Source organism: Centrocercus urophasianus, unplaced genomic scaffold (genome assembly GCF_019232065.1).
Source record: "Centrocercus urophasianus isolate 14NV4802_14NV808 unplaced genomic scaffold, USGS_Curo_1.0 seq_18, whole genome shotgun sequence".
Classification (NCBI taxonomy): domain Eukaryota; kingdom Metazoa; phylum Chordata; class Aves; order Galliformes; family Phasianidae; genus Centrocercus; species Centrocercus urophasianus.
In genome coordinates this window covers 4,236,362-4,375,885 of record NW_024884733.1, presented here as the reverse complement: position 1 = coordinate 4,375,885, position 139,524 = coordinate 4,236,362, and the positions used below count along the sequence as shown (strand labels likewise).

At 46.6% G+C, this 139,524-nt stretch overlaps 9 protein-coding genes across 21 annotated transcripts in view; 3 read left to right on the top strand and 6 right to left on the bottom strand.

Annotated features, from left to right (window-relative positions):
* CEP350 (centrosomal protein 350) overlaps positions 1-9,140 on the bottom strand; it is a 70,811-nt gene extending 61,671 nt beyond the window's left edge. For 7 of the 8 annotated variants that reach the window (XM_042819090.1, XM_042819094.1, XM_042819095.1 and 4 more), the window contains exons 1-2: positions 9,061-9,140; positions 1,255-1,340 (exon numbers count right to left, since the gene is read on the bottom strand). In XM_042819090.1, the coding sequence (XP_042675024.1) occupies positions 1,255-1,330 (76 nt within the window). In that variant the 5' untranslated portion in view covers positions 1,331-1,340; positions 9,061-9,140. Of the gene's footprint in view, positions 1-1,254; positions 1,341-8,243; positions 8,418-9,060 lie in introns of those variants that run through there. The other variant, XM_042819092.1, reaches the window with a different exon arrangement.
* A 4,559-nt stretch (positions 9,141-13,699) lies between these two features.
* LOC122161027 (torsin-1A-interacting protein 1-like) lies at positions 13,700-20,432 on the bottom strand. 2 transcript variants are annotated; one of them, XM_042820096.1, is made up of 6 exons: positions 20,269-20,432; positions 20,058-20,126; positions 19,235-19,354; positions 18,669-18,725; positions 17,241-17,300; positions 13,700-16,205 (listed from the first exon to the last, which is right to left on the bottom strand). In XM_042820096.1, exons 1-6 carry the CDS (start codon positions 20,381-20,383, stop codon positions 15,406-15,408), a joined length of 1,221 nt encoding a protein of 406 aa, XP_042676030.1. In that variant the 5' UTR covers positions 20,384-20,432; the 3' UTR covers positions 13,700-15,405. The 2 variants fall into 2 exon arrangements, with proteins under 2 accessions (XP_042676030.1, XP_042676032.1); XM_042820098.1 differs by lacking the exon at positions 20,058-20,126 and having other exon boundaries at positions 20,269-20,430.
* Positions 20,433-20,597: 165 nt separating this feature from the next.
* Positions 20,598-29,902, top strand: LOC122160953 (torsin-1A-interacting protein 2-like). 2 transcript variants are annotated; one of them, XM_042819980.1, is made up of 6 exons: positions 20,598-22,276; positions 22,704-22,898; positions 24,700-25,014; positions 25,162-25,482; positions 25,864-26,028; positions 26,707-29,902. In XM_042819980.1, the coding sequence occupies exons 2-6, from the start codon at positions 22,865-22,867 to the stop codon at positions 27,465-27,467; spliced, it is 1,596 nt and encodes a 531-aa protein (XP_042675914.1). In that variant the 5' UTR covers positions 20,598-22,276; positions 22,704-22,864; the 3' UTR covers positions 27,468-29,902. The 2 variants fall into 2 exon arrangements, with proteins under 2 accessions (XP_042675914.1, XP_042675915.1); XM_042819981.1 differs by having other exon boundaries at positions 20,600-22,276; positions 25,864-25,962.
* A 2,652-nt stretch (positions 29,903-32,554) lies between these two features.
* LOC122160948 (ADAMTS-like protein 2) lies at positions 32,555-50,268 on the top strand. Its single transcript, XM_042819974.1, has 18 exons — positions 32,555-32,618; positions 36,420-36,562; positions 37,801-37,876; positions 38,355-38,457; positions 39,355-39,500; positions 40,148-40,271; positions 41,544-41,624; positions 41,806-41,981; positions 42,233-42,662; positions 43,140-43,560; positions 44,211-44,317; positions 44,846-44,975; positions 45,324-45,537; positions 45,775-45,930; positions 46,883-47,053; positions 48,675-48,851; positions 49,469-49,613; positions 49,733-50,268. Exons 1-18 carry the CDS (start codon positions 32,616-32,618, stop codon positions 49,849-49,851), a joined length of 2,922 nt encoding a protein of 973 aa, XP_042675908.1. The 5' UTR covers positions 32,555-32,615; the 3' UTR covers positions 49,852-50,268.
* A 2,400-nt stretch (positions 50,269-52,668) lies between these two features.
* On the bottom strand, positions 52,669-53,909 carry FAM163A (family with sequence similarity 163 member A). The gene is made up of 2 exons (XM_042820156.1): positions 53,817-53,909; positions 52,669-53,055 (listed from the first exon to the last, which is right to left on the bottom strand). The coding sequence occupies exons 1-2, from the start codon at positions 53,907-53,909 to the stop codon at positions 52,669-52,671; spliced, it is 480 nt and encodes a 159-aa protein (XP_042676090.1).
* Positions 53,910-65,041: 11,132 nt separating this feature from the next.
* On the bottom strand, positions 65,042-78,986 carry TDRD5 (tudor domain containing 5). The gene is made up of 13 exons (XM_042819424.1): positions 78,915-78,986; positions 78,134-78,374; positions 76,539-76,940; positions 75,719-75,843; positions 72,787-72,834; positions 72,414-72,634; positions 71,173-71,379; positions 70,639-70,705; positions 69,544-69,744; positions 68,906-69,066; positions 68,074-68,221; positions 66,037-66,250; positions 65,042-65,244 (listed from the first exon to the last, which is right to left on the bottom strand). Exons 1-13 carry the CDS (start codon positions 78,984-78,986, stop codon positions 65,042-65,044), a joined length of 2,310 nt encoding a protein of 769 aa, XP_042675358.1.
* An 880-nt stretch (positions 78,987-79,866) lies between these two features.
* Positions 79,867-85,962, top strand: NPHS2 (NPHS2 stomatin family member, podocin). The gene is made up of 8 exons (XM_042819858.1): positions 79,867-80,143; positions 81,013-81,116; positions 81,752-81,824; positions 82,117-82,199; positions 83,145-83,348; positions 84,031-84,086; positions 84,908-84,986; positions 85,684-85,962. The coding sequence occupies exons 1-8, from the start codon at positions 79,867-79,869 to the stop codon at positions 85,960-85,962; spliced, it is 1,155 nt and encodes a 384-aa protein (XP_042675792.1).
* Positions 85,963-89,196: 3,234 nt separating this feature from the next.
* AXDND1 (axonemal dynein light chain domain containing 1) lies at positions 89,197-107,549 on the bottom strand. The gene is made up of 24 exons (XM_042819423.1): positions 107,397-107,549; positions 106,924-107,024; positions 106,204-106,318; positions 105,697-105,782; positions 104,780-104,836; positions 104,538-104,643; positions 103,748-103,869; positions 103,067-103,207; positions 102,560-102,664; positions 101,810-101,930; positions 101,125-101,226; positions 100,414-100,577; positions 99,550-99,613; positions 98,908-99,142; positions 96,370-96,583; positions 95,689-95,782; positions 94,827-95,035; positions 94,177-94,273; positions 93,078-93,188; positions 92,118-92,255; positions 91,838-91,969; positions 90,567-90,658; positions 90,010-90,161; positions 89,197-89,303 (listed from the first exon to the last, which is right to left on the bottom strand). Exons 1-24 carry the CDS (start codon positions 107,547-107,549, stop codon positions 89,203-89,205), a joined length of 3,012 nt encoding a protein of 1,003 aa, XP_042675357.1. The 3' UTR covers positions 89,197-89,202.
* A 942-nt stretch (positions 107,550-108,491) lies between these two features.
* SOAT1 (sterol O-acyltransferase 1) lies at positions 108,492-137,277 on the bottom strand. Of its 4 annotated transcripts, none has more exons than XM_042819618.1 (16): positions 137,218-137,277; positions 134,814-134,947; positions 128,961-129,019; positions 122,170-122,318; positions 122,021-122,080; positions 121,745-121,852; positions 119,763-120,045; positions 119,139-119,217; positions 118,368-118,449; positions 117,660-117,705; positions 116,459-116,588; positions 116,030-116,127; positions 115,417-115,515; positions 114,994-115,129; positions 114,206-114,351; positions 108,492-113,353 (listed from the first exon to the last, which is right to left on the bottom strand). In XM_042819618.1, exons 2-16 carry the CDS (start codon positions 134,935-134,937, stop codon positions 113,297-113,299), a joined length of 1,656 nt encoding a protein of 551 aa, XP_042675552.1. In that variant the 5' UTR covers positions 134,938-134,947; positions 137,218-137,277; the 3' UTR covers positions 108,492-113,296. The 4 variants fall into 4 exon arrangements, with proteins under 4 accessions (XP_042675552.1, XP_042675554.1, XP_042675551.1 ...); XM_042819620.1 differs by having other exon boundaries at positions 134,814-134,943; positions 137,218-137,255; XM_042819617.1 differs by having other exon boundaries at positions 137,133-137,220.
* Between the last annotated feature and the right edge of the window lie 2,247 nt (positions 137,278-139,524).

The following is a 139,524-nucleotide window of genomic DNA, read 5'->3' as shown; positions in this document are numbered from 1 at the left end:
AAATTTAATGAGTTCACTAAGTTACGCTGAATGCATTACAAGACTTGAAACCAGATCTACCACACATTACAGAAGATAACAAAGCCAGTTGTCTACCCCAACACAATATCTTAGACGGAGTAATGGTCATGAAGAGCAAGCACAAGGCACTAATCCACTTCAGCCTTTTAATACAAACAGCACGAGCTCCACAGAAACCCCAGGTCCGCAGGATACAGCAGTGCTTTCCTCTAAAATTATTTACTTCTTCAGTTCACTTATTTCTTTCAAGAAATAATAATTATATACATATATATATATATAATTGCTTACACACACAACATTCAAAAACTTTATGTGGATCAGAACCATGGAGAAGGGCAGTATTAAGAAGTTTTAAAAATATATATTTTTTCCTTACAGTAAAAAAGATGCCAATATCATTTTGGGCAAGACAAAACGATGGTAAGGAATAGGAGGGATAAGAAAGTAAGACAGAAACGACTGCTCTTTGAGGGATGGTGTTCCATGTCTACAGAACCCCTCAGTTTCATAACTTACATGATTTGAAAAGAAACTGAACTTATCACAGGAGACATCAACAGTAATGTCCTCTTGTAGATAAAACAGTCATCTGTATCTACTTTTAAATTTCTGGAGTCCAGTTTTGTCACAGTGGGGATCATATGCCTGATTTCAAACCACAGGCTCAGCATGTGACTCAGCTGCTCCACCAGATGAGAGCCTTCTTCCTCTTAGAGATGTAGCATACTTTTTCCCCCCTCCCCTTTCAATTGCAGACTAATCACAACAGTGAAAAGCTCCTTGGATTCCTCCAGCTCTAGGCAACCTAAGTGCTGCCAGGGGTGATGTACTGCTTCTAGTCAACAGTCTGCAGCTCTTCACCACTCTGGAACTGAGCTGGAGGCAAGAGCAACTGCTTATCAGATGCTTCTTTCAAGAGACTACAGTTCCCAATTTCTGTTCCTGCATTGCTCCTCTTCTACAACACTAAAAAAAAAAAAAAATAAAAGCTGTCTCTGTGCCATCTTGGCAACCACACCACAGGCTGGCAATTCCTAACACAGATCAGCAAATACTCTGCAGATCACAGTGCGAAACTGCTACCTCTGCAGAAAATAAGTCATATAATACATGGTCTTAGCTTCCACATCAAGGCAGAAGAATGCTGTCTATAAAAGCTCCACAAAGTTTCAAAGAAGTCATGACAAAAGACTTTTTACAGCAAAGAAATACAGTAGAGAAAATCCATACCTCTGGTCGAATCCTTGGCTTGGTTATGCCTTGGATTCTGCTGAGCCACCTCACTGGACTTGTTGGTCCACATCATGTCAATTTATCTACAAAAAAAAAAAAAAAAAATTACATAAAAATTAAATAAATTGTATGCTAAAGGTAATATGACCTTGATCACGAGGATGAAATTCTAGAAAGAAGGGAAACTGGCTGTTTTCTTTTGTATTTCAGTATTTTGTTACGGGGAGCAAGCCAGGTGAAGTCAGAGAATTCTGCTGTTAGGACAGGTGCTGCACAGCTCCTTCACACAGCCCTGCAGCTCTGTGCATCACACCATTTGTGCTGGGAAGCACTGCCCTGCTCCGCCTCAGAAACCACCTTCTGTTGTGCTAGATAAATAGTAAAGCAAACATGAACAGAAGTGGGGACGTTTTCCATAAAGAACCAAACTTGAGAGCTGATAGCAGTGCTTTAAGTCACCATTATCAGGCTTCGGGCACCAGGAGAAACATGACAAAACACACCCAGTATGTATATACATTTAGCATAAGAGAGCTTGCAACCATTTCTTAAGGGAACACATTAACCCTCTTCAAGTAATTACTTGTGATTTACTCTCATCCTTTGAATTACCAACATATATACAGAGGATCTTAGTCTGGGACTAGAATTGTCCTCACTATAAACACACAGCTCTATATAGATTATTGTATGATGCCCTTGAGAACACAGTATAGTAATATTCTCTATGTATTCCTACATTCTTTAAAGAAGTTTCAGATGAAAAAAAAGGAAGCATGAAATTATTTGTTGCATCTTTCATCCTGATGCTCAAGGAAGAGTTGGCAGCCCTGCATCTGAGCTGAGCAGATCACAAGTCAGACTGAAACAGCCCAATTTTAATATCAAATAAATATCAAAAAAGCTCTAGTTTCCAATCACAATGCCATTTGTAAGCATAAAGGTTGGCTTTTCAGGTGTCCCTCTCCCCTCTTTTGGAAGGATGAGAAGAATTCAGCAGCTTTTCAAGATCCACCAACAAATGATGCTGATTTCCACCAACCTCTGAATTCCTAAAATAACTTCTTCCTATCGCTACAGCTCACATGAGCAAGCAGAGCCCTCTGAAAAACAAGTATTTGTTTAAGTCAGTGCCCCTCTCTGCAAGAAGTTACACCAGAGGAAAGCAGCCAGGAGTGGGGGAGAAAAGAAAGAAAAAGCAAATCAAGATACAGTTGCCAAGTCTATTTATAAGATTTACACGCAGGAGAACGGAGCAGCCAGGCACCAAAATACACTGACATGAATACTGACGCTACACTAAACACTACCACCACACTAAAATGTGATGCAAAGGAAGCGTAAATAATTTTCAAAAATATCGTTTTACATCAACCTAAAAATTGCCTCAACGTTCCATGAACAATTTTAAGATTAACCGCGTTGTAAAAACTGCATTCTGAAGTGAATGCTTCAAAAACTGAACGGTCCATCCCCATTCTGCACGCAAGCTGGAGGAAGCAGGGGATAAACAGCAGCTCAACAACCCAAATTCCAAAGAACTTCTGGATGCCAAAGGTTATCTGCAGCCTGGATAAGGCCATGGAAAAAACTGGAAGGCTGCAGATTCAGCAAAGCTGATGTGATGGTGTGAGGGCTCCCATGCAGGCAGGCAGGTCACCAAACGCTGGTTTGCCGAGCCTTGGGTGGATGGCTAAGACACAAACGTGGTCTGACATTCCACGACCACACCACGTGCCCATCTCGTTTTTTACCCATTTGTCCAAGAAAGAAAAAGGTACACACCAATAGGTGCAGAACTGCTGCTGATGAGTGCATTGAGGGGAAACTAGCAAGAAAAGCAAACTCCTGCAAGAAAATGAAGAGAAAACACCACTATCTTCCACAGACAGTTCCTATGGGCGTGATAAGACATGGCAAACGAGGAAATGGAAACTAAGAGAAAAACACTGCCAAGCAGAAAAAGAAGAGAAACTAGCACTGAATTTACTATCACACACACCAGATAGCATTGAAAGGAACAGCAGATAACAAAACAAGTCAAACATCAAGAGAACAGCATTTCTGAAAGGAAAGGGCAATGTAAGAGTAGAATATGCTTAGCAAAGGTACTCCAAAAAATGTCAAGATACAAAAAACAGGGCTAGGAAAAGACAGAAAAGCAGGATGTAGAAGAGAGAGAGACTGGGGAAAGACAGGTAGGACAGGAATGGAACAGAAGAATGAATGGCAAAAAGGAGGAAAAGCAATGGGAAGACTGGTTTTGTTGTTCAGTTTTCCAAGAGTGCTCAGTATGATTTTTTTCCTTGGTAGCACAACCTCGAGTAAAGGAAGGAAGAAACTCAGAAAACACTGCAACAAGGAAATGGGAGAGGAAACTGCATCATATGGATTCAGAGAAGGCAGAGAGTATGAGCAACAGACTGACCACAGCTTTCATTAGCAGTTAGTAACTGCAAAGCAAAAAACACCCACAGTATGTAGACGAATGATATCCCTCAGGACCTTGCTTCTTATATAAACACAAGGATGCCAAAGGAAATCAAGTCACACAACAGAAAACATGCAGGCTCGCTAAGAGGAAGGAGAGAAGCAAATGATTGATATTGACTTCTAAGGTTTGATATTAACTGTTTAACCCACAAAGTGGGAGCTTCTGTTCCAGGCTGGGAATACACGGGGCCAGCACTTGGCACAGCTTAGCTACCATAAAGCAGCAGCACCAGCAGGAGCCATCCTCCTCTTTGTTCTACACCTTGGTTTTCCTTGCCTTATGCAGGCAGAAAGTCATAGAGTCTTAGAATCCTTAGAGTTGGAAGGGACCCTTAAGGTCATCTAGCCCAAATCCCAGTCCTGTAACACACTCCCTAGTCGTTACCCAAAGGCAAATGCTTGAAGCTGCTTCCTCAAGGGCTGCGTGTGGGGCTGAGGACAGCAGAAGCATTGCCACCCCTGCTCCTACAGGGCACGGCTGGGGCTCCAAGGCCTGACAGAGGCTGCACATCCCACTCCAGTGGCTCCCACTGTGCCCAGTCCTGCACAGCGCAGGCAGAGCCTGTGGGGAAACAGACACAGGGAAAGGCTACAGGGAGACTGTTCCAGTTTTAAGTCTTTGCTTACAAATAACTGGAAGTTGGCTTCTGAAACCTTAAGACCCGCTGGAACTCCTGCCTGCACAGCTACAGCTCTGTGCTACTGCCGGAACAGACACTCACAGGCAGACAGACCTTGTCAAACAAACTGGTTTTGGGAGCAAGCCTGCTGAAAGTGATGGAATTTCTATTTAAAGGTGCCAGAAACACTTTCCATGACTCCTTAAATGCCACACAGTACAATTTCTAATGATGTGCTTGAGTTCAGAATACAAATACATTCATCCACTCCGTTTTCTGGAATCTGAGCTTTACCACATTGCATTATTCCAAATAAACAGGAGATCAAAACATCCATATTACATTAAGACTTTTGTTTTAACGTTCATCTGATACAAGAATAACCAGCATTTTGTTTTGCCTCAACATATGCTGAAAAAGCTTCCTCCCTCAAAGCAGAAAGAAGCAGGTGACTTCTCGACCTTCCTCAGCACTGGGGACAAGTTCCAGTGCAACAAATACACATCTGCCCAAAATAAATACATGAAAAACAAACAAAAAAAAACCACCAACAAATACATGTCACCCACAATCTTTCTCCAGACCTCCAAAGAGATTTCTGCAAGAAAGTTGGGGGTTTTTCTTCTTGTGAAGTTTAGTTGTGCCTCATGATAGAGTTCCTGGCCTCGAACCACCAAGAGTGCCCGCACAGGTAGCTCTGCCTGCTATTGCATCCAAGCAGCTGCTATTGCTATGACTCAGAGATTGTTTACTGGTCCACACTGCTCTGGGCCCCACTGAGTAAGGCTGTATGTGAGACAACAGGTAATTATGTGAGGCCAACGCAAAAAAATGCTGAAAGTAAGCAACAAGGCACAACTGTTAGCTGCTCTCAATGAGTAATGTTGTAGGCAATACTGTTCAGTCCTGCAATGCAACCAGTAAATATACGAGATGATCTCATGTTCTGGTTGTTAAGAAAATAGAAACTATCAATCAAAAAGATTCATTCATATATCTATGTATGTATGTGTGACTTTTGGCCTGTCTTAAGCTAGAAAAATATTTTAAAAGCTTTTAGGGATACTAAAGAAGTTAAAGAGGGCAATCAAGATACAGCACACATCCACATACAGAAAAGCAGTAAGAAAAATGTGAAGTGCACATTGCTACCTCTAACTGTTAACCAGAAAGACAAATGACATCAACTGTCCCACCCCCATCAAACAGCAGAAAATTCAGCTGAGACACACAAACACGAAGCACGAGTTGTAAGATGAAATCACTGACATCAACCAGGTACTAAATTTGCATCCAAACTACACTGAAGAATCTCCTACAAATGAAACTGCTGCCCAGATTGCTGTGGATGCTCCATCCCTGCAGGTGTTGAAGACCAGGCTGAATGGAGCCCTGGGCATCCTGGTCTGGTACCAGATCTGGAGGTTGGTGGCTCTGTTTGTGGCAAAGGGGTTGGAACTTAATGATCTTGAGGTTCCCTCCAACCCAAGCCATTCTATGATTCATTCATTCTATGACTGCATGAAACACTACAGAATGTCCCTCTCTCCAGGTATAAGCTAAGGATGGATATTTGCAACGTTCTTCTGCTGTGAAAAGCCACATCAGCTTGCAAAAGTGTCCCTGCTTCATCACAAGCAATGCAAAAGCAATGGCTGGAGCTAAAAACTGAATTAGTGGTTTAGCCAAAAGTAAAATGCATTGAATGTCTTACTCTGCTGCATCACATACTAGGAGGTACTCTGAGGAAATGTACTGAGATGAATGTTGTGACAGCTCACGTAACTCGATGCATTGTTCGTGAAGAAATCAGAGCACAAAGGCACAGACAATGCATCCATTTATTAAGGAGATGCACACGAGCGTTTCCCCATCCATTCAGGAGTTCTGTACTGCCTTTGACTACAAAGATATTTGCATTTATCACAGAGAAGAAAATCAGCAACACATTCTAATTTCAGAAAGATACAACACTTCTGTGTTTGTTTCCTCAGCCTTCGTAACAGAAGTTTAATCTCCAGTTACTGCATGATAGAAGACTGCAACTCTTGCAGCCCATACTAAATCCATTCAGCAGAACAAGCCTGAGTCCTTCAGCACGTCCCGCCTTGGAAAGGCCAGTAACCAGCAAAGACTGGTACCAGGACCCTGCTGAGATCTTTTTCTTGCACTAGATAGAAAACAATAAAATATTCTCTTGTATTTAAAAAATTACTGTGCTGTCCCATTAAATGCTCCAAGTGCCTAAAGCATTAAATCCGGATTTTCTGATGAGATAGAACAATTCCACCTGATGCATTTTCCTATTAACAAATGTAACACTTTTGGAACAGATACACTTTTTGCCACAGATAACCATTTGGTGAGGCTATTCTTACAACACAGACAATTTCTTTCAGCATTCAGTAAGAATGACCTCGTAGAACTGATTCTTTCATCTACTTGCTCTATTCTTTCTGCAGTATATTGAGAAAGGTTTCTCAGCTACGCATACAAGTAATTTTATTCTCAATAGAGCAGTCCATGAAAGCCTATTACATCATTAGCACAATGATACACATATCTGTTCCAGGCACTTACATCTACAGATAATTCTTGCATTCAGACATTCCGATCCAGCCACGTGCCTGAGATACTAGGAAAGCTTTCTCTCTACACTCAACTTCTCCCGTCATGATTACACTGCTGCGCTGGTTCTCACTAACACCACCTATACTGAAAAGCACAAATTGCATTACTGAGTACTTTGGTAGCATGTTTCAAACAATGCTGCTGCACTGATAAAAAGAAGTCCTATTCTTACCGTGAGTTTATAAGGTACATGGAGCACATTTAGCAACTTGGCACTGAGGAAAGAACAGATATATTCCTCCCTATCAAATGATGCTGCTCTCCTATGATAGCTGCAATGCTTGTCCAATTGCTCACTAAGCCAAGTCAACTCACTAACCCTACAGAACATCATTCTTTTTTTCTGTTGGTTCTCCACCAGCTCAGCAAACTGGAGCAAACTGCCACACGGTCAGTGCCAGCGTGGGTCAGAGGCAAAAGAGAAGCATCAGCAAAACATCACACTTACTCACCTTACCATGGGCAGTTTTGCTTACCTGCTGTGAATATAATACTGGAAAATACAGATCTATGTGCACTAACACTCTAGACTTCAGCTCATACCAAACACGTGCCTAACTTAAAAGATACACAGGACTACAGTCTCAACTGAGCACTCAAATCCAAGGAGAATTACCACGTCAACAGCTTGATGCTCAGCTGTCAAACACAGAGTACCCAGTCCAGTAGAAACCAATAGGTAGAGGAGTGCAAGAAAAAGCCAAAAAGCATATCATACCCGAGCCATCACAAGTTGATTCTTTACAGTTGCAATTCTAATAAATACTCTTAAATAAACTTATAAATAACTCTTATCCACTTATTTAGTTCTCAACAGATGCTTTTATCGCGGTGGCACAAATCACTGCCAGAATTATTCCAAGGCTTGAAAGATGCTGTCCACATTGGGATTGTTTATATTCATAAAGTCTTGCCCAGCGTTACAGTGATAAAACAGGGCTGCACATTGGCTTAGCGATATAAGTTTGTGCAAATGTGATTTTGTAGTTACACATCACTTTGTTTTTTCAGCAACCTGCCACACCTAGGGGCTGTACCAGAAGACCTGAACCAACAGCTGTGCAGCTCCCACAGCACCCCGGCTCCCTGCAGAAATGTGTCACTGGTGCACAAACTCAGTTGCTGCAGCCAGCAGATGCAGCACACCTTTGTTCTAAGGTAGCGTCACAGGCAGAAACTGAAGCCTTCAACACTGTTAGCGTGGCCACACCCTCGGTTGTAGTTAATTATCTGAAGCATTACCTAATGAAGCTGCTGTAGCAACCGGAACGATGAGGAGCAGCGAGCACAGCAGGCTGGCCATGCAGCCAGGCAGGACAGCAGATCTGAACTCCTGTAATGTAGCAGCGCGTGCTGGCTGCAGTTCTGTGCTGTGCTTTTGGTAGCAATGGACTACCGAGCCAGCTTTCAGGTGTCTGCCGGGCAGCCCTGTGAAGGACCAAACACAGGGCTTGCTGGTGAGGCCGTGTGCTTTCAGCTACGAGGCACAGAAGCACGCATCAAGCGGCAGGGCTATCCCGGAGCGGCAGTTTCGATGGCAGGCACGCGATGTGCTAGGAGACGCCCGGTTGCCGTGATACGGCTTGCAGCCAAACTATGCCAGACACCGACAGCGGGTCTTACAGCTCAGCAAACCACATCCACAGAAGAAAAAGCCTCAGTCACATCATCACAAAGCCCCGAACGCCCAGCCGAACGGCACGATGCGGTCACAGCTCGTCGGAGCGGCTGTCAGCGGAGACGGAGCCGGAGGCGGTCGGTTAAGGGCGCTGAGCGCTGCGACGGACCTGGCAGGGCCGGGGCTGCCAGCAGCAAACGGGGCAGCGGGAGGCTCGGGAAGAAAACCCGCGTCCGGCGTTTCCCCATGCAAAGCGACAACCAGCGACGCCACAGATACCCTACCCCGTCCCTCCCTTCACCGCCCCAGGCACATCGACGTAAGAAAGAGGGAAACAGCGATGTCCAAGGGAGCCCGGCCCGCTGACAGCCGCCGCACCGCCCGGCCCCGCAGCGGGACGCGGCCGGCAGCGCAGCCGGGCCTGGGCCGCTCCCGGCTCACCTGGTGGCGGCGGTTCCTCGCCGCCCACCGCCCGGGTCCCGGGGCATCCCGCGAAAGCAGAGAGTGTGCGTCCCGAGCTCGGCTCCGCAGCCCGCCGACGCGCGCTCCCTCAGCGGCGCCGGCCCGCCGCCATTACCGGACAACGACTGACACGGAACGGCGGCGGCAGCGGCGCGGGGCAGGGCGGGAGCACCCGCCAAGTCTCGCGAGAACCGGCGCGCCGCGACCTCCCCAAGATGGCGGCGTCCCGTCGCTGCGCGCCGCTCCTTACCTCGGCGCCATGTCGTTTGCGGCTCGGCCCGGCCGTCCCACTCCCGGCTCGCACCGGGTCCGGCGAGCGGCTCCGCTCCTATCTCGGCTGGAGCCCGGGCCGAGCCGGGGGACGGACCAAGGGCGGCGCCTGCTCGGCACTGCCGCTTTCATGGTGCCCGCAGAGCCCACGCAGCGCCGCGCCTGGCCCGGGGCGAGACGGCGCCTGGCTGCGGGCGGGGCGAGGCGGCCCTGTGGCGGGGCTGCTGTGCTCTCAGCGCCGTGAAGGGCTTTTTTCCAGCGCGTCCCTCACGGCTTGTATTCTTTCCGTGCCGGTTCGTGCAGAGCGGCAGGGCTCGATGCCTCGGGTTTGATGCAAGAACGGCACTTTGTCATGTTAACTGCCGCCGTGTTCCTTTGGGCTGCAGCCCAAACTGGGGCACCATCTTCATAAAAATCACGCTTTTTTTTTTTTTTTTTTTTTTTTTTTTTTTTTTTTTTTCTCCCAAAATGAAAGCAGCTCTGAATGCCGAACTCCCTGTTTCCAAATTTAACAGTTAACCCACATTTCACAAATAGGTCTGAGATGTTATCTGGCTGCAGCAGAATTATTTCCATTGAAGAAGGAAAGTCATTAGAATAGGAAAAAAAAAAAAAAAAAGAAAGAAATTATTCCTCTGGTTATTTTGGGAACGTCTCCTTGAGGGCCTGTCTGCAGCCTCGCCAGACTCCGGTTTCCAGTAATTAGTGTGATGGCTTGATTACAGATGCCAAATTTCTTGGGGGAGCACGGGGGTGGAGTGCTATCTTCCATAGCCCCTAAAGGAGCACTGAAATTACTGGGGATATTTTTTTCCTTAAGGATTAAACTATTTTTACATAACCCCTCTTCTTGTGAATGGCAAATGTCCTGCATATAAAAATTCCAGTATGGGAACAACACGGGAAAGCAGCCCGAATGCTGAGACCATTGCAGCTGCAGAGCTTGAGCAACTCAGAACTTAATCATGTCACAATTACAGGGTACCCATTGAGCCTTAATTTGGCTCCTTTACATACACAGTCTAATTACAGAGTGTATTTTCCAGAGTAAGCATACCTCCTTTGAAACAAGAGGTAAGCTTGAGATGGCAGTGGAAAATGTTTTTTGTGTTTTTCTCCAGATAAGAGACAGAAATAATTGGACAAAAAGACAGGCACAGCTCTGATGGGAAAAAGTGGTAGGGAGTGCCTCATTCCCTCCCAAGTCCTAAAAGAACAAACCTGCACCTTCTAAATGCAGAAGACTCTTTGTACTAATGACAACTTCAGTCAATGCGGGCGATATTACTGCAGCATATGAGAGCCCTGATCACAGAGAAGGGAAATTGCATTATTCCATTCTCCATCATCACCTGGTGTTTGCTTAAATTCAGTCATTAATATTGCTGCCTTGGCAGCCTAGTTAAATTATTCAGCACTTTTGTAATGCATTACCTTTTTAATTATGCTTTTAAACTTAGCTTCTCATTTCTGCTTGGAAGCAGTTCATCTAGTTTCAGGCTCCTTTTCATTTTCAGGCAAACAGGGAATTGCATTAGAATTTTCTCAAACATGAAAATAATTTTTCAGCCAGTCAAAATTATAAGGCATTGTTTGTCTACTGCATTTTTTGCTTCTGTACAGCTTCTATTTATTCTCTTTATCCGTGGAACTTAATCATAAAACTTTGCATTACGTTTTTAAAACTCCCTACCAATGGGCATAAAGCTCTGACAGGCAGGTCTTGTGCTAAAAGAAACAAGAGAGAAACTCACAACACATGCAGTCCCCTTGTGAAATTCTCCAAGATTAGAAATAAGGAGGCCGTTTACCTGCAAACAGCTGCAGCTGGGAGAAAAGGAAAGACTCTCATCCCAATTCAGTTTGATGAACTGCTTGTTACACTGTGAAGCAATGGAGACACTGCTGCGAGCACTCCCCAGGCGCTGGAAGTGGTGGATGGATACAGTAAGTCAGGGCTAAACAGCCACAATCTCATCTTACACTAACTTTGTTATTGCAGCTTTAAGAGAGAGGTTTGGAAAGTTTTCCACTCCATACTACTATTGCACGCCCCTTCTAAAATTAGAAAAGGGGCAGCTGGCTATTGCAGCCAAAAGAGCTGCTAGTAGTTCCCCCCCCTCCCAGCCTCCCTCCCTGCTTTCTTTGACTGGCATGGCTCCCAAGAGCCAGAGAAGAATTTGGGGAAGGGTGCTTCCACCTGTTGAATGTGGTATGAGGTCTTCCAGGCTCTCCATTATAAATCCAACTGTCAGGCACTGACAATAAAACAGGACACAGGACAGCTGTGAGAACCACAGGAAACTTCCCCTCCCCATTTTCTTTCTATATACTGGTACAATTTTGCAGTTTGTCTTACAGCAGCATGAAAAATTGTTCCCCGTGTGATTTGTGCTTAGAAAACAGAAGGGCTCACTACACATCACTTCAGATTTGTTCTCAGTTTTCCAGCTGGGCTACAGGGTCTTAGCACAGAATCTGGCAAATTGTTCACATGTTGTTGTGCATCTCTAAAGCCAGATTTTTTTTTCCAAGTACATAATAGCTATTGAGTGTAGCTCTGCTCTACACAGCAAGTACTTGTAAGTCTACCTTAATGGGGAGCTCACCTTGCCTTCTGCACCCAGTTTGAGCTGATTTGATTATCAGTTCTAAACAAACACATCTTTCAAAAAAGAATATTGAATCCATGATTTTTTTTCTTAATTTGTGGGGAAAAACTGTTCAGAATTCCTCTGCTCAGCGTGACTGAAAGCAGGGTGTGAGAGACAAGGTAAAAACAGATGAGGCAGTGCATTGCTCTAAGTCCCTTTTAAACCATGCACTGCTCAAGGCAAAACAGGTATTGCCTTCCTCTAGATGCATGAAGGCGACAGCAGGAGTTGCAGAAGGCGGCCCACATTCTACTTTCTGAATGCTCTGGCTACCTACAGGGCACTGTCACCAGCTTCCTGGCACTTGTATGCTTGCATCAGGAGCAGTTTGCACCGGGATAAGAACCCTGCTGGAGCAAAATTGAGTTTCTCATTCCTGTGTGCCTCACTCCCATTTTCCAGCACTCCCATTTTACAGCATTATGGAAAATAAGTGTTCTGAAGTGTGCTGTTTGCAAATTGGTTTGACTGGTCCTGCTCCTCTAGAATCACATTTTACCCAAAGTTTATATAATCTAGGTCTACAGAACATAAATCATTCCCTTTCCAGCCTAGGCCTAGGCTCTTCGCTGTCTATAACCACATCTTCACTATCACAGTCTATTTAATTTGCTGTTGACTATTAGGGAGAGGCAGCTTCACAAATGACATTTCTCTGGAAGAAGCCAAAGTTTCAGAAACATCAACAGGCTCAGTTTACTGCAGGCGATGAAATAAGACATGGAGGGTAACAATCAGCTGCCTGTGAGCAACAGACATACTATTCTTCAACTCTGGCCCAGGAGAAGTTACTTAAGATCTGCATTAAGTACCTATGGATACTTGATAAGAGCCTTTAAAGGACAAAGCCACAAACTGGACTTACTTCTTCAGCAGTAGGAAGCCTTCTAATTCCAGCCCTTCCACTCCTCCAGAATGGGCTGTGTATAGCATTTTGCTTTTAATTTATTTTTCCAGACTAAGCAGCACACTGTAGATTTGGAAGTACACCTCACTTTTCTTGCAATTAACAAAAAACCCCACAATTATTGTCTGACACAACACTAAGTAGAACGTTAAGTCTTTAGCTTCAAGACACCTTCCTATTTGGTCTTGAAATAGTAGAACACAGCCCTTTCATCTCATGGGAGACAGCTTTAGAAAAAAGAAACTGAATCACACGTGTTTTATTAGTAATAACAGTGTGAATCTCCCACCATTGTGGCATGGCTCAGTCTGCTGAGTTTATCCTTTTTTTTTCCCCCCCCCAAGTTGGCTTTCAGTTCAGACCTGTCCCTCAGGCCTGGTCACAGCACACTAACTTGGCACAGCAGAGGTACAGGAATGTGCAGCCAGAAATGGGCCAACAATGGAATCATCCCTTCAGTCATCTGACTGATATCAGACAAATGAAACAAGTGAACCATATGCTAACTTTGAATCAGAACTGAGAAACAGCACAAGGACACCAAGCATGAGAAAATCCAGAGCTATTACAATTTCCTGAGTTGTGCCCAGTCGGGGAGCAGCCCAGATACTATCAAATACATACATCTGCATCCCAATAGCCATCACTCCACTCAAGTTTCTTGGAGCTCCTAAATTTTGCAGAAGGTTTTATTTTAGGCATCTGTATCTGGTCAAAGGTAAAGGGAACAGTCTTAAATACATGAACAAGGAATTCTGACCACGTAACATTCAATAGGCAAATCTCATGATGTTTATAAAACAAGTAGATTTATTTTTTAATGATTACTGAAGTAGTTTACAATAACATACAAGTAGATTACTATCAGGATACACTCAGAAATAAGTCACAGTTTGTTTTTTTCTTTAAAAAGAAGCATTTGTCCAGTGAAATGTTCAAAATGTAAATGCCACCTTTTTCTTCCTGAGCTACTCTTAAACACAGAACAGCAGCACTTCCATGTCTTTTTACAGTTTGTATTTCTTCTCATTAAAAGAAGAACTGGTATCCAGTGCTGGCTCTCAGTGGTAAACACAACTCCACCGCTGGCTCAAACAACCACAGCTGTGTCTCTCCAACTGCACTCTTTTATACACTTCTCTTTTACACACTTCAGGTGATTTTGCTCAATCCCACATTACACCCCAAATCTGTGCTTGCACAAGAAGCCAGACGTTCCAGCATTTCCAAGACGTTCTCCTTGACAACATGACAGCTCAAGGGACTTGTGAGTAAAGGATGGGCCCAAGAACCACTAAGCTCTCAGCTGTTAAAGAAAATGACCTGTTAATTTGAGAGCAGTATTCACACATTCCTTTGTACTCAACACTGAATACGTGTAGACCAATGGTTCAGCAGCATCACTAATAGTAATGAAATGGAAGTGCTGCAATTCACTTTTTTTTTTTTTTTTTTTTTAATACAAAAAATATTTACAACAGAAAGACACATCTTTTTAGTCTGGTATGAGGGATTCTTGGCAGGAGGCACTCTTAAAAATGTGTTTTAAAAACATGCCTTGCAAATCTGTTCTTCACTAAAAGCTTATACAGCAAGCGCCAGGTTATACACAGACATGAAAAAAAGATTTGTTTTCTAGTTTACAAGGTACCACAAATAAATACACTCTCTTAATGCAAAAATAATGATCTTCTTAAGGTGAGAAATAATTATGTCTTGCTAAGGTTTTATTTGAAAAGGAGATGTAACATTTAGTACATACATGGTAGACATTTTTCCTCAATTCTCCCCAAATTTAAAGAGTTGCAGAACTTCTGAAGCAGTGATGCAAAGAGGGGCTGAGGAATCATTTAACTAACATTTACTACCAGCATCAAGGTAATACTTTGTACATCAGCTTTTCTCACTCTCCAAACTGGTCAGAGTATGAAGAAATTTGAGGAAGAAATGCTTGCTGAAAGATTCTCTGCAAGTCACAAATCTCTCAAGCAATTCTGTCATTTCAAGAAGTCTCCAGAGATAGCTGACATTTATGCTATGATTATATGGATTCATGTCACTTTATCATTGCTAATGTATTACAAGAAAGGTAAATTCTGTCCATTGAAGGTGATAGTTTGTCTTGTTACCTTATCACACGTGATTCTAGCTTTACCTGCCAGCAGAAAAGGCTCTTCAGAGCAAAGCCAACAAGACAACTTCACAAGCAGATGAGTGGCTCTGCAGTGGCACACACTTGCTTCTAATTCCAAGACACCAAACCTGAGTAAGTTACTGAAGGCAACTTACCAAAAACTAGCAAGTTCCTTGCTTGCCTTCTGCAGGTTTTGTTCAGAGTCCCAGTCCCAGCTACTCTAGCAACCCTGCCACCTGATGAAGTTTCTTTGCGCAGAAACTGTGTGTGTCTGAGCTCAACAGCCACAGTTCTTCCCTGTTCAGCCATGACACCACATTTTCTGTCTCCTTCCTTTCCAAAGGCCACTCTAAAGCCTGTTATGTGCATCCCTCCATAGAGAAGCTCTTTTCAGGCCAAACAGGCAAGACAAGATGAGAGATACGGCTCCACAATCCACTCAGCTTATCTGTATCTATGCTGTTAAAAGAACCAGGAACATCAGAACTAGTGAACTTGGTCCGAAGGAAATCCCGCACCTTCTCCTCAACTTCTTGCAAGGTGAGGCTTCTTCTCAGCGACTGCTCATCCAGGAGAACCGTCAGCAGAAGAGCCACATCCTTGAATGCTGCATTTTCATGGTCACAGTACTTGTAGAAGATCAGGGTGGAGCCTGCAGGCAGCAGCTCAAAACGATGCACCACTGCTACCTTCTTGCCTTGTCTGAACCCTGAGCTGAGCTCATCATCCACCTCCAGCTTAACAACATCACTGTCCAATACGGCTTTGTCTGCCCCGTTAATTTTGATTGTAGTGGCATTCTGGGAGAATGCAAAAGCATTGGCAATCTCATCACTAAGACACCTCAGCGCTTTCTCAGCTTCTCGACCAGCTGTGAACAGTAAGATGGCTGGCTCCAGGTGCAGGTGGGAAGTATTCAGGTGCTTCTCAAGGAACACATGGGTTCTCTTCCACAGACTGGGGTCCTGACTTTGGTATGTATTTCTGAGTTTCTTCATCCGGGCCCGAAATGCTTGTAGAATTTGAGTATTTCTACTTGACAAAGTTGCATCTGGAAGGCTTTGTATTTTAATCCACAGGAAGGCAAACAATGAGATACTAATTAACAGAACAAATAACAAAGTCCATCCCTTGCAAAATCCATTCTGTGATCCATCCTCTATAGAAAAGAGGAGCAAACAACAACAAAAAGAGAAAGAAAGAAAATACAGCAGAAGTTAATTAACTGATTTCACTCTTAAGCTAGTGGTACAGTAGTGGAAAATAAAAATGTTCTAGTTTAAAAGAGAACCTTCCCAATTTCATTTTTCAGGTTAAAAGTAGTGTTGTGAAATCCTCACTTCTTCAGCAACATAACACGTCCTCATTACAAGTTAATCTGAAAATGCTTCAAAATAACCAAGACACTGGACATTCTTCTGAAAAAGGAGCTGAAAGCTCCACCCTGCCTTCAACCAAATCCAAACTCAGTTTAAAGTGGCAAAGCTCACAAAGGTTAAACTTGTTCCTCCATTTAGTTTCTGTAGAAAGAACCTGATAGAAAATCTGGCAGTACCAGAACAATTTCCGTTGCTGTTTCTCCCCAGTCTTCTTAAGTATAAACATGCATTATTTGTATCTCAAACACAGGTTCTCAATATTCCAGCGAACGCATTCTCAACCAGCTTCACAAAGAAGACACACAGCAAACAGCGCACAGAGCACAGTGAACATCAGAAACTTGGTTTTGGTTGCAAATTAAAACAGCTAAACTAACACGTGTTTGACCTACTGCAAAGCATAAGGCTTGATTCTGTCCCCAGAAAAACCCATAATAAAACAGACCAAGTTCTCTGGCAACAAAGAACTTACACTACATTGTCGGGGATTTTGTGGGGTTTTTTTGTGTTTTGTCTTTTTAATGTCCTAACCTTCAGCAGGACAGCAACACAACAGCTATTAAATAATACCACCACTAGGTCTGCCTCAATTTTAATTGCAGGGCAAACCTTGTAGACAGTACAAATGGAAGATGTTCAAATAGTGGTGAAAACACTTCCCATACATCACACAAGACTCTTCCCTTCTTCAGTACTGAAAACACACGCCCTAGTGAGCAAGGCATTGGTTCTGTCAGTTCTTGCTCAGTTTGAGCAAGCCAGCGAGTGCTTAAAATAATGCACGTAAGAAATAGAAGTGAAAGCAGAAGTCTTACTTTTGGCCAAGTGCTGTGACTGCTTCCCTGTGCTGGGCCGATCTCGGAATTTACTTCTGCCTGTCAAGATTAAGAAAGGAACATGAGAAAAATATACAAGCATAGCCAACCTTCCAGTGGAGAGAGGGCTTACAGTCTTACTGTAACTAGGGATATGCATGCTCCAGAAACCTGCAACACCTAGGAAGGGTCACATTTCCTTCTCCAAATCTAATTTCTGTTTAATTAACAATAGCAAGTTGGCATGGTGCCAGTAACTTCAATGCAGGTTGTAATGCAGGCCTGTTATCTCAATCAGATCACGGCCCCATATTGTGCACCAATAACTGCTGGGGCTTCAACTTAAAATATACTATTAGCCTATTGATTTGAATGGGTTCGGACAGCAAAATACTAGAGACATTATCCATCAAAGAGTGTTATGAGCAACTTTCCCAAGACCTGCATGAATACAGTGCAATTATAGGTCAGCATGTTTTCTCCATTTAGTCTGTTAATTAAGAAGATGTGAGAATTTCTGGCTCCTTGAAAGCTAAAGCAACTGGTTTCAAAGCTGAAGGCTCTTTAGTAACATATAACCAAATCCAGATACTGTCAATGACACTACTGAGAATAAACTGAACAAACACACCCTGCAGTGGTTACTTCAAGAACACCAAAATAAACGCAACAGCCTTGCTTCTGTATGAGTGTAATGACAGTGGGTGCTAAAAGCAGTTCTGGTTTAAGCCAGTGCTTGAATGACTAAATGAGCAACTCTGTTCTGCAACTCTCTGACACCCTCAACAGGACACAGGCAGACCCTGTCGAGCACTCTCCCAAGAGAAAAAGCCAACAAACATCAACCAACACACACACAAAGAAAACAAGCAAGCAAACCACTGGAAAACCCCATCTCTCATCCAAAAGCACAAAAATCCGTAACAGGGAATTGGTCATTAGATGAACAGGCTTAAGTTGGCCAGCACAGAAGAAAGCTGTTCCTCTTTATCAGACAGCTAGTTCAAACCACAGCAGGCCTCCGTTACCCCAGGAAGGCTTACAGAGGAAGGTGACTTGTGTACATCCTGATCCACTGATCACTGAGAGTGAAGGTTGTGTTCTTTCCCTCAACCCCACAATACTCCTGCTCAGTGCTCTGCACTTAGTGACTGCCCCATGAGTCAACCCAGCTCAGCCAAAAATCAAAAAAAAGTGAGGGGGGAGGGGTCATTTTCTGTTGGGTGAGCAAGTTGAATAACTGATAAAACAGAAAAGTCAAGCTCTGGAACAGAGCAGCTTCTCCAGCTTCCATGTGGGCCTGCCTCTTTGACCCCTCCCAGACAAAGAGTTAAAAGGCACAAGAAAAATACTAGCAGAAGAAAGGAAAATATTCTGTAGCATTCTCGTATTTACAGGGAAGGACTTGGAATCTATTTTTCCACTTACTCTGTGATTTTGTAGAATGGTGCTCTTGAGTTTTCTCAAAGAAGTCATCCTTACTTTCTGAAACCAAAGCAAAAATTATAAATGAAACTGTGACTGCATCCGAGTTTACAACAGTAAGACGTTTCCAACACGTGTTTCAATCTTGCAATGACTTCTTCAGAGCTTATCAGGGAAGGAGTACACAGCGTACTGCCAAACTACTCACATGAGCCTCTCAGACCCCTCTGTAAAGGAAGAAAGCTACCACATCTAACAGGAAGGGCCTGCCACTTGGTTCACACCCATCTTTTGTCAGTCTGCGCTCACAACTGCTTTCAGGCTTCTCCCACAAGCAGCGAATTTAGCCGGGTGATTAAACAATTACTGATTAAATGAATTTCAAGCCACTCCCTGATTCTTCAAGCAGTTAGCTACCAGCTCCACCAGATCCCCCTCCCAAAACAACATTTTAAACATCTTCGTCCATTCAGGTTTCAGCTCAACTCCTCCTTCAGTATCATTTGAGTACAATTAAGCAATCATTTATTACATCACAAGAAAGGCATGGACAAAACTAGCGCTGTTACCTTTCAGTGGTGTATAAACATTAGGCTGATCCCCTGCTGAATACTTGTGCTCAGTTACATCATAATCATTCACTTTTTCCTTTGCTGGGCTCTCTGGAAGGAAGGAAGCTGAAGAGCCACCTGTTGGGTAAGAAAAGAGAGATAAAAAGAGGCCTGATATAATCTCAGTATGACTGGTGCTCATAACATCACAAAAACAATGGACAAGATACAGTTTTAGAATGTATATGAACTACGTTTGTGTTTTTCTGGTTACGATCTCCCAAGGGTTACTTTCTTGACACCAAAAAGCAACTAAGAATTGAAAAGCTTATGGCACATTGGACAGCTGTGTTTGCAGAGGATTCCATGCTGCCACACAGATTTATTTTGATTTTTTTTTTTTTTTTAAAAGAGCTTTTGGCTTAAAATCAGTTCAGAGCATAACACCACATGCTGCTTCTCTCCAGGGCACCCACATCCCTCACTGAACCCCTCAGGGAGCTCTCAGGCATCAACCCACACCATCAATGTTTGTCCAACCCCGCAGCCACTGAGAGGCCAAAACCCAACTTAGCACTGCCAACAGAAAGAATAAAGTCCAGTAAGGTGGCAGAAGCTGCAAAGCAAAGGTCAGGGCCGGCTGACCAGCCAAAAGAGGTGCTCGCAGGAAAAAAAAGAGGTTTGAAAAGATGAAGCCATGTTTAAGGCTGCCAAACAACAGCCGCAGCATGGCACTACGCGATGCCACCGCCTTCCTGCCATCCCACCCAGGATGCTTCAGCTCAGCGGGCGACCGAACTCGGGGGCAGGGGAGCAGCGGAGCAGCAGGGCCGGGACTCACCTGCCGCCCTGCAGGCGCGGATCGGGGGCCGGGTGAGGCTGCCCGGGCTGCCGAAGGACGGCTCGCCTCCTGCAACGAGATTCCGCTTCTTGACTCCGTTATCAAAACTCTCCGCCCGCTTCCCCAATCCGCCCGCCCGCCCCATTCCGCGCCGCCCCACCGCGCCCTAAACCGCAAGATCCACTGCGCTACGCCCGCCCGCGCCGCTCACCCTCCGGCGCCCCACCGGAGTCGGGCTCGGCCTCGGCCGCGAAACGGGGGCTCTTCCGCCTGTGCTTCAGCTCCGGAGCGTGCGGCGGAGCCTGCTCCTCGCCGTCCCCCATCATCCCGTCCTCTGCTGCGCGCTGCACCGAAGCTGCCGCCTTCCCGCGGCGGAGGCGGCTCCGCCAACCTCACTTCCCGAGGCGGGGAGAGCTCCGCGCCCGCCGCTTCCGCGTCACGTGGGACAGCACATGGGGCGCGCACTGCGCCGCCTTTATTTCCGGCCATGCCCGACGTGACGCGGAAGTGGCGGGCGCGGGGTTGGGCGGATGGACGGGGGGGAACGCTGCGACCTTAACGGAGCTCTGCAGCTCCTGTCCGCTGTGTCCATCATGCTGTTCTTTACCTTTGGCCAGGGTGCGAGATGGATGGCACCCAAGAGCACAACCCTGGGGGAGATGATGTTCTATGCAGATTCTGACCTTGGATTCTTGCATAACAGAGCATCGCGGGGAGCGCAGCTCGCTGTAGATAAGTCACTTAGGCTTTTTCCTTTACGCTTTGCCGTTCTTCCTGTTTTTACAGCCCTCTGCTGCATCCGGTGAGAGATTGTTCACGACAAAAGAATTTGCCGAGTCTGTCTAGAAGGGAGATGGACTCTGTCCCCTGCACCTACAGAGTCTTTGTGGTTAACAGAGGGAGCTGCTGCCTGCTTTGCTGCAGGAGGGGGAGCAGGGCATCCGCTGGCTGTTCCCAACCAGAGGAATGCAAACAGAATGGCACACAGGTCCCCTTCTGGCTTTAACATCCCTTAGTGGGCTAGCCTAGCCTGGTCACTAGGTGTATATCCAGACACTCTCTCAGTCCTGCTTCTCAGCAGGACAAGGGGAGAAGATACAAGGAAAAATAAGAATCAGGGCTCAGGATAAAAGCCAAATCTGCTAATAGAAGCAATGAAAAAATCAATTACTCTATAAAGCACAGCACTGTATTTGCTGCCACGAAGAGAGAGATCTCCATCCCATCCAGACCCTTGTATGTCCCTCATACTCCAGCTCTGGGTGTGGGAGCACAAAGAGCAGAACATGGAACAGGTTTTGTTCACCTTAGTGACACCTTCCATTGCGAAGTACAACTCCGCCAAGTCCTGCACTGCCTGTTTATGAACCTGGTGACCAGAAATAAGTTTGATCCTTTCTCACACTCTGCCTTCATTGCCCGAGTGCCAATAAGGACTGAAGATCTCCTGTACACAGAATTAAAAATGTTATTTCTTTAACTCCTTTGAACTTGACCTACTGTCTGGTGCGTAGGTGTCTAAAGTTCTGGCAACAAAGGGTTTGGTGAACAACAGCTCCACCAGACTTCTGCTCTCCAAACTGAAGAGCTCCAGACACAGCCTCAGCTTTATAGCAGCACCACTCCAGTTGCTGTTCCTCGTGCTTTGTTTCAGCCATTTGGTATTGGGCTGTATTGAGGGTGTTTGTGCACAGGTTGTAGCCTGATCTGGGGGGCTGCAGCATCTTGCCCTTGCACTGATACCTTTGCCTTGGTGTGATGTTCCCATGTCACCAGTTCCTATGAAATAGGTCCTGGGGCAGGGGGTAGAAAAGATGGAACATATCTATCCCATGTAGGCACAGCAACATGTATTATCGTTTTGTCAAAAAGCATTGCTCAAACATATTTAAACCTACAGCACAGAAATCCAGTATTCAGAAATACAGCCCTGAAGGTTAACATGGAATGCTCCAGCAAACAGCCCTGCTGACAGAGATGTTGCTTCTTGGGGAAGAGGTGGCCACGTTGGAGAGGAAGGAGGAAAACTACAGCTCCCAGCAGCCTACCCGGGCGCGTGAGGAAGGGCAGGGTTCACCTTTGCACCCACAGCGGAGGATTCAGAGTGTATTCAGGGAAAGGACTCTTCAGCCAGCCCCAGGGCAAAGGCAAGCCCCAAAGCCATTGCTGACCACCTCGCTGCTTCTAGTTGCCTCCCTGACAGGCTCCAGCCCTGCCTGGTAAGTGTCCGAAGGCACGTCATCTTTATACTTCCTTATTCTGCAAGCGGAACAGCGCCGGGAGGGGAGGGACAGGAGCCAGGCTGAGAGAGCCACACTCTGCACCCATGCACTCCTAATTCTTGCAGTAGCAAGAAAACTGAGCTACAGAGGCAGCCTGGAAGGGGGATAGGGGGGGAGGGAAGATGCCCCTCCAGCTGGGAATCAAGATCTTTGGTCTGCTTGAACTCATCTTCGGCAGGGAAAGTTTCTAATGAGTTTTCCACACTGCCTGTCACTGGTTGGCTGGCAGCACTGCACACTGTGAGTTCATGGCATACCGTAACGGTTACATGCACTCATTTTCCTGCAACGAAATTAACTTCGAGGAGAGGGAGGAGCCTCCCCTTCCACCATGAATCACTGCGGCTGTGTTTGCTCTTATCAGGTCTACAGGCATTCAGCTGCAGTTCCTGAGGCCGAGGCGGGATGGTGGCCCTGCCGGGGGTAGGACTTGTTCAGTCACCCCACCAGGGGGGAGACGAGTCCCTGGACAAGCAAAGGAGAAAGTGAAGCAAAACAGTGCTGGGATTCCAAGGGAGAAAAGAAATGGAAGAGAATTCAAGTATGGGTCTGCCCGGAGGTAAGTGAAATCTATGCTTGCTCCACTTCCTGGGAAAATCCCATTGCAAAAGGACTTCAACACTAACATGGAAACGGAAACCGAAAAAAGCTAAGAAAAATCCACTCTTCTCCAGGCAACGTTGTAGCAGGTTACTTTCAGTTTTGTATTCCTATCAGCAATAGGCTTAGACTTTGTGTTTGGGATGCAACTCAAGAAGGGCCGAAGACAGAGTTCAGGCTGGGAGAGCTTTCTTCCTGGTATCCCAGTGCTTTGTCATGGGAAATTGCTTTGTAATGCAGTGTGCAGAGAGAACACCTCTGGGCCAACAGCCCAGTGTAATCAGGTAGAGCAGCTCCCACTGGTACTGCTGTGCACAGTAGGTGGCAGTGACAGAGTCACTTCCCTTGGGTTACCAATCAAGGAGGAGGAGGTTCTGCTGCACAAATGTATCTTAAGTGCACCTGCAGAAGGAATTTCAGAGTTTACAACAAATATGCTTCCAGTGAAGAAGTGAGTCTTCACAAGGTTGTATCTACCAGGTAGGGATGAGATGGTTCAGCTCAAGTGCGGGCTCTTGATCCGCAGATCCAAACTCTGCACAGCCCAGAAGCCAAAAATTGATAGGCATTAAATAATAAGACAGTTTTCCACCACCTAGGGACGTAAAACCTACAGAGGAGGCAGGGCAAGGTACACTTCTTGTACCCAACTTGAATAGCAGGATACTTCTTGGCTCCTTGCATTTCAGTTCCTACCATGTGCTCCCATTCTCTGGTATCTTCTCTTGCACCGGAGCATTTCAGTGATAGCTTGATGCTATCTATAATCTAGGGTTGGCTTCCAAGGCAGCTATTGTGCAGACACCACCATAACTGTTATGACCAGTATTGAACAACAGCCTTAGAAATGGTTTGAGTCTATTATCTTAGTTTACTAGGCTAGGAAAAACCACTTTCTGGGGAAGAAGTGGTAACATACCCTCCATGTAATGAAGGGACTGCCACCCCCATAGAATGGTGTGCACAAGGTCTGCCTAAGATAGACTTACCTTTCAGCAAAGCGGCCTCTAGAGTGCTGTGTTTTTCTTTAACCACAAGTCCACAAGTGAAAAACATTGATAACAAAACAGTGTTTTGACTGCTGCGGAACAGCGCTTGTACAGGCTCAAGGTTTTCTCTTTCTCCCAAGAAGTAGGCTGAGATGGGCCCAAATTAGCTGAAGGGATGTTTCATGCACAGTAATGTCATGCTGAACAATACAGCTGGGGTAACGGGAAGAAAAAGGTGGGATGGGGTTGATTTCCAAAGTAGCCATTATCTGGAGACTCTCCAGTCATCAGCCTGCTTGTGTGAGAAAGTGAGTGATTGCCCTTGCATCACTTAGGACCCCCAATCCCCATCCTTCACTTATTTAAGTGTCTCTATCTCAAACTATGTGTATTCCAACTTTTAGTTAACCCAGGCGCCCAGCTGCATCAAGGCCAACCCACCGCACACTGCTGGTAAGATCTGAGCATTAAAAGTGCTTCAAGTTTCTGGTGTTGGACAGATCAAAGGACAGATAGAGGATTGCATCTCTGAAAGTGACTGCTCATTGTGTGGCTACCACTACAGCCAAAACAATGGAGTACTCTGTGTAAACATAAGGCACTGTGATTCACTGGTGATGATGGCTGGCCATGGTAAATTCTCCCCCAGAGCAGCTTGTGTAGATGTATCTGAAATGCAAGAACTGGGAGTTTTAGTAGGGTGGTAGTAAAGCGCTGGATGTTCTTATCTCCTGCATGGCTAACTGAGCTCGTGAACTCTGATCTCAACAGCTGGGCCAGCCCAGGAGGAGGTGGAGAGCACAGCCAAGCATCCTGTATACCAAGAACCTCCCCAAGAATCTCCTGAGCACCAAGTGACCAGCACATGGCCTGAGACCTCCTGCAAACCAGAGGAGGACACTTTAGTGTGTAAGCCACCAGCTGCTCATGGGGAAGAGGTGGCTCTGACAGAGTTAGATAGCCCCACAGTGGAGTCTCCTCAGGAGACTCAAGTTCCTCAGAAAACTGAAGTATCACTGGAAGAATCTGGGGAGACAAAAAATGATGCATCAGAAAGATCTCAGGAAGAAAATGAGTTGGACAGAGGTGAGTCTCTCCCCATCTGTGTGTACTGCATTTCCAAAATGCTGAGAAACAGAGCCTTTCCCTAGAGGGGGCAGAACAGGAGAAAAAATACTCGTTTCTTATGCTGAAAGAAACTAAGCATAGGTCTGTGAATTTCATTCCTTACAGCCAGGCTGATGCAAAATGAAATGGACTGTGCAGGACACAACCACGGCCTCCAGGAAGCCCAGGAGGACCAGGAGACAAGCAGGCAATGTGAAAGCTCTGACACAGCAGAGGAAGATGCTTTATCAAGAAGCAAGTCATTGAGCTCTGACAGCAAAATGACACATTCAGATCTGAACGCCCCAGAAGATGTCACCAAGGGCCTCTCGGTGCAGGAGAGCACCAGCGCTCCTCTCCTAGACCAGGAGGCAGGAGAGCACACAGAGCAAGTGACACTGGAGAGTGACTACTCAGGCATGTTAAGGAGCAGGCATGGGACTAAAGGTGAGCTGGTGGTTGCACACTGCTGCTGCTCGATCGTGCACATGCCTTTGCTTTGCTTAGGTGCTGGAATACAGTGAGATTCCTAGTGCCTGTTGTCAATTCTTTTGGAGTCAAGCAAGAAAGAAGGTATTTCTACTCAGCACAAAGTTCACTGGCTCCTCTTTGTCTCTTTCCCCTTTGCTTCTGTTCTCTTTTCAAAAGCATGAAACTTTCTTCTTTTCCTGCCCAAAAAGCAAAGAGAGACAAGACTTCCCAAAGCAGCATTAACTTTAACTCTTTCCCACAGCTGGGAGTTCCAGGATGATTTGTTGCATTTCTCGTAACTACCCAATTGAGCTGTTCTCTCAACAGCAAATAGAAAATGTATTTCTCTCACTGTAGGACATGCAGCCCCACAACCAGAGGCTCAGCGCTGCTTGCAGAACATCAGTGCTCAAAACACAGAACAGGAGAAACCTACAGAGTCCCTCTTAGTGAAAGGTGAGGAAAAGGAGCTTCCCTTGTGCATTACTCATCGACCAGAAGGCCCCGATCCTCCAGGAACAAGTAATGAAGCACATTTAACTCTTCTTCTCTCTCATGACCCTTCACAGTCTTTTCTGAAGGTTTGAGGGAACAATTGCTCAGCAGATACTACAGACTTGGGGGAAACAGGTCACAAATAAAAAAAGCAATCCATGCCCTTAAAGAGAAGCCCAGTTTGACCCAATCTGTACCGTGCATTTCTCCTGGCAGAAAGAGATCCTGGGAACACCAGCAGTATCTGAGCCCCACTGATCTCCTTTCTGGACACCAGGGTAGTCCTTGTTCACCCAGCATAGCTAGGAGGAAGGCAGCAAACACAATAGCTTAGCTGGATCAGCCACCTCCATTTGTGGAGGCAGGTGCTCCAAATGGTCATGAACCCTAAAGAAAACAGATGAAGTGGGGTAAGAGAAGAAAGTTTGTAGGCTGCTATAATTTCAGTTGGTGTTCTGCCTTGCAGCCGGGAGGCTGTAGCCTTGCCCTTGTCTGTGGAGCTGTAGCCCCACCAGGTGGTGTGAAGTAGCATGGGTTCTATAGTATGGAGCAAGTGGTTTCTTCACTATTCCTGAGACCCCAGAGAGAGCCAACCAGAACCATTTTCTTATCCTAGCAGGGAAGGTCAAGGAAGGTATAAAGAGCGGGTTGCCATGAGTTGCTTGGGACTGACTTCCCTGTTTGCATCTCTTCCCTGTTGAGCAGGACTTGTCATTCTGGGCCTCGTATTTCTTGGCTTCTGCATATTCTGCTTCGGCAACCCAACCGCCAAATCCCAGCCAGCCCCCAGGAACCCCACGGTGGAGGCCTTCCTGTCCCAGTTCAACCAGCTACAGGACAGGTTTCCAGGGCAGAGTCCCGACCTGTGGCTTCGCAGTCGCAAGTTCCTGCAGAAGCACCTCAACACATCCCAGCACACGCAGCCAGCCATCATCATCTTCACAGCCGCCCGCAAAGGCGAGCGGACCTTGCGATGCCTTAGCACCCGTGTAGCTGACACCTATTCTGCCGCCCTGCGTGCCAGCACAGTGCAGATCGATGGCAAGGATAAATCCGGGCTCCAGAGCGACCAGGCCAAGCTGGAGGTGGACTCAGAGCTCAGCTCAGCTTTCCAGGCTGGGGACCGTGCTGCGGTGATACACCGCTTTGAGCTGCTGCCAGCGGGTGCCACCCTCATCTTCTACAAGTACTGTGACCACGAGAGCGCTGCTTTTAAGGATGTGGCCCTGCTGCTGACCGTGCTGCTGGAGGAGGAGATGCTCGAGACCCACATCAGACTCCAACAGGTGGAAGAGAAGGTTCGTGACTTCCTCTGGGCCAAGTTCACCAGTGCTAGGACTCCCAGCTCCTATGACCACATGGACTCTGACAAACTGAGCGGGCTGTGGAGCCGCATCTCCCACCTGGTCCTACCGATCCACCCAGTGCAGAACATCGAGAAGTGGGGCTGCCACACCAAACCCTAAGGGCTTGCCAGAGCCCCAGAAAGGGTTGGAAAGCCAGCCTCAGAGCAAGTGGAGACAAAAATGAATGAAGAACTCACTTTGTTTAACACCAGTGCTGTGTAGAATTCTCTACAGGTGTTTTTTTTCCTGTACCTTCCTGGAAGAGTTCAACAGGTAAAAACTGATCCAGGCCTCCTGGCCAACTGAAGATAATAATAGACTATATGCTTCCTTCTGACAGGTGGGAAAAGATGATATTTTAGACTGCTAATTGCACAGGAGCACGTTGCAATGCGGGGATGCAGGAAGGAAAAACTGCATGTTGCAGGAAGTAGAACAAAGCAAGGTAAAACTCACTAAACCCAACATTTGGAAGTCATGCTTCAAAAAGAAAATAGATTTGCTACCCAAGAGTTTGACCAGCCAGTCCTGGTACATCTCCACTGACTGATTCACACCTAAAGACCAGATCCTAAATTCAGAATGTGCAAACAAATCTGCAGTCCAGGAATTCCTCAAACACCAATGACAAAAAATGTTAAGCTATCAGCATTTAAACACTACACAAAACAGGGAATGGAGTGACCATTCTGAAAGCAGAGAACAAGGAAACACAAAACACTTTGTTGTCACTCTGATGGTGTGAAGCCCCGAGGCAAAGGAATGAATAATATAGTTTAACTTAATGCTACCTCTTAAAAAGTTCACTCTTGATCCATTTACCACCACAAGGCTACAAGAATCTCTTTGGGCAGATGCATCAGCTTTGGTCCTACATGATTCCTTTTCACCCAGATCTGATGGAAGCCATCAGAAGTGTTTCTACATCATTTGCCTGCACAGAGGGGAGCCCTCAGGGTCGGGACAAGAGCAAGCTGACAAAATACCTCCATGAGCCATTCCATGGCCTTTCCAGGGCCCCTGGAAAAGCCCCCTTCATGGAGATTGAGAGTGTTTGCAGACCAGCAGTTCCCTGCCTTGCTTTCCCTTGTTCTGCCTGCCTCTCCCCAGCTTTTATTGATGAATGTAGATGATAATACTGACACTTATTTCAAGCCATGTGAGGCAGCACACCAGGTCCTTGCCACCAAAGGTACATTTGCCTTCCTGCCAGGCAGGTGATACTCTGGCTAAAGTCAGAGCAACGAGGAGCAGACTGATACTAAGTGGTAAAGAACAAAACCTATGGCATTAACACCCCAAATCCTTAACTAAGAGGATGGATTCTTACCATGCCTCCTCTGCACCCCAAGAAGAGAAATCCAGGTCCTGTACAGTCTCCTACATGGTCCTCCTACACACTGAATTGCTGCAGGAGTGCTGGGGCAGAGCTGCTAACTCAGGGAACACCTGGGGGCAAGCACAGGTTGAAGTATCTATTGTAACCTAGCAGCCAGCCCCAGGTGTCAGCCCCTTGTGCCTACAATCATGGCTACTGGAGACGGAGCAGCTGGAGCAAAGCATGTCTTGCTTTTGTATGGACAACAGAGACTGAAGCCTTGCAGAGGCAGAAACTACACCTGAGCAAGACACAAATCAAGGACAGTATGCTGTTTATACAAGCAGTCCACCCAAGTGCTCCAGACCCCTGTGCTGGACTATGGTGTCTTGCTGATCTGCTCCACTGATGGCTCAGCCATCCACCCAGTGCCTGAAATCACCACCTGAATCTTCTGTCCTCCCACCACGTGCCTTGCCTCTCCTGGGAGATTCTGTGGCCATTGACTTGGAGGAAGGGACAAAGAGAGGGAAGAGGAAAGGGATGCAATTTGAACCAAAGAGCAGACATTTGATTTCTTTACAATGCTGGTCACGTGAAGATGAGATCCAGGAGTGCTGCAGCACTTTATCCACTACCCCAGACTTACTGATGTTTATCCCCCATGGCCAACAGGGAGCTGAGTTACCCTTGCAGCGTTGGCCAAGGATTACACATGAAGCATCCTGTTGCAGAGGTTTTTACCATGCCAAACACAACTAGACGTGCTACAGCCCAGCATCAGCAGAGCAGCTCTAGGCGTGATTTTATACAAGATACAGGCAAGATGCTGGGTGCTTCCTCCTCTTCCTCATTTTTATTGTTGTCCACTACTTTGGTAACAAAAAACACTGTTTCTGCTCTTCATGGTTAAGTATTGGCGCTGATGTAAGAACTGGTGAAGCATTAATCGTGTTCATATTTTGAGAGAAATCTGTATTTTAAAGTTATCTCAATACCAGTTTTATATACCGTGTGAATAATGCATAGTCAGGGTATGCAGTGGCAACTTCATGCTGCTTGGGTACCTCGCTGTAAGCATCATCCAGCAAAGCTGTTCTAATACAGATACATTTTTATGACCTTTTAAAGACCAAAAGAAAAAACAAAACAAACAAACAAAAAAAACCCTGCTTGCTTCTGAAACAAGACTTCTATTTAAAAATAAATGAGATCGTGAAAGAGAGCAGCAAAGTGAGGCTGAGCCTTACTGTATTCTGTTCTTTTCTCTAGCTTGTTTCATAAAGCAGAAGAGCTGATCATATTGGATAATGATTTATTTAGGTCACGTCTGTAATTCTGCAAACAAAGTGAATACTTCTCTCAATTGTTTGGGACAAACATAGGCAGCTTTTTAGCTAAGCCCAAAACTAAGAACAAACCCATAGAGGAATGCCTCAGCTCAACCCAGCTGCTAAATGCAACTCCAGCTGAAACATGCTGGGGTTTGCAAAACACTCCATTGTAATACTGAAACTGAAACCCACTGGCAGCAGAAATATTTGAGAAACCAAATATTTCTCATTTCAACACTGTATTCGTGGAGGAAAAAAAAATTAGTCTGTTCCACAGAATTTCACAACACCTCTGCACATCCTCATTTTAACATTTGTGCTGAATTATCTCGCTCAGCCCTGGCCTAAACAGAGAGCATTTTTTTGGTCTCGCCTCTGAATTCAGAAGTCTCCCAGAACAGCCAAACTCCTGCTGGGCTCCCAGAGCAGCTCTGGCTGGAGGAGAGCATTGGTTTTGTATGTTCCCCCCCTCAGATGCTGTGCTTGTTGTGGCATGTGTCCTCTGCACACAGAGAAATGACCTTCGATGCACATTGAGCGAGAGCCCCCTGCAAGCTCCCCAAACCTCCCTCCTGCACCCTGGAGTCGCTTTGGATGCGTCAGTGCCGAGAGGTTGCAGGACACGAGGATCTATCTGGGTTTGCAGGGTGGGAGGTTCCGGGTCTGTCCTTGCACTGAGCCCCATGCAGAGCAGGAACTCAGCCGTGTTTTTTGAAGGGAAGCAGAGGGCGGAAGGTGTCCCCGCAGCACTAATTTTGCAGGGAAGGATGTGCTGCAGCAAAGTGCTCGACGACTCTGAAAATTACCTCGAAGCTGCTCAGCTGAGGGGCAAAATCAGTTCTGAAAGCTCAGGCTGGACTGTACCTACATCTCTTTGCACTCAGTAAAGCTGGAAGGCAGGATAAGATAGACGGGCAGTGACCTCGGCTGTCCCAGCGCAGGGAAAGGGCAAAGCACCGAGCAGCCCCATCGCTGTCCTTTCCCTTGCTCTGCTCGGAGCTCAATGTTAGCATCTCCCTCCGAGCACAGGGCTCGGCAGGTCCCTGGCGAGGGCACTCGAGAGCTGATGACCTTCAGAGCCGTAGCACAGCTTCCAATCGAGAGCCGGAGAAGGCTCCCCAACCCGGGACCGCTCAGGCGGATCCCAGAAGCAGTTTCGGGTCACGGCGTTCCCGCAGAGGAGCAGACCCAGCCCGCGCTTGATGTGCGCGGAGCCACGCCGTAGCAAAGGAGCTGAACCGCTCGGAGCAGCCGAAGGGAGGAGCGGTCACCTCCCGGCTCAGAGCTCGGCTGCAGAGGGAAGCCTGGGATCACACGGGTTCCTCCTCAAAGAAAGAAACGCCGGTCCTCCTTTCGCGTTAGAAGCTCCATAGGCTGGCTGGCGGATCCCAAACGGGAGGAGCGCGAGGCACAGCGCTTCGCGCCAGCAGCCCGGACCGCAGCCCAGCCGAGGGGCGGGACGGGGCCGTGCCGCGGGGCTCCCCGCCTCCGGAGCTCGGAGCGCTGCCCCCCGCCGCCGCCCCTTTGTCCGCCGGCTCCCCCTCCTCCTCTTCCCTCCCCCGGCGGCCGCCGCTCCCGGCACGTTGTAAAGTCATTAACTCCCCCAGCCATGCCGGCCCGCGCCCCGCCGCAGGCTGCTACTGCCCCGGCCGCTGGTGGGCCGCCGCGCCGCCTCCTCCGAGCGGCGGCAGCAGCAGCAGCAGCGCGGCATGGCCGCTCCCCGCCGCCTCCTCCTCCTCCTCCTCTTCTTCTTCCTCCTCCTCCTGAGCGCCGCCGCCCCCCTCGGCGCTAAGGTAAGCGCGGCCTCGGGGCTGACCTTGCCCGGAACGGCGCCTCCGCGCCCGCCCCGCCGACAAAGGGCCGCGGCGACCCGGAGGGGCCGATCTCCCGCGCCTGGGAGCCGGTTCCAGCCCTGCCCCCACGGCCTTTAGCGGTGGCACCGTTCCGCTGCTGCGGGGGGAGCGGAGCCCCCCGGCTCGCAGGAGGGGTCTGAGCGATGCGCTGCTCCCCGCACAAAGCCGTGGCTGAGGTGGGATCGCCGATAGGACTTGGGGGGGGGACACGTCTCTTTGCTGCGAGGGGAGATTGAGGTGAGATGTCAGGGGGAAATTGTTCTCTCAGAGCGGTGAGGAGCCGGCACTGCTGCCCAGAGCTGTGGGTGCCCCATCCCTGGAGGTGCCCCAGGCCGCGGATTGGCCCTGGGCAGCCTGAGTTGGGTGCAGCCAGCCCATGGCATGGGTGGTGAGTGATCTTTGAGGTCCTTCCCAACTTGAGCCATTCTGTGGCTCATTCTGTGTACACCCCAGCTTTGAGCAGCGTTGTCACCTGAGCTGGGATTGCCTTTGGGTTCAAGCCCCAGTGTGCTGCTCCTGCTGCATTTTGCAGCCTCGCACACATTCTGCCTGCTCTGCTCTGCTTCCCAGGGTCAGCCTGCCAGATGTGCACTCCTTCACCCCACACAGAGCAGGCTGTGGATGCAGTGGTCATTAAGGGATTAACCTGCTGGTTGTGTTTTCTGCAGCATGCATGCAGAGAATGCCACAGAGTGCTTCAGTCCCTAGATAAGCAAATTCCTCCCTGCACCAAGCTCTGGACACAGTGCCTCTGAAAAAACAGATGGTAGGGATTCCTCATGCACACCCCGTATTCCTTTCCTCTTTCCCTTCACAGCAGGATGATCAACGGTGCATCAGAGTTCTCCTTTCTGGGGGGAGGAAGGGACACAATTGAAAACACAGTTGTTTTTTTCAGCCACAGCTTTGATCAGAGCACAACACAGAGCACCCAGACCTGGGGGCTGAACATGGCAGTTCATTTCCAGGAGCACAAGATAACATCTGCAGGCAGTTTGAGGCATTAGGACATCTGAAGCTGTTTAGTATCTCAAGCAAGTAGCAGAGTTTGCCATAGAGAGAAGCCCTGAGGTAAGGGATTGTGGATTTCTGTAGAGGACATGCAGTTAATGACCTCAGAAAAGGGCTGTTCAGAATTTAGTTCTTTTTCAGCTGCTTTTTTGTCTTAGGAGAGCTTCCTGTGGCCTGCAGTGGTGCACAGGGCCCTAAGGCACATCACACTGCAACAGAGCACACCCCTGCTAGCTTCTCCACTCAAGGGAACTAACAGGGATTTGTTTTGTCTCTTCCTAGAAAGATTTCTAACCCCTGAGACGCAGGCTTAATGAGTCCCAGGATTCAGTGCGCAGTGTGGGACACTGAGCCAATGACACACTAATTGCCATTATTCCCAGGTTTCTGGGAAACCCATTGTAGCTTAGAGTTGATCTGACACGCAACAGAGAATCATTAGAGAGTTTATTTTATCCTTTCTGTTCTTCAGAAAGACCGCCTGGAAAACTGATAGGATGTCAGCCTGGGCCCTCCCTCCTTCGCCAGGCTGAAGCAGTTGTTTGTGGCAGCCTTTGTCTGGCTCTGGTGGGGGGTAGAAGGGAAACAGCTGCTGAGCTTTTGGGTAGGCAGGAAAAGCTTTCAGTGATGCTGGCTTAGAGACAGCAATATTGGAAAATTTTGGAAAAGTTCCCCAGCGTCACCGTAGGCTCTGCTCACCCCCGAGCAAGGGAACAGGAGGGCAGCCCTCACCAGAGCATGTGCACAGCCTCCCGTGTAGGTGTTGAGGCACAGGAATATCGTGGTTAGCCTCAGAGAGGAAGAGCTGCAGCTGTATAGCCTGCGTGCCAAGCCACAAGTGCCTCCAGGGGAATTCTTGAGGAGAGCACCTGGCTGAGCTGCAGGTGGCCTGTCTTTTCTGCTGATGTGATTTCTAGCCCTTAACATTTCTCATCAGCTGAGGAACTGTACCTGATCCTCCCTTCCATATCCAAGCCCAGGCAGAGCCAGACTTACAGATCCTGCACCTACACCCACCTCCTGCCCCACAGTTTCTGGTCTGCTCCATGCATGGTTCTACAGCATGGCACAAGTTAGAGTGGGGTTCAGCATCTCCCATAACCAGGAGACTGCAGAAGTGTTGTTTTCAAGCCCCTTGGCTCTCTTTCTCCAAGGAACGGGGGGGGGAATCTGCTTGGCCAGAAGTAACCCTTGGGGTCTGCCGAGGGGCTTGGGAAACTGAAGCTGGGAGCTTATCTAATCTGGAGTCTATCCCACAAGCCTTAATTTATTATCTGGAAATTTGGAAAATGCAAGTATCGCTAATTACAAACAAGAGCCATTTGTGTGTCATGGTTAGCACGGATTCATTTCTGGCAACGCAGCAAAGTCAGTCCAGATTGAAACCAGCTGCACGTACCTGAGTTTCACCTCCACGTCTCAGGGCTGAGGACTCAGCTGCTGTCACACCGTGAGCCTCGCTGGCAAAGGCTGCAGCTCAGCACTGTCCTTGCTTACACAGATAAATAAGTGCTGCTGGGCAAGGGCTGGCAAGAGTGCTTGGTCATGGAAAACCTGAGAGCCAAATCAATCTATTTAGTATGTGATTGATTGAGGAAGCAGGAACAGGGGCTTAGAGAGGTAGAGGAACACATTTCATTTGAAAACTGCTGTCACTGCTTGAGCTGCAGCAGAGCCCACAGGGGTGGAGTGGGGCAAAGCCTGGGGAAAGGCTGGGTAAATATTGCCACTTCTGGCCCACACGCCTCCCCCTGGGCAGCCTGTGCACCCCTTGGTGCTCTGTGGCCACTCAGTCACGTGGAAAGGGGCCAGCTGTGATTGATGCTCCAGCTCCTGAGAGACTGCTTTGCACTGAGCTCTTTGCACAGACAGATAAATCATTGTCCTCTCCTTCCCAGCAGCTGTGAAGGGCGCTTCCTCTGCAGGCCTGGAGATGCTTATCACAGGGGTCAGGGGGAGATCTGAACTGAAAATACAGCCCTTCGTTTCTGTCTTTGTAACCACGGAAGCTGCATAGCCAGCATTTCCACCTGCAGACTGATGGTGTGCAGTCAGACAGAAACCATCGTAGGACGCAGGTTGAAATGAGCATCTGGTAGCAGAAGGAAAGATCTTGCTGAAAATCTGCTTGTTTCTTTTACACTTCATTTTTACACAGCACTTGCTCTCTGTCAGAGAAGCACATCCAGCCAGCACACCCATGTTGCAAGGAATTTGGTTGCACTGTTTTCACCATCAGCTGTTGTAATCACAAAAGGGTAAAGCATCAGGTGGTGTGGTGCTTTTTTTGCAGAGCAGGTTACTTTTAACACACTCCATGGGCAGCATGGTCACTATGTGCACCTCGACCACACTGGGTTCTAACCCCAAATCAGCTCCTCTGCATCTCCTCTGCCCAGAGGATGCTGTTGGCAGATGCTATAGAAACAAATGCTCAGGCAGGAATTACACTGCAAGATGAAGAACATTTTGGCTTTATTACACCATGAAAGAGCATCGAGCCAAGAGGCAGTCAACCAGAATAGTGAACCTAGCTCAGCAGACTGCTGAGCTTTCTTTTACATCCATCAATTTTGCAGACCAGTTCTTCCCACCAGGACGATCAGGGTTTTGCTACGAGTAGCACTGATACAGCCTCTCCATGCCCTCAGTGTAACATAAGAGATGCTACACAGCCAATACACACACACAAATTATTTGATCTCTTCTGCTACTACTGATACATCGTCAGCATTTTCAGCTGGCTAAATCACTTCTAGTCACTGCCCCATGGTAAGCTCATTGCTGCGTTTAACTCTCTGCTCACAGCTGCGTTGCAGTAAACAGCAAATTCACTCCTGCACCCAATTTGCAAAAATCTCTGGAGCTTTTAGGGCATCACACAGCAGGAAAAATATTGCAAGAGATCTTACTGAAACATACGCTCACTTACCTGCTGGGAATCTCAGAAGTGCAGTCGACAGCAGCCTGCTGTCGTGATCACACAGGGGTGGGAGAGCTCAGGTTTGCCAAATTTAAAGGATTGGCCACAGCAAAGCATGCCGGGTGAGGGAGAAAGTCCTCTGCTGAGCACGGAGAGGCCAGCAAAGCTGTGCTGAGACAGCCTGCAAGAGGCTCTGGTTCTGAAGCGCTCTTGAAAATGACTTTTGTGACAGTCGCAGGGTGAAGAACTTGGACCTGAGCCGACTTATGCACAAAGAAGAGTTTATTCCCTGTGATACAGCTCTGCCAAAGGACAGATGCATCCCCCCCACCCCCCATCTCCGCAGCCAGGCACTGCAGCCCTCCCGCCGCCCCCGTCCTGGCTGGCAGCTGGGCTGTGGGCTGCTGGTGTGGCTAAGCTGGGCTGGCAGTGAGCTTGTAGCTCAGGCTGCAGCCAGACTGAGTGCCACGCATGTCAGGCCCAGCAGCCTTTCTCCATGCCACGAGATCCCAGAGGCATCCATCCATCCATCCATCCATCCATCCATCCATCCGTCCATCCATCTATCCATCCATCCATCCTCTAGAGTTAGGCCACCAGGTTCCCCAGCTAACCGTTCTCTGTTTCTGTCAGGACAGTAGTGAGGCAGCAGACGGAGCTGGCCCCTGGGATGAAGAAGTTACCAAGTGGTGGGGAGAGTGGAGCTCGTGGTCCACCTGCTCGCGATCCTGCGGCGGAGGCGTGATGTCCCGGGAGCGGCACTGCCTGCGGCAGCGGTGGGTCCCAGCATGCTTTCTCCACGGTGCCCCAACCTCCATTTGCCCCCTGCAGCTACTACGGTCCTGGAATTGGTCAAATAGGGTTTGTGGGGACCCAGCTGTTCCCTCTGGATCACCTCACCACCCAGCCCTTATCAGGCACCTCGCCAGCCTGAGCTGCTAACAAGAGCCAGCATCGCACTGCACAGCACACCGTTGGGGCTGCTCAGCCTCTTTCCCTTCTGCGTGACTGCACTCCTGAGGGCAGGAAGCTCAGACAAGGGCCCCCTACCTGCTCTGCCTCCTCCAGAAGAAAATTTCTTTTATGTGGGCTGGTTGGCAGCATAGTAAGGGTCCAGATGTGGTGACAGCCATCCGTCTGGACACCGCCTCCCCACTAACGAGGCTTGCCAATGTCTTTGCCTCTGCTTGACATCAAACCCAGCCAAAAGGCTCCTGCAGCTTTCGGCAGGGCAGCTTAAGTGTGAGCCAGCCATGCCCTGTGAAACAGTTTTTGCTGGAGTCTGCAGGCTGCCCCTGCTTCAGCTGAAAGAGATGGCAATTTTGAAGCCTTATTATGTGAATTTAGGCTCTACCAACATTGTGTAAATTGTTGCTCTGCAGGAATAGCTAGACCTGAGCAGTCCAGCTTGAACGTGGTTCTTCACTACACAGTGAAGTTGCCATCTGTAACCTCGACCTTTCTCCCTGCATCTTCTCAGCTTTCAGGAATTTTTTTAGCTTTTGCATTAGTCAAGAAGTTCAGTATCCCTTGGACAAGTGCTGCTGGCCGGAACTAAAGCATCACTTGCTGAGAACCATGGTTTTTGTTAATCACCAAACCTCTCTTGCTAGTCTTGAAAGGTGTTCAGTACCCATGAGAGGTGCCATCTCTCTGCATGCTGCCCAGTGAATTCTGAAATCAATTCCCCAGCTCACTTCTAAATCGTAGGTGCTTCTGTGGAAGTGGTGGATCATCAAGCCCCATTGCCCTTTTGTCACACAACCCTTCTGCAGAGATGTGCAGACAAAGCCTTGGAAATACTTCAGTTATTTCCCATCCACCCAAACTGAGCCTAAAATCACACTCCAAAGCTAACAGCACTGAAGATGTCTTTCAGGGGAGAAGCTGACCACCGTAAATCCTGAAAACCTTACTCTAATAAAATCCCACCCTGACTTTTCTATTATCCTTGATTTCTTAGTGCTTTGCAGACCTCTAGCTTATTTCTGCTTTCACACATTCTGCTTTGCAGGCTCCAGATGCCCCAGGGAACAAACAGCACCATGTGTGTTGGCCAAGCCAAGCACTACCAACTGTGCCAGCAGCAGGTGAGAACTGCTTCCAGCACTGACTGGTCCTTACTGGGGGATGTGAGGTTGGACCAGCAAGTGCAGGAGTGCAGGAGCAGCAGCAGTGAGGGTCTGGCAGAGGAGTGCAGATAAGAGGCACAGTGCACTCCTGAGGAGTTGCCAGTGTGCCTCTGGGAGTTGGGCTCCTCTCTGGGTCTGAAAGGTGGGGGAGAAGGATATAAAACATATTCATTGTGGGGTGGGGGGAAGGAAGAAGTTTTTCTGGTATGTTTTTCCCTTTGCTGGAAGTAGATTTTGCAGTACTGTTAAATACAGCTGTCTGAGGCAATGGAAGCCTGGCCTTTCTGCCTGTGTTACTGCACATCAAAGTCCATCACTGATTCCTTCCAGGGTGGACAGGGCATTTTCATCCTCCAAGGATGTAGCAGGGCCAAGCAGCTGTCACAACCAGGGCTGCGACATAGGGAGCTTTTGATCACATTTATTCCCTCCATAGCCCTGCCCAGCCAACACAGCAAGCTTCAAACAACAGCAGTGCTCCAGTTTCAATGCCAAAGCCTTTGGAAAGCGGTACTACCACTGGATGCCCCTCTATCCAGGTGGGTTTTCACAGCTTCACACAAAGGATCAGGGTGAGAAAACACCTGCAGGATTTTCTCAGACACAGGAGGAGGACCCAGGGGCAAGGGATGGATGCTCCTGGCTGGTCCAGAAGTGCTTCCCTATGCTCCCTGCTTTGGAGAAGTCATCCCCTCTCTTCACAGAGCCACCCCAGCCAGCCAGGCCTCTTCTCACACTGGCTTGTCAGAATGTGCTGGCGAGCAGACACAGAACACAGGCGTCTCTCAGGTGTCTTGACTCACCACCAGTCACCTTGGCAGAGTGGTGTTCAGTCGGTGTGTGCCTCCTACCATTTCAGCCACCTCCGTCAGCCAGCATGCTTCCCACTGGGATGGCGGTGGGTTATTCTGAACAGGATGGCCATCCATTTCCTGCACAGAGGAGATAAATTGCTTCACACGAGTTGCCAGATGGCCCTTGAGGCCCAGACTCAGCTCCCCTGAGATATGACCGCCTTTCTGGACCTGCCTGTTCTTCCATTAGCTGCCAAGGGAACATAGAACATCTGCACCTCTAACTTCCATTGCTCAGCTGGAAGGGGTGCAGCTGGCCACAGCCCCACTGTGGATACCTCTCTTACGGGTCATACTTGCTCCTGTGTATTTATGTGTGGCCTGGGATCTGCTGATGTGGATTCCCATATCTGGCACAGGGAATGGCACTGCAAAGGGGAGAGGTTTTGCCATCAAGAAGCAATTCTATGTGTGGCCCCAGGTGCAGCCTCATACCACGATCCCTTTACTACCAAGGTCTGTAGCCTTGCAGTTCGTCCCGAGAAGCAAGAACATCTAAGATGATATCAAACCAGCAGTGTGGATAAAGGGAAGGTCCCCTCCCTCACTGCCCACCCCCTTGGTCTGCCTCTGTCCCTTCAGATGACTACACCAGCATCTCCAACAAGCCGTGTGACCTCCAGTGCACCACGCGGAATGGAGAGAGGCAGCTGATGGCCCGAGCCCAGGATGGTACCTCCTGCAAGGACAGGACCTACCAAGGGGTCTGCATCAATGGGAAGTGCGAGGTGAGGCTCTGGAAGGAAACAATACTGAAACCAGGGGTATAAATGCCTTGTTGAACTGCCTAGTCACTGTGAAGCCAAGGGTCCCAGCAGAGAGGTGTATCCAAGGCCTAGCAAGAGTGATGACATTCACTTTTGAATGCCTCTGGGCTAGAGCAGGACAGAGGGACTCACACAAAAGGACTTAGATACATCCACATTCACAGTGGGTAACAGAACTTTTCTCCCAGCACAGAGAAGACTAGGACTGCAGCTCAGTGTTCATAGCCAAACTGAAAAAGATTGGATTTTTTCCCTTGTAGAATAAGGGTAAAGGATGTGTGTGTGGAGTGGAGAGTGGTATCTTAAAAACTCAAGCAGCCTGCCTGCCTTTGATGCAGCGTCTCCTGGAAGATGATGCTGTACATCACTGCTACAGTGAGAAGGATTTGCCAAAAGATGGGAGACTGAATAAATGGCAGCAGACTTTCTGAATCTTATTTTCTGTACCCACACATGAGATCCTGCCCCAGGTTCAGGAGCACAGTGCACAAGGTCACAAACTACCCTGCATCCACACGCAGAAGCTCACCTAAAGAATAAGGTAGCATCACCTTGAAAAGACACTGTCCCCTAAGACACACTCTTTATTTTTGCTCTGTTCCTTGCAGCCAGTGGGGTGTGATGGGAGCCTGTATTCGGCCCGGACGATGGACAGATGCAGGGTGTGTGGAGGGGACGGCAGCACTTGTCACCGTGTCTCAGGCAGCTTCCGAAAGGCAATCTCACAGATAGGTACTCCCTGCTACCACAGTCCAGAGACTTCACCTGCTTCTTCTTACCACCAACTGGCATGAAGGGTGACTGACTTGAATGAGGGTAGGAGTTTCCCAGCTGCTTGGTGGAAAAAGCTGAAGAGTGCCACCTCTGCTTAAATACCGACATTTTATCCTTTTGGATTAATCAGAGGAGATTGGGTATGATATGCTGTAAATGAGGCCAGCGAGGTTTTCTTTCACATCTTCACCGTAGGAGGCAGCTGGGGATCTCTTTGTTCCTGTTGATTTTGGCATCTCGCGCACCTCAGATGATGTGATAAGGTCAATGAATCTTCTTTTATTTGTGCTAGGTGTTCACTGGAAGATTAGGCTCCTCTGATGAGGGTCACAGCATTTGTTTCAGCCTGCACTTCGTCTCCAGCTTTCCCCAGTCCTGTGGCTGATGCAGCTGAGGGACAGTCCCTCTGAAACTGGGCTGAGATTAATGGTTCATCTCTTGCAACCTCATGGCCCATTCCTCCACCAAGAAGGAACAGACTGTGGTATACTCATTAGTAATTAATTAACTGTGGTTTGAGGATGTTTTGGAACATCGTTTTACACTGCTATTGTTCCACTAGTCTACCTCATTCTCCACAGATGCTGGACCAGAGAAGTATTCTGGCTCCTTTCCAGGGTGTGGTAATAGTGCTAACCTCTCTAGAAGCACACAGACTGTCTTGGCCTTCCATTCCAGGCCTCATAAAATCTTACAGGATGGAAAAAAGCAATCAACAGACTTTCTAACAGGAAAGGCAAGCTGGCAAAGCCCCACAACGTTAAGAGCCTTTTACTTCCTACCCATTTAAAGGTCAATCTTTATGCTCCTCTTGAGACAAATTCTGTTGAGTCGGGAGCTGTGGGGACCTGCAGTCTTCTCCCTGCACCCTTCAGCACCAGTGCTGATCAATAGTAAGCTTTTTATGTGCTCTTGTGAGGAAAAGCTTGACAGCACATTCATTCATGCACCCACAGCCACACTATTAAGCTCACGCAATTCCTTTCTGACTTCAAACCCAGCAGTGGTCAAACTGAGCCTTACAGACCTGCAGTGGTCATTTGCAAAGGGATTTCAGAAGGGAGCCAGGATTAGAGCTCACAGCTTGGCACAACATGCTTATGTCCTTAACATCCCGCTAGGGGTAGCGCTGCCCTCCTACATGCACACCTATCCCACGAGATGCTTTGCCTATGAGCACTCTTCTGTTCCATCCTTGGAGTTTCTTCACCTCCCGTTCCTGCTCCTCAGGTTACGTGTTCATCACCAGCATCCCTGCCGGTGCCACGGACATCCTCATCATGGAGCGCAGGAAGACAGAAAACATCCTGGGTAAGCGGGGGGTCTGGCTGGCTGTGGAGGTCCCAGCTCAGCTGCTTGTGGGGTGGGAGGACACCTGAGCCGTTCCTGTGAGCATCTCCTCCTGGGTCGCACAGGGTTTGCTTTCCTTAGTGCCAGCACAGCCTCAGCGCTCCGCACGGAGCATCACGCTTGTCTCTTTTTTCCTTTGAAGCGCTCGCTGATGAATATGGGCATTTCTTCTTCAACGGCAACTCTGCCATTGACAACCCCCAGAACTTCAGGGTAGCTGGCACGATCTTCAAGTACAGGCGGCCTTCGAGTCTGAATTCAGATGGGCTGGAGTATATCATAGCTCACGGCCCCACTAACCAGTCTCTGAATGCCATGGTATGTGAAGAGGTACTTTCAGCCCTTCCTGTCTTGCCTGTCCCAAACTGTGAGCCTCCCTCAGACAAACTGCTTCCTAATTTTGTTCTCATACCAATCCTGTGGCTGAGGAAGCCAGATGTTGCCTCGTGGGGTTTCCTTTTGGGTTTAAGAGGATGCTATATTCTCTTAACATCTGTCACAAAGCGATTAGAAGAAATGCATGCCCTGAGAATAAAAGAGGTTTTGTTTTCCTTCCCTGTTTCCTCCAGTACTATAACTTTAATGGGAAAATGCCACATATAACTTATGACTACACTGTACCACGGACACCACCACCTCTCCGAACTGCAGCCCCTGCTGTAGACAGACCTCGTTATCATCACCCAGTAGAGACCAGCCAGAGCCATCCTGTTCCAGCCAACTTCAGAGCTGCCAAGGACTCCAATGTCACACGGCTTTCCCTGTCACCAGATGACACCAACAAACAGATTCCTCTAAAAGATAGGCATGAAGATTTAGGCTTCAGCAATCCACACTTCTTCCACACCAATTCCACTAATCACCCTCGGGGCTGGGGATGGGAACAAGGTGAAGAAAAGGAGAAGTATGAGTTCCACATAAGGCAGGTCTACCACGCAAACACAGCAGGAGAGGAAGAACGAGAGGAAGCAGCAGCAATTGGTGGAGAAACAGAATTGGGTTGGTTGCTTTGTTTTTCCTTTTCTCCCAAGCCTTAATTCATTGAAAAGAGGCATTGAGACATTCCACGTTGGTTCATTTGAAATGTAGGGTGGCTTTTCCATCAGGTGGACAGGGAAAAAGGATGGTTAATATCAGGGGTGGAGACTGTCAGAGTGCAGCTGGGTGCTCCTTGTGGGAAGAGGAGCAAATCTGAGGTCTGTCTGAGAAAGCCCAACAGTTAAGGGGCAGGACTAGGAGTGAAATGCACCTACAACATAGGTCTGAGCTTTAATCCAACTTCTGGGCCATGGGCAGGTGTGAGGATCTCACGTGAGGCTGCTCAGGATAATTAAAGCCTGTTGATGCACCCTGATGGTAACTTACGGTTTCGAAGCCAAATACTCAGTGTTTTTTGCATTACCAGGCATCACTAAACCACATGCTAAAGTATAAGGCGTGCAAGATAGTTAACACATCCCAATGTTCTTCTTCCAGCCCTCAAATTCAACCAGATTTCCATCAGCACAGCAGTACCCTACAGCATGAGGAGGTCTGAGCTATCGGAGAACAGCCGCGTCGCATCCTCCAGGCTTCGGCTCTTCAGGAGGTTGTGCCACCAGGACCAGCACCACGCTGCTTTCTGCAGGGAGCTGCAGTACCTGGCGGCCAGGCTGGCACAGAGGAACACCACAGCAGGACTATGGGCTGAAACAGCTGCCCGGTGGCCACAGGGCCTCCACAAAGCACCGTCCCATAAGAACTCACTGCGGGACTTGAAGGTGGAGATGTTTGCTGGGAGACAGGGGAAAGCGAGCAACTACAGTGTGATGGCATCTGTGGAGAGCTCTCTGCTGGGTGCCAGCACAATGGAGGACATCAGCCAGGCAGAGCCTCTGCGGGCCCCCGACACTGAAAGGTGGCACTGGGTTTCCTGGGCAAAACGGGAGCATGGTTGGCTGGGAGGGAGGGTTGAACCAGTCCTCTGGCAGTCTCACTGCTGTCCCTGATGTCCCCATTTGCCAGCGACTCTCCATGGTATCTGTTATAGTTGCTTGAGCAACACTGTGTCTTCCAGATGTTTGGCACGGCTCATGGTCCAACACAGAGCTTCTGGAACATGCGTTGTGTTCCTTTGCCTCAGAGATCCATTTAGATGTGTTCTGAAGGACCTGTGGAGCTATGGCTGTTCACAGTCTTACTAGCTGAATATAGGAGGTGGTTGCCCCATCCCTGGAGGCATTCAGGGCCAGGCTGGATGTGGCTCTGGGCAGCCTGGTCTGGTGGCTGGGCAGCCTGGGTCTTGGCGACCCTGCACATAGCAGGGAGGTTGAAACTAGATGATCATTGTGGTCCTTTTTCAACCCAGGCCATTCTGTGATTCTTTGAAGGCTTCACGCTCTGCTTATCAGTGGTGCATCTTGCCCATGGTGGGGGAGATAGGCTTGGAGAACAGAACCATTGAGTTTCTTCCCATTTTCCAAGAAGGAAAGGAGGAAATACAGTCAGTATATTTTATGTTCACAGCAATTTTACGTCTTTATTTCCTGCCTCCTCCTCTGTCTGCAGCAATGAGTTTGATGTGAGCCCTGTGGGCCACGATGACATCAGCTTGGCTGACATGTATCGGTGGAAGGTCTCGGCTTATGCCCCCTGCAGCTCCACCTGCACTTCAGGTAGGTAAAGACCCAGTGCTTACTTTGAAGACTGCTTTTGTCCTGGTGACTTCTGTAGTTGGAATCCACTCAGCAGCCTCCACTTTCTTTGCTATTTGGTTCCCTCTTTTTTGGTATCTGAAGAGGACAGATGTGCTGTTTTCCCATTTCCAAATTCCATTGGTCTTAGAGTGGCGTCTTGAAGTTTCTGACTTTTGTAACAGTGGTGCAATCATAATTTCTTTAGTTTGTAGGGTGAGTTTTAGCATCAGCTTATATGAGAATTTAGGAGAGGTTTATATGCCAACACTCAGAGTCCAGGAAGAGAACAGAGCTATTCAGAGCATCTGGCTGGCTTTTGTCTGGAGATTTTTATCAGTTCAAGCCTTGCTGAGGCAACTGATCTTGCAGGACCTTTTTGGCTTCTGGTATTTTTAAATTGCAAATAGACTTTCAGAGGCAGTGAATGCTCTTCAGTGATTTTCTAATAGCTGGGGGAGGCTTTTGGTTCTGGTGGAGCCTGACCTAGACAAGATGTTGGTTGTCCAGCAGGTATCAGTGCCTCCTATGCAATGTGTGTACGGTACGACGGAGTGGAAGTGGACGAAGCGTACTGCGATGCCCTGACCCGACCAGAACCTACACATGAATTTTGTACAGGCAGAGACTGCCAGCCTCGGTGAGTGGAAATGACATCTGCTCCCCCTGGGGAATACACGTCTTTGTAAGGATCATTTCCTGCTCACAGTATGCAGCCATTTCTGGTCTGGAAGATGTACTTAAACAGCTGAACCTGTGTATCCTCATGTAAGTGAAAAGAGGGAAGGAATTTTCTGTGTCTAAATTACCCGCTAAGCACAAAGTTGTTTTTCAAGACCACAGACCTACACCTGATGAGCAGATTCATAGCAGCAGTTAGTGGGTCAGGCAGTCCCAGGCACACGAACACTCCCCAGCCACCCTCCATCCCCGGGTCACTTACGTGGGTTTTGCTTTGTGCTTTCTCTCCTGGGGACTGTTTGTGGAGGTGGGAAACGAGCCGGTGGAGTGAGTGCTCCAGGACCTGTGGCGAGGGCTACCAGTACCGCACCGTGCGCTGCTGGAAGATGCTGGCTCCAGGCTTCGACAGCTCTGTTTACGATGACCTCTGCGAGACAGCTGGGCTGGCCAGGCCCATAGAGAGGAAAGCCTGCAAGAACAAGGCCTGCGGACCCCAGTGGGAGCTCTCAGAGTGGTCTGAGGTAGGCATCGGGGGAGCTTTGCATCCAAGGATGAGCCGGGGTCTGAAGGAAAATGACAGATGTTGGGTGCTTCCCGCTGGCGAGCGCTGAGGAAGCCCTACCCGACTGCATGCTCACTTTTACTCACTTTTCTCCTTCCCTGCTGGGGCCCTTCTCTCCACCAGTGCAGCAGGAGGAAAACGCCTTTGCTTATTCCTCTTGTGCTCTGCTTTGGAATCCAACTCGGTGTCATTGCAGTGCTCAGCCCGATGCGGCAGCCAGGGGACGATGAAGAGGGCGGTGCGCTGCTCGGTGGAAGCAGCCCTCTGCGATGAGTCCCAGAAGCCCAGCAGTGAGAAGGAGTGCACAGGGCCGCCCTGCGACCGCCGCTGGACTGCCTCCGACTGGGGCCCGGTGAGTGCAGAGGGGCTGCTCCTCCACGCCCCCACTTCTGAGGGCACAGGGCTGGCAGGAGGGAGTGGATGAGCAGTCATGCTGCTGCTCACTGTTGGCTTTCCTCTAGCAGAGGCTAGAGAAATAGTGATAATGTACATTTTTGAGCCAACGGTGTGCCCAGGTGGCCAAGAAGGCCAGCATCATCCTGGCTTGTATCAGCAGTAGTGCAGCCAGCAGTAGCAGGGAGGGATCATCCCCCTGTACTCAGCACTTGAGTTCTGTGTTCAGTTTTGGGCCCTTCACAAGAAAGGCATTGAGTTGCTGAAGCTTGTCCAGAGAAGGGCAGGCATCTGCATGAGGTCTGGAGCACAGCGTGATGGGGAGCAGCTGAGGGAATGTGATGGGGCAGTGTGGAGAAGAGGAGCGCAGGGGAGACCTCACTGCTCTCTGTAACTGCCTGAAAGGAGGCTGTGGTGAGGTGGGGTCGGCCTCTGCTCCCAGGTAACAATGACAGGATGGGACAGAATGGCCTCAGCACCAAGGGAGGGTCAGGTTGGGTATTAGGAAACATTTCTTCTCAGTAAGAGTGGTGAGGCACTGGCACAGGCTGCCCAGTGAGTGGTGGAGCCCAAGGGTCTTTGGAGGTGCATCTGGTCAGGGAATTCCATTCTCCACGTGCCAAGAGCTCCTCAAATTATTGAATGGAGCTCATTGAGACCTAACTGGAACTTAGAATCATGGAATCATTAAGGTTGGAAATGATCTCTAAGATCATCTAATCCAAACATCGACCCATCATCCGTGTCTGCCAAACCACGTCCCTCACTGCCGCATTTCCATGTTTCTCCAACACCTTTAGGGACCCTTGGGATCAAGTACCACAGCCCCAGATCCCGAGCTCCAGACTCTCACTGCTGACCGTAGTCCCTCCACCTCCCTGGTGTGTCTAAATGCCCTTTATTCCTCCAAGTGCTCAGGTTCGTGTGGTGAGGGACGCATAAACCGTTTCGTCGCCTGTCGCAACCTGGAGGGCAAGGTGATCTCTGACACACAGTGTGACCCAGCTGCCAAGCCCCTGGCCGTCCATCCGTGTGGAGACAAGAACTGCCCTGCACACTGGGTGGAGCAGGAGTGGGACCAGGTAAAGCCAAGCCCAGCCCTCTGTCCTCAGCCCTTTCCCACAGGAGATGATGGGCTGGGCTCCCTTGGTGGAGCAAAGTTGTCCAGTGTGACCACCAGCTGCATCATTGCTCCTTCCAAAAAGAAGGAAGAGGAAAATACCCCAGCTTGTCCCCACCATACCCCAGCCTATGGCACTTGTGGCCCTCCAAGCTCTCTGAGGTCCAGAGGTCTCTGGGAAGGCAGCAGTGTCTTAAGGAAGTCCTCCTCCTCTCCCACTTCTGGCTCCCAGCTGGCAGTTGTAGGCACCGCAACAGAGCCCCATCCAGAATCTGCACTTAGACCCCCAAGATTTTGGTCTCGCTGCTAAAGAGAAAGCCCTACAAAAGCCAACTGCATCTCCAGTTAATAAGAGCCAGAGGTAAGGCCTCAGCCCAGGCCCCAGCCCTGGGAGTCACCTCCAGCCCAAGAGCATTTACTTGCCCCAGGTGCAATGAACATGGCCCAGGGGGCCTGTTCTATTAAGCCAGCAATTGCTGCCAGCCTGCTTGCCCTCTGTTGCTAGAGAGGCTATTATGAGCTTCCATTACAAGCTGGTCCGAATCCCAGAGCACCCAGAGAGAACATCTTGACACACCTGTGGGGTTTGGGCTTTGCCTTGTAAAGTCCTGAAAAAAACAGGCATTCACGGAGCACAAAGGAGGGCTTCTAAGGAATCCTTTTTCTAGCCTTCCTAGCTGCTGTCTGCGTTCAGTTGGGAGTCCCTCCAGCACAAGTAACGAGCAGAAATCATTTACAACTGGGACCCACGGCACTCCTGTAAGCCCTTTCCTGCTCTGTCCTGTGGTGTAGGTCACACCCAATGCTGCAGTGCAGTTTTTGAGCTATGCCTGAGTGATTAAACTCACCTGAAATCTGAAGAGCCAGCTGGGCTCCCCGCTTTTGCCTGTGCCAGCTTCTTTGCTGTGCTCTCAGCTGTTCAGCTGCGGGTGAGCTGTTTGCAGGATGACTCAGGAGGGATGTGAGCCAGCTGTGCTGGCCCTGGCACTGTGAAGATGGGCACTGAGCAGTGAAGTCTTGCACTCGTAAGTGCTGCCCGAGACACCAGGGAACACAGCTAGAATGAGATTCTGCCTCCCACCGCCTGCTTTTCTCGGTGTTGTCCTCAGAGGTCAATCCCTCCCATCTGTGCCTGCATAGCTTTGGGCTGAGCTTGGGTACTTGTCTGTGCAATCTCCTGCAGTGCACCAGCTTGGTCCCCTTGAGCCCTCACAGAGCTTGCCAGTACTCCAGGATGTAATTACTGCACAAACACGCTACGTGGTCTTTTAGGACATAGAGATATATAAAATAAGACAGAAACAGCCTCTTACATCCTTACCTTGGCTGCTCCAGGTCCCTTGTGGGAACTGCTCTCAGGCCAGCCAGGCTCAATTCAGCATCCTCCATGCTGAACACATAACCATCTCCTGTCCCTATTCCAGAGGAATTCAGCTCCTTTGCAGGCACCCCTTGCTCCCGTGACCTGGGCTGCACTACCTCCATCAGCCTGGTGTTAGCACGTGCATTCAGCATCTTCTGAGCAGGATGCCACCTTACCTGAAGCTCTAGAGCAGAGCAGCAGTTTATGTTCTACTTCCCAGTGTGATGCCAGCTGCGGACGAGGGACAAAGAGCCGGGTTGTCCTGTGTGCAGGGCTGGAGAATGGGGTGTACAGGGAGTACCCTGAGAAGCGCTGTGAGGCTGCACAAAAGCCTGAGGAGCAAGCTGCCTGCTTCATGAGGCCGTGTTCAACCTGGTTCACTACCTCCTGGTCTCAGGTACGGCTCAGCGTGGCGGGGAAGTGGGAGAAGAGCTAACCCTGGGTGGTGGAGCGTGACCTGCAGTGAGGATTTCCAGCAGTTCAGTATGCTGAGGGCTCTGTTGGGTCTGGGTGGGACCACAAGCTCTGCTTTTTAGCAGACCAGGCAGCAAAAGGAAGGACTGGCCCACAGCAGGTGGAGAAAACCTTTGAGCTCTTGAATTATTGCCTCAGGCAAAAGCATGTACCACTGCAGGTGATGCAATCATGTCTTCTTTGCCAGCAGTTGATGTTCTGTCCTCTTGATTGCTTTACTTAGCATTTAGTGAATGGGGGGGAGGCAAAGCTGCCATTTTGTCCATCTTCTAAAACAGCATCAGCCTTCAAAGCAAAACCAACTCTGAGCTGCGTTAAAAAGCAGAAAGCAACCTCCTCCCTCACCCTGCCTCATCTTAGAGAGGCTCTCTTCAAGCAAGCGGAGGAGAGCCTGAGTTTGGGCTTAGATCCGACCCAAACCTCTTTGAGAGCAGTCTCCAAAGCACAGACTGCCAGGTCTCAGTGGAAGAAAGAGCTCGGGACCTATACCTCAATGAAAACCCACCTCTCATGCTCTCTCCTCTCCCTCGATCCCGACAGTGCAGCAAGACATGCGGTGCTGGCGTGCGACTGCGCGAGGTGAAGTGCTACCAGGGGGAGGCGCTGGCCCAGGGCTGTGACCTTGCTACCAAACCAGAAGGCAGGCAGACGTGTCAGCTCCAGCCGTGCCCCACAGAGGCCCCAGGTGAGACTGGGAGAGCAGGGAGGAGGAAGAGCCCTGGGAACCTTTCGCTCCCTCCAGCTCTCAGCTTGGGGAAGCGTGTCTGCTTTGTAACCCCTTCTGTGGTTGCTTCTGCTCCCCAGAAGAAGACTGTGAAGACAGAGCGACGGCCAACTGCGTGCTTGTGCTGAAGGTGAAGCTGTGCTCTCACTGGTACTACAGGAAGGCTTGCTGCCGGTCGTGTCGCCTCAAGTCACCGTGACTGCTGCCAGGCTGTAGTTCCCTTCCAAGTTCAGGGCTGTGAGCCCCCTGAGCCAGACTTTACCACTTGAAGCCACCTCACTTGGCTTGGCCGTGGAGCCAGTCCCTGTAGACCAGCCTGCTCAGCGAGAAAGGACTCCTAGGGCTTAGTCATCACTGTTCCCTCTCCACCAAGAGGATTTTACTGAAGACAAACCACCAGTTCCTAGAAAGCTACTGAGAAGTGAGTTGGGAGAGCCTGTCCCTGCTGTCAGTCGCCTCCAGAGAGCTCTAGTTGGAGGCGGTGGGGCACAGAGCCAGCCCGCAGCAGGGCACAGGCTGCAGTCACCCCGTCCTGCCCTGCAGATCGTTCTGCTACATGGGCAATTTCCAAACACAGCCAAAAAATTCTGTGTCACAATAAAGAGCTAAACTGTCACCCGTTGTTTTGGGGATGTGTGCGCCTAGGCCGGGGGGGGGAAGGGAGGAGGAGGGTGAGAAGAGAAACAAGCAGGAGCAGGCGGGGGGGTGGAGAAATCTTAGCATCAGCACAGCTTACAGGGCAGCTATGGATGGACCCCATTTTGTGTTGCCTGCCAAAAGAACAGAAATCACTCCTGTTTTGTATTTCAAAGTCCTCTTTTATTTCTGACATGGAATTTGGACCCATAGCTGAGCAACAAAGACAGAGAATAATAACAGAGGAAATCTGAAGTGGAAAAAATCTGAGATGCCTGCCCCTACCCTGTCCTGTTCCTCCACCACCCAAACCTTACAACCCACAGCTGTATCTCTGCTCCCTGCCCTTTCGGACTCACCCATCCATCTGCAGCTGCCAGGCCCAGGGTTTTGTGTTGCCTGTGAGGGTGACACTCACCTTTGGCCATCCATCTACCTTGGAGCTGCCTCACCTCATCAGCTGGTGACAGGTCATTTGCACATGATATGGTTGCTTTCCTCTCTTTCCTCTCATCAGAGAGGTGACCTGTAGAAGCAGAACCCCATATTCTCTCCCCACCTGGGGACTGCAAGGTAGGAAGCCTTGCTTCATGCCAAGAGGTAGAGTTGGGTAGCGGGACATGCCCACGGCAGCCGTGCTGTGACATTAAGTTTGTGTGGCTCCAAGCAGGATGGAGACCAAGCTGAGCAGACGCTCTAGTGGGAAAGGACAGCATTTGCTGAGTTAGCCAAGAAAAACAGAGAGATGATATTATCAGGGAAGAGAATTGGATGGGAGCCAGGTGCTATCAGCCAGTGGGATCCACAGAGCGTTGCTGCTGCTAACTCTCTTCTTTCGTCCTGCCTGCCCTTATTGTGAAAGGACACGAAAAGGCCTGCTATCGCTGTCTGGAGAATGGAAGGAGACTGTAAAGGAGGTGCAGCTAGACTGAGTCTCAGCATAATGGAAACACGAGGTCTTTCTGGCCCAGAGATGGGGGAGACGGTGAATAATGTTTGCTCATACACTGTGTAAGATGCATGCTGGGGCATGGTGTCTGGATTGCAAGGACCATCATCACTTTTGGCATTCATCCGGCTCCTTTTCTTTGGGTTGTTTGAGCAGAGGTGCCAAACCAACAGCAGGTCAGAGTGTCAATTAGCTTACTGTCTGCTAGCAAAGACATCTGAGGCTGACACAGTGTTTGCCTCCACAAGACCTCCTTCACCTGTGCTTGAATAGGGAAATCAAGACTTGTTGGTCCAAATCCTTCAGATGGCCAGTCTCCAAATGGTGGCAGTGAAAGAACACCCCACTTGTACTTTGGAGCAGTTCTACCCAGCATTGCAAGGGCAAGGCAAGCAGTTCCTGCTATTGCTCCTGGCAGCACCTGTGGGCTGGCTGTGTCCCTCCTCCCTGCTGCAAGTGGGGAGCAGTGCTGCGCTGTTGCTATGGAAGTGTCCATGGACGATGGAGATGTCCTTTTGGTCATTTTTCACCTAATTGGATTTGTGGAGGAGGAAGGAACTTTCCCATCTTCATTCCGCAGATGGAGCTGTTGGCTGAGCTGTCGTCACAGCCATATAACTGCTGGGTCTGGCTCGGGTCTTCTTCCCAAAGTGAAGGGGGAAATTGTGCTCCATTGGAGCTCCTCACAAAGGAGGGGACGCAAGCTGGTGGGCTCTGCTGCTGCAAGCCAAAGCGATTCTAAACCAGCATCCTTCTGCATGGGGTCTGGGCAGGGCTTTGAGGTGACCACACCGCAGTCATCTGGCGGTACAATTCTTGTAAGCAAAACCTCGGTCACTTATGGGCCCAAGTTAAAATCGCTCCTAAGAAAGCTTGTGAGCAGTCAAAGTGGGGGCTTTGGCCACAGAGAGACCTGCCTGTGCTCACTGCCACGGGTGAACGGTCTTCATGTCCCCTCGCAGTGATCCAGATCCTCTCCTACAACTGCAGCACAGGCTGCAGTGGGCGAAGCCGAGCCCTGTGTCAGTCCCCACCGCAACATGAGCTGCTGACAGCGGTGCTGCGGCCAGGCGGAGCAGGATGGCCCCAGGCCCCCATTCCCACTGCACTGTGCTTCCCATCCCCATCCCGCGTGCAGGGGACGTGGGCACAGCCCCAGCTGGAGAACACCAAAGGCGCCGCTCTGGGGAGCAATGAAGTTAGTTTGTACTGTACATAGCCCTCATTAGACAAGTTCCTTCAGGAGATAGAGTAATAATTACACTTGTAGGTGCAGAGGTCACAGTCTGGATAACCTCCTCCACAGTGACCCGTGAGGCTCCGCCACTCCCCTCCATCAGGAGGGCCACGCTGCCCTCGGGCTCTCCCTGCACGACCCCCACTATCTGCGAGCTGACAGCCCCATCCCTCGAGCAGGGTGCGTGGTGGGGGTCACACCTCTGTGCTGATGGCCCTGGATGGGGGGAAGCCCTCGCGGAAGCTGTGCCGGCTCAGCGGGAAGCCCTGCAGGCCGACGGGTGGCCCCATCTCAGGGTAGCAGGCGGGCGCGTAGGCCACGCGCTCACCCCCATTGCGCACCATGTCGGGGGTCCGTATGTAGAACGGGGAGCCGTACGGGGAGCAGGTGGGGCAGCGGGGGTGGGCCCCGTGCTGGTTGAGCTCGGGGATGGGAGTGGGACTGCCCTGCCCGTCCGCCATGCGGGAGCTGCAGGCGTTGCATGTGCCGGGGTGCGAGTGCGCAGGAAGGTCGGATTCTTCCTCTTCCTCCTCCTCCTCCTCCTCTTCTTCATTGGGGTCATCTTTCTTGCAGCAGTAGTACTGCAGAGAGGGATGGGGTAGGTGAGCACGGGGCAGCCCCAGGCACCACGTGGGACACATAACCTAAGGGTAGATGTGGCACTGAAGAACAGACACAGTCAGTGGTGGGAATGGGTTGGGCTCGGACCTGGTGATCTCAGCAGTCCTCCTCAATCTTTTTGACTCTGTGATTCTATAATTCCAGTTTCAGCTACTACTAACTCTACTAACAAATTAATATAAATTAAAGAAGTGAGAAAAGTGCTGGAGCAGGAGTGGGGCAGCTTCTCAGCCCCATGGCAGGAGCTGCTGGAGTTCCCCACTGCTGGAGCTGCCTGCTTGGCTCCACCAGCGTGGGACCCGAGGGCAGCAGGGTGAGACCCAGCCAGGAGCAGGCGGGGGGCAGCAGGGGAATGTGTCTCCTCCTTTCACAGTGAGATCTGCATGGGGAAGGGATTTGGGGATGCCACCCCCCCTGTAGCCTCTGTGCTTTCCACACGTTGCTGCATGGCACAGACTCAGCATTAACTTTTAAAGAGGTTGTAGCCAGCCGACTTTGAAAGCTTCCTCGTCTAATTTATAGGAAGAAAAAAACCAAAAACCAACCCAAAAGCTCTTCATCTGGTATTGCAAATCCAGCCAAGCCTACACCCAATTGAGCAAGCACTGCAGCTCCTCAGATTCCTGTGGGAGGCAGTCAGGCAGCCTCACCCTGCCCAGCACGGGCACAAAGCCCCCCAGCCCATCCTGCACCCTGGCACAATGGATGTCCCCACACTCACCTGTAGCCTACAGTAGCAGAGCACAGCAATGATGCACAGTAGGATCACTGTCGCTAGGATTCCCCCGGTGATGACAACAGTTCCCGCTGTCATCCGACCGATTCTCCATCAAACTCTGAAAGGCAGAACATGGGGACAGTCAGCACCAAAGCATCACCGTTCCCACCCCACGTTCCCCACTGGCACTTACCCAGGGATGTGGTGGCCGCTGGCGGTCACGCCGGCCCTGGGACGGCTGGGGGGGGCTGGCAGCTCTGCATGGCCCTGGGGAGATGCCTGCGGCACTGGGAGCAGGGACAAGGAGGAAAAGAAGCCATCAGCTCAGCCCTATGCCTGCCATCCCCATTGCCATCGTGTCCCATCAGCAGCCCTCTGTGAGCCGCTAATTGATAGGACCCAAGCGCTGGCAGCTCGCAGCTGAGCAGATCTAATTACCCTTCAGCCACACGACCCTAATTGATGCGGGGAGGTGGCAGCTTCCAGATCACAGCTGCCAACCTGCTCCTCCGCCCGAGCCGCAGGAAAAGCCCCAAAAACTCATCCCAGCGTGGTTTGCCAGCAGCCACACATTGATTTCCAGCACTCAGAAAGGCACAGCGCAAAGCCAGAAGGATGGTTTGGATTTACTTCCTTTCTCAAGCCACTCTCACACATAAAACAGGGGAAAAAAATGACAAAAACTCCAGAAATCGATATGCCCACCAGCCAGCTGATAGGGCCATCCATCAGCACGCCCGCACGGAGCTAACAATAGGGACAGCACGCTCCATGACAGCCACACCGCACCCTGGATGGCTCGGGGACACCCCACAGAGCCTCCACTTCTTGGAGAGGGACGAGGACACATCTGTCTGCACCCTTGGGGCCCTCCCTGCCCCCTTGCCATCCCACTGTCCCCAGTGGGGATGGAGCAGGCTGACCCTGCGGGCAGGCGTGGGGCTGCTTGGCGCAGAGATCCATTTTCTTTAATTGATGCCGTGCGGCAGCACAAACTTACAGCCTGAGCAGCGGCTCTGGAGCGAGCGGCTGCTATATTTATTTCCCTTCAATGACGTCCGTGCCGGACGCGCACAGCGAGCAGGGCAGCACATTCCCTTTGCTGGTGTGGGTCAATGCGTGCTTCTCCTGTCTGGACAGCCCCAGTCCGTTTTGTTGCACACCCATCCCTGCACCCGCACGGCAGCAGCAGCGGATCGGCCCCATGTGGGGCAGACGGACAGACGTGGGGCTGTGTGCGGGTGGCCCAGCCCCGCTCTGCAGCCTGGGCTAATTCAATGAGCTGTCTGCCTGGTGAATTAGCAGCCGTGGCCTCACCAGCATCCATCCTCTCACAGGGCCTAATTGGAACAGAACAGCGCCGGGGGTGGGCTGAGCACTCTGAGGGGCCACAGCAGTGGGTGGGAGCCCAAAGATAACCCTGATAGAAGAGACCCCAGTGCTTCTCCCTGTCCCACTGGGGCCGCCCTGCGTGGCCTCCTGGGAGGGATGTGATGGGCACAGGGATGGGAAGCAGCTGTGGGGACCCACCGGTGTCTGCTGGGGCTGGGCAGTTCCCAAACGTCCCAGAGTTTTGGTGGGAAGGGAACAATTCCTGAGAACACGCAGCAGATGGGTGAATGGATCAACTGCAAATACCAGAAGAAATGAGCAACATAAAAAACCATAGAGCAGGAAAAGCTTAGAAGGCTTCAACAAAGCAAAGCCAAAGTGATCTCCAGCACCAGAGCATTGGAGTGCAGGGGGACGGGGACCTGTGTGCAATGTCTGCAGGCACATTCCATCCCCTTGTGATCTCAGCTCCCGTCCACCTTTCTCACCACTTCCACCAAAGGAAGCTCAGCCCCAGGTTTATTTCTCACCCTCTGAGCCAGAACAACCAGTGTGCATCCTACAGGGCAAAGTGGCTGGGGAACAGGGATGTTCCAAATGTCCCCAGGCACTTTCCTGCCCTAAAACGTGCCAGGGAGCCAGCGGGATTCAATCAGCAAAGATCGTTGAGGGGTAACAAAATGGAGCATTGCACAGTTGGGTAGGGCAAGGGAAGAGGGGGCTGTGGGGCAAGGCCTTTGAGCAGGGAGCTCATGGACGTGTGGGACCTCTGCCCACTCACCTGGGGCACAGATTAGAAGAGGGCACCACATCCATAAGCCACCATCTGGAAAGAACCAGCAGCCCAGGCCAGGGCTGCAGCAGGCAGCAGGTAACTCTCTGACTGCTGCCACCCTCCAGAAGCACTCCAAGGGCTGGCAGCAATTATAACCCCACTGTAACACCCGTGGCCCTTCTGCATGGAGAAGGGGCTGCGAAGGGCGCACAGCCTCTCCCTGTGCATGATGCAAGCACTGCTGCCCGCTGTCAGCAGCCCCCAGCATCTTTGCTGGGAGCATAAACAGAGGTTTGTTGTAATGACTCATTAAGGTCTAATTGCATTCCCCCAGCAATACAGGGAAGCAGCCTCCCACGTGCAGCAGTACTACAGCCAAGCAGCTGGGCACCACCCCCTCCCCAAAAGCGCGGGGCAGACAGAGCGACGCTGCCATCCCCAGAGCAACGGGAGCCCAAAACCCCAGAGCAGCATCGGGTCTGTGCTTCCTTCTATTCCTCATGGGGGATGCTGAGCTTCAGGGGGAAGCCGGAAGCTGGATACCTATTGCCAGAGCATCAGCATCACAACAGGGCCTCCATTCTGCAGCATCAAGGCCCTCTGACCTCTCCCCTCGCTCTCTTTAAGGGAGACTCCACCAGTCCTATCCACGGTCGCTTTTCAGGGCCGTCACAGGGGAATCACATCACGAAGCCTCTCAGCCTCACCAGCAAATGAAGCATGAAATGTGCTTTCAGTAGAACACGGGTAGCAGAGCCCCGATGAATATTTCACCTCGCTGGGATGCAGTGTGGGGTGACGCGGCTGCAGGGAGAAAGAGGCAGCAGAGCAGGAAGCGCTCCGACCTCGCTAATGCTTTGCTGCTGGTTTTGGGTGCAGCCCTAGCGGACCCACAAAGGAGCAGTGCTTGTAGAGCTGATTCTGCCCATGGCCAAGCTCAGCAGTGCTGCTCAAGCTGGAGAAGCTTCTCCATTTCTGGAAAGGCCTCTACCACACTTGGCCGTTCCAAACACCACCTTCCAGGCAAGGTTTGGGGATGATCACACCAAAGCAGAGCAGCTGGGCCCCCAGATCCAATCCCACAGCAGCACTTTGGCCACGAAGTATTCAGCTGTCCCTTCTGACAGCACCATGCCCAGCACCCAAAACCCAGGTGAGTCCACCCAAACCACTCCACGTGCAGTGGCCATAGGGTGCTCCACCTGGGATTGCAGAGTGGAACAATGGGGCTGAAGTGCAGCACTGTGGAGAGGTGTGGGAGCACATCCCGTGTCCCAGTAGAGTGGGATCATTCACCACTGGGAATGGCATCTTCGTAGAAGCACAGTCCAATTCAAACAATGCTATGATTCTGTGGTTCTTTCATCTCTTCTTGGATAGCTGCTCAACAAGTGAAGCCCTCTGGGATGGAGAATTTTCCCCCCAAGCCCAGCTCTGAGTCCACAGGACCCCACTGGCAATGATGCTATATGCGAACGAGCAGCCCAAAGGCACCACAAACAGCATCACACAGCAGCTCCACACCTTGGATGCACGAGGACCAGCCTGGGGAAGGGGAAGAGAAGCCCCCACGACACAACACTCCATTGGGTGGAATATTCCATGGCCTATCAGAAACCCTCTCCACTGTAGAGGCAATCAGTAGCACACAACGAAAGCTGGCTGGAAATGCTAGGTGCTTTCACATGTCCTTTTGTGGGGAACCAAACCCTCCAGGATAACCTTAGGAGACAACAAACGACAGACCCATAACTCAAGCACGGGTCTCCTTTAATTACTGAAGCTCAGCCAGAGACAAACCAGAGATCCTCAGGGATAAACAAAGGGGCCAGGCACCATCCACACCCCAAAGAGTCAACGTCGCAAAGTTGGGCAGTGCAATCCCAGAGAGATGAACTGGGGTCCTGTGGTTCCAGAGCCCTTTGTAGAGCATCCCCTGCCCGGGGGTCGGGGGGGGGTGGAAAGTTCCAAGCGCTTCATCCCAATCCTTTTTCCCCTATCCCCTATCCCAGACCCTTTATCCCAAATCCTTGACCCTTACCTGGAAGCCGGCACACAGCGGGATCGGAGCAGAGCAGCGCCGCCGGGCGCGGGCAGGAGGAGGAGGAGGAGGAGGAGGAGAGGCAGAGGAGCGCGCACCAAAGCCCGGGAGGCGCCGAGTGTCCGCCCGGGGGTGGAGGCAGCGGGGAGGAGTTTGCCCGGTTGCGTGGAGCCGCCCCCAGCCCCGCACCGCCCCCGGCCCCAACCTCGGGGTGTCCCCGCCGTGGAGAAGCTCTGGAGCGGTGCCATTCGTCTCCATCACCCGTCCCACAGCGCTGCCTTGGCTACGGGGCCGCAGGGAAAGAAACGGTTGCTCGGATGGCAGCAGGGTCAGCGCTCCTTTTTTCCATGTCAGTCCCTGGGAAGGAGTTCCTTTGGGAGCAGAGAAGGAGGTGGGGAACAGCGCTGTGCTTTCCAATCCGTGGAGTTTTATATGAAGCACGTGGGTGGGGGAGTCCTACCAGCATGTTTTAGGGTCGGTGGCAGCAGCATGACCCAGTGCACTGCGCAAGCTGAGCATGCTTCCTATTAATTTCAGTTTGGGTTTGGGGGAAATCTCACCCCCCTTCATCCTCAGACATCCCAGGACTCCAGTGCAGTCAGCCCTTACAGCATGCAGACATTGCAACCCAACTCGTACGAGAGGTGTAGGATCCCCTCTGCCTGCTTCTGCAAGAGAATTTGCTGAAAAGTTTTAAACTGAAGCCAGAAAATGTTTCCGGTCCTGCCTGTGCTCTCTGGCAAAAATTAAAGCTCGGACTCCACTCCCAGCATCAGCTCTTCAGCCATGTGTTTGCTGGGACACTTGTGCACACAGACACCTCTCTGCTCTGCACACATCCTGACACACCCAGGGGTGCTCAGGAGCATGGAGCAGTGCTGCTAGGTGACAGCAATGCCACCTCCTGCCCAAATAGAGATTGATGTTGAACACAGCCCCTGCATGCTGTACAACCTGAGGCTGTATATTCCCTCCCAGGCGATGGCTACACTTGAGCAGCACACAGCCCCAGCCCAGGAGCCCCGTGTGTCCTCTCCTCCTGGGGACGGCTGGGAAAAAAAAAAAAACAAAAACCTAAACAAATTTAAAAAAAAAAAAAAAAAAAAAAAAAAAAAAACCCAAAACCAAACACATTTACTTTCAGCCCAAGAAGGATTTCCCCTCCCAACACCCCCCACACCAGGAAAAGTACTGCTTCCAGCCTTCACGAGTCCTCAGCCTCAATATTTGATGAAGCCCAGCAGCTTTTTTCCGGTGCAGGAAGGAAGAGCAGCTCAATGCGGCAGTGCAGAGCCATGATCCCCTCTCTATGACCCTCCCTCTTTATGACCCCCTCCCACTACCCTATGGTTCATCCTCTCTGCCCTCTCTCCCTGCTGTCCCCTCCCAGTGCCAGTACGGTGCCATAGGCAGTGGGATACACAGGGGATTCTGCTGGGGTTGAGCCATACCGGGTTCACTGCCTCCCAAAGAAACCACCCCATGGGGCTGACAGCTGCTGTTGCAGGTCATCCCACCTGCCAAAGCACATGGACTGGGGCACACAGTGAGTGGGGAGCCACGCACACGGCACAGCTGTACCTTACAGGAGCTCGCACTGGTCCAGCAGGGACAGGCGGTGCTGCACTGGGGGCCAACAAAGAGGGGATGTGGAGGTGTCAACGTGACCCCAACCCCAACCCCGAGCCCAGTGCACGGCTGAGAGCCTCCAATGCAGCTCAGACCCCTCCACTGCAGGCCCTGCCCGCCCCACAGAGCCCAGCCTTGGCCTCATTTCAGGCTGGGCAAGAGACGGTCCAGCCCCAGAGGTAGTGAGATGATGTTGAACCTCCTAATGGAGTTTGACAGCAGCAGGATTAAAAGCACGGGTGAGTTCGCAACCCCTCTGCAATCAGCTCCTGCTTTAAAGAGCTGAACCAGAAAGGAGAGCTCCTGGCAGCAGGGTACTGGGAGGGGAGCGCGCATGCATGCACACAGGCTGCTGCCCTGGGGAGCAGCTCCAGCACTGCGCAGCACCCACAGGAACCCCTCCTCTTCCTCACTGCTGGGAGCAGGAATGGCAGAGAACACCCAGGCTGCTGGGCATGGATCAGCAGAGCCAGGAAGACCCACCTGGGTGCAAACAGGTGCTCAGCAGGACACCCAGAGACCATATGTCCTCAGGGTGCAGTGCCCAGAGCCCCACCACCAAGCACTGAGCCTCACAGCACAGCCCTGCACCAACTGAACCCCCATCTCCCCCAGCAGCTCTGTTCCGAGTCTTCCATGCGCCTGTGGTAGGAACATCTCAGCACAAGAATGACCCCAAACAACTTGTAATGCTTCAGCAGAAGCAGTGCAGTTCACTCATTCTGCCTGGTAACCTTCAAAAAGCCATCAGCTCCTCAGCATTGCCCATACCCTGCTCATCCCAAAGCCACCCCTGCAGCTGCTCAGCACCAGCTAATAGGGGCAAAGAGTTCCAGTTTGCCTCTGAGCACAGGGAGCCCTGCAGACAGTGCACATGCTGGGGAAGGGAAGCACTGATGGGTTCTGGCACAGGAGCTGAAAAGGCAGTTCTGGCTCAAGACCTCATTCTGCAGTGACCTGTGTTGTGAACGTGCCTTTTTCCCTTTTTCTTGCTAAATGGAAAGAAAAATAAATCCTTCCAGGTCAGAGGAAAGAAAAGCACTTACTCACGGGTCAAGTGAAGCAATGTGAAGCAGCCTTGAGTGCAGCTTTACCTTCCCTAAACCATGCAACGATTCCATTTTCACTGGGAAAAAAAAAACAAAAGACACCACCACCTAAAAATAAAAAAAGAGAATGGTTTTGGTGTTAGGAGCATTTCATTTTTTTAAAGCCAAGCTGACTTGCTGGATCAGCTCCGCTTTGTGAAGCATAGGGCAACCCAAAGGCACACAGGAAAGCAGATGGAGGAAGCAGAGCTGAAATACTTCAGCCCTCTGAAATAGCAGAGCCACCCCGGTACCCCCCAGGTCCAGGTTTTGGGGTGCAGCCCCACTCCTAGAGTCTCAGCCAGGAACCCCCATATTTCCATCACCCCAACCCACCACCCCAGATGACTCCCCCATACCACAGCTCCACACGTTGTCCAAGTCCATTAGCACGTCCCTGGGGCACGCACACCTCGCCAGCACTCTGCTATCCCCGGCTTTCAAGGAGAGCTGCAGGGCTGTACTGCCTTCCCATTTTTCATTTGCTTTGAACACTTTGGTCCTGTACCCCAGGGGCTCCCGGTCAATAATCACTGTTACAAAGAAATTGCTCAGCTTCCTTCAAGCTTTGCAGCTTGCCCAGGTTCACCCCACACCCAGGGAGCAGGGATGCAGGTGCAGCATCACACTCCAGTCCCTGAAGAAACGATCTCTCTTTTTCCACCTTCTTAAGCAATAAACATACAGCCAGAGACCTGCTGGGAATGAGAAACATGACCTGAGCTGTACTGGAAAGATCAGCCAAGGTCTCCAGGAGCAGGGGAGCAGCCCCAGGAGCAGGGTTGTTTGGGTTTTTAGATATCTGCTGATATTGCAGCAGGAGCAGTACTCACATAGCAAGCAGCAGCAGCATGGCAGGCACAACCTCCAGGATCCCACCAGTCACACGTCATCCCACATGCAGTCCTTGTAGCCCGGAACGTGCTCCCAATCACATCTCAGCAGTTGAAGGAGCTCCTAAGCTATGGGGGAAGCCTCAATGCTGAGTAATGCTTGCTGGCTTTCCCCCTTGGGTTTGCCTGTTGCCATCAGCAGTGTCTGCCTCCCATTCTGAGATCCCAAATGCACCTCCTATCCCCAATTACAGTCCTGTGAGATGAGAACAGGCAGGATCCAGCCAGCAGCTCCCCAAAACAGCTTCATCCCCCTGCTGCTTGGCGAGCTGGAGGAGATGAGAGGTGATGGCCTTGAAGCTGAACCCGAGGGTCCAGGGTGAATACTGGGAAAAGCTTCTGCTCAAAAGAGCAGTGGTGCATTGGCACAGCCTGTCCATGGAGGTAGTGCGCCCTGGGGGTGTTCAGTAACAGTGCACTGAAGGATGTGGTCAGTAGTGGGAATAGGATGGGGTTGGACTTGGGCATCTTAGAGCTCTTTTCCCATCTTCATGACTCCATAAGATGCAGCTGCCCTGGTCAGCCCCTCCCTGTGAGCTGTTCCTGTGCGATTCAGGGGTTGCTGAGAAGCACAGGGATGTTTCCCACCCTGGTAGAGTCTTTCCAGCAGCTCCTTCCCTCCGGGATCCCCCTAGAGGAGCAGTTTCAGGCTGAAGAGAGCAGAGCTGTGCCTCGGCCGCCACCTAGCAGCGACCCAGTAGAGCTGGGGACGCTGAGACAGCCAGCAGAGCCGTGCCAAGGTACTGCGCACTCCTCTGCACGAGCAGTCTGCAAACACACGGCCGAGACAGCCAAGCTGCATCTCCTTTTACCTTTCTGTGTTTCAGGACATCCCACCCCGGCCTCGTATCAGCACTACACACCCAGCACCCTAAGAGACAACTCTGCTCTCCACATCCACACGTGGGGCACTGAGGAATAAGAGAAGGCTGCCAGGACCGCCAGCATCCCCAAAAACCACCATCAGCAGTGAAGGATGTCACTACAGAGCAGTGTCAGCCCACACCAGCAGCACAGCCAGCTGCCTGTTTCACCAGCACCTCAATCCTGTCACCATTTCCCTAAGCTGCTCAGAACTATCCACATCCTTCCCTCTTTCTGGGGGTAAGGCTCTGAGCCAAAGGGCTTCGGGGGTGGTGACTTGTGATTTTGGTCCATTTTGAAAGCATTTATTTTGGACCAGGTAACCAGAAAACACACAGCATCTCTGCCAAAGTAGGTCTGGGCTGCATGAGCCAGCCTACCTCCAGAGTCCATCTCCTTCTGCACCTGACACTCACAATTTCTGGTGTTCTCTATCAGAAAACAGCCCAGAAAACAGGTTGTTCTGCTCTGGACCATTCAGACACTCGTAAGGTGGGAATGGAAATGCAATGACAGCATACAAAAACATCTTAGCATGCAGCCAATACAGCAGTGAAACCTGCTGCTAGGGATGGGGCTATGGAGAAGGCAATCAGCAGGCAGGAGGAAGAGCTTTCTGGGTGATTTAAGAGATCAAAATTCTCAAGAATATCTGAGACTCAATTAAGGCAGCATCACAGTCCCTGACCCAGGGAACCTCAACACCAAATAAACTCAATGCAGAAAAGACAGGAGGAATCACAGGGCTTGAAAGAAGTGCTGAAGAGCTGCCAAAAGCAGCAGGACGCTGTCTATAAGCAGCTGCTCCAGGTAGCTTGGCTCGAGGACAACTCCCAGAACTGAGTTCAGGGGCTTTGCCTTTGACTGAGCTGTCCTGGGAGACAGTCCCCACATAGCCATTCAAGTCCCAGTGACTCTGGACAAACCAGGGCACCCCAAGACACCCACCTGCACTTCTTGCAATAGGGCAGAAAGCTACCAAGCAATTTGATTTTTTTTTTTTTGCACAGCCCAAAAGTTCAGCATTCCTATCCTTCCCTCATAGATGCTATTCCTCCTCCACAGGAGAGGAGCTGCCACAGAAGTTGATCTCTAGGAGATAAAAACAGATGTTGCCCTCCTCTTTGGGAGGAAGTGAGGAAAACAGATCTTCCAGGAGCATTCAGCTCACTCAAATCCCAGCTACAAAACCAAGCAGATGTTACAGCCCATGCTATGTGGGGAACAAGGATCCAGTATATCAAAATAAAACTGACCCCATCTTAGTGTTTGAAAGGACACAAAATGCTTTCTTTCCTTTTATTCCCTCCCAGACTGCCCGCTACTCAGGTCACAGAGATACACATCCAATTTTCCCTTAGTTCTCATCCCAAGGCATCACAGTGACTGTTTTCCCACAGAAATGGGAACTCAACTACCCCAGGCACAGAAACCTCTCTGTCACATCAGGGAGAACTGGGAAAAGAAAATTCTGCAGAAATGTTCCCAGTTGAGAACTTTTATTAGATTGTAACGAGCAGAAAAACTAAGACAAAAAGCACTCAAACCTAGCCAGCTCCATTGCCCACGCAACTCTGAGCAAGCACAAGTGTTTCATCCATTTTCATGCTAGAAGACAAACACTTTTGTTACAACCTCATGGCCTTAACACAGGACCAGAAAGTCAGGCAACTTCTGACACTCCCTGTAGGGCTACACAGCTGCTGCACAATGCAGAACTCTTGCAGCTCTCAACTTCTCTGCTTTCACCTCCTTTCACTGGGTGTTTGCCCAGTTGATCCCTAACAACCATCCATTTTTCTTTCTTGCTCTCTGCAGTTTTACCCTTCTTTTTGAATGTGGATCACAACTAAATGGTGAAATTCAAAGAAAACAGTCATCTTTCTTTCACCAGTGCTTCTCAGGGAAAACTCTTAGGTCGGAATCAACTGGGCACACAGTTCATTCCTAGAAAGGAAGCCCTCACCAGCCAGTGAGATACCAGCACAGGCTGCCCAGAGAGGTGGTGAGGTCACTGTCCCTGGAGGTGTTCAAGCAAAAGCTACATGCTGCACTGACTGACATGGGCCAGAGCAGACTACAGGCATGGGCTGATGGTTGGATTAGATGGTCATAGTGGTCTTTCCAACCATAACATACTTGAAGGGAGCACATAAACAGGAGGGGGAATGGCTGTTTACAAGGATGGATAGTGATAAGGCTGGCATACAGCTCTCCTAATGGCAAGGACTGAGCAAGAGCACTGACTGTGTTAAAAAAAATAGAAGAAAACATAACCACCTCCTGTACACAATGACGAAACCACACAGACACCAAGGGAGGGATGCATTTCCAGTTTTCCTCTCCTCAGGTTAGAACACAACGTGACACTCGGGATGTTCTTTTGAATCATTAAAGAGCAATAAAGCAAGACCAGTACAAGAAAAACAGAGTATTTTCCTCAACTCAAAGAAACACGTGCTACAGGCACCAGGTACGTCTGAGAAGATGTCACACAGGTTTTTCAAACAAGTGCTTTTTAATTAAAAGAATGACAGCACAGTAATATTTCACTGCTCTACGGAGCCTTCCTCAGCAGCAGCTCCATCTGCTTCTCTCACCTCTTCTTACAGCTCCTTTTTTGGGCCTGGGAGCCAGTGGAAGTAGCCATGACAAGTGGCTAAGCGTGCAGCAGCTGCCAACACCGCAGACAAGGTGGTAGGAGGGACGTAGAGCTTGCAGGACATCTCTTGCTCACACAGACCTCTGGCACTGCACTGCACAAGTGCAAGATTCTCAGGAAGGTCTTTGTTCTTCATTTTCTCATCACCTGCATAAGGAAGGAGAAGGAAAATATCCGCATGAATCTCTTTAAGAGTTTCAGCTTAGACAGCAATATCTGTTTGCTGTACTTGATCAAGTGATTGCATGACTACTTCCCACTGCAAACTCACTGAATTAACTTGGAAAAGGTGAAATCCAAGAGGTTCTCTCTATCTCCCCCCAGCTCTCATCCCTATTTTCCCCAGAGGTGGGAAAGAAGACTTAAAGTGAATAGATCCTATCTTGAAGATTGGGGCCTCAACTCCAGAGAAACAGCAAACTGCTCTATTTCAAGAAACAAACATGCACTATCTCAGGCAAGCCACTTCACTTTGGCTTGTAAATTGGGCAACTTGCACATGGGGGCTGTAAATTCTTTCATTATTTTGAAAACAGGAAAAAAAACCACCCTCGTGGACTTTTTAAAGTTAAAAAAGTGCTTTTCTCCCTTACAGCTAGAAGGAGAGGCTCACTATGGAATGAACACAGCCTGATGTAAGGAATGGAAAAAACAAAAACTTCAGCATGAAAAGTGTAGAAAGTCTAGGAACCACAAAAAAAACAAAAACCCTGGGAGAAAAACACCTCAATTCACTACGCTTACAGAGGTTGAAACAAAGCATTGCATCCAGCCATTTATTTTTGTCACAGCTCATCCCACAGAAATACCAACAAGTCCATCAGGTCTAGCAAAGAAGCAGCACTAGGATACTTTCACATTGACTGCAGGTCTCAAGGGACAGTAAGAGATTGCTCAGCTTTCCTCTACATTAAACTTTACTGATAAATCCATTCGTACTGTTACGGTTGTCCAGCATAAATGGCGCTGCCATAAGCAGAAGAGAGGCATGTAGAACTTCACAAGACTGGGCTTTGTTGGAAAATCGTTGTACATTATTAGGGCCATTTTGGCTCATTTCTGCTGGTTGCTTGACATAGAGGAAGGAGAAGTAGTCTTCCAATGACTTGAAGAAAACAGTAGGCCTTAAGGACTCTCCAAGAGGATGAGGTGTCTGCAATTATATTAAAACAAACAAACAATCAACCCTCAGGAGAGGGTGCGATTAGTGCACACTCAGTTCATTAGCTGCCCTGACCTTCATGACTTCCCTCAGAGTTCATAAAGAACTGAAATGTCAGCAACAGGAATTTTTAACAATACTGGCTACTTGCAACCCCAGCCAAAGGGCAGCTCTTCCTGCACAGTGAGCTGGAAAGAGTGGCAGATTATTACAGGATACTAATTAGCATGTCTTAGCAAAGAATTAACAGCTGGCTCATCTCTCAGCAGCCCCACGCAGAACAAGTGACTGCGATGACAGAGGGAGTTTCTGCAAGGGAATGAGAACTGAGTCAGAGGAAGTTCCTCTGTGTTTTTTTTTATCAAAAATACAAATTAAATTTAAGCTCTAGAGATGACCACCTACATCTCAGTCAAAGAATGGGACTGAAGCCAGTGTTTTTATTTACTGATTCAGCATGAAGCATGACAGCATAGTGAAACAGGCAAGCCACGGTGCAATTCATCTGCCCAACTGTAGCTGTTCAAAAATTAGGTGCCCATTCTCTAGGCTTCTTCTGCTGAAGCAGCAGCAAAAGGCACCCACCTCCAGATGAGGTGAATCAGCCTCTGGTGAGAGAGCATTCAGACGATTAGCCCAGAACAAAACAGTTTTACACAAGGTGATTCAAGAAGTTAAGGTTGGCCACTCACAGGGGGATTGTGAGAAGCTCCTGAAGCAGCAAGGACAGCCTCAGGGCTGGGCAATAGAAGTATAATGCTGGTAGGATAACAAGGCAATAACTAGAACAAGTATGAGAGCCTCATTAACCAGCTACTCAGCTTGATATCATCAGCCCACTAACAATTTCTGCCTAACATGCAGTAAAAACTAGAGTGCTAGAATAAGAAAGAAAATAACATTAAAAGGTAATCATCCCCTCTGATAACCACGCTGTCTTTGCTGGGGGACTCAAAGTGTCACTGCCACTTCAAGACAAAGAAGGAACATTCATGGAGCAAAGGCAGACTGTGGAAGGGTCTATGACTATTGGAAAAAGCTGGAAGGCACGCAAGTCATAAGGAAGCTGTTCAGAAAAGATAAAAGAAATAGTATGCCCTACAGTGCTGTGAGGGGCAGGAAATAAGGAAAGCACCATCTACACTTCCTCCCGATTCACGCAATTAAGATCATCACCACTAAAAGGAAAGCATGAACAATGAAAACTGGAAAAGGGGTGGAATACCACCTGGCAGCACCACAGGTACCAACATCTACTGAGGCTAAGGGATCAAGATGACACAAAGAAAGGAAAAGCTTCTGTTTGTCACAGCTAGCTGATTAGAGCACTTCTTCCCTTGGTGTCTATAGGCAGGATTTAGCTTTTCACCTCATGGTCTTCCTTAACAGAAAATCCTGTCACTTTCTCTAAAGCTTCTAAAGCGATTAAGCCAGGGGCAGACAACATGCCCACGATCCAGCTGGGAAATTCCTATGCTTCTATACCCACGTGGTTTCATACTTGCAGGGGAGTGCTTAAGTCAGCTCACAAGGAGTGAAGAAGGGCCAGACTTGATCCATGAAGTGCTGACACTGACACTTTATTCCATAACGCCCTGATGTACCAGTGAAACACTAGTGTTTCTGCTGCTGCTGATAATACAGCAGCAAAGAGGTAAATGTACACCTCCGGGCCCATATTAAAAGCCAATCCTTGTTTCACTGTTAGTAAATTAAAAAAAAAAGTAGATAAATTGACTATTTTTATTTAAAACAACTCCATCTCAGCAGCAGTGGCTGAGAAAAAAAAAAAAAAAACAAACAACAAACCTTACCTTAACCAATGCCATAAGGTCAGTTGAAGATTTGTTTGTATCCTCCTGTTCGAATTCAGGGTCTTGGTCTGTAGTTTTGGAGTCATTTACTTCATCTGGAAGTGGCTGCACATTGTCCCATTTCTCCTTTGTATACAGGCTCTGTTGCAAGGACATGACCAGCATGAAGAAATCAAGAGGCATTGGAACAAATCCACTGAAGTGCAAGCTACTGAGCAGTCAGATGCTATCACTCTGACAGATTAACAGAAAGAAATTTTTCCACCCTGTTCTTTCTGAAGTTTTGGCAACTTTAAAGGACAGAAGAACACAGAGGGAAGGGAAGAGCACGAACAAGAAATGAGCTGTCACCCTAACTTCTTTCCACCACCATAAAACTAGTTTCTTGATTAAAATCAGACTCTTTAAGAATACTGTCCAGTTAACACAGCCTTCTGAGAACTTTACCACGTAGGAGTGCCCTAGGCTAAGAGATCTGCTGCAACAGCATCCACACATTTTGTTTTTAAGTGGGAACTGAGTTGTGGTGGGGAAGCAGCAAGCTGTCAAGGCTGACAGGGCAAATCTAAGGTCTGACCAAGTCAAGAGCATGCACTGCATTTCCCTGCATTGAGAGCAGTTACAAGGAAATGCCAGCTGAGCTGTAACAAGTGTCACGTTAGACACGCTTCATTTCAACTCAAAACATGTTATGGGAATGGTGTTGGGCTTTTTTTGGTCCTGCTTCCAACTTCTTTGAAAAAGTGCATGGTACTCATATATCAACATATGTCAAACAACCTCTGGAGTTTATTCCATTGAATGACAGATATGTCACAGCCAAATGCCCACCTGATTACACAGTTCATCCTCATCCAGTCTGGAGCTTGATGCTTCATTATCTGCACCTACAGAATCCTGCTGCAAGCCAAGGTCTGGCTCCACCAGTTCAGCACTCTCCTGCTTTGCACTGGGTTGAACATACAAGGCTAAAGAATTCAATTCTTTGAATCCCTAGTAACAGGCAAACAACAAAAAAAAGCAACACACAGTACAGTTAAGAAAGCTAATCTGCAAATACCACCAATATCAGAAAGAAAAAGTGTGCTCCATGCAGTAAAGCTTGACTTCCTGCTGAGATATATAATCCCAGCAGCATTTTTCTCACGGTTTTCAGACCCACACAGTTCTTCCCAAAACAGAGCTGAGACATTCAGACAATGATACAAATTGGCCTAACTCATAACCACTCCCTGGTGCTCGGTTTATATCCTGATGTCTGTCCTACACAGAGCATGCAATCACCATGCTTACGCTGTCCCACACTGTATATTTCACTGGCAAACTAAGATGCTTCTAATCAAGACCATTTCTGTAATTCAGTTTGGTAATGGCATAACTGATCTTCAACGATGAGAGCATCTTCCTATAAGGCACCCAACGGATGCCAGCCCTGCGCTTTCTTACAGCACCACATTCCTCCCTCCTGACCTGGGAGGGTAAGTTCTCTTTGCAGATGTCAGCATATCCCTTATCCTTCAAGACAGAGTGAATGTAGACATCTTCCTCAGAGGATGTGTCGCACAGAAAGAGATGCAAAATGCCATTCACGTATTCATCCACAATGCCCACAAGGACCTTAGAGTAACACAGCTCCTGGAACTGGAGAGTTGCCTCACTGGTCCACGTGTCCTCAAGAAGAAACAAGAGTATGATGTTACTATAACAGACCAGAATCCATCACCTGAGACTTTCCCTTCTGAGCACTCATCAAGATGACAATTAGGCCAAGGCAGCTAGGGATAAAAATGCAGGGGGGAAGGGAGAGGAGGGGGGAAATTCAGGCAAACTTTCTAGAACTGAACTAAATTAAACTACCCCAAAGTTTGCAAAGCCAGTTACACTGGGAATACCTTCTCACCGTCAGTACCTATTTTCAAGTGTAGTCATTTTATCTTATCTATGGGGAGGGGGAAGCGGCGAATTCCTGGAACCATGAGATTATGAAAGTTAAGTGCCAGGAGTTTTTACAGAGCTGCTAATGCCTCACTGCAGCGTGGATCTTCGGCCCTCAAGAAGCAAAGTTTTTAAGAATGTTTTCAAAACACAAATTTGATCTAGTCTTTCCAATGCAGAGCATGGGAGCACATTTCCCAGACTTCCTGACCATGAGATTTCTCAGGAGAGGCTGACCTGAGCTTTGGCTTTTTGGATTGCACCAAACTCACTTAAAGCTTGGTCTCAGAAAATTTTACAACAGGGCTGAATCTATCAATGTTTTAGAAGGACCCTGGAGATCTACTGGAGGGGAAAACAAATGCTTGCTCATTTGCTTATCAGCTACCTGTTTCTGAAATTATATGAGCAAGAATACTACATAGGCATAAAGAAGAAACAATGAAAAGGTTATCACTTGCAGAGAAGCAGTCGCATTCCACTGAACATAACAGCAACAATTCTGCTATAAAAACATCAGAGGGACCTGAATGAATCCAAATATTTGTCCTTATCTTGACAAAAAAGCCTCTCTCTTCTTGACAGCTCCTATATGTACGCCAGTAAACAAAACTGCATATGAACACACACCTCCACAGGCTTCACCCATGCCAAGGAACACGGGATGGCCTGAGCTGGCAGCTTCAAGTAGCACCATCTGCAATATAAAACAAAGTCATGGCCATTAGAGCAAACTCAGAGCAAAAACAGACAGAAGAGCAGAACTTACTCCTCTTCTGGGTTTTAAAAATCAACTTAGGAATAAAGAGTGGATTTATGATTAAACCCCAACAGTAACTTTGGAAAATATCCAGGGAACAGGCACAGAAAGAACTGCACTAACAACTGATCTCTTATGCCTTCCCTAGTCCAAGCATCTTTCTATCATAACCCCTCATGATTACAAAGTTATGGACAGAGAATAATGACTTTTGAACCAAAGAATGAAGCACAGAAGATGTTAAATTGCAGAGGCAAACAAGTACCTCTGACACCAAAAACGCAGCCCATTTCAACTGATGACTACTGAAGAGAAAGTTTACACCCGCTCGTGGAATCTAAAATGAGGATGAGATCCAACCTCAACCACCCTGTGATTCTGCCAACCATGTGTAATCTACTTACTTGAGGAACCTCAGCCAAGACTTCTGAACAATGCCTACATTCCCATAATCTGGGTAGAACACCTCCACTTCTTGGTCACTGATCACACGGTGGATGATAACCCGGTACCACCACTGCAAGAACATCACACAGCAAAGCTGTCCAGGCTGTACCGAAGACTCAGGCATGATGTAACGATCAGAAACAAGTTTATTTGAATAACAGCATCTGCAAAACATCGTAAGGAAAGATTGTGCTTGGAGAGATGCAAAAGATGAACACAAAAATCCATAGGATTTCACAAGAATCCTGGTTTCTCAAATCCCAGTGACAACATTTTCAGATGTTTAAATGGATGCTTTACATCACTTTTCTGCTGAACTTAAACTGAAATGACTGTAAGAAATGCAAACCTAAATTTCAACATTTGAATGCCCTCCCTGGGGTCCAATTAAAAAGAGAAATCCTTAGAGGCTAAATACAGTCATTCTGGTCATTACCTTTTAACATTATCTGGCTAAATCACTACTTATTAAAAAATCAGATTCTGGAGTATTGGCTACACATCATCTGTAGTGTTTGCCTGCAGAATTTGTAACTCCACTTGTACGTGCCCCGTGGACACCGGGTGCTTCCTCAACACACAGCAGTTCTGTAACTGCTGTCAACTGTGCTGGAAGAGAATCTCAAATGCATAATGAAACTGACAGTCACTGACGAGGCTTGGCTTGCTTTCAAATACACACTGTTTGCTCTGAAAGTAATGCTTCCTATTTTCACAGTAACCACAACAATACACAACACCACTATTACAGAATATTCACCTCTGACATCGTGAGCAGACATCATACAGGAAGCATTACTTTGAAGCAGCCCTTGTACATGATGGCAAGTGCATACTACTCACTGCTTTTTGACAAGCATTGGAAACGGAAGGAAAAATTTTAACTGAGCCCATTAATAACACAGAAAAGAGGCAAAAAGGAAGATAAAAATCCCCCCTCTGGAACCTTTCTATTCTTTTACAGTTTAGAGCTGTCCAGATCACACCCAAGCAACTGCAAATTGATAGTAACCGTACTTTTGGCTTGCTGATCAAAAGGAATGGATAAGCGCTATGAACACGTGTTTAACAGCACAAGTTACCAAACCAGCTGTAATCATTACTATCAACTACCATAACTATCATAACTAGCTGGGTGTCCTTTCTCTCAGTACAAACACAACAGGCAGTAGCATCTATCAGCACAGAGTGTTCTCACCTCATCTCAATCATGAGATCCCACAGTTTATCAGAAGTTTCTGCGCTGCAGACATGGATGTAGAACTCACCAGGAGAGACTATTAAATTCACTATTACTCCCACCAAGCACTTTGTCTCCAGTGGAGGTAAACTGCAAAGTCTTCTGTCCTGAACTGCATCTGGAGGGATGTCTGAAGTCACCATCATTATATCCAGCCTGGACTGTCCCAAATCTTGAGGCTACAAAGAGATTAGGGAGTTGGTACTCACATCTCTTCCTGCACTAAGCATACATGAATAACTGCTCCAGTAACATTTAGAAAAGAAAGAGTTTGCTTTGTTTAGAAACTATGAATTACTGAATATCAGCAAATCCCACCAGATGTGCAAACCTGGATTAGAACTTCCTCTGTGGGGGGAGCATTCATTCTCTCTTCTACCTAAAAGGAAGAATGAATGAAATCAGTCAATAACACTAGTGTAACAACAATACCATGCATTCCCATGAGGAGAAAGAGCTAGAGTCACGTCCTGACTTCTGTCCAGAAAACAGCTATTGCTACAATAATGTTTTTTAAAGTTTGCTGGATTTTACTCAAAAGATGCTATTTTCTATGCTCTGTGACCATGAAAGAGTATATGATTGAACCAGGAAAGCTACCTGAAAGTGATTCAAGTGACATTTTCACACTAGAGCTATTTCCCCAGGATAAAAACAAATGAGACCTACAAATTCTGTTCTTTTCTCACTCGAGAGATCTGCCTGTGAATGGCTAGTGCAGCTCAGAGTTTTTTGTGGAGGGGAACCATACATAAGCTACTCTCACACTGCCTCAAGAGCTTTCTTCTGCAGTAGTGAGCAGCGTTCCTCCAAAGATCAGAAGTCAAAATGAAATCATTTTGACCCATAATGAATAGACTACAAGTTAACAGTGCATTATGCACCAAGCAACACATGGGAAACGTCTTCCAGTACATACACCTTCATTTATCTGGCTAATCCAACTGCAAGCAACGTTTTTTTGCAACACTAACTCTTCTAAATGTTTTTTTCAAGAAGTAGATAAGTCTCTCCTTCTACAGACAGAGCAAAGGCCAATGCTCTTGAAGTTTTTGAGTTAAAATTTTTTGAGTGAAACATTAAGTTAAATAACAGCTGAGGAAATGCCTGCCTGAGCAGCAGATCAAAGAAAAAGAAATCCATGGCTGGAAATCCTTTAAGCAGCGCCTGTGAACAGAGGCATTTCTGAGGGACTGGTTTGCTCCTCTGAAGTTGGTTCATATCACCCTGTTAAGGGCATACACTATCTTCATAATCTAGTTTACACATCAGTAAAGATGTGTAAGATCACAAAAGAAACATGTACTTGTGAATATGCTTTAAAAAAAAAAATAAATAAAACAATAACAAGAGAAAACAGCGAAACACTAAAAGTGAGCCGTGCAATATGTTACAGCCTGTGGGACCAGCTAATCCTTTCCCTAAGACAGGCAGGCAGCTGCCACAGTGCTGTGAATGACCCTGGGCTCAGCTGTGGGTGAGAAAAGCGCTGAGAGCAGCAGCTCCACACACCTCTCCCCTTCTCAGAGCATTGACTCAGCCCGTGCTCCTCACATTATTAGTTTCCTGTCCATTATTAGCTTCTTGTGACAGGATACTGGGGTACCTTAGAGCAGGGCAGGGATCAGGTCTCTTCTTTCCCCTCCACCTTGCAGCATCCTGATGAACAAGCATTCACTGCATATCCCACATACCAACTACCTTTCCTCCCTTTTCTGGCTTTTTCAAAAACAGAAGAGCAAACTTAACGTCTCATGGGGAAAACAAGTTGAACAAACACCTTTAATGGCCTGAGCAGGATAAGTCTTTAACCGGATTCCCATTGTGATATGAAGGCTCAAAAACCTCACTTGAAGTCAGGGTTATCACAGTCCTCTTTTTCTTTTTTGCCCTTCAGATTCAACAGGCAGACTGCACTTGATTCAAGGAGAATTTCTGGCTGCTTCATCACACAGGTCTAAGACTTCTTTACAAGCTCAATGCTGACTGCCAGAGAGTTTGCTTTAGGAACGTGAAGTCCAGCCATAAGAATCAGAAAGATTGACATGATGGAAAGGTGATACAAGAGGTGTAATGACAGAGGGACTAATGCAATAGGAAGGCATTATAAAGGAAGGAAAAAGGACAGCTCACCCATCTCTGAAGATCTAGGCTTGCAGGGGAGAACTTCACCAAGGAGGGATCCCCAGAAAGAAATCCTTGCACAGTGGCTGTCAGCCCTTAAATGAGGTCTAAGAGAAGTACGGCCAGGCTTTACCCCTTCCTGTTGCACAGTTGAATTGCCTTCACCTGTGCTCCCAGGGCTGACCAGGTCTTTTCCCCAGGTGCCCAATCAGTGGTTCAGGCTGTGACTCAACAGTTACCATACACCAACTCAGACACAGACTTCCAAATGAACTGCAAAAAACACCAAAGTCAGGAAGAACTCCTGGGACTCTTTTCCTGCACTCCAATCCTCAGGTTGCATACAGCCACCTGGGAAGCTTGGCAGAGAGAACTACAGTAGGAAGGTGTTCTGGAGAGAAGGAAGGTAGGAAAAGAGAGAGGAAAAAAAAAAAACCAGAGGTGACAAATTCCCCCAACCTATTGGATCCTCTGAACTGCTCCTCTCCGTCTCCTTCTAGAAATACACTGTCAAACAAATTCAAAACTCTCAAAGTCCAACAAGAATGACAAGGAACCCCCACAACTTTAGACAGTGAATAAAGACTTACTGGTTTCCTTTAGTTTAAAAAAAAAAAAAAAAAAAAAGAAAAAAGAAAGAAAAAAGAATTCTTTTTGTGCCCCGCCTGAGCACATTATTTAGTCACCTAAGTGAAACTGTAGGGATCAAAGTCTCCACAAGAATCATCACCCAGCTTTGTCTTCCTGCTTAACTGGACTGCACAAGACACTTAATTCTGCCTACAGCAGCCCAGGAAATTCCAGAGCTCATCTTCAGATCACTAAGATGTAATAACAAATAAATACACAGAGTATTACCATAACTATCAGAGAACAAGATGATGGTTAACTGATCTTGGATGATCTTTAACACAGATCAGATGACCCAAAAGAGAGAATAGAAAGACTTAGGTTAGGATGGCATATGAAGCCATATCCCAGCCTGGAGTCTTGCCACTCCACATTAAAACAGGTATTAAAATTTTTGTAAGCAGCAGTGCATCAACAACACAGTCTCAACAGTAACAAAAGCAAGCAAAGAGCCTGCAATCTGGGATTAAGCCAAGAAGAAGCTACAGATCACTCATCCAGCTACTCACTTGTTTCAGGCCACCACCCAGACCTACTTCTTGTGCGTCCACTGGCTCTGACTTCTCTTCTGCTGCCTGATGAAAGATCTCTGTCTCACAGCTGGGTTCCAAAGGAGGCAGCTCAGCCATGAGTACTGCAAAGACAATAACTTGGCTATTATTCTTTCTTGGACTGATGCAGTTACATATTAAACAGAAAACACTTGAAAAATGAAAGCACTGGTTGCATTTTTCCAATCTCTTGTAGCATTCCGTTACCACGTTCACAAACTTTTGCTAGAGAGGCATCCTTCATAAATGAATTCTAGCTAGACAAGTCAGGAACCCTGCAGGTACTGCACACAGTTTTCTGCCATGGCTGTTACAGGAACAGCGAGTACACACACAGTCTCTTCTGTGTGAGATTATAGCTTAATCTTTCATAGTAGTATTAGTGAATTTTCAATCTCAAGAAGTGCACTGAAGGGCTCCAATGCCTTGTGGAGCAGGGCATTCAAGAGATCCTTCTACTTTTGTTATCTGCTGCCTACAACAGTTAGTTTCTAGTCCTCCACACAGGTTCAGAAAGCTTATATTTGGAAGGTACATCTCTTCTTTCACCTGCCACCAAAAACCAGTGGCAACTTGTAGAAAACTCCCAATTAAGCTCTCTGCTACTGAGACAACTCCTTAAACTACTTCTGCAGCACCACACAGACCTTTCTTGATTAATCAGAAGGGAACAGGGACTATTACAGCAACTGAAAATACAGCAACATCTACCGGAAATACATCTGCTTGTCCACAATGCTTAAAAGACCTACATGTTTCCAGCTAACAGATGCCTTACCTTGTGGCATCTTTTCCTGCTCTTTCTCACTTGAGGAGCTCTTTTTCAGGGTTATCAAGGAACCTCCTTTTGTCTCCTTAACCATAATTGTATCAGACATGCTTTTGAAAACTTCAAATATGGAGAGAAATCCATACTGCTTGTACTGGAACGTCCGCTTAAAGCGTGTGTAGTATGCATCATTGAAATCCAAGAGCAGAAGTGGTGAGGAACTCAAGAGATCTTGCAGCTCCCTCTTCACTGCTGCTGGCAGGACACCAGTCTTGCCCTTTGGAGGCAAATCCCACTGATTCTGAGAGAGAAAAGCAGGCTTTCCCTTCCTAGCAACACTCCGTGCTTTACCACTTGTTTTCTGTCTGGAAATCAGTTTGGAAATATCTTTGGTGGTCTCATCGGCAACAGCTACAATAGGAAAAAAATATTAGATATTTATTAGCTATTTGAAGACTGGAGCAGTAAACCATTCAAAGCTCTGCATAGGCAAAGCTGTTCTTTCCACTTTTCCCATTTTCCTTTTTAGACAGATGTCTCTTCTAAAAACAATCCTACTAAACCATGTGTGGATTTTAGTACAGCAAACAATTTTCCTTCCCCTCTGCAAAATGGACGGAACCAAATTTAACAGCTAATCTGCACCCTCCTCCCTATAAACCCAGACAGAAGGAAGGCTGGCCAAGTGCATACTGCATCACAAGAAGAAAGCCAGCTGCTGTGGGTTTTGTTGGAAAACAGTAAATGGTTCACTGCTTCTCTCAGCTTGAATTGCAGTACAATCTTAACACAGCTTAAGAGCATCAAGATGTTGATGAACTGAGTCTTGTTTCAAAGTGGCTATGAAAAAAGAATCCAACAGTCACCTCAACTCTTTGAAAAGGTAGATAACAGCAGGGCAAGCAGAAATGGTTTTAAGTCGAGGGAGGGAAGGTTTAGGTTGGATATCAGAGGGAAGTTCTTTCCTATTAGAGTGGTGAGGTGCAGGAACAGCTGCCCAGGGAGGTCATGGATGCCCTGTCTCTGGAAATGTTCAAGGCCAGATTGGATGGGGCCGTAGGCAGGCTGGCCTAATATTAAATGTGGAGGTTGGTGGCCCTGCATGTGCCGGGGGCGCCCCCCCCCCCCCCCTTGGAGATTCATCATCCCTGAGGTCCCTTCCAACCCGAGCCATTCTGTGATTTTAAGTTTCACAAAACCACAAGAAACTGCCAACAGCACTCAAAAAAGGGCTGTGTTTGTGCACCGGTTCTCCAGATCACCATCAATCCTAATACTCAAGCAAAAACAAGACGTCAGAATCACACCAAGAACTGGTGTAGAAGACGTCTCCGGAGGTAATCTGGTCACACACACCCCAGTAGCTCCAAACTAGAGCAGGCACTGATCTTCACTCACCTTCCTCACCTACTGCCTTTCTGTACTCTTAGCCAAACAACAGGAAACAGCTAAAACAGAAAGCACCAGAAATACCAGCAACAGCGGGGAGCTAGAGCCAGCCTTTGGGTGGGCACCCTACAGCAGACCCCTCACTTCAGGGCACCACTTCACCCTGAGGCGTAACTCCAGCAATCTTTCTCTACTTGCAAGGAGGAAGGTCTCACCTTTGAGGAGAAACCCTCCGTTGCCGTTGGGGCAGATCTGGACCACTCCCGGCATGCTGGCCACCATCTCCATGGTGGAGCAGAACCCCAGGTCACGCAGTGGCAGCGGCCTGCCGACCATGGCCAGATACTCCTGCTCCAGCTGGGCCGGGGTGAGGCCCTCCTTGGCAGCCAGCAGCTGCGACCTCACCTCCTTCTTCAGCAGCTCCATCAGCTGTGCCTGCTGCGACACGTCCGCGCTCTAAGAGAGACAAAAAGCGAGCAGAAAACACCTCACGCCAGGACTGCGAAAGGCTTTTTAACACATCACAACGAAAAGGCGGCAGGGCGGCAGGTCAGGCTCAACACTGCCACCACACCCCGGCACCGCCGCCTCAGTCACGACAGCGCGTTTCCGACACGACGCCAAGAGGCCGCACTGCGCCTGCGCGCTCCGTTCCCGCCTTTTCGGGCTGAGGCGGGGAGGTGCGCGTTGCTCTTCACTGCGCTCTGCCGACCGTGCGGCGCTCCCGCTGCCCCTGTTAGCTCCTCTACCCTGTCCCGCTACCCTGCCTGCTCTGTGGGACCGGCCCTCAGCCTTCACCTGGCGGAGCAGGTGCGCTTCCCTTCTGACAGGAAAAGTCAGGCCCACGTGTTAAAAAAGTTCTCTTTTCTTGAATGCAGTATTTAAACTCAAATGCCAGCGTTGGTCAGGGTGGTCCTGCACATTTTTGTCCCGTCTGAGAGGAAAGCCTACAGTGGAGTGCCTAACGTGTCATAAAGCAGCTGTTTTCCTACCGACTTCCATCCAGCTTTTCTCACCTATGTTCATCACTGCAGCAAGCTGGTGCACCTGCCCCCCTGCTTCTAACATTCCGACTCTGAGCAACCCAAAAGCCTGCAATAAAACAGGAATCTTTTAAGAAAACGAGATCAGCACCTCCCTGGCTGCCTTCCCCCTCCCTCCAGCAGCTCCTCCACATGACACATCTGCCAGAGGCTGAGTGGGAAACCCTGAGCTCAGCACTGCCCGACCACAGGGTTGTCACAGCTTGTATGTTTGAGCCTCGTTAGTGTGATTTCCAGTCAGGTATTGATTTCTTTCAGACAAACAGTGACACAGCATGATCTGTGGCACTCTTTGCACGTCTGTGCCGTATGGCAGCTCTTTGGTAAAAAGCTCCCACGTTTGCACTGCCTGACTTTTGCTGTGCAAAATTATGAAGGCGTTTTACACACAAACTCTACTGGCAATTTAGAGATAAATTCAATAGCTCTATGCTTGCAAGGACCTCCATGTTCATCACACTCAGAACTGGGAATTTATTGTGCTGAACACTCAGACCATTTGGGGTTTTGAGAGTCAAGCATCTTCTAGTTACTTTTAGGTTGTTTTTCAACAGCTTTGTAGAAACCATCTATTAAAAATCATTTTGATTGCATTTGATTTCCAAAGGCAGGAAGGTAAAACATAATGTCTTCTTGCAGTTCTCCCTGTTATGGTCTAACATCCTGTATCATCTCAACAGCCATGTGAAATGAAAGCAGAGCAGGAGGGAAACAGCTTTCTCGCTTCCCTGTCCATTTTGTATGACAAGCTTATGATAAATTTGAACAAGCCTCCTTGATCTAACACCTCCTCTTCTCTCCTCCCCTGCCTGGATTTTCTGCCTGCAGCAATAAATTCAAGCACTCGGGCACGGATTCATTCCACTCCCACAGGAAGCTGTATGCTCCTTGGTGCAGAGAATCAGATGAGGATGGATAAGAGATCTCGAAGCTCTTCCAGGGAGTCCCATAGGAGAAAGAGAGAGTCTCCAGCTACACAGAGGAAACGGGAGAAGAGGGAGAGAAGCAAAGAAGCCAGCAAAGAAATAGGAGATATAAGGCAGGAGAAAACAAAGGAGATTAAGAGCACTGTAGGCACTGATGGTAGGGTGCATACATCCACAGTGGTGGACGTGGATGATGTGATCTCTGATGAAGAAATGGAGGCAATGATGTTGCTGGACAGCGAGCATCAAGAAGAAGGTATGATTTATAGAAGGGAAGGGGCAGAAAAGCTACGGGCTCTTTGACACTGTGTGGGTGACAGTGTCTTTGCTTTCTGCATGGTGAGTGTTATCACCCGTTGCATAGATGTGTAATTGTCCTCAAGACAGATTATGGGAAGCTCCAGCCAGCTTCTACAGTCAGTACAGGCACATCAGTGCTGTCTAGCAAAGCAGTGAACTTTGAAACAAGCAGTTACATTCCCAGCATCATTTATGCTTCAGTTCACTACTCCCCTTTTTTTTTTTTCCTGCTCTTTTCTCATTATTTTCTTGCTTGCCCTCCTTTAGGCAGACAGAATTAGCTTTAATGCCAGTTCACAGCCCTAAGAACTGTGCTGTAGGGAGAATGCTTGAGGCATACAACCGTAACTCCCTTCAGGATAGCCTGAGTGCAGCTCTATTCTCTGAAATGTGGCTAAAATCCTGTTCCAGAAGACCCTGAGATCTTTTAGATTCCCCAGTGGAGAGGGGTATTTCAGGCTGTGAGTATTGAATATTGTGCTTTATTTGCAGTCTTTCTGTTTGCTTAATCTTTTCAGATAAATTTCTGTGATTTCGGGGTCAGCCAGCAAGTTGCCCATTCTGAATCTTTCAGTGCTGCTTAGTTGTCATATAGATCTACTGTGAAGAAGCCAAAAAAAGGAGAATTAAAATTTGTGAGCCTGTCTTGGAAATTCTTGACCACCAGGGACTGTTCTTGAAACACAGCTTGAGAGAGCACTGAATAGGCAAACACCAGGTCTAGGCAGAGGACCAGCAGAAGCTGACCTGTGCAGGCAGTCGTCAGGCCATCTGTATTTTGGGAACTTTCCTATCCTAATGGAGTCATGTTGGATTTCCCCTTAGGTATGAAGTCTCCCGGTCTCAACATCTGTGAGTGGCTTCTGACTGTATTGTCTTTCCTGTTCATCGTAATGACTTTCCCCATTTCTGTCTGGTTCTGCATGAAGGTAAGAAAGGCATGATGCCTTTTTGGATTTAGTATTTGGTGTCTGTTGTGACTGTAACCAGCATGTGTTGGTCATAAGCATATAGCTTATGACAGTTTGCAGGTCTGTTCACTTTTAAACATAATCTCCAGCTCACCCAATCCAAACACAGTTGTGTTGCAGCAGCAGGGTAAAATAGATTTTGCATTACAAATTTAAAGGGAGGTTGGATCTTTCAATTAATAGCAGATTTTTCTTCTTCCTTCAGTTTTCTCTAATTTATAGCATGGTTACAAGTAGACATATTTTGATTACAGCTTCTCAGGAAATAGATTAGGCACAAGGTGTTCAAATTCAGCCAAACTACAAGAAAGCAGAATGCTGGCCTCATCCTGGGAAATACTGAGCAACTCTAGCATGGGCTGCTCTCACCTAATCACAGGCTGATTATATGCAAGCCAGCCATCAGTTTTGGGTCAGGTTTTCTTCTGGGGTAAAGAGACTTAGGAACGGTTGACTCCACTACCTCCAATCTGCTGAAATCCTCTTTTCAAAGGACTTTACCAGAACAGAGGTCTTCCTATGCACAGCCCAGTGAGATTTTTTTGCTGGTCCTGTGCCTTCCACTCCAGCCTAGCTTTTGTTTCTCTCTGCAGGTAGTGCGGGAGTATGAGAGAGCCATTGTTTTCCGGCTTGGGCATCTCCTTCCTGGCAGGGCCAAAGGGCCTGGTAAGATGCTCACTGAGTTTCCCCCAGCCATATTGTTCCTCTTCATCATGCTCTACCAAAGCTCTTGTCCTGGTGCCCTCCAGGCAGGTACAGTTAACCAGGAGACACGTCTTCTTAGGTCCAGCAGCTTCCAATGGCTCTTCCCAATACAGAATCAGACTCACAATTTGAGCCTATATATTTGCTGTTCCTTCATAGTTCTGTGCTCAATCCCCTCTACTGCTCCCTTGAGCTGAAGAAGCAATTTCTGTGGTTTTGATGATCACCAAAAGATTTTCTTTTCTTTCCACAGGTCTTTTCTTTTTCCTTCCCTGCCTGGACACATACCACAAAGTGGACCTCCGCCTCAAAACCCTAGAGATCCCCTTCCACCAGGTATGACTACCATCCCTTCTTTACATTAATTCTTGGATCTCTTTATCTGGTTGTATTTGATGACAGTCCTGATTTTGCATTGACGTAAAAAAAACAGCTTATGCTTAAGATAGTGATTCTGGTTCCATGTCACTCCACTGGGCACTAGATACTGTTAAGCACTGCCAGTTCTTAGGGTCTTGCTGCAGATCTTACATCAAGCCATTTCTGCAAAGCCTCAGCTGCTGGATTCCTGTGACTGTATGAGACATGTCCTTTACCTCTCTGCCATTTTAAAACCACTGCTTTTAATCCCGTTCAGTTTGACAAGCTTTAGTGGTAACCAATAGGAAGTGGCTGAGCCATGGATATTGGAGCAGTTTTTACCCATCACACTGAGGGTACACACAATGGGGACAGGAAAGCAGACTGAGACCTTACAATGGCGTCTCTAAGTGTGGCAACTCTGCTCTTGTACAAGTCAGGGAAAGAGCTGAGAGCTCACTGCTAACTTTGAAACTGGCACCCTCCCTAGCCACAGTCCCACAGGTCAAACCTCCCAATAGTCCTGTTGTCTGTGCCACTGCCTTTATCTAATACCATCAGCAGGTTCCCTCCCGTGGTGTAAAGCAAGTCCCTCTGGGGATGGTACTCAGCAACACCGAGCACATAGCAGAAAACAGGAATGGAGCAAGCAGCTGTGGGCCAAGAGACACATGGGGATGTTTGACTGCTCGCAGTCTCTAGCCCAGCAACCAAACTCAGGAGACAGACACAACGATGCTATACCAGGGAACTGAGATCCACAGGTGATGCAGTTTGCCTAAGGTCAGAGAGTAGCAGAGGTGACAACTACAAAGATGTACCCATCTACCTAGTCTTCCTCTTTCCCAGAGTTGTGTACTTTTCTGTGCTACCTTAAAGTTGTCAGAACCAGATCCATCTTCCCTCATGTCTTCTGCTTAGGTGGTGACTAAAGACATGGTTACACTGGAGATAGATGCTGTCTGCTATTACCGCTTGGAGAACGCCTCTCTTCTCCTCACCACCCTCACCAGCATCTCCAGTGCCATCCAGCTGCTGGTGCAAACCACCACAAAGCGCCTCCTGGCACATCGAGCCTTCTCTGAACTTCTGTTGGAGAGAAAGAGCATCAGCCAGGAGATAAAGGTGCTTCTGCAGCTGGGGAGAGGGTGGAGCAAGCAGGGAATTTAGGCTCTGCTAACAAGCTTGGAAGATAATCAGTCCTAAATCACAGACAGTATTTTGCAAAAGAGTGCAATAGGAACATGTGCCTCCTTCATTGAAAAGAGGGAAATTTTCCTCTTTTTAAAATCACTTTAGGGGAAGGAATTACAATGTGAGATTCACAAGCATATGTGGGTAGTAGCAAACATTGTGATGTGAGAAGCGTGAAGGAACCCCTTAAATCATTTTCATCAGTGCTCTGCAGTACCTCAGGTTCTGTGCTTATTCCAGAGAGGACTTTCTCAGGAGAATGGTTTTCTGCTGTGCGAGAGAGATGCCATAAACCCTGAATACACAGGATCTTCAGCAGCAGTTCTCTGTGGCCACCGTATGCAAACTTTATTGTACCACTCAGGAACTGAATGTTTCCTATGGAATTGGATTGGTTCTACAGTCAACCAGTATGGACTAGCTAAATCATACTAAGGGCAAGTACAGATCAGAAGTGAGGGATGTAATTTTTATTTCTGAGAGTCCACACACAGTATATAATAAATCCGCCTCACTGCCTTGAATTAACGTTCCTGAACTTCTAAGTCCCTCTGAGGAGCCTGGAGAAGGGCTTGTGTTCTCCTTGTGCTCTAAAATATCTTCCTCTTGACAGGTGGCTTTGGATGCGGTCACAGGCTGCTGGGGGATCAAAGTGGAGAGAACAGAAATGTAGGTAGGAAGTGGTGGTAGCAGAGACTTTCTTGCCCTTTTGCAAGTATCCATTCTGCTTTGCTCACATTTCTTCTTTACCCCTGGCCCCCTCCCTGCAGCTCTTCTGCAGCCCTCACCTCCTTGTTTTCACTGCCCCTTTCAAACCTCTGTCTCACATGAAACTTTCATGAGCAAAGATGTTACTTGCTCCTGCACTGACAGCCAAATGCAGAATCCTTAGCTGGAATCTCATCAACTCTTCTGCAGTTCTTCTAGCCTAAGAGTCACACAGGCAGTGAACATGCCCCCCAAAGTCCTCAGGGTCTTAGCAGTGGTTGGTCTCAACTCTCAGAAGCCTGTAGAGAAAGGTGGGACTTGCTCATCGCATAGAGGGCCGTGGAAGAGAGAGCCAGGCAGCAGAGAAGCACATCTGTAAAGAGAAGGAAATTCCTGTGGCTGTCTTGAGAGCAGTCTCACAGTGGATCCTCTGATACCTCACAGACTTCATAAACCTAAACTTCAAGCCTCAGAGACACAAACAGAAAAGGCCTCTCTGCTGCCTAGTGATTATGTACATCACTAATGATCTAGTTATCATTAGAATTATTTTCTAATGATTCCAGCTTGGATATGTACAAAATCAGACTGGAAAAGAAAGATTGGAACAGAGGTAGAATACTAAAGGGAGTAATTTATAGAGGGACACGCAGAGAACAAAGGATGTTTGTGAACACCTCTGTAGAGACCAGTACTTGAGCCCATTCTAAGCCCTAGAGGGCCAGCACAGGGCTGTCAGATGAGCCTAGAGCCCTTCTAATCCTTATCCTTCACTACCACAGCAACAACGTGCAGCTGCCTGCTGAAGTCCAGCAGTCCTTGGCCGTGGAAGCAGAAGCCCAGAGGCAGGCCAAAGTGCGGGTATGCGAACACTGAAGACCTCCCATCTCCTTCCAAAGCATCGCTCTTTCCTTTCCCCCACCCTAGTTTGAGGTCTTTGGAACATACCACAGTAGGGTACAGCTCTGGGAAGATCTGTTCAAGATGTTCAGATCCTGTTCAAGAGCTGTGTCAAGCAAGATGAGCTGCAGCATGGGCCAGTGCAGTGGAATCCCAGATCTGGTACCTATGCACAGGTCAGAAAGACACATAAGAGGCTGGTGTCATCCCTGACCACAGTGCCTATGAAAACCTCTCCCTTCTCAGGGTTTCACTCTTGCTTGGAGACCCAGCCAGGAGGGCAGAGCTGGGCTGCCACTACTGTCATGTACCCCACACCATCCTTACCCTGGGCTGTCTTCCATACCTTACACTGAGCCTAGGTAGGATTTGTGTCCAAGTACCCTTCTTACAAGCTTAGCCCGTGGGCTGCCCTCTCACATGCTTTCGCAGCACACATGTGCCCAGTTGTAAGCTCTGATGGAACTAGTAGCACCCAAAGTACACATAGCTTTGGTGAAAACAAGTGAGACGCGAGATCTAGTACATGCCATGATCAGAACTGCAGGAATGTTACAGGGGCCCCAGAAAGTTCATGGTGGCAACTTCCCTCTGTAAGTAGCCTATGCTGGGGCCTTACTCCCTGCCTGACAAAAATCTTTATTCTCCTCCTTGGTAGGTGATTGCTGCTGAGGGGGAGAAGGCGGCTTCTGAGTCCCTGCGGATGGCAGCTGAGATCCTGTCCAGTGCCCCTGCTGCTGCTCAGCTCCGTTACCTTCATGCACTGCACTCCCTCGCTGCAGAGAAACCTGCTGCCTTCATCTTACCCTTACCTTTGGATCCGACAAATCTGGTCTCTCCAGCTACCCGCAGCCCTCCAGGAGTGAGCAGCATCATCACAGACACCTCACAGCTCCCAGAAAGCGTGAAAGACAAGAAGGACTCACCCATGCTGTAAGAGTTCTCCCAGAAATAGTTGCTATAAGCACTGGTTAATCCTGCTCAGAGAGAAGCAAGATGGCTGATCTATGGGGAGCCCAACAGCAGGTACTGGACTGGAGACAGGAGGGAAGGCAGCCCAGACCTGTAATATAAAAGTAGATTGTACATGAAAGAAGCTTCTGCTTGTTTTGGAAAGGGAAAAGTATGGAGCACAATGAGCAGTGTTGGTGCATATGTGAGCAGGGGGCTGAGGGAGAAGTATCATCCCTTCCCTTTCACATCAGCTGATGCACCTTGACACAAAAGATCCCTGGGATCTGATCTGTCCTACCCTCATCACATTGGCAGGAAAGCCTGATAGCTTCTATATGTTTAAACACCCCCATCTCCAAACGAACAGCCTGTCACACATCATTTGTTACAGGGAAAAATCCACAGTGGGATAAAAGAGGCAGGCACAGGTTGCCTCCTAGGAGGGAATGTCTTATCAGAGGGCATTGTTTTCTAGTGTCCTTACACTCAGGCTTTTGGGGTTTTCCCTTTCACAGTCTTAGCTGTGTTAGCTTAGTTTTTTTTTTTTAATAAAAGCAAGTCCTGCAGCTGGGTGGTAAACAAAGCCAAGGCAGAAGTTCTTGGATAGGAACATGCTCCTCCTCACAGCCCACCTCTGCGTGCTGCATCCTGAGAAACTGGGAGCAGTTGGGTGCTACAGGTGGGAGCTTTGCTAAGGTGCCTTTTCCTCTGTGTGAATTGGGGAAAAGACAGCAGCCAGGCAGGTGGGGTGGGAGACTGACAAATGAGGGAAATGGGAAGGGCTTAGCAGGTAATGCAGGTAATTACATGCAGGTAATTTGGTAGGTGCTGCCAACCTGGTTCTCCTTTGACAAGAGAATGAGCCAGGTCTTGTCCATGGTGCACTGGATATAAGATTTCAGATGCCACCCATACATTATACATATTTATATATATATATATTTATATATATTTATTTAGTAGGCAACCAGGATGTTTAGTCCTGGAGACTAAGGAGAAAAGCAGGAAAGTGGCAATGCTTGTGTCTTGCTTGCTTGTGTAGAGGGAGGAAGGCAGGCTGTGCTGCTACATGCTTCCACTGGGTGGTGAGACAGGACAACATCTGAGCTTGTGAACCTCTGCTTCCAGCAGGACTGTCTGAAAATACAAGGAAGATGACCCATTTAGCCAACTCCCACTGAGCTGAGAAGTGGGAATCCAGCACTAAACAAAGAGCCAGCTAAAAGCCTTGAGAACAATTGTTTTGCCCACTGCAGCCACTTTACATACTGTAAGCTTTTACCTTGATAGACACGGGGCACTGCCAAACTCACAGGGAAGGAATGGAGAAAGTCCTCAAAATTCCTGTAAGATTTTCCCTGCCGAAAGCTACTTGAAATAGCTTTACATACTGTAAGCTTTTACCCTGAAAGACCTGGGGCACTGCCAAAGGAAATAACACAGTGCCCTTGCTTTCTTTGCTCTTGGTTCCTTTGGGTGGACATCAACTCTGCTCTTCTCCTTTCACTTGACCTGCAGCATCTACTCCTGCTTCCAAGCAGATCTCCCTGGCGTGCTGCTGGCCAGTAGAGGCCAAAGGAAATTTTGTGTCCCCTGCTCTTAATCGCCCACAGTAGTTTCCCATCATCCGTGTGTCCAGCAGGGGTGGACCGGCCAGCTGCTCACTCTTGATTTTTCACTCATTTTTCTCAGTCTCTCTTGGCCTGCTAGTTACATTCACACACTTGGCTCATACCATTAATTAAGACTTCTGGGACGTGGAACTGTGTCTCAAGGATGGTCTGCAGGTACTGGTTTAACATTTCTACAAGGGACAAAGAGTCTACTTGAATAAGTATCAAGTAATTTTGTATTTAATCAGCTCTTTCCTCTCCATGAAATCTCCTTCTCCACACTCAGTGCTCCATGTATCTCACTCCACTAGTATTTGCTAGTCTTCTTGCAGCAGGGACTCTCAGTACACTAGTCTCCTTAGAGGTGGTTGAGAAGGGGAAAAAAAACAAAAAACCTCACCTGTGAACTTAGTGATCACACTGCATCTGAGCTCCAGATGTAACCTCACATCCAACTCATTCTACCACTATAACTGCAGCTGGCTGGCTGCAGGATTCCATTGGCTGCTGCTTGTAGGTCTGTAATAAAACTCACTAGTGATCTAGACACAGAAAACTAATTCTGGGAAGCTCTGTAATCTTCCACTGACGAACATGAGCTTTATATTCTCTGAGGCTGGTTCTGTTTTTGTTTTCTCACGATGCTGGAATAAGCCCCTGCTTCCCAACCAGAGCAAAAGGGTGTAAACACCACACAGAGTGACCTACAGATGATCCTTTCTCTGAGCACTTCTCTGGCTATATTTCTAACTTCATGTGAAACGATCCAACCAGACCAAGATTCCTTGGCACATCAAGGACCACCACCTCTGCAAGTAACGTCTGAAAGGAACAGTGCTTGGCCAGAAACACGTGGTATGAGGCCAGGGCACACATTACCCTATTTGCACTCATTTTCAGAAGTCAGGTGCATCTTTCTTCAAACATGCAACTTTTCTACAAAGTTGCAGAAAAGGCAAATGACAGCTAATTGCTTCCTCAGTTCCAAGGAATCCTTGTTCCAGCAGGATTTTCTCTCTTTAACGTGTACAGAGTTGGCAGAAACTTGTAATTTTACCTTCAGGAGGTATAAACTCAAAACCTCAAAGAAGGAAAACATCATTTAAAAATGTGCTTCAGTGTTACTGATATATGGTAGGTTCCATAATAGAATTTACTCCAGGGGAATTGGCAGGGGCTGTTTGGAGCAGACATGATTCTTGACAGCTTCAGAGCTGAGACTGGGTCAAACCTCAGAGTCATGCCAAATCCAGGCAGCTGCTCCTCTCCTGGCAGAGCTTCATAACTACTCAGATTATCCCAGGCTGGTGCCTGACTGAGGCAGAAGCCCTGGGGACCACCTCTGTGGGTGGTTTGGCTTTTCCAGGTTGCAGGGGTACTGCATGTGGGTGTATCAGCATACAGAGAAGGTGAACAAGCTGTAGAGATGCTAGAGCTGTGGGGGGAAGTAGAGCACAAGACAGGTGTGGAAGTGGTAGAACCAGCTAGAAGAACAACACAAGTGCCCAGATGGCAGAGGGAAGAGTGGCTAATATGGAATAAAGGCAGTGGACTGGAATGAGAAACTATTCTGAATAGTCACCAAGAAACTGCTCAGGCATTGTTATTTTTTATTTTTTGCTTTTTCTGGATTGCTTGTGCTGGCCAGAGGTGGAAGTTTTGGGAGTTGAGCAGGCTTCCCCTTCAGGCAAGCTTTCTTGTAAACATTTTTCTGAAAGGAGAAAAAAAAACACAACAAAAGCCTTTAAAATGCAGAGTAAATACATTTAAAGTATTTTAAACAAATTAGTCTCTCTTCTTACTTTGATATCAAAGAGAATATACACTAGAGTGTTAAGAGGAGATGTTTTAATTTCCACTTATTCTCCTTCACATCTTATTTCTGAGCAGATCCAGCCGAGAAAGGAAATATATTCACTTACAAGAAACATGCCACCTAAAGAACTCACTGCCACACCACGTGGGCAAAACCAAGCCATCAGCAGCTGGAGACAGCAAGAATGGCCTCTGCTACAAACACAAAAAGTATGTGGGATATGAAGGGACCTAAACATTATTTCTTTTCTACCCACAAATCAGTGATTCTAAACAGACCTTGACTGTAACAGTACTGAAAGGGAAGGTGAAGCCAATTACAGTGGCATCTAATATCTAGAATATATGTAGGCCTGGTGTCATATGGCAAAATCAAAATTATTTTATCTCAAAAACAGACAGAGTTCAGCAGTTCTTTCTGACCCAATCTGGAATGAGAACAAAAGCCTCCCTGCTTAGCTTCTGACAGCGAGTCAAGACAAGACCCTGGGACGCGCTCAGGAAGAAAGGAGCATGTGCTAAGTGGGACATGAATGAGGTATCCTCAAAAATTGCTTCCTGCTCTGAGTCCAGGAGAGGTTCAGATCACTGATTATCCTGACCTTGCCCTTCTTTAGGTGTTGGTTCTGGGACGACTTTGCCCCTTTTCTCCAGCTCACTCTCTAGCTCCTGGATTCTCTCCAGGGCTTCTTCCAGCTTCTTCTCAAAATCTTCAGATCTCTGCTCTGCATTCTGAGCACGGATTTCTGTTTCTCTGAAACAAAGAAGCAAAGATAATGCTGAAACTTGAAATCTAAGCAGGTGCTGGTAGAATACTTAAAAGAAAGATTTAGAAAGCTGAAATGTGCAGTGGAATTGAACAACTCTATAAAATACAGTTGTGGTTTCATAGAAGGGCATTGTAAGAGATGGAGACATCATTGCACAGCTATGCAAGCCTGCAAAGTGAATTCATTTTAAACTCAGCATTTGCTAACAAAGTGTTAAAAGTATCACATCTTTAGCTAACATCACAATCAACGGTTTGAGACAATCAGAAGAGAAAGAGACCCAAAACTAAGCTAACAGAGATGGCTGAAGCAGAGCCTAATCAGAAAGCAGAACAGATATAAATGGAACCCTGCCCTGTTTATCCCTCCAGCATAGAACCAGTACTCACATAAGCTGCACTTGCAGGTGTTCCAGCAGTGCCAGGGCTTCAAACTCTTTCTGAGAAAAGGGAGTTGACGACTTGCTGGCAGTCATCTCTCTCTGGTTGGAAAGAGCACAATCTTCCATAAATGAACATGAAACCAACAATGCTGCATTTCATCTAGAATATTGTTTGGCTGGACACTGCTGGTGTCTGTGTACATGGTCACGACACAGACAAGAGCTCAGTATCCATAAATCATGCAAAACCAGAGGTTAAGTCAAGCATTTTCTTTTGATTGGATCCAATCATGTATTGACATTAAAAATAGACTAAAATAACTTCCTGATTTGGACACAAATATCTCACTTGCACTTAGTCTTGGTTGCATGATTGCCCATGCATCACTGGGTTACAGATGTTGGAGATGGCTGTAGCCTGACCAGGAGTGAAGTAACTAACAACCAATGAAGAAAAGAACCAGGACTTTTATGGAGTCCCATTGAAAGACTCCTAATCTAAGCTTAGTAAGGTTACCATGATTTCCAGAGATTCATTTTTACTAACCAATCTAAGTCCATAAAGAAACACTCCTGAGTCTCTCACTATCACTGCACTACCTGCCTGCCTCTAAAGCATTGAGAGCAAGGCACACTTAACAATGCAGCATACTTAAGGAGTAGCAATATCCACTGACAGTTTGCTAAAGCTCCACAATTCACATACATCTGGGCTCTGCTCTGAAGGTCTGACTAGCTAGGAAGTGACTGGAGAAGGCAAACTGTATGACTTCTGAAGAGCAACTTTACAAACTGATGCCTTTAGCCTGGACTACTCTTCCAAAGAGTACAATCCCAAAGGTAAGTGGAAAAAAATAGAGACCCAGGAGGCACAGTTGGCCAAAAGCAACCTGAACTTCTTGCACTCCTACTGTTCTGAATATCCCTGAATCTCTTCTGTGTATTCAGCACCGTATTATTTTTACCAGGAAGTGCTGGCAACACTCAGTCTCTGATAATAGTCCTAGTTCAGACTACACACATCACCTGTGACTGGACCCAACTTCATGGTACAGGGCAGGAATGCACGAGCCATGTGGATGAACTGAGGCAGCAGAAATTGTGCTAATGAATATTTTGTAGTGGCAAGAAGAGAGATTGAGAACACCAGCACCTTTCACTCATGCAGCAGGTCCGATATAAACATTGAACAGTGTCTGACAACAAATAGACAGCTAAAACCCAGCTCCAAATCTCTGCCACGTGTGCTAAAAACATTAGTGTAGTGGAGATTCCTACCCCTGTAACTGAAATGATGTCTGACTTCAAGGATTTCAGGTGGATGTTGGAGTCTTGTCCTACATATCTGATCACGTCTGTAGTAGTTTCATCACCTTCACTCATATCATCTGTACCAGCACCTGGTTCCTCCTAAGAGAGAAAATGAACAAGAAATAGGAGAAATATCACTAGCTTAGTGACACTGTAGGTAAAAGGCCACGTTTCCCATCACGTGCACCAAGCAATAAAAAAATCCCAACTCTGCTGGAAAGTAGCATATTGCAGCTACTCCTGTCACCTGCATAAGGACGATTTTCTCCTTTACTGTTGATGTTTCTTTCTCTGTTATTTGTTTCTTTTCACTGTTGGCATCATCAGCTTTAAGCCCTTCTTGAGTTGAGGAAATGATAGTGTCCTTAAGTTTCAACTCCAATTCCTGTAACGCACCACAATAATTTGGTTAGTACCAGAAGTCCCTTTTGTCCATCCAAATAACCCAGGCAAAATGGCTGGTCTCTGACTTCCTCTTGCACACATTTAAACTTGGGCTTCATATATCTCATAAGCAGGACCCACTATGGTATATTTGCTTTTTATAGGCCATTGTATAAGGGGGAAAAAAAAAGGGCAACACATGGCCTACAGCAGTGGCAGTATACTGTAGTACTGCCATACTAGTCATAAGTACACAGTTACTCACGACAAATATCACTCTGCTTGAGGACTGAGTTGAGAGCTGATGCAAATAATTTGTGCATCATTTAGGAATAGGAAAACTATTTCCTTGTCATCTGAATTTAGGTTATGTATGACGTTACATCAATGCCAGGCCAGCCATCTATAAAACACGTAATTGTCACAGGCAGTGTCAGACACCCATTTCATATAAAGAATTGACTAGAAGTTCAGCCTGATTTGGGCAAGCCAACCAAAAGAATTCCAGCTTAAGTCCACGCCAAAGGATGAAGCGAAAGCTAGCAGGCACCATGCTGATCTGTTCTACCAGTGCAGTAATACCTCGTAGCTACAGGGAAGCTTCGGTTTTGCCTCAGTAATACCCTCACAAGAAGCACAGTGATTTTTAACCAGTTTACAGTCTTCATTCTTCAAAGCTTTAACTGCAGCTTTGAGTACATGGAGGTCTCCATACTGGATCTTCGCTCAAATTGAATCATAGCTGCTTGCTTTAGAAATTTTAAAGCAGATCTTCATTCAAACTGGTTCAACATAGAACAGCAAATGCAGTCAATATGTGTACCTCTGATCCAAAGAGGTTTCTCAGTTCTTCTAAATGCAGAAAGGAGACTGGAGTGCCTTTGATCTCTGAAAGGAGAAGGCTACACACTTGAATCCAATTACAGCACTCAGTCTGAGAAGACATAACAGAAAAAGAGGCATTATTGATTAAAAAAAAAAAATAATAATAAAATAAAAAATCTGTGATCATAATTATTCAGTCAGTTAAATAATTCCATCTGTCTTTATCTGTTCCAGGGACATGAATGGACCCTTCCATTCACACCTCACAGAGCAAATGGAAGACATTTCTCCAAGCTTCCAGATATGGTATCCATCACTGTCTAATTACTCAATTCCTTCAACAAGCTCCACCTCAGGCCAGCAGAGAAGGTCTCTGTCCCAGCCCATGTGGGGAGAAGTGAAGGAAAATCTGAAAGTTTACTTTTTCACTTGCAAAGCTAACATGGAACAGAAACTTTCCAGTCCCTGAAAAGAAGCTTCTTAAATTCCTTGTAAAAATCTCATCTGTTCTGTGCTCAGTGCAGTGTTAGGCTTTAAGAAGGGTCTACATCTCAGGTTCCTAAAACACAGACAAAGCTTAACTAAACACTGAAGATGACAATGGTAGCAATTACCAGAGGAAGAAACGTACACGCTATCACACTCCTTGCACTGCTTCAAATAAAGATGCCATCAACACACACTTTCAGTAAGAGCTCCAGTATAGAGTCAAGGAGACTAGGCTAGCTGACAGCAAAACACTTCAACAGAGTCTGTATAATGGTATATTGCACCAAACACCTCCAGAAACTCCCAAGCACTGCTCAAATCTCAATTTACATGGCTCTGACAAGCTTTAATGTAGAGATGAATCTGCTGCCATTCATACGGAATAAATCTAGCAGGATATCCTGAAATGAGATAAGGAAAGTGTTAAAACTGAGTCGTGTTCAGTTTTATCCACTTTCGTGGAGTCAGTAGGCAATTTGAGGGATCAGGAGTAGTAAGAATCTTCCTCCTTGAAAATCATCACATTTATTTTTCTCTACCTTTCACAAAGCAAATGCGGTCTCATCGAGGTACAGACCTAGACAGCTGGAAACATAGTGGCCTTTTACCTTGAGTTTATCCAGCTCCTCTAGCTCAAAATCAGCTTCTGCATCCTTCTGTGACCGTTTCTTCCGAACAATTGCGCTGACAATCTCACGGCAGCAGCTGCAAAGATGGAGAATGTTGTTGACACTGTAGGAGTGCCCTCAAATGCTTTCTGCCTTTCAGGCAGCATCCCATTGCTGTCAGCAAGATGTACAAGCTACCTATAGACTTCTGCACTAGAGAACAATTCTCACCTGCACCACTCACACAATGACCTCCCAGGCAGCTTGTTTGTGCCTGTACTGTACTAGCCCATAGAGGAAATAAGAACACAGATGCAGGCTTTGCTCCAGGTGACCTGGACTGCAGACTCACTGCCTGTACTGTTTTACATCCTCCAGAGGTGATGCTCAGAACAGTAGACAGAGCCCACAGAGTTACAGATGCGTGTTTTATAGCAGTACCAGGTATAAAGCAGATACTGTCATTCTCTTTAGATACACCTATCTTTCGAGGCTCCCTCCAAATTCCAGTAAGGACCATTTAGAACCTAGGAAAAGATCTAAGGAAAACCAAATTGATCAGATCTGCTGCCTCGAGGAATCTCTTGGCACACTACACATTTTTCTTTAATTAGCCTCCTTTAGTCCAAATTGAAAATCTCTGTTCATACCTGACTACAGAACCAGACAGTACACACATCTTGGCAATCAGCTTTTCTGCTTCTTCCTGTAGTTCCTGAGCACTCTGAAGACTGAGCTCCTTGCCCATCTCGAAGTCTGCCTCTTGCTGCTGGGGACACTCACAGGACAAGTGATCCGCTATCACATATTGCAGCAAATTCACCAGCCACAGGGTCAGGTTCCTGTGCAGTTCAGTCACCTGCACAAAACATCAGAGCAAATCTAAACCAGTAATAAGTGAACGATCTTATCAGGTAGTCTGAATTCAGTGCATTTCACTTAAGCCAATATTCTACCCTAACTCAAGCTGACCTAGTAACAGAAACATTGACCCGTATTTTTTTTCTCCCATATTCATTCCTATTACCAATAAATATTTTCCTGCTATGGACCTGTCTTTCTGCAAAGTATTTGTTCAGCAACATGAGCTCTTTATCAGCTACGGGGCATTGTTGTCCACATTCCAGCAGCAAACCAAAAATCACACATCGTGCTTGCAAAGCATTTAGAAGATACACTGTGAGAACCTCACTAGCACAAACACACACAAAAAAACATCAAAAACAGAGAGCTAGCAGCCAAAACAGTTCTCTGAACAGAAAATATCAACATTACTCCAGAGGGAAAGCTTGCTAAAGATTAGCAAAACATAATTCTGTTGATTCACTCTTTAGTGCACTATTTTTAGTAGTCTTGATATGTTCCCCTGGCTGGAAGACAGAAAGCCGCAACTCAAACAAGAAAGAAGGTGTTAAAGGAGAAGCAGGCATTCCTCTCAGCTGTGGTCTGTCCAGACAAAAATTGGAGGAAACAGTGAATCCTAAATACAGTGCTTTACTTGCTTCCACTTACTTCTTCATTAAGATGCGTGGTGCTCTTCTCAACCTCAGTATTCACGGACAAAATCCATTGTTGAATCCTCTTAAAAAATTCTCTAGGTACCACCCTTTAAAATAAATAATGCAGAGACAAAGTGACATCTAATGCACCACACCCAGGGATCTCCTGTCGCAAAGACACCTTTGTTCCCAGCTCAAGGAAAACAACATTTAGCACACCAGATGCTGGGGACACGACGCAAGCAGATTTATTGACACTGTGGTTGTGGGCAAGCTTGTCATTTGCAAATAATCTCTATCATATATGTTATGCATGTGCTCTGCAAATACTTTACTTCCTGATGATATTTGCCAAAGACAGAGCATGATGAGAAGAATGCCCCCACAAATCTGCCTGTAAATTAATCACAAATTGTAGCTTTTTTCTTCAAATGCCACGATCTCGAAACAGGTGGCACTCAGTGATGTTCCAGGAGTTATATTGTAGCCACCAACTGTCTCGAGATATTGCCAAATCAAAGCAAATGGCCAAATCACAGCAAATGAAAGGCAGCCACCAATCATTTTAACACTTCAGCTGATCACAGTTATCCCACTGCCAGTTTCTTGTGCCAGAGTCCCCACAAAACAACATTTTTCTTTTCTTATGCATGTAGTTTCATGTATAAGGCACAATTAACACCTTTGTCCTTACGGGAAATGCAATTCCATATCACTTTCAGCTTTATGCAACTGACTGGAGCCTATAATGCTCATTAATGCATCCACTTGGGCCAACCATGAAGGAATCATGTGATAAAATGCCTGCAGTTCAGTTTCATGCATGCCAGAACCTCGCGTTAGCTTTTGCGCCTTGAGTAACCAATCTTCCATGCTTCTCACCAAGACTGTCAAAAAACTGGCTGTGCCTGGAGGAGAAGAAAATACAAACCTTTAATTACGTTCTTTCAGCCAACAAAAACAAGGCTCAATTCAAAGACCTTTGCCAGGAGGGATGAACAGCCTACGTGAGATCTGGCTATACTTAGCACTAAGAACAAACTGTTTAGGAAGCACTGAATTAAAAGCAAGTTGGAAGAAAATCTGCTTGATGTGAAGCTGACTTTCTTTCTTGTCTTGACAGATTTGACTTGTTGCATAAAGAAATGTGATGGCTTAATAGGACTCTTACAAAACGCGCTGTAGCTCTCTTCAAAAGAGATACAACATACATAGATATTAAAAAATACTTGGATAAAACAGTAAATCACACGTTCATTCACTCATCTGGCATACGCTGATGGATATTCTTTGATTCCTGGCAGTATGCTTGAAATTAAGGTTGCTCCTGATGTCCAGTGTTTAGTCTTTAAATCCTGCTAAGGTCCTGGTCTTCATGACATCTTGTTTCAAAGATAGCACGTTACACATGTGGAGGTAATTACCATTTTTGAGACATTTTAATGACTCAGTTTCCCCACTGTACTGCTGTGGTATGTTAACTTCTACTCTGGATTATTTGTCATGCAATGAAGCAATGTTTAGATGTTCAGACTGGTAAGAAAGGAAAGAAGTTACCTCCAAAGGTTGGATGGTACCAGAACATACTGTGAAAGCCCCACAACTAGACAAATTTGCTTTGGGAAGACTGCCTTTATCTTATAGTCAGGTCTGCAGCAAAAGAGAAGAGCTAGCAGGATCTCAATGGAGAGGTCGCTCTGGTCCCAGTCACCAAGTTCAGAGTCAAAAACTTACCAAAAAAGGTATAACTTCAAGAAATGATCAAGGAAGAGCAAAGGCCTTAATGAAAATTTATAAATTTTAGTCTCATATGCCGTTGTTCTCTTTGCATCTTTATTCCTTGTCAACAAATACTGAACCTTTTGTATTTCTGTCACATGGTGCTTGAGATCAGGTAACCTGAACTTAGCAGATAATAAATATTTCAGGTAAATGAGTATCATTGCCTTACAGAACAAAATTACAATAATTACCATGTTTTCAGTATTTTTTCTCATCTATTTCTTATAGCCATTTTCTTTTTCACCTTTTTTTTTTAAACTGTAGCTGCAATGTAAAGAGATGGAATACCCTGTCTCTTCTCATAGGCAGAAGAGCAGAAATGAGTCCAAGCAATTCAAATACACTGCCTTGTATGGAGGAAGAGAATACCTTTACTGAGATCCAGTTCCCAAAACCTATGTTAAAATAAGCTAAACCTCCTTTTTCTGGACTTTACTGATAGAAGCAATTCTGTATCAGATGTCAGCACTATGCCACCTAAACCTTTGTTCAGACCACTAATAAATACAAAGACTTCTGACAGCCTGCTGTTAACTTTTTGCCATGATATCTGGCCAGTTACGTCCCTGCTTCTTTTTCCTTCTTTTACTTTTTAATGAGAACTGCTAGGAGTATTCACTTCTTTCAGCTGTCTTTTAGGTTGGACAGACTTAACAGTATACTGTCTCTTTTAGCAGAAATATACAACACAGCATAAAGCATAGGGTAACATTATGAAAGACTAAGATGACAGAATGAGAAGGAGCTCGGAAAACATGAGCAGCAGTTCTGGACACATATTCAGTTTAGTCTTCTAAAAGAAAAGAAGATGATTAAAAAAAAAAACCAGAGATGAAACAATTCTGAAGTCAGAAATGAGTCAAGGCCTAGGAGAGGCAAATGTTGAAAAAGTTGGTTACAAATGTTTGTTATCTTAAGCAGAATGTGATAATTTTATATCAGCAAGAAAAATATTTATTTGCATAATTTATTATCCGTATAAATCAATATCTAAATTTAGATAACTCTGTTTTAATGATAAGGTAATTAAAAAATATTACCCTCTGAAACAGTATTATCAGGTTAATGAACTCTAAAGTGACATTTTGCTTTAAAACTTAAACATCTATTCTTTTATTGTACATTTGCTTTCTTTTCCACACATAATTCACGCAATCACAAACTACACATGCTTAACACAGCTTAACACAGTTTATGTCTTATTTGTACTGCAATTTTCTTTGATTATATTGCATTGCATTTCAGATTCCAGATATTCTTTGTGCGATCAAGAGCCAAGTTTCTCAGAGTTCATACCTCCCATTTTTTGGTTGCTGAAATATACGTAGGGATCAGACATAGTCTTTGCAAAAAAAAATCAGAGCAGATTGTACTAACTGGTCCTTTATTACCTGCTACCTCCCTGGCATATCCTAAGAAAGACTGAACTGCAAAATTGGTTATTTCTTACCATTATTCCCACTTATCCTTATGTTATATTGCTGATAGAGTTCACGTGCACTTTGGTTTATTTCTTCCAGGGCAGTGAGCTGTGGAGGCAATGCTCCAGTTAAGTCCCGGTGTCGACTCAGCACCGTTTCTCCTAGCTCTGTCCAGTGTCCCTGTATCCTGGCAGCACTCCTGAGACTTTCAGTCTTGGCTAGATATGTCTCCCCTGCATACAGCTGCACATCTTCCTTCAGCATCTGAAAAAAAGCAACAGGCTTACTGTGTCCCCAAAAGTTGGACCACTCCTTGGCTGCAGTGGAAAGGTGGTAGAAATCAGGTAAGAGAATAACAAGGAATTCATGAGCATGTCATAGTAAGTACAATAAGTTGGAAACTTACTCCATGAAGCTGACAACTGTGAATGCTTCTACAGATTAATATAATCTGTCAGTCACCAGAACTGGCAGTCAGTGCTCAAGTGTGGGTAAGCCTAATGGCTGAGCTGCAGTATTGGGCAGTTGCAACTTTTCATGTGTAGATTCTTGGTTGAAGCTTCAGAACAAATGATGTCAGTTGATTTGTGATGGGCATAGATACTGACAGCAATTGGTCATTTGCTGAGCATATACCATTTAGTAGTATGTTCAACCTCCAGAAATCTTACATTTATTAAGAGCTTCATATCTTCTAAGATCTCATCCAATAGCTCTTCTTTCATCTGAAAAGAACTAAGCAGAAAAAAAGAAGGCATGAGAGCTGAGAGAAAAAAAAATCCTGTAGTGGTTTATGCAAAACCAAGGTCAAGATACAGTGTATGCATGCCAAGTTTGTGACACAAATTATAACTTGGAAAAAAAAAAAAGCCAAAAACACCAAGTCTTACTTAGCTGGCAAGGCTAAGTCACTCAACATAGTGCAAACACAACTGTAGTTAAGAAAATCAATTATTAACATACGAATGAAGTGTGGAAAATAACATCTTTTGTTAGTGCAGACAGTGCATTTCTGGATTTTGCACTTGCATTTGTCCTTTATTTAATATATCATGATGGACTAACAAAAAGTCTGCAAAATATACATTAATATACAAAAAGACCTTGCATTTGGAACCTCATGTGCCTTACAGTCTCATTTTGTATCTTTACTGCTCTATTGAAGCATCAATACAAGTGTCATGAGTGTTAAAATGAACCAAACTAAACAGAAGAATTCTGTCATGGCAATCATATCTGTAAAAAGAGAACTCTGGCTCCTAGCAGAAGGGTAAAATCCTTGCCCTAATGGAGTCAGCAGTAACCTCACCACTGCATTCAGCCACAAACATACAGCATCACTTTGGAGCTACCACTAAGGACCCAATTATCAAAATAAACATGTCAATCATAAAAGCAGAGCAGTGAGGGATATGAAAAATGAAGATTGTAACAAATCTCACTACATCTGAGTCAGGAATTCTGTGCATGCTTTGACTTGTGCCATGGGGCAAAGGGGAAATGACTACTACTCCCAGTCCCTCAGGGCCACTCACAAGTTACTGTGTTGGTACTGTAGCCACTTGTTGAGGTTTCTGAGCACAATTTGCAGTTTTTCCTTGCTGGACTCCTCCAAATGCTCTGTCTCTGCTCCAACATGACCTAATATTCCTTTGAACTGCTCGGTCTCCTCCTGTAGATCAGCAAGGTCTCTCAGATCCTGCAGCCATTGAAATGGCAAAAAAAAAGTTGTAACTGTTTTGATCTGAGTTGAAGGAATTCTCCCTTCAGTCTAGGTGTTTTGAGTTATATCTATATATATATATCAGAGATCTGGGAAACAACCCCTTTCATGCAGGACTAAGTTGGCTCACACTTCCCAGGTATTCCAGAAGCGAGCACTTGACTGTCTGCTGCTTGTATGCTACATAGAGACCATGCAACTATATACCTTCAAAGACAAAATTTCACTAACCTGGATCTGTTTGGTTTTATGGCGATGGAACAAGGAGAGGGAAGAATAACATGAAGAAGGAAAAGAAGAGGAAAAAGAAAAGCTTGAGGTAGAGGAAAGAGGATATGGAATAATGAGAAAGGGAACTGGAAAGACAATGAGTGAATTCAAGTTTTAATGCTTGTTCAAAACTAGATCAAGATTTAAAAGTTCTAGTAACAGCAGAAGTACTGAATGCTTTACTGAGCATCAGTGCTACATGCACCACACACACAAACACTTCCAACAGGTACCCATGGCAGACAAGTCCTACCTTTGAGGCCAGAAGGACTATGAAATGCTTGAGAACTTTGGTCAGAGCCTTCCCACTTATATGGAGCCTGCGAATCAATGTGAGTTGGTTTCTTTCTATTATCTGAAAGAAACGTTATTTTCACTGTTGTCTTTTGAGAGAAGGGACATCTGATAGTAACGTGAAGCTCTACCATCAATGAAATAGAGTGCAAGCAGACGAAGCCACTTACCTCAGAAATAAACTTCTTACCCACAAGGCAAACCAAGAAGGTAGGTCTGCTAATAAATTTGAAACTTTATCGAGGAAAAAGTAAAAGATCACAAACAAGAAAAACACACAAGCTAGGAAGCAGAGTTATCCAAGAATGCTATTTTGTGAAGCTTAAAGAATCTGGCTACAATATTCCAAGTTATGGGGAAGAAGGAAACTTTTCAGTCAAACTCATCTCCAACTGGAAATGTTCATTTCGTAGTTCTTCCTGCACAGAATCTGGAGGCCTGTACTAAAAATGCTGTGTGAATCAGCTGGAACAAACCAAACAAAACATGAAATACAACAGTCCTCAGAAAAGGAGGGCAAGAGACGGGTTAGCACCCAATTAGATTAAACACAAACATTCTTTGGAATGAAATTTGCTTTTGGAAAAGTCTGCCTGCTGTGATAGTCTATACCTTGCAGTGTATCACTGACCTCCCATACTTACCATCAGAGCAAGGTTACATGCAGCTGAGCTCCAGATGTCTCTCTCTTGAGCTACCACCAGAACCTGGTCTTCCAGCCTTCTCCTCTGTAACTCGTATAACTCTCGATACTGTTCCAAAAGGCTAGAAGGAAAAGACAATGAAGTTTGTCCATGCTTCTTATTCACATTTATTGCGTTCCTCCCAATTCCCAAGACATTTCATCTCCCTCTTTCCTTCCTTGATCACCTTCCACATAAGTGCGTGAATTCATGGTTCCTTTACCCTGAGCTGCTACAACACCACTGTGTTGATATCCTCCAGCCAGTATTCTTACAAATCTCTGTTGGATCTAGACTATCTGCTTTCTTCATGACACAAGATTCCTGTAAGTGAATCCCAAACGCCCAACACAAATCCGATACCAACCACCTCAATACTTAGGTTTTTTAGGTATCTGAAGATGTCTACAGCCCCATACGAGTTCCAAGCCGCAGGCTCTACTTGACTATGAGCTTACCAGCTATGACTGTAGGGTGAAGAGGATGGCAGCACCTGAGCAACAAATGCAACTTCTGTGATTTAAAACTAGAAGAATTTTAGACAGCTTCTTGTCCCTTTGAGGAGTTCAGGGCTTATAGAAAAATGACAGTATTTGTCACAAAGAGCCAAGCTCTCTTCCTCAGAAGGAAATCTGTCCTTCTTCCCAAGCCAGGAGAATGATACCAGCACGCTGCAGAGATCTCCCAACCTTAGCTTTGAAAGCAACTTACTTTGCATTTGCCTCTGCCTCTTGCATGGCTGCAGCTAGCTCCTTTTGAACTTTTTCTGCTTCTTTGGTCACCTTGCAGTCATGTTCTCGTACCTCATGTAGTTCGCTGAAACAGCAAGGAACAGCCTAAATAAACTTAGCCCAGCCCAGTCTCTGCTCTGCTAAACACAGACTGCTCTCACCATACACAGACAGCTCTCTATAGAGTTGAAAAGCATTTTGAAGACCTCTTATTCCTGCACACGCAGATTGCTCCCACAATCCCCTTCAGTGCAAAGTGTAAAGGAAAGCAGGTGGTTTAACCCTTATTCTGTGCTTCCATGCTGCACAGCTGACAGTAAAAACAGACTAATGGTGTGAGGAGGCTAAAGCGCAGTCCCTGTAGCTCTGGCTCAAATAAGAAAAATAATTGCCTGCTCCTGTGGAAGGAAGATTTGAAAACTAACAAAACCCGTATGCTAAGCTTAGTGCATTGAGATAATTTTTTAGGATGAGGAAGGATTCAGACCTGGCCAGCTGTGCAACACACTCCTTAAAATAGAGTAGTTCTTCTGTAATATGTCTGTCAACCAGTTGCTGAGCCATCATTTTTTTGTAGAGTGTCTTCATCTGCTGAGGAATACGCTCCAGGAGATCCACATACCTCTGTCTTCAGTAAAAATAATAAAAATAGAAATTTAAAAATAGAAATTTTCCTGAAAGTGAAGATCTGAAAACCATTCCTTTCACTGCACAAGAGCGCATCTAGAGGGCAATCTTCTGACTGTTCGGACTTGGGATTTAAAAAACTCTGGAACAATGTAATTGCTACAAATACTGGTAATCAATGTGTGAGGTGGAAAAAGAGCAGAGGAACCCCAGCTGTGAGAGTAGTTCCAGCTATTCCACATGTGAAAAGTTCCATTAAATGTCACACCCATAAGGTGCCCGCATTGTCAAGTGTTGTGTCAAGGGTTCAAACTCCTGGTTATGTAACAGTGGTCCATTAGTACTGGTTGTTAACTAGGCAGGGCAATCCTATTTCACTTCTGGCATCAGACCCCGTGCCAGTGACATTGTGACAGGCTAGCTTTGTTGGGCAGTGACATTAAGAAAGATCTGCAATCTGCAAAGATCTAGCTAATGCTGCTCCTGAGAGGATACTGCCACAAATCAAGAGGGGGATTAAGGGTGCTTGGCAAATGATGACCTGAGTTTAGAAAGCAGCTGTCCTCTCTCCTTGCAGTCCACGCTGACCTGCCGAATCATCTCATGGAAAACTACATTGTAGATGTTCTGCTCTGCCTTCATCAGCTCCAGCATGTTGTGCAGCTGGCAAAACAGACGAGACAAACACCAGCCTTGCAGAGACTGGCAAATCTCCGTCATCAACTGAGACTGGCACAGCACACTAAATTCTTCTGAACCTAATTTCCCTCTTGAAGAGGTAATGGGGAAGGGGAAGAGAAAGAGCCAACCTGCACACATTCACAGGTTCTTTTTCAAATTTGTTTTGGCTCTGTCCTCCCATTAACATCTGTGGGAGCTTTTCTGCTGACTCCAGCAGGAGTTGATATTGAAGCAGTGCTATACATTTTTCAAAAATCCTGCTTTGTCCATTTAAACCCTCCCCATTACTGTGCAAAAATAATAAAAAGTAAGCCCAAGCAAAGTATAGAGATTTTTTGGCAAATGAAAGCTTCTAAAGATCCATTTTTAAACACAGCAGCCTGTCTGCTAATGAGGAGATGAGATAGCCACTGCTTTATTTCCTCCATAGTAATGCCAAATGATTCCTTTCTGGCATTTTTGCAGCTGCTTGTTCTTCAAGGATCAGACAAAGACAACCAGAAGCTCAAGAGAGCGATCTCTCACCTATGACAGCACCTACAGACAGATGGCCTGGGCAAAAAGTAACTGCTTGGAGGCATCTTAAACACAACTGAGACAAACACTAGGGAAAATGATATTATTTTTCTGGGTATGAGTGAGTTATCCACCTGTGAAGGTCCTGTTACTCCAATCAGCTCATCTACTCCAGCTTTTTCCAACATGCTGTCCATTGCCTCCATCAGCTGTATGACCTCTAACCTCCCAGAAGGTTTCCTGACAGACCAGAAAGAGACACATCATTATTCTACACAGTATTCTATGGTATTTTCCCACAAAATGGAATTCAAACTGTGGCGTGATGCTTTGGTTTGGTTTTTTCCCCAGTAAAAACTTGATTCAGGGTACGTACATGGACGGGAACAGATGTAGTCTCTTTTCACTGTCTTCAAGCAGAGTTGTGTACTTACTAAAAAAAAAAAAAAGAAAAAGATAAAAGCTGAATTATAAAACAGCCCTTCCAGTGCTAAGGAATCCTGCACTTTAATTCAATCTCTATGTCCCACATACAGTAAGATAGGGAAAGAAGTGTGGGGTTGTTCTCAGTGGGAGCATCCAGAGCCTGAAGTCTGACCTCTTGCAGCTGTTCATGCAACTGATACACCAACAGAAGCTCCTCCTTGCCACCAAAATCTTGTAGGAACACTGGAGGTACCCAGCAGCACTTTGGAGTAAAGCTTTGTAAATGAGATTCTAAACTTACAGCCTGAAAAACTGAAGATCCCAAGCAAACAAACAAACCCACACCAGAATGGTCAGCTCCAAGAGTTAGCAGGCCTGTAGAGCTCCAGTGAGAATAGAAACTACCCTGGATCTGCCCTGTGTTGCCCAGAAAGCAATTCTAGAGGCTAGTTAGAAAAACAAGACTAATCAAAACTACAAAAACAAAAAAACAAAAAAACAAAAAAAACAAGTTGCAACTTTCAAAAGTTTCCTCAAGAGATCAAAAGAGACTTCAGCTTCTACATTCATGTTCAAATAGGGAAACATTTAGTAGTAATAGCCTACAGAAAATTCTCCTTTACCCTTCCTCAAGCAGTAGAGGCAAAGCAAAGGTGGCTCACATTGCTCTGGCTGGCTGAATGCAGCCTTACCATTAGTGTGGGATTTGTAAAGCCACCTTTTCTTTTCTTTTTTTATACACTCTCCTCAATTGAAAGAAGTTCATTTTTCCAGCGTTCTCAGCCTATTAGCATTTTACCCCTCCATTCTGAACAGCAGAAGCTCTACAACTTGAAGGCAAATCCTGGTCAATCAGAAAGCACTTACTCATCAAAGTACTTCAAGGGCAAAACTCCCTGCTTTCTCACGATGTGAAATTCCTCGGGAACCAGATTATCTGCTAGGGTTGCTTGCTAGGGATAGAAAAGAGAAAGCATTAAACATCAGCATAGAAGATAGCATGCAAATTCCCAGTTCCTTGCCAGAGATGGTGCAGTTTTGGCCACGCAAAAGAGAGCAAAGAGAGCAAAGCTCACAGAGTGACTTTTCGTGGTGCTTTTCTCTTTCCCGCTCTACGTAATTGGAGCACAACAGAAACAATCCACATTTGGAAAAAGATTAAAATAATTAATGCTGAACTGTGGCAGGGAGCTGGGATGCTGTGAACTGAAGGGAGAACTGATGGCTTTTAGGATCAGGGTAAGACACTAAAATCATTTTGGCTCAGTAACCAAACAAAGCCACAACCCATGGCAACACTGGAGGTGTACATGAAGAATTCCCTTCTCCCACTTAATGATGTACACAGAAACATAAATGAGGAGCAGCACTCACAGGAGTACTTGAGACTGTACCACTGCTTTGTTCCTGAGGACTCTGAGAAAAAGAGCTTTTGAGGGCCACTGTTTTATCTTCTTGGATCATCACATCACACAAATAAGAGACATCCCTGAAACAAAGGGAAAGAGCTGTACACTGACCCAGAACACAGGCAACCTACCTTTCTCTTGCTACTGGCCTCTTCCAGGCCAAAAAAGACTGATAAGATAATGCTTGTTTGGCAGATTAATCTGTTTGGCAGATTAATTTTTGGCCTATCACTGGCCAAAAAACTGCTTTTCATGCCTGTTGTCAATGCCTTGTCACGTACATAGCTGCAAACTGTAGAGGAGCAAGGCATTTTTCAATTCCTAGTGCTATTTAAGCAACGCTTATTTGCAAAGAAGTGTAAAGCTATTCCCTGATAAACCCATTAAAGCCAGAAAAGCTTCTTTTCCTAATCCTGGATCAGAGTATGCCAGTGAGCCTGGGATCGGTTGGAAGAATGCTTCCAAAGAGAGATCACGTAGCAGCAACTCTTTATTTATTATTCCTGAAACATCGTTCCCTTGAATTTCACCCAAGTAAGCTCAGTTGGGATAACTGGTCCATTCGTCCAGTCTCGTTAGGCAGCGCAGACACTCACCACTAGAAAAACCAATGGAAAGACCTATCTGCATTTGTAGTGCTAACGTCTTCCCATCACAGTCAACTCCTTATCCCTTCTTTACTTACCTTCCAGCACCTGTCAAGCTGACAGGGTGGTCTGTCAAGTGTCTGAACTTGCTCCGACGATTAGGATAATGCCAAAGCCGATCGGGGGTTCGCAAGCAGCCCTGCAGACAAAGCACACGTGGCTGTCACTTCTTAGCCAGAAATGTGCTAAGGAGTGGGAGAGGTCAAAACGACTGTCTAAACAAGCTCCATGTAATTATTTCTGACTTAGGGCTAAAGAAATCAGCATGCACAAAACAGTTGCTACAAGGGGTTCACAGCAACACATAGGTACAAGCACGTTTACCATTTTACAGGCATTGTAAGACTATGCTTTGGATCCACATCAAATGGCACGGTCAGAAAAGTAACGTTACACAAGATCAGTTTGTCCAAGAAGGTTGGCACCCTTCTTTTTCACCAACAGAATGAAAACATGTCCCTAAGAAAGAGTCAATTCTGGATAATAAAAAACCAAAGATGGAAACGCTTACCCTGAAGCTCACTCTGTTTTTTGTTTTTTGGTGGGACTGTAAGTAGTCTGGGCTGCCAAGAGAACTGCTAGCACAGGTCAGGGCTTGGAAAATCTCTTCTGGAACGAAACTGTACTCTGGGGAGGAAGAAACAGGCCTGACGTGGTCCAGCATCCTCGATGTACCCCTTAACAAAGGGATCTCTGGAAAGCAATGTGTCAGAACTCACTTATTCTACTGATAAAACAGAGGGCTGAGAAGAACTGTGAGAAGTTGCCCACTCCTTTACCCCAAAGCAGGAACAACTCTCTCAAACACAGGCAGCTAATCCCATTTCTAGCAGCTGCTGAATCTTTGGCAAAGCCTATAACAAGTTACCTTCAAACTGTGAGGGACAGTGGCACTAAATACACAACCTTGCCAAGCTGTCAGGTATGCAAACACCAAGGGATGCTACAAGCAACTGAAGTTATTTACGTAAATCCATTACCTTTCTTAAGGATTTCTACCAGTTGACTTTCTACAAAAACATTGACACCCTGCAATACTAGCAATTGCCTAAACAAAGGCAAAGCTTAGAACTCCCCCAGACAAGCATCCTGTTGTGAAAAGGAACCCAAAGGACACCATCCTCTGCCCCATCTCCAACTCCAGCCCTACCTGAATGGTCCTTGCTGACAGATTCCATGCACAAGGAATTGCTCATTTTTCTTCCAACTGCCTTCAGTCCAGGAACTGGCATTCCGTTGGTGGGCATGGTGAAGAGATGCTTGGATTTTTTTTAATTCTCACCCAAGGAAGTTTTCAGTAATGAGCAATCTAGAAACAGAGTCAAACCCACCTTTGTACTTCACAGGGTTAATATTTTTTTGTGTTATTAATTAACAGGGGAAAAAAATTAAAAACATCTGACACCAGGTAGCTCAGCTGGGAAGAAGCACCTGATGCTTTAGTTCCAGGGAGGAATACCCAACAAGAAGCTCTTATTGGCTCTACAGAGGGCAAAGCCTGAAGGACCACCATACTCATTATCTACTTAAACCCATAAAAATACATTTAATAACTGACATGGCATCAACTTGATTCACAGATGTAGAAAAGTCAAAGGTGTTTAAGTCAAATACAACTTCTGCAATTTATTAACATTTAGCATCACAAAATGATAGCTCAGTGCACTTAATGAAACCATCACAAGAGTTCTGTTCTCCAAATGCTACGTGCACGAGAGTGCTTGATTTTATCATTTGCAAATGGGGTTAACTGCTACTTTTACACATCTAACAACTGAACCAGAGACTTAATTGTAACTGAATTTCTCCATTAACATTACTGCCTTTCCTTCTTGCTTGCCAATGAAAAAAAGCTTATTGCTATGAATTTCATAGCCCCCAGGGACCCTCACATGAAGCCTACCCTTGCCAATACACATTGTTCTTCATAAATACTTTCTGACCTCCTTATCAGCTATATCCTTTTGTACTGAGGTTTCCAGATAGGTTAACAGCATTTCATTGACTGCACAGAAATGTGTTCATGCACATACGTGTAACCAAAAAAAAAAAACAGGGTAAAACTTCTGATAGGTGAATACATTGCAGTGGTTTCCTCCCACTCTCCGCTCCTCTTTAAAACCAGTGCTTGGCAGTACACTCTATTCTCACCACAAAGGATAGGAAGATTGATTAATGGTGCTGTTCTGTCGCTGCTACAGCTTAAGGACATAGAAAAGACTTGACTTCAGGCATGTGGTGCACAGCTGGAAAATAGCACATTAAGTTCCTGGCACACAAACCCATCTCAGGCCCAAAGCAAAGGCAGAAATCACCAACACGATGTACATTTTGGTACTTGTTCTGATTTAATACAGGTTAAGTTGGGAGAGGCTAGAAACTCTGGTCTGTTCCAAGAGCTACAGGCCCTTTCCCTGTGCTCCTTTGCACCTCTTCCTCAGCTCCAAGACCATTCCTTCCCTCCTCTAGCAGAGGGGCTGGACTGGGACTGCCTGGAGCCAGGCACATTGTTTCTAGCCACCCCACAGCCATCATCATGCAGCCTCTGCTGCACACCAGCAGCTCCCAAACCTCCCAAGTATTCCAGCTCCCACGCTGCACAGGGAGCAGCAGAGCCCTCCATACCTGCCAGCTATTACCAGCCAGGCAGCTCCTCACTGACTCCGTCACTATGGAAACAGAGCATTGCCATCCCTGCATTCTGGAAGCAGCCTCTCACAGCAGTTCCCCTCCCAGAGGAACAACCCCACAGTGACCCTGCCCCAAGCCCAGTCCTACTCCCCTTCCCCTTCTTCTTCTGCCACCCTCATCCCAAACTAATCCAGAGCCTTGGGAAAGAAACAGGCCGAGACAGTTTTGGTTTTTTTTTCTCCTCTAATAGGAAAATATATTTCAACTGCTGTAATACAGTAGATTATAAACGGCTCCTCTGCATGACAGAACACAGTACAGGTTGCATATACGTGGGACTGCTGGTATCAGGGGCCAGCAGGTGACTGCTGTGCAGTCCTCTTCTTGCACGCCTCTTCCCTGCCACACCGCTGCTGGATGAAGAGACAGCAATGGCTTCTTCACCCTAGAAGGGGGAGCTGGCCTGGCTGCAAGCACCAGAAAGGACAAGGGTGAGCTCAGCTGGGTCAGAGGCACAGCACAGAGCTGCTTCACAAACCCGACACCGTAGAGCATGTGGGCCTGCTCCTGGCTCACACACAGGACTGCCATCCTTCCAGCCCAACTACATTCAAAAGGTGGGATTTCAAACAGCTCAGCTGTCCATTGGCAGGTGGACTGATTCATGTCAGTACCATTTTATATTTAAAAATACATTAGGATCTCCCCCCTCCCACCACAGCATGTACCACATGCCTTATTTGGGTGGCAGTCACAGGATAACATACAGTTAACAGCTCAAACGTGAGGCTGCTTCACTTTGAAAGGCAGAAAGCAAAAACATCCTAACAGAAAGGACGTACAAGGCGTGAAGACTGCACAGATTCAGTTTTCCTGAGAACTAACCATTATCTGCATGATAATGGGATAGATTTTGGATATATTTCACAACATTAACACTGATTTTTGTGATGTTGAACAATGAGCTGCAGCTGTTCTGGCTGCCATTCCAAAGCTGGACGCTTCCCACCTTAAAACTTTCAAAGAGTTACTATGGAAGCAAGCTTTATAATTCTTGTGTTGGAAAGAATCACAGAAAACAGCATATACCATTAGAAACTTGAAAAGGGCAGGTTATAAACCTTAACATTCACTTACTTGACCAGAACACCACACTGCTAGCTCTGGTACTCATGGTCTAAGTAAGCTCTTTTCAAGCAAACAAACATACTATAACAGACTAATTAAACAAAGGACTCAGTATTCTCCCCTCCAGAAAAACGAATGTAAGCCTGTATTCAAAGCAATTTTAAAAACCCTATGAAATTGAAAATAATTCCCTGACAGCACAGTTGTGAGATGCCTTGATCTACAAGGCTGAAAACCTTAACCTGTCAAAAATCTTCAGACCCCTGCCAACAGCTGAGCACCCCATCCTGGTTGCCTTTTGCTTGCCAGATGCTCGAACCACCAATGTTTCCAACACCAAGGATGCTGACCCAGAAAATGCTGATATTGTTCATTAGGGATATGACACAGTGCCAGCTGCAAGGGCAACACTACAACTTGGCACAAAGTGCCAGGACTTTATTTCTTTTCAGAACACTGAGATAGTAGCAAGACCTGACACAGGCATCAAGAAGAAAAAAATGAGTTCCAAAACCATCACACCCTGTTTGAGTACAATCATATCTGTATATAAGTGTTTCAAGCACCAGCTCTGAAGTACTAAACTGAATTTTACCCTGTGTTAAGCAAGTGATAGAGCTGTTTGGCCAAAGGGTTTACTTGCTTTTGTTCATGCTTCCCTTGTTTTTTAAAGAAGAAAGCTGGATTTGAGAGTGACTGTTCAGTTCTTCCAGCACTTCTATCCCTTCCTCTAAGCAGAAAGGGAAAGAAAGACTTAGGATTATTCAGGCTGAACAAGATAAGAGTAATGTATTTCATTCCTGGGATTTTGTATACTAATACTGCCAAGTTTGGTTACACACATGAACTCCTTCCTCTGAAGCCAACCCAACTGTTTCAGACAAAGTTCTGGTAGGAGATGTTTTTAGATGAGAACAACACATGCAAGCCTGCAATTTGGCAAATTTGACTTGACAGCATCCCTTCTGAAGCACAGCATTTCCTCTTATAGGCATTTCAAAAGTTGGAAGAGTAAGTAGTGCCCAGCTCTCATGAATTTACTTTTGACTCAGGTTAATAAAGAGAAGCCCAAAAAACGTTTAAGTGGGAGACAGGTCCACGAGTCCATAACTTCTGGTATCTAATACCTGGGCTGTAGGTTAGTAAGGAAAAGCTGTTGCTGAGAAGTGGCAATTAAGAACATTTGAGTAATTAAGAGAACCCCCATGACCAAAGTCAAGGTGACAACAGTTAAAGAAACTAGCAGGTTACCTTCCTTCTCCAATAATGGAAGCTACGACTTCAGGAAAACTGAACAGATATGCACCCAAACCCAATTTAAGTTCCTTTCTGTGCTTAACATCTGACAGTGCAAGGAAGCTGAAGGGGCTCTGCCTAATTCAGACAGAATAGCTGCTGTTATAAATACATACTGAAAGACCAAATTCACTGCGCTTCTTTTAGCAGTGTCTATGGGAAGATGTCCTCCCTCTTCAGAAGTAGGAGAGCAATATGTAGAAAACTTATTTTCAGCTGAAAAAAAATCTCACTGACGAGGGCAGACACAGGCAGATGCAAAAGCAGCTCTGACTCCAACTGCTGGGTCAACCCTAATTCCCCACTGACAGTGATAGAGACTGCTACAGTACCTGTTGGCAAGGGGCACCATGACATGCTGCTAAAGAACCCAACACAGACATCTCAAATGAGAATGCACTATGTACCTGTAAAGTCAACCACATTTTCTTACAGTTCAGTCATAGTATTTCAAATCTTTCTCACTACAGAAAGCCTTAATTTGTATACCTTAAAGCATCTGCCAAATTAAAAGAAAAAGCTCTTTTATGTAAATTGTGTTAAAAAATTATCTGTGATTATCTGTGAGCAACAGAAAGGAAGAGCTACAAGAAATCTATTCCTCAAGTCACAAGGGCTTTCAGAAGACAAAAAAGCTGTAAAGTCAGTTACAAACTTAACAAACATAGAGAAAACCGAGGTTTTCCATTTAAAAAGACAAACTGCACATACTGTGCCTTGCTTCTGAAGAGAGAAAGAGCTGATTCTCCAACACAGCCACACAAAAAAATACCCTCTTCCCCTGCCCATTTGAAATCCCTAGGCAGCCATTGTACATAGAATGCAGTTCAAAGCCATCCAGGAATGCTTTGGCTATTTTCACAGCAAGGAGGCAAATAACTTGTTGCTCCGTCACTTGTCCGTGGCATAGCAACGGACAAGATCACAAAGAATAGAAGTTCTGTAGACATCCCATTACCAAAAAGGAGAAAAAAACTGCAAAGGGGTGACCGAGGAAGATGGACGGAAGCCAACCATGAGCTACTAGCAAATCTGACTGGACGACTGCCCAGAAGAGCAGCCTTGGGGGACCCCAGGACGAGTAGGATTCCAGTAGACTGCACCTTCAGCATAACGTTTCACTGGCATGGAAATGGCTCAAAGGGGGGCAGCACATGACAGATGCTGCCTATGAAGCCTGGTGCAATCCAGTTCAACTGGGTTGCTTCAGTACTGTTTTTAAAAGATACAGTTTCTCCCAAATAATCAGGAGGCAAAAATTCCCTTAGAAAAAGTCCGCAGTGAATTAGTCAATGGTCCAAATACGTGGAGGAAACTCTGTTCTTCTGTGATGGCGTGGCCAGAGCATACAAGCTCTTACATCTGCATGTGACACGACCACGAGCGAGGCTTTAAGTAGTCCAGGAACACAGGCTGCAAAACACAGAGAGGCAGTGTGTTAGTCACAGGCAAACAGCACCAGCTGTGGTGTGGTCTGCTGAAGTCAAATTTCCCCAACAAGAAAGGTCAAACCACATTTCCACACCTCAGACTCTATTCTTATCTCTGAAAGGCACAGGTTTAGCTGCAGACATGACAAGCTCCTTGCCCACCTCCCACCCTATACAGTATTTATCCACAGTTCTGATGCATCTGCTATAGTAGCATATTGTCTCATGGAGTCCACAATTTATGATAGTAAACACTTAAATGAGACTCAAACTTAAAATTGAGTTTGTCTGAGCATACCTTTGATTAAAATTGAAATCAACTAGCAGAGTAAAATGTTTCATGTGGAAGATGACTCTAATACCATGAAAGCGTCAGAGTAAGTAAAGGTAAAAAAAAAAAAGAACTACAGAAACATCTGATAAGAGCTAAGCAATTTTTATTGTCACCCACTCTAGCCTAGGAGGAGCACAACAGGCTCAGTTTTTGCAGACCTAGAAAAATTTCCCGTGACCTCAATGGCCAAGTGCTATAGTTACACTCACATGGCATGAGTGGTCTAGTTTACATGCAAGTAGTAGCTGATGTTTTCTCAGATGTGAGAAAAATGGTCACAGTTTCAAGAAGTGAAATACTGTCAGCATAGAAAATACTAATGAAAGTGCTACCGTGACAAGAAGCTTTGAGATTTCTGTAGTTTCTGAATAGCTCCTAATGAACCAATACAGCACACTGTCAGAAAGGCTCGCGTCACTTAATCCCTGTCCCATCCCCATGGCAAGAAAGGACAAGCCACTGGCCTGGTCAGTTATCCCCTAGGGACGGTCAGTCACTCACATTTTCTGCAGGGCAGTACTGGCGGGCGTACCACTCCTGGCTGTAGAGGCAGATGATGACACCTTGGCCCAGGAAGAGGGATGTCCACATGATCACATTCCAGATGGGCCCCTTCCGGCGGTCATTAAGGATGAAGTTAAAGAGCACTGCAAAGAGGAAATGAGAAGCATCGTTCAGAAACCAGCTGATTTTTGCTGGATATTCCCCCTCCCCACTGCTTCACCTCCAGAACAAGGCTCTTCCCCAAGGTCAGTGCAGCACACAAATATCTGATTACGCCTGGCAGGACAGCAAATACTACCAATTGACCTGAACTTCCAGAAGAGTTCTCCAAGCTGGTGCAGCTATATGCCTCTTTGCTTGGGTGTCAATACTGTTTATGTTATACAGATGACCAAATCATGCCTGCAGAGGTAACCTAAAGATTTAGAGCCCTCTCACTTACACCCCAAAATGAAATGCAAGAGCCTTAACTTGTAAACGCACTCTCTTCCTTGCTGCAGTAGCAAAGTAATGCTTGTCTTGCACTACAACTTTAACGATCATTTCCAACTTGCTGACAAGCAACAATTCTACTAAGGCTTGGCAAAAACGAAGCAGTGCTACTAAACACATAGAGCCCCACGAACATCAGGGTATCATACGTAGCTCTCTTCCTCCCCATTCATGTCTTCACTTCTCTAAGCCATTCACTAGGTTTCGACCCACAACTGCAAACTCTTGGAAATGAGATGATTCTGTACAATAATGATGCCACAACCCACTCACATACTCTACTGGGAACTTACTTCCAAAGCACATGAACAGGCAAAAGAGAACTGGGTAGAAGAAGCCAAAGCAGATGCTCAGAACATACTCGTGCACAGCAGCTGATACTGTGAAGACAGACAGCATAGCTGCAGCTTTGAACTTCTTGCCAAAAAACTGGAAGACAGAAGAATACAAAGTATTATTCACCTATTCTGCTGTGGCTTTAGTTTGGTTCTTGCAAGTTATTTTCTTTTGTTTTGTTAAAAAAAAAAGTCAAACCACAAAATCCTGCAGGCATAGTAACAGATGCTGTAAAAACTACAGTTGCTGCCCAAAGCCAGCAGAGGAAAACCAGTCATTGGCTTCTCAATATAGCAGTAGTGATGTTGCACGTTCAAAAAAGCACCATCTTGCTCAAGATTTAATTAGAAATACAAGGAATATATGAGTTTGTTGCTCACCCAGAGGAAGTCCCTATAGGCATAGTAATAGAGCCAGTCGTGCACTACCACGTTCCAAGTTCGGTAGTAGTTTGCATAGGATGTGGAGTTCCACCAGTCCTGGAAGCAAAGTTGAAAGAATATAAAAATCTAATTAAGCATCAAACATCCTACAGGTCTCTTCTGGATTATCAAGTTTAAACACATCAGTCAGAACAATACAAAGCCAATATAACAATTTACACCATGAAATAAAACATGATGTTGTACTTGCAATGATTTTGAAATGCATATCAAGATTTCCTTTTGTCTAAAACCACAGTGGCTGAGATGATAAAAGAACAGCGTCCTGACTGAGCTCTTCAGTAGGCCTGGTGCACAGATCCATTCATGCACAGGGTTACTACTGCACAAACAATTCAGACTACCAAATAAAAACAAGAACACAACCATTTCAGAACACAACCACCAATTTAAGGCATAAGATAAGCAAAACCCCGTGGACTTTTTTTAAAGTAAAAAGCAAAAGGAAAACACCACCACCACCCCCTCTAGTTTCCGCTTTCCTTTCTGTTACGAAAGGTAATGTTTTAGAAGTTTTATAGAGCTTGCTTTATGAACTCCTGCTTCTTACCTTGTAGAACATCCTATCTGCAAAGCGCATCATCTCAGCAAATGCATTAAGCCAACAGTGAAGGAAAGCAAAGAAGACCAGGAAAAGAATCAGTACACCTAGAAGCAAAGCAGAGTCAAATTGATTTTCTTGTATTTTCACTCAGCAGTAAGGGGGAACACGTAACACAGTCAAGATTTTTTTGTTGTTGTTGTTAGGAAGGGCTTTCCAATACACTGACAGATACAAGCTTTATGCTACCTACACAAAAACAGTAAAACCATTTCAGTTTCTTATTGCACAGGGTCACACTTATCTCAGATGGCAACAGGACCTACAATTTGAAGACTTAAGTTCAAACTTGCCTGTCACGAATGCTTGATGCAAGAGTTATTTTCCCTTCCTTCTGCCTCTTCTACAAAGACAGATACTCACAGACCCAGGTCTTACCAGGCAGAATTGAGTTGAAGATGCACAAGACCAGCCCTCGAAGATTAAATGTTTCTTGACTACTGTTGCGAAACTGAGGAATGCAGAGCCTCACAAAGATGTAGTAGGCATAAAAAAGCGAACCAAGCACCTGGAACAAAAATAGTAGCCTGACTTTGTAAGCGAAATGCACAGTTAACACACTGCCACTTGATAGCTCTGAAAGAAGATCAGCAGCTGCCAATACAAAATCAATTATTTTATTTCACTTTGCTACTAATAATCTGCCATAATGCTCCAGGCAGAGTGAACAGCAGCCATCTCTCCAGCACGTTGACTGCCAGGAAGAAAGTCATATTTTCTACTACAGAAGCTCTAAGTTTCTCCTAGTCCTGTCAGCTCAGAAATTATGAGACAGACTCACAGCAACATGAAACTAAGCAGGGAACAGTGCCTTGTGATCCAGGTCCAAGACAAGTACAGAATTAATTGAAGAATTATATAACTGTAATTATATCTAGTATTAAGACTTAATTTCCCTAATCCCAAAGAAGATAGTAACAGGCCAAACCACCTAATACCTTCTCTGGCTTACAAACCCATGCTCTGAAAGTTGAAGACAAAAATGCAAGCCACTGCTTTAGATACTGATGGAAGCCAAATACTCATGTGAGCAGCCAGAGGCCTTTCTGTTACTTGTTTTTATTTTTAAAAGTTTTAATCACATGAAGCCACTGTTTGAAAACAAATCCACAAGAAGCTACTGAAGTTTATGTTCCAAATAGGTTCTCCCTCAATACTGAAGTAAAGATCAGGTCAGACTTAAGCAATGAACTCCAGGCCTCTTATTTCAACGCTGGCCTGAGTATCTGCAGACAGGTTGCCGTGCCAGTGCACTACAGCAAAACTGAGTAAAGAAAGAGGGCCAGAGCACAGTGCTCCCCATACAGGCATGAAACTTCAGTTTTTATGGAATGAAGTCCGCTTGCTCAAAAAAAAGAAAACACCATTCTGAAGGTTTAACAAGCATTTTCATGTATTTTGACAGAATCCTTAGTTCAGCAAGGTTGCTCTTTAATTTCTTCTTAAATCATTAAAAAGTGTTCTTTTCCAGTAAGTTCACACCATGCTGACAGCCACTAGTGCTAAAGGGAAAGCTGTTTAGCAACACAGTTTAGATGACCTCTGACATATCTGTTCTTCAGAAAGCTGTATTACTCACCTGTGCAAACTTGGTAGCTACGTAGCCCCATCTTACCGTAGGATTCCTAAGATAAAGAATGCAGAATGTCACATCTAAACAGAATCTTAGTGCAGCAAAATCCTCCTTTTGTTATGATTCTACTTTGGGAAAAACTAGTTTTAGAATTCAAAGTCCTTGACCTCTTGGATTTTAAAAAGAGGTGCCTAGACCAGATTGCTGGTTCCTCACAACTATGTAGGACAGCTGTGACAATTACATAAAGGAAAAAGTACCTCTGAGGCAGCATTATGCAATTACACAGGAGGTGGTGATCCACCCGATAGTCATGTAAAGTACTGCTGACTCGACACTACAGAAGTACAACAACAAGTACATGAAAGTTCATGAGTTCTCAGTTTTACAAGGCTTCATTCTACCGCCTCAAACTCAACAGGCAAGACCATCAATTAGCAATGCATGAAGCAGTGCACAAGTCCACTGCTGGGACTGGTGCCATTAGATATTCAGTGGCAATTTGGTTCAGTTCATGCACACAACAGGAATTGTAATGTCAAAAGCACTATTAGTAGTGGAGTGAGTTTTCATAACCAAGACTTGTCCGTGCCGGGTTTCTGACTTTACCATGACTTTATGAAAGCTCTAATTAACTAATTTAATAGGACACAATATGGGGTCCTTAGTACTGGCTTCAGTTCTTTAATGTTCTACTGATATTGCTCATGTTACCTGGGATAGTTGTCTCTGTAGATGAGGGTGGGAGCAAAGAGGAAGTACAAGTATTGAGAAATGCGAGGAATAGGTACTGAGCCTGGAAGAAAAGGAAAAGAAAAAATAACTCTTCAATCTTTTTGCTTACTGAAGTTTTCTTTTACCTAGTACTCTTCCCCAATGTACAGCACTCAGTGTATCAAAAAAGATCAGGCTGGAACTAAAGGTAGGGGATTCCCAAGGAATAAAGCAAACTATCAGATGGAAATACCCTTGTCAAGAGCAGTTAACAAGTCAGGATGACTAACAGTGCAGTGATGACACACTGATATCACATCTCCTTTCCTCCTCACAAAGATCACAGAATCAATGAGGTTCAAAAGGATCTCTGGAGGTCATGCAGTCCAATGTCCCTGCTCAAGCAGGGTAGATCAATCTTAAGGCCTGGATCAACATGTGGGTTCATGTTCAGCTCTGGTATACACTGCGAAGAGGCCTTCTAGAACTGCTGTCACTTGACCAATGCACTGGACTAGGAGTGAGCAGGCAGCCTCTCCATACTGCTCACAAAAGCAGAAGTAAGAAGTCCTGCTCAAGCAAGATTTCGATCTGAGCAACAGTCTAGCTCATTAACTAAAATCAAATTAAAAAATTCAGATTGAAATGATGCTGCAGAAGGTCAGCACAGAGCCTCATCACCCCCCTGTACAAAGTTACCAGCTCAGATTCTACCTCTCTCAGAGCAACAGCTAGTTAAGCACAGTTGTCAACTAAAATCAAGCTACTCACCAGACTTGTCCTTTACAGAAGACAGGACTCTGGGCACATTCTCACGGACGAATGAATGAGCCTTCATAACAAGACGAACCTGGGAGATTAACAGAACACCAGTTTAATACCAACTTGCATCAAGTGTTTCAGGGTAGTGCATTCAGCATTTTGGTTTCTCTGCAGTTTGTACGTTCCACCAGGAATTTCTTCTTCCAGGAAGAAACAGGTGCTGACTACGTACCCCTTATTTATTTACTTAAAGGGCAATGTTACAGCATAACAGGTTACTGAAGTTGTTTTAAGCACTTAGCATCCACAAGACAACTAGAAGTAAATGGAGTTTCAGCCTTGATACACGTTCAGAGAAAACTGTACAGTAAAATCTTAAGGTGAAAGTTGTTTCCACGTCAAAACAAGATTTGCTATTATCAGGTTTTCTCATTAGACCTGCCACGTGTTTAACATAGACTAACTCCATCCATAGCCCTGGCTTAATTTAATGAATGAAAAAAAAAAAAAACCCACCCACAACCAAACAACAATCCCACAACACTTGATTCTTAAAGAAAAAAAAAAAACAAATCACCTTCCAGTTTTGCAAACAAGCTTCACTATATCCAAGGATACCAAGTAGTTGCTTACCTGTTCCAGTATTACAATAAAACGGGAAGCTGGAGGCAGAGCATATGATACAGCAACATATGTTGGCCCAATCCCAAGCCCAATGGTTTGGAAGAGAGTGAACAGTGTCCCGTAGAAGAGAGAGTAGATTACACGATGGGAGGAACTGCTGTAACCTTGGGCCCACTGGAAGAAAAGGCTGTATGGAATGATAACCGTGGCACAGAACATGCACAGCCAAGTACAGAAGACGACCGGAAACTTTCCAAAAACGTAGACCAAGAGATCAAACCCAAGGACCAGCCTAGAAGGCACAAGGAAACAGACAACATTTAGTATCCACTGTTTCAATAGGAAGTGCTTCTGTTTCAGTAAATGGCTACAGAAGGCCAACCACACAGATTGCAGTTGGAGTCTCGACGGTAGAGAGGAAGGCAGTTTTCAGCTCAGAAACACAGGGCTGCCCGCAGCACAGATTTAAATGACCACCTGCAAGCACACCAGAAGATAAAAACCTGAAGGACTCATGCCATCAGTGCTGTAAGGCACAGCTGTAAGCTGTCCTTACCTTCAAATCCAGCAGGGCTTAAGTGCATCTTTAAGATGAGAAAGTGCTTTGAGAATATGCTCAAAGGTCATCCCTGCTGGTAATCAAACACGCCACTGAATGATCCACTGCTAGCTGAACTGGGCCCAAAAGAGCTTTTGAGGAGCACTCATAGGACATTACCACTACTATGTTAAGAACCAGTTTCTCCACAAGAGTTTAACGTCGAGAGAGGCCTTCTCCACTCCCCCCAGTAGAAGCAAGATATTTTAACACCTAGCACCCAAACCTAATTTAATTCTGCTTTGTGAAAACAGCAGACATTTTTGGAAGTGACTCAAAAGGATTATAGCCAGAGGGAACGATGATCACCAAGTGATGAGCACCAGATACATGATTTCACTAACTGAACTTAAACATGCACTAGATGTGCAGCCTGAGAGCCTATCAAAGCCACCAATACTTAAGTAACAATTCTAAAGCAAATTAAAGGAACAAGTAATGCAAAGCATACCAACAAGATGTATTTGTTCTGAGGGTGGAGGCTTAACTGCAAATCGGATCCAAATTATCAGATCCAAATTATCAGATCAAGTAGTTTAGAATTTTTTTTTTTTTAAAGCAATCACAGATAATCCAGCCCTATTAGCCAATTTTAGAGGTAAATGTCTATTCCCCCAGCATCTGCATTGCTATTAAGTTAGAATTAGCCAAATAATGTTCAGTAGTGCATGAGCCAGCTTTTATACCTAGACAAGATAACGGTAATAATCAAAATACAGCTCTGGCTTTGTACACTGAACAGATTATCAGCAAGATAAGCATGCAATCCTACTCATGCACACAAGATACATCTTGCCAAAAAGATATTCAAGGCAACAATCAAGTGTGAGGAAAGCAGTCTTTCACAATCTCTTCCAGAACTGGCTACCTGCTAAGCACAAGCTTACAGGCTGTGCCAATATCCTTGAGATTTTTCCACAGGAAAAAATGAGAAGTTTCTATTTTTATTTAAGCACAAGTACAGTGTATCAGAACTGTCATTTCTCAAATCAGAAAGGACTGATAACGCATTTCAGGTTTTTTGTTTTTTGTTTCTCCCTAAACACAGTCCTCCAAGCACTGCAAGCTGATATAAAAAAAAGCAGTCCACACCCACTGATGGCTCCCCGCCATTAGGCCTTGTGATGAACTAAGCATGTTAAATCCACAATTCACTGACAGTACACCTATCTGTAAGACCTTCCCAACATTTAGCTAACTGCATTTGAAATTTCCCTATCCACTCAATAACAATTGCTGGATATTTGAAGAGCATCAAGTTGAACACCCCCCCTTTTAACAGCATCTCAAGAAAAATTACTTTGTGCACCATTCCATAGTTTTCATGTAGTTCTGGCTCTTTGGGAGCGAGCATTTCCCAGCCCTGGCCTTTGTCCTTCCTGAGCACTCTTACCTTCCTTCATCAATGAAGTCCACTAAAAGTGTGCTGAGGATGAAGACGATGAGAAGAGCGATGAACATGTGATAGATTGTCCTGATGTGACTCACTTCAAATAGCTCACTGGGGGAGAGATTCAAAAGCTATCAGGCCATTCACATAGCAGATCACACATCACACTTGTGTTATGGCTTTCAAATGAAGCATCTCAAAGCAAAGGCTAGTTAGCTTGCTGTCAAGAGTACTTACAGTCAACTTATTTAATGGAAAAAGAGAAGCTAAACTACTCACTCCAAAAGGGACCTCCTGGCAGTGAAGATCTTCCCATGTTCTGGAGGGGCTCTTAAGGTCCTGCAAATTAGAACATTCAAGAAAAAGAAAAAGAAAATAAGGCTTCCAGGAAACAGTCTTGTTATAGAACTAACGTAAACCTGACTTACTTGGCTTTGTGTAGCTCCTTCTCAGAGCAGGAAGCCGGGAAGAGGGAAGCTGAAGATGAGGAATCCAGGAGCGCTGACTTTGCCACCAAACTGTTCACAAACTCTGTGAAGTGACTGTCCACCTCCTTCATGAAAACTGGCTTCAGTTGCTGACAGAGCAAGAACAGAGCAGCAAGTTACCAAAATGTATCTAGGGTTAAGTAAGACATACTCCTTTTTTATCCCAGAGCAGAACAAAGTAAGGGATCCTGTGCCATCAGCCCACGGCTGGAGTCAAATTGGACAGGAACATATCCAGCCTGTTCACACACCTCAGTTCCCAGAGTTCTGAATAACGTTTATCTTCCCTACCAGATGCAATAGAGGAGCAAAGCAAAAATACTGAACTTCACACATGTCTGGAGTGGCAGGTAGTTCACATTTTTGGTGGTGCTGCTATGGAAGCTGAGCTAAACATAATACAGACCCAGAAAACACTTCTCAGTTTTAGCCACAGGTGCAAACAAGATTTACATCATAGCCAGTGTAGTGCTACTGGAAGGAAAAAAAAAAAAGATGATCTTTTCATGCTTGTGACTCAAAATTCCCAGGTGAACCTGCTGAATTCCCTTTTTGTAAGACAGAGCAAATAACCAGTGTAAAGCTAATGCAACTGGTTGGAACAAAAGTGCACCATTTTCAGCCTATTCATGCTTTTTTTTTCTTCTCTTTTCTTTTTTCTCCTCATTTTACCAGGAAAATGCAACTTCTGAAGCATCTTGTTCGCTAGAGCTCTTGACTTCTAAGGGTGCCTGAGAAACTAGATGAGCATCCCCCTCCTTTACCATCTTCCTGGAAAAACACAGACAGAGCACAAAGAGGGTAATAACTGGCTGTTAACAAGGCATAGGCCACCCTGGTCAAAGACTGCTTGCTTTTTTACCTGATTAAAAAAAAAGTTTACTCTCCAGAAAGGAAAATATTACTTAAACCTTCCAATAGCAAGCTAACCAGGGAAGAAAGGCAAACTACACAACGACGAGATTATAATCCTGTTTCCCTATCACTTTTGTCTTGCCTAGGGGCTAACGTGCACAATTCACTCCAATTCTCCAGTATACAGCATAGTTCAATTTGCTCTTTGGTCTCACAGCATGAACTTCCAAAGACCTAATCTCCATGGGCCAGGAAGACTTTAAAAATAAGATGCCTTTAGAAGAAACTAAGCAATAAGATGCTCATTTCAAAGTTACTTACTTCCATAGAAAGTATGACACTGGGCTCTGGACAGTTCTTTACTACAAATTACTAAAAACTACTACTGCAAATTCTCTTGCTCTTCAGATGCAAACAGGATCCCAAGATTTGCATAGTGGCATAAGAGCTATTCTTGCAAGTAGAAGATTAGGCAAAATGAATTCCCTCAAGGAAATAAAAGCAACATGTGCTCACTTGAAATCCAAGAGCTTAGAAAGCCACAAGATCCTAAAATTATGAGCCCTTCAGAAGTCACCCAGTTATCTTCAGCACAGAAGATAAGCACGTTTAACAAAGTTTGTACGACTGCAAATCTAATCGTGTATTACTGTCATTGTTTGTTTTCTTTTTGATGCAAGTGCCTCTTTGCAAAACTTGTCTGCTCATCCTTTTGCTTGAGACTTTCTCAGATTGTCCAAGTATTTCTAGATGGTAGCTGCATGTTATTTCATCTTATCTTCCTACTCATCATTGGCTCAAGAAACATTTGCTTTTCCCTCCAAATGCCTTCAGAATTCCTTTCTGATACTTATTTTCTAATCTTGAAGGCTGAAAAGCAACAAAACCAAGAAATCCATTTTCAAGGAGGAAAAGAATCTGGAAGTTGTACACAGGAACACTGCATCCTTTGGAAGGCCTTTGTGATGCTCCGTTGTTTGGTGTCTTCTTTGTAGAGCCTATTATATCAGAAAAAGGTGAAGCACCATTGTTTTTCGCTAAGCAGAAACAGGCACAAGGACTAATAACACGAGGAAATAGACCCAAAAAGCCAAGCTAAAAGGTCTTTTTTAGATGTAGATCTTTTAGGTGAGCAAAGCCCAGTAACAGGCAATGTATTCATACAAAGTGCTGCTGCATAATGCAACAACAGACAAGCAAGCAAGTTTAACTTTCTGGTAGTAAACGCAAAACCTGACATAAGACCACATTCTTCACAGTAAGAACTAAAAAAGCTGCAGTAGGAGAAGGAATAGATTAATGTTTAACTTAGAAAACATTTTCTTACTATTTGGCAGCTGCTACCATAGAACTAACAAGCTTCACTGGCACTTGATGATACAACTCTGTTGTCTATTCTTAGAGCTTTCCGGAAAGCAGAGAAGAGGGCTCAACTCTTGCAAAAACATGGATTAATCTTTTAAAAACAAGAAGTACAAAAGTTGAGTACTTTGGAACTACAGCCTGTAACAGAAGACTGCTTTTTGGCACAGCCTGTTCTTACAGCACACATGCACGTATCCCTAACCGAGGAAGTCAAACAAATTCCTACTCCTCCTGGAGTGTTCTCATTTCCCTTCCAGAAAAGCACTATTCATTCCTACCACAATTTTTTTTTTTTTTTTTTTTTTTTTTTTTAAAATTTCCTCTCAGCAAGAGCTTAGCAGAAATAATTTCCTTACATTACACATTCCCTTTCCAGTCAGCACTCTGCTGAGGCTGCCCCTCCTAACACAACCCTCCAAGGCTGACATCAACTTATGCACATATTTGGGCTGGGAAAACAAGATGCGAGTTCTCATGAAATAAAATTTGATGCAGACGGAGCAGAAACTCCACATTAACTGCAATTCTTCACATCAGAACTGCACAATGTATTGTGTTATACTGACAACCATCACCACTGCCAATCAAAGTAACTGCCAGAGTAACTGTTCGCACTCAATAAGCCAACTGATCAAGCCACTAAACACATAAAGCATAAGAGAATGCACCTCACACAAACCTTCTCTGCAATATGGCACAGTCCTCTAGCAGAGCTTAACTGTTCCCTAACTGGTGTTCCAAGTGTTACACAAGGAACAGGGCAGATCTGTTCAGCTGTCACAATTTAGTTTTAAATAAAAGAATCTGATTATTGGAACAACAAGGAGGGGGAGCAAATACTCAATAAATGCTATGCCATAAAAAACAGAAGCAGGCAAATAATTGATAAGTCAGAGGAAATTGAGCCAAGAAACCCTGTAACTTATTGCTACAGAGAAATTCACCAGAGTTTCCCTTAATTTTACTCATTCTAACAGATACAACTGGAAACTGTGCTACGGCACAGAGGAAGCGATATGGGATAACCAGCACAGCTTCACCAAGGGCAGGCCCTGCCTGCCAAACCCCATGGCTTTTCATGAAAGTTTAACTGTGTCGCTAGACAAGGGGAGAGCCACTGACCTCATCTATCTGGACTTCAGTAAGGCCTCTGACACAGTTCCCCATAACAACCTTCTCTTCAAATAGGAAAGATATGGATTTGATGGGCGAACTGTCTGATGGATGAGGAACTGGTTCAGAAATATCCAGGGAGTGTTGGTCAATGGCTCAGTGTCTGCATGTGACAAATGGTGCCCCTCAGGAGCCAGGTGTTTTTAACATCTTCATCAATAATATCAACAGCAGGACTGAGAGCAGCCTCAGCAAGTTTGCAGATGACACCAAGCTGTGTGGTGCCACTCGGAGAGACCTAAATAGGCTGAGCAGGGGGCCCAGGTGAACCTCATGAGTTTCAACAAATCCAAGTGCAAGGTCTTGCATCTGGATTGTGGCAGCCCCCACTATCAATACAAGCACAAAAAAAACAGAGCACAGCCCTGTTGAAAAGACTTGGGGGTACTGGTGGATGGCAAGCTGAACATGAGCCAGCAGCGTGCCTGCACAACACAGAAAGTCAACTGGATCCTGGGCCGCATCAAAAGAAGTGTGATCAGCAGGTCAAGAGAAGTGATCCTGCCTCTCTAATGTGCACCTCACCTGGAGTATTGTGTCCACACGGGGAGTCCTCAGTACAGCAAAGTTCTGAACCTGCTGGAGTGTACCCAGAGAAGGGCCACAAAATGAGCCAAGGGATGGAACACCTCACCTATAAAGACAGGCTGAGAGCCAGAGTTGTTCAGTATAGAGAGAAGAAGGCTCCAAGCAGATGTGAAAGTGGTCTTTCGCTATTTAAAAGGTGGCTGTAAGAAAGAAGGAGACAGACTCTTCACCAGAGACTGCTGTGACGGGACAGGGGAAATAGTTTCAAACTAAAAGAGGAGATATTTAGATTGGATTTAAGGAAGAAGTTTTTCATGATAAGGGTAGTGAAGCACTGGCATCACTCTGGTTTCCCAGAGCAACCTGATCAAGCTGTAGAAATCTCTGTGCATTGCGTTGCAGTTAAACTGGATGAACTTTCAGGGTTCCTTCCAACTCTAAGGATTCTATGATCCTAAGTGGAGCAACACCAACCACCTACAACTTCCACTTAAACAAATGGAGGCTGACAGTGATTAGCACTTGTCAGAAATCAAGCATCTGTATGGGCCTCAGATACAGACCCCATAAAGGGCAAAAGGGGATCTGAGCTTCTGTTGTGTGAACCACCGGTCAAAACGATGAGGCAGAAGAGGAATTCTCAGGCATTTGTAACAGATGTAGGCTTTTATACTTAGCCCTACAGCTATTCTTGTAGCTTTGAGGAATCTTAAATTTGCAATCTGCTGAACTCAGCATATAAAACCTGAACTTCCCATGTTTCAGGAGCGACTTCAGCATTCAAGTGCTGCTGAGCCTTCTGGTTTTCTTCGGTTCTCTTTGTGGATAAGAAGCTGCCTTGACTACAGGCTACCAGGTCTCAAACTTTGGAGCCAGAAAGCATTCAGAAAGATAACACAAGAGTAGAGTTTTACACCTAGGGAGGAATAATTGCATGCACCAGTACAGGCTGGGGGATGAGCTGCTGGAGAGGAGCTCTGCAGAGAGGGACCTGGGTGTCCTGGTGGATGACAGGTTAGCCTTGAGCCAGCAGTATGCCCTCATGGCCAAAAAGGCCAATGGCATTCTGGGGTGCATTAAAAAGAGCATGTCCAGCAGGTCAAGGGAGGTGATCCTCCCCTTCTACTCTGCCCTGGTAAGGCCTCATCTGGAGTACTGCATCCAGTTCTGGGCTCTTCAGTACAAAAAAGACAGGGATCTCTTGGAAAGAGTCCAGCGGAGGGCTACAAAGATGGTGAAGGGCCTGGAGCATCTCCCCTATGAAGAAAGGCTGAGTGAACTGGGTCTACTTAGCCTTGAGAAAAGATGACTGAGAGGGGATCTAATCCAGGTTTGCAAATATCTGAGGTGTGGGGCCACAGTGGTGAGGCCAGTCTCTTTTCAGTGCTACGTGGAGACAGGACAAGGGGAAACGGACGTAAGCTGCAGCATAGGAAGTTCCACACAGATGTGTGCAAGAAATTCTTTACGGTGAGGTGACGGAGCACTGGAACAGGCTGCCCAGGGAGGCTGTGGAGTCTCCTTCTCTGGAGATGTTCAAGTCTTGCCTGGATGCCTACCTGTGTGACCTGGTGTAGAGAACCTGCTTTGGTAGGGGGGTTGGACTCAATGATCTCTAGAGGTCCCTTCCAACCCCTACAATTCTGTGATTCTGTGATAGCTTTCTCAAAGAAAGAAATCCAAGATCAAGCTGTCCCTCAGCATCCAGATAGTGTCCCCTGGAACTCACACAGCTACATGTGCTTAACAGTCCTTTAAAAGTTGCTTGTGCAAGCATTAGTTGCAAACAGTGAATTGCAGTGGTTGTATTTGTCTGCAGAAAAAAGATAGGAGGCAGATATGAGACTTGCTCTATCATGCCCTCAGTAAGAGTCACTCAGAGAAGACAATATATGAAATAAAATTAAGAGCTGACTATCCCTCTAATGGGTTGAATTCTAGGAGCGTCAGCACAAAAAGCAGTACACCCTTTGTGGAAGACACTTAAGTACACTACAGTTGTATCTACTGTAAGTTACACATCATATCTATATAATAAAGAGACTTTAAAACAGGAAAGGACCTCAAAGTTGCAAGGTATTTGTCCCTGTCCTTTAAGTATCCAATCCCTAATAACTACATAGGGCTGAGACAATTAGATGACCTCATCCTCAGCATGGGATTCTCTGCAATAAAGTGAAGCAAGAGCGCAGGACAGTTTGCCTCAAAGAACATGCCTGCTGTGAAACAATGGTTAGCAAGGAGGGTGCAGTTCACTGTTAGCTAACTTCATTTAATTTGGCCATAAATCGCCTTAATGCATGCTAAGGCAATGGCAGCTCACGCAAATGCAGATGACATGTATAGAAATTTTTCTCTGAGGATAATGCTTACTGAAAAGTAGTAAGATCATCTCCACAGCTAGGGCAATGGAAACCAAGAGATACAGGCCAGGTGCATTAATGGCTAACAGGACACAGAATTGGAAGCGCTGGACACACAAGCTGTCAAAGGGAACAGGCTAGCTAACAATTACACTGTCAAAAGTTAGTAGTGAGGCAAGTCCAATTTTGTTACAGGCCTCAAAGTTCATTCTTATCACTGGACTGTAACCTATTGGGGTCAAACAAGACAGAGCTGTGTTTGACAGCACTACTCTTGTGCAAAGTGAGAAGAGATACAGACAGGAAGAGGGCTGTATAAAAGTCACCACACTTGAATTATGTCTGAATAGAATGTATTTGTATTCCAGGATTGAGGAGTCTCCAGAAGAGATGATCAGGCTCAATTATCCTGCTCCTCCCCACAAAGAAGCATTAGAGTATATTTACCTCAGCTTCTGCAATTAGCTGCATCTTCCTTGTTATCACATGGTCCACATCAACTCGACCTAAGGAAGGAAAAGCAAATATTTAACAGCTGCATTTGCAGCAACGTGTCCCGCATGACTGAAAATACATGAAGAACAGCAGGCAGTAGTTCATTCACTAGTTTTTCATTAATACTTCTGATTCCTACTAATGTCTCAGCAAGTACAAGACTAAACTACAATGTTAGTAAGCATTGAGCAAGTATTTTTAAACAGCCATTTAGGATCACAACGTGATAAAGCAGGCAACAGCTGATAACGTGCTGGATTTCTGAAAGCTTTGCAACTCCACAAATCATTCCAAGGTCCTTAAACATATTCAGCCTTGAAACAGCAATCAGAACAACCCTTAGAAGGTCATATCCAAGCATGCTGATCTTCTAGCATAGTTTTATCTTATGCACTGTGAACTAGACAAAAGATTAGGTTGCCTCCTGGCAATGTAGAGACCTCCAGACAAGGTAGTCAAGACACGACTTTCTGTAAAACAACCATCCCTAAAGATGGGCAGACTGGCAAGTTGGAAGGCTGTCATCCTGTATTCCAACCTGGCTACTCTCACTCCTTTCTTCCCCCATCACGAGTATCAGTCTGACTGTATTTCCCCAAAACACTGTATCCCTTCAAATAGGTGGTCAATGCATGCTAACAACAGGTCTATGCATGCTAAAAACATCATTGGGACTTTTGTCACTAGCAACACCAAGAGTTAAGTGAAATATTTCCTATTTCCATCTTTAATAAAACTATACTCATTTGTCAGCATTAGACATTCCTACCACCCCATATCAAGCAGGCAGTAAGAACAGATTTTGGACATAAAACACAGGCTATAGACTGAAGAATGGGAAGTGGCAACACCTTCTTACAGGTAGTTTTAGCCACCTCGTAATGCAACAAAGAAAGGAAATAGGTAAATATCATGATTTCTTTATATTCTGGCTGCACGCAGAATTCACTTTTCACAGAAACAGAATTCCTGGCTGCTAAGCATCTTGCCTCCAAAACAAAAAGTTACCTCAGCATTTAAGTCATTCAGCAAGTACAACAGTGCAATAGACTGCCAGTCAGGGAACAATTCAAGAGTGTGAAATAGCTTTTGCCACTCAGCTCCTGCACTTCACTGGTCTCAAATGGGCACCCCCACTCACAGAAAAAAAATAAGCAAAACCATTCCACAAGCAGCAGGAAAGCATATCCTTCACAGCATCTCAAGAACTCAACTCCCTCACTGCACCACTCCACAATTGTATCGATAGTCCTTCTACCCATTATTGCTGTGCTAAAAACCACCGTATGTTTACCTGCTGGCAAGCAAACCACACAGAGCTGCTGAGCTCACGGCCCAGCTACCTTTGCTGCAAAAGGTGAGAACTGTTCTCTCATCCACCTGCCAGCATTCACGAAACTGTGCAACAGGGCCAAAGCCACCAAGACATCAGAGATGTGGGGGGTTGCACTATTTCCTTTGTGAGCTGAACAAAAAATGAGCAGCTACTGCTTTGACTGCATTTCCTATCACTACAACTATTCAGGAGTGACTCTCTTAAGAAATAAAACCTCCTTTTTCCACTAACAAGGCCTTAAAAATGGCTAGTTTCACCTATACCTTAGCATATGACTGTAATATTCCTGTAAACATTCCTGTAAAGGAAAATGGGCAGGTCTCTGACCTGTTGACATCGTAATTGCTGAAGTTGTACATAGTGTCCCTCCTATCTCTTTATCCACCCACACACCAGTGAATAAGCAACATCACATAGACTAAAAACATAGCAAGGCTTAATGAGTCTTTGAATCAAGATCTCACCATCTTCTCTACATGTACCTCACGCAGCAAACTAAGTAAAACCACCTGTAAGCTCAGCTCCCTTCTGAAAGAGAAGCAAAACTGTCTCCTGTTGAAGAAAATCTGCCCCCAACACCATCAACACATCCTGCTGTTCCACAGCATGAGTTTATTGGGCAGGGCATCACAGGCAGGTAGCATAGAATAGATAAATCATCATCTTGAATCATTCACCTTCTGCTGTGCGAGCTGCTACTTACATTTCCTAAAGTCATTTAGAAATAGAATCATCACATGATTTTGAGTCTAAGAGGAACTGAACACCACTAAGAAGTCTAAATTTTCCACTTTCCTTTGCCATCAGAAATCCCTTTGCACCACTCTAGGATTACAGTACCATCGAAGAAATCAGACTCAAGGTCGCACAAGTCAGGCAAGCACATCTACCATCAAAGTAATGCAGGTTGTGAACTAAGAAAACAGGAACTACATTAAGAAGTTGTAAAGAAAAAGATCTTTAAAGACTAGAATGACATAGTAGCAAATCACACAGGAAACCAGCCTTAAAGAGATCATGTAATTATCAAGACGTTTTCTTATTGCTGAAAATCTGAGCAACTTAAGTTTCACCAAAAAAAATTTACAAACTGTCTTTTTTTTTTTTTTTTTTTTAATTGGATTTGATTTTCTTTTCTAATCTTCTTTTGTACATATCACAAGCAAGTGACATTGATTGGACAAAAAAAATCATCCCAATTCACACAATTCATTAATACTAAAGCCTGCAATCCAGCAAAACCAATTCCTGCACGAGATGCCAGCCAGCACTGAGCAAGCTCTCAAAAATCAGCGTTAAAAAAGTACTCATTTTGTTTAACTGCTCCAGTAATTACAGTCAAAAGCACAAGTGGGAATAAGTCATGTGAGTAAAGGCATGGTTTGTCAGCACGGTTCCAGCCGGCGAGCCTTCATGAGCCACAAGAAGTCAGTCATCTTCCTGGCTGATCAATCTGACAAAAACTTTTCTTCCCAGAAAAGCTAAGAAAAGCATACAAATGAACTTCAATTTATTGTCATGTGTTCATAAAACAGAAAGTACTTCCCCAGATGGTTTTAGGACATGCTGTGCACAGCTGTATCTGATAACCAGAAGTATTTTCCCCAATGATTACAGAAGCTATTTAGCTTCAGGATCTTCTTGGAAAGTCAGAGATACCATGCAAACTGTACCCAGGACTGCCCTTCCATAAAAGGAGATGAAAAACATGATATTCATTGTATCCTGACCAGACTACTTATCACGGAAAAGGTGAGAGGAACACTGGCAGGAGAATTTCCTGTTACTGTCCAGGCTCCCAATCTAAAATTACTGAAGATGCTGTTATCTGAAAGACCAGCTATGTCCAAGCCAGCCTAGCACAGGGATACAGCCAAGGGCAGAAGCATCCCACGCCAGGTACAACAGAACACAAGTCTTATTCTGAATTATCCCAATTTACGCATGCATGCAGCAGAGAGAGAACAAGTTATGACTAAATTGCCTTCAATGCTCAGCTGATCTGCTTGAAAAACGCACAGGCTACTTAGGTCACCGTGCTGTAGCTGGGCAAGGAATCCAGTTAAAAAGCAAAGTCTGCAGGGACATGGAACCCAAACAGCCTCTTGACTAGCAGAAGGAAACAGCAGCATTCTCCAGGTCACAACTGCACATTCCCAGGCTTGTCACAAGAAGCTTCTCAGCCTTCAACAAACCCACAGATTATAAAACACGTCAGAACATAAGAATTACCAGCATCCACACAGTCATGGGCAAGACAGCTTTTTCCACCTAACTCCCTGAAGTAACCCCAAGAAACTCAATTTCAGCAGCTTATGCACACTTGTTGCCCTGGTCAGACAGTAAAGTCTGAAGTGTTCAAAGTTTCTTCCTGGTTCAAAGCTCCCTTCTCCTGTATCAACAAGGACACATCGCCTGTGCAGCTTCATGAACTTTCACACCAGGAATGATCCATAGTAACCTCTTGGTTAGAAGATAACAAGCCCTTTCCAAGACAAGCATTACCAAACACGCTTACTCATACCCAGCAGATATGCCACAACAGACTTGTTTGCGGATCAGTCCTCTTCAGATTTCTCCACAGCCATCAGTTTACTGGTTTCAAACGGTCTTATCTTCACATTTCAGAGGGCCTCAACACAGTAAAGAGCCACGTCCTCTCTAAGCTTTTACATCTGCCATGCAGTTTCTATTACAGCTATTCCAGGTTAAATCTTCCTGCTACTGTACTGCCCAACGTCAATATCCCATTAAGCAGAACAGTTTTGCACTTATTGACACATCTCCAGCTGAAAACACACAAATCTTAGGGCAGCCTGGATTTTGTCAAGGGATTATTGTTGCCTAGATCACCCACTCACACTATGCCAGGACAAAATCAGTTGCTTAAGACACTCTAGCCTTTTCAAGGAGAAAAGAGTATGAGACCAACATGCTTCTGGAAACAAGTCAATTGGCCCTTAACACTATTAAGTTAAAAAGCAGATTGTCTTTGCTAATCAGGGAGGATAAAGGGTACAAAGTCACATTTGTTTTTAGTTTTTCCTGCAGAAAGAATTGCTGCAAAAATACTGTGTGTTCACTTGCATGCAAGATACTGCCCTGGGGTGTCTAGAATTCCTTAACTGCAGTAAACATGTTTATCATCTAGAACTCTGTGCAACTCAGGTGTGAAGATGCTACAGTAAAAGGACGTTGCCAGGCATTCCAGATTATTAGCCTCAAGCTGCCTGTGTATTTGTCAGGACTAATGCTTTAAGAACAGTTATCCTGAAACCAGAATGAAAGAAAGCTACAAAACATTTATGGGTGCTACTGTTCAGCAACCCTTCCAGCTTAGTGAGCTTTCACACTAAGTTACAACTACTTACACAGACATACTAGACTGCATGAGGGGTCACTATCTAGAACACGACAGCACTCCTTTGACTTGGTAAAGCTTTAAACTCTGTGATGCAGAGCTGCTGATCTAACCCAGCAGAGAGGAATTCCTGTACAGAGGGATCCATCTTCTGTGTCACGGTCATCAGTCAGAGAGTGACACTTGTCTCCCTGTGGAAGACCTGCACTGCAGTTTGGACTGCACTAAAACACAACTTTTTATACTAACCCATCCACCAGATGTGGACCTGCACATGAAAGCCCAGCACGCTGTCAAGACATCCATCCCAGATTGTTTAGGTGCTGCCCACTCACAGCATCGCACCTGCAGTGATACGCTGCCCTTCAGAGATTCTGAAAAGCTTTTAAAAAGCAGGCACACCCACCTACCAAGTGCTAATTATCACAGCTATATTTATTCTTTACCCACAAGCGTGCAAGAAATCAAACTTACTTATAATGGTTAAGGTCTTTCCACGGGTAAAGAGGTAGAAGTCTGCTTCTAAACCCATCATAACTGTTTCCCAGCAGTCACTACCTGCAAGTTTCTAAAAACAGCATTGATGTAGCAGCCCCATTCCGCCAGGTTAAAAGATTAGTACCACCAACAGCTGAAAGTCTCATTTCTGCAATAGTCTGTGGGACAGCCTTCTCTCAAGGATATCTTTGGAAGAAGAAATTTCACTTGTTCTCAACTTGTATTTGCTGTTCCGCTTGAAGGATACACAGTGAAATAGTGACACTATTCAGGAGAGCATTAAAAAAAGTTATCTCCTTCAATTACTGTTATTAGAGTTTTGGAACAGAGATTTGTGTGGCACGTCGTGACAAACTAGCTTAGCTTTTCACTCATCCCGCCTCCCAAAGAGAAAGAATAAGAGCTGCAGTTCTGTCATTAACCTCCTCACAGAAAGCAGTGCAGCATGACTGAGGACTCTGGGGACACTGTCTCAAAGTCCACAGGCAAAACCACCTAAACTGCCACATAATCATCCACAAATTAAGCCAGCTGTAAGCCACATTACTTCCCAGCTGGCCACAGTATAAACTAATACAAACCCAACTAATCCCAAGTGAAAGAACCTCACCATTGCTGGAGTTTTGAAAGGATCTGTCACCATCAGATCTCCTCTGCATTTCTTCATTCTCAGGGCTCTTGTAGGTTGTGGTGGAGCCAGACGGGCGTTTTCTTACACAGTCTTCCCCTGCCATTGCTGCCTAGCTAAACCAGAAAAGGACAGGAAATAATTAATGACAAAACCCCATTTATTCTTCACATAGATACAGAATGAATTACATAGCCGCCTCTGCTCCACAGTTTTTTTCCCTTGCTATTATGAATTCAGAGTAAGGGCAGTTGAAAAGAAGCACACACTGGCATTAGTCACTGTACTGCAAGTCACACTGCCTTTCCCTTACTGTATCTGTAAAAGAGCAAAGTATCCAAGCAAGTTCTCCCTCACCACTACAAAAAGAACTTTCATTTTCCCACAGCTCCCTCCTTTCCCTTACAGATGTAAGTATTTAAAATGACCTGAGCCTTTGTGAAATCTTTAAAAGCGCAAAAAGCCCTTGAAAATGCTCTCCAGTAGTCAGCCTGACAGCAAAATTTGTCTTCAGAGAGCTCTGGCACGTTTGCTTTGCAAGATCACCCGCATGGTTTTGCCTGAGCCAAGCCCCCTCCTGTCAAGCTTCAGTTCTCACTGAAAAAGCAGCTTCCTCAATAGATCCTTGTATTTTGTCTGGCCAGACAACGGCTGTGCTGCGAACCAGGGAAAAACAGGAAGAGAAAATCTGGTTTGAACACATCCAATGACAAAAATCACTGCTAGTGTCAGAGCTGCTAGCTAATAGGGAACACCTGATCCGTCACAGCTGGGCTGAGAAAAAGAAGTCAGAAAGCAACTTAAGAAGGATTTCCTCAGAAAACTGAGACAGACACTTCCACAAAAGGGAAACTGGACCCTTATGATCATATGCTGGCAGGAGTCAGCTTCCTGCATTTGTTCCTCCAGCAGAGGACCTGCCAATCTTTTGGGTACACAGCACACAGGAGCAGCTTCTGCAACACCTAGCAAAACATCAATTGACCACAAACAATTTCTTGCAGGACACTGTCCCTTTTCAGCCCCACGTAAGGAAGTCACAACCAGGTCAGTCTACATGCTATAGAAACAGAAACCACAAAAACAACAAGCTTCTCAGCTGACTGAAATATAAATTACAGTGGTGTGAGCTTATACAAAAGCCTTTACCTGAAGAACACAAAGAACCAGGCACAAGAACAATACGCCTTCTCACAGCAAATAAATACTCTCACTGGTGCAGAAATCCTGCTGGCAAGATCTAGCCCCCTTCTAACAGCTCTCTGCCATTGCTGCTGCAATCACTCTGAACAATCCTCTCACCTTTAAAAGCAACCCAGCCACCACTGTGACAACATGACTTTTTCCACCTTCCTGCCTTCCCACTGCAGCAGCACAGGGCCGTTCTGCCCACCTGTGGCTTAAAAGCACATGGAAAGCAGCCACTTCAACCCTTCTGCTCTTACACCGGTGAGATGCCCCAAAGCCACATCTGTCCTTGAACAGCAGGGGTTCTCTGGCTCCACTCAGAGCGCACTGCCCACCTCCAAGAGGCAAGGAAGTGCTCCTTCCTTCCCACCACAGGCTGGGAGTTGTTAGCATCCAGCAGAAAGGTTAACAGAACGGAACTAAAAACAAGGAGTTCTGGGAGGAGGGAAGGAAGGTTCATGGAATCACAGAACGGCCTGTGTTGAAAAGGACCACAGCGATCATCCAGTCCCAACCCCCAGGCACGTGCAGGGTCACCAACCAGCAGACCAGGCTGCCCAGAGCCACATCCAGCCCGGCCTTGAATGCCTGCAGGGCTGGGGCATCCACAGCCTCCTTGGGACAAAGTTCAGGTGTTAACGAAGGACTCGATGCCCCATCTGAGCCCTGGGGATACAGCAACACAGCTCCGTTAGCACCGGCCACAGCGATTTTTGGCAGGAAAACAAGAGCCGTGCTGGGGGAAATCGAGCAAAACAACCGCTTTCCTCTCTCGGGTTCCGTCACAGCAGCCTAACACCACGGCACCCCAACACAGCGAGCCTCTGCCACAGCCAAAGCTCGGCGGGACGCCGGGCTGAGCCCAGAGCGCCCATCTCATCCCTCGGGAGCATCACAACGCCACCTAGCACTGCCCGCGTCCCTCCGAGCAGCCCACACGCGGCTTTCTCGGCAGGCAGCCCGCAGCCGTGCCGAAGCGGTGCAGCACCCTACATACACCCCGATACACGCGCGGAAGCGACCGCTGCACGACGACAGCTCCCTCCTTCCCCTCCTCGTCCTCCCCAGCCCCGAGGAACTCTGCCCCCTCCCGGAGCCTCCTGACCCCCTTACAGCCGGGATAGCCGGGAGCGGGCCGACCGCTCGGAACCGGCCGGGCAGGGCTGAGACAACGACCGCCCGCAGCCCGGACGGTCACCTCCGAGAGCCCGCGCCGCTCCTCTGAGCGCCGGCCCCGCGCCGCTCTTCCCGCCTCCGCCGCTCGCCGCGCGCCCGCGCACGTCACCGCGCAGAGGGAGGGGGGAGCGGCGGCGCCGCCCATTGGCCGCGGGCCGCGGCGCGGGGGGGGGGGGGGCGCGTGAGGCGGCAGGGGGGGGGAGCGCGCCCCCTGCGCTCCGCTCCGCCCGCATCTCCGCCCGCACGTCCGGGTCCGGCGGGACGTCCCCGCCCCGTGGAGGCTGTGGGTGAGGCCGGCGGGATGCCGGAGTCGAGGCCGGGAGGAGGACCCCGTCCCTCCGCCCGTCCTTGTCCTTGGCGGGGAACGCGGCGGTTGCTCAACAAGTGCTCCGGGCTTCGGCCCGACTCGCGGCCTCCGCGGGGAGATCGTTTCAAACGGTTGTGCCGGAGCAAGGGCAGATGTTGTTACGGGGGAGGGAAACGAGGAGGTCCCGTCTCTGTTCGGAGCGTCAGAAATGGGGTGAAAGGCCCAGCCTGCAGCCCGCACATTGCCTGCAGCAGGGAGGGCACGGCGCGTGACGGGCTGTGAGTCACTGCGGCACGTCAGCGAACTCCAGTAACCTCTGTCGCTGCGGCGTAAACGGGGAAGTGTTCCTAAAACGAGAACTGAGCCGCCAACCTCCGCCTTTTCTCCTCCTCGCAGCTCCAGGGCTGTGCCGTGCATGCGGTGTGCTGACCGGTTATTCCCGGGCTGAAGCGTAGGGCTGCTTAGTAGGAAAACTGCTATAAAGATTGAAAAAGAGGAAAAAAGTATTTGCTGACATGCGAATGGCTGTGCTGGAGCCTTCACAGAACTGAGCCCCTGTCCTCCACAGTGCGGACTTAAAACCCACTTTGTGTTTTTTTAACACAATTCCTCTTAGAGATGCTCTCACGGCTGCTAGCACGCAGTCACGGCAGGCTACTCACGTTGCAGTGCCTTGTGGTGCCAGCGTGAGCAGGGTGAGCAAGGAGAAAAAGGGGAAGAAACTGAAAGTTTCCTTTCCTGAAGATCCAAAACTTGCTGATGGAACTGTTGTGTCTAATCAGCAAAACCTCAGCTCTGGAGGGTAGGAAGATCAGATACCTTTGGCAGAAAGAAGAGGGCATCTGGAGTTCAGAGCTGGTTGCGGGGCTTCATTTATTGTGCCTTATGGAGATGAGGGGTAGGTAGCACCAAGTTTGTTAACAGCTCTTAAAGAACCTCTCTGGCCCAAACATCACTGTGTGATGGGTGCTTTGCTCGCCTCTGGTCTCCCAGCCTTTCCCTAAACTCTGTATCACAGATTCCTCCTGCTCCAGGTGTGTTTGCAGGTAGCATACCCGACCAGCCCTCCTCGTTGCCTATCTTCCCAAACTTTATAAATTCAATGAGGCATTGCCACCACTGATTTTTTTTGCCACTCGCATGCATCTTCTGCTCTTGTCTTCACAGGTCCAAATTGCAGCAGTGTTTCATCAGCTACATCCTTTACCATGCTTGTCACCACGCTGCTTGCAATCTTGATTTTCTTGAGCGTTTTACACTAATCCTACAGGCTGCATTGCTCAACGATTGCCTCACCACCACCACTTCTCAGCACTCCTGGCTGAATCACGGCGTTGCTCGCCCCCACATCACAACTGGTGTCCCAGACAACCTTTTTGCTTCAGCTTTACTTGATCTCACTTCAAGAGCCAGGACAGGCTGGGGGCTGAGGTTTTCACAGCCCCTCAGGAAGACCTGCGCCTTCTGCTGCACCTTGCCATGAAGCTTGGCACTGTTTCCAAACAGATGGGACTGATGCTGCTTTTTCTTAATTCTGCATAACTCCGTGCACTACTTCAGGCTCTAAGTAACTGTGGCTGTTTATTGTCACTCATTTTCACAGGAATTAGAGCTTCTATCTGGGCTTTAGATTGAGTCGCCCAGAAGCCTCAGCACTTTCTCATGTTTCAGTCGACTGCAGTATTCCCCATAATATCATAGAATCATAGAATGGCCTGGGTTGAAAAAGACCACAACGATCATCTCATTTCAACCCCCTGCTCTGTGCAGGGTCACCAACCAGCAGACCAGGCTGCCCAGAGCCACATCCAGCCTGGCCTTGAATGCCTGCAGGGATGGGGCATCCACAGCCTCCTTGGGCAACCTGTTCCAGTGCATCACCACCCTCTGAGTGAAAAACTTCTTCCTAATATCCAACCTAAACCTCCCCTGTCTCAGTTTGAAACTATTCCCCCCTTGTTCTATCGCTATCCACCCTTGTAAACGGCCACAATATGCTTTTCTAAGTATGATTTAAACGTT

Excerpts from the sequence above, each read along its gene's own strand:
- LOC122160953 (XM_042819980.1), top strand. The coding sequence starts at position 22,865 with ATGGAAGAGAATTCAAGTATGGGTCTGCCCGGAG. Across the intron at positions 22,899-24,699 it reads AAGTATGGGTCTGCCCGGAG|CTGGGCCAGCCCAGGAGGAG; the intron begins GTAAGTGAAATC and ends TGATCTCAACAG. Across the intron at positions 25,483-25,863 it reads GAGCAGGCATGGGACTAAAG|GACATGCAGCCCCACAACCA; the intron begins GTGAGCTGGTGG and ends CTCTCACTGTAG.
- TDRD5 (XM_042819424.1), bottom strand. The coding sequence starts at position 78,986 with ATGTTAGAAGCAGGGGGGCAGGTGCACCAGCTTGCTGCAGTGATGAAC. Across the intron at positions 75,844-76,538 it reads GCAGGAAAAGATGCCACAAG|TACTCATGGCTGAGCTGCCT; the intron begins GTAAGGCATCTG and ends TTGTCTTTGCAG. Across the intron at positions 71,380-72,413 it reads GATCTCATGATTGAGATGAG|ATGCTGTTATTCAAATAAAC; the intron begins GTGAGAACACTC and ends GATGTTTTGCAG.
- LOC122160948 (XM_042819974.1), top strand. Across the intron at positions 42,663-43,139 it reads TGGTGGAGAAACAGAATTGG|CCCTCAAATTCAACCAGATT; the intron begins GTTGGTTGCTTT and ends TTCTTCTTCCAG. Across the intron at positions 45,538-45,774 it reads AGCTCTCAGAGTGGTCTGAG|TGCTCAGCCCGATGCGGCAG; the intron begins GTAGGCATCGGG and ends GTGTCATTGCAG.
- AXDND1 (XM_042819423.1), bottom strand. The coding sequence starts at position 107,549 with ATGCTGGACCACGTCAGGCCTGTTTCTTCCTCCCCAGAGTACAGTTTC. Across the intron at positions 104,837-105,696 it reads CCCTTGAAGTACTTTGATGA|TAAGTACACAACTCTGCTTG; the intron begins GTAAGTGCTTTC and ends TTTTTTTTTTAG. Across the intron at positions 89,304-90,009 it reads AACACCTAAAGAAGGGCAAG|AAAAATGTTTACAAGAAAGC; the intron begins GTCAGGATAATC and ends TTCTCCTTTCAG.
- SOAT1 (XM_042819618.1), bottom strand. The coding sequence starts at position 134,937 with ATGGCAGGGGAAGACTGTGTAAGAAAACGCCCGTCTGGCTCCACCACA. Across the intron at positions 121,853-122,020 it reads GCCAGGAGGTCCCTTTTGGA|TGAGCTATTTGAAGTGAGTC; the intron begins GTGAGTAGTTTA and ends TCTCTCCCCCAG. Across the intron at positions 116,128-116,458 it reads CTTCAACTCAATTCTGCCTG|GTGTACTGATTCTTTTCCTG; the intron begins GTAAGACCTGGG and ends CTTTGCTTCTAG.
- LOC122161027 (XM_042820096.1), bottom strand. The coding sequence starts at position 20,383 with ATGATGGGGGACGGCGAGGAGCAGGCTCCGCCGCACGCTCCGGAGCTG. Across the intron at positions 20,127-20,268 it reads CTCCGGTGGGGCGCCGGAGG|GAGGCGAGCCGTCCTTCGGC; the intron begins GTGAGCGGCGCG and ends ATCTCGTTGCAG. Across the intron at positions 16,206-17,240 it reads GTCACAGCACTTGGCCAAAA|AGGATGGATCACAGAATGGA; the intron begins GTAAGACTTCTG and ends TCTTTTCTATAG.
- FAM163A (XM_042820156.1), bottom strand. The coding sequence starts at position 53,909 with ATGACAGCGGGAACTGTTGTCATCACCGGGGGAATCCTAGCGACAGTG. Across the intron at positions 53,056-53,816 it reads TCTGCTACTGTAGGCTACAG|TACTACTGCTGCAAGAAAGA; the intron begins GTGAGTGTGGGG and ends CCCTCTCTGCAG.
- NPHS2 (XM_042819858.1), top strand. The coding sequence starts at position 79,867 with ATGAGGATGGATAAGAGATCTCGAAGCTCTTCCAGGGAGTCCCATAGG. Across the intron at positions 80,144-81,012 it reads CAGCGAGCATCAAGAAGAAG|GTATGAAGTCTCCCGGTCTC; the intron begins GTATGATTTATA and ends ATTTCCCCTTAG. Across the intron at positions 84,087-84,907 it reads AAAGTGGAGAGAACAGAAAT|CAACAACGTGCAGCTGCCTG; the intron begins GTAGGTAGGAAG and ends TCACTACCACAG.